At 44.5% G+C, this 144,179-nt stretch overlaps 1 protein-coding gene and 1 non-coding gene across 4 annotated transcripts; both read right to left on the bottom strand.

Annotated features, from left to right (window-relative positions):
• Nucleotides 1-51,429: 51,429 nt before the first annotated feature.
• Nucleotides 51,430-129,699, bottom strand: HS1BP3 (HCLS1 binding protein 3). Of its 3 annotated transcripts, XM_073335914.1 has the most exons (8): nt 129,374-129,564; nt 118,625-118,790; nt 103,857-104,064; nt 101,403-101,607; nt 73,234-73,391; nt 72,626-72,761; nt 72,061-72,138; nt 53,152-53,239 (listed from the first exon to the last, which is right to left on the bottom strand). In XM_073335914.1, exons 1-7 carry the CDS (start codon nt 129,412-129,414, stop codon nt 72,099-72,101), a joined length of 954 nt encoding a protein of 317 aa, XP_073192015.1. In that variant the 5' UTR covers nt 129,415-129,564; the 3' UTR covers nt 53,152-53,239; nt 72,061-72,098. The 3 variants fall into 3 exon arrangements, with proteins under 3 accessions (XP_073192014.1, XP_073192013.1, XP_073192015.1); XM_073335913.2 differs by lacking the exons at nt 72,061-72,138; nt 129,374-129,564 and adding an exon at nt 129,610-129,699 and having other exon boundaries at nt 51,430-53,239; XM_073335912.2 differs by lacking the exon at nt 72,061-72,138 and having other exon boundaries at nt 51,430-53,239; nt 129,374-129,563.
• Nucleotides 129,589-129,670, bottom strand: TRNAS-AGA (transfer RNA serine (anticodon AGA)). Its single transcript has one exon. It is a non-coding gene; the product is annotated as a tRNA-Ser (tRNA).
• Nucleotides 129,700-144,179: the final 14,480 nt, after the last annotated feature.

Genomic DNA, 144,179 nt, shown 5'->3' with positions numbered 1-144,179 from the left:
TAACAGCTCTATGTCTCACTATGTTCATCTTAGAAATTAGCAGAATAATTACAAATCTCTCCTGGGTATTCAGAGATTTACTGTGTGTATAGCATGCAGACTCTCTTGGATGAAAGCCACTGTATAAGTGTTCAGCTATTAGGATGATGAGCATGGCATTAAAAACTAGACAGGGGTTAAGTAACAGTAAACCCATTTTACAGATGGGTAAACTGAAGGACAAATAAGTTAAATGATAACATAGTCCCTATTTATCTATACTATGAAGAGCCCAACATACCATGATAGTTACATATATAGTTACAGAAGACTGAAATTTTCTTTCATGTCCCAACCTTTAGTAAAAGATTAAACAAGAGGACGTGAGCAGGGCAAAAGTTAAATTAAAACCTTTCCAGACTGTCGGGTATTTGTTTTGTTCTATAATGTCCAGGTTTTTCTTCCTTTAACCTTTACTCTAGATTTCCATACTTTAAAAATGAAAACTTTTTCAACAATATATCTATTCTCAATTCTGTGCAAACAAAGTTTTCCTCCTGGAAATATGGGGCCTGATCTAAAATACATTGAAGTTAATGGAAAGACTCCCATTTACTTTAGTGAGGTCCAGATCAGTCCCATGTAGATAACTCACCCATTGCAGAAGTGAAGCCACTTCATTAAACAGCCCATTAAGCAGAAACACCTCAGCCATTTAAGAAAGGACATGATGAAGAACATTATATCCAATGAAAACTGGTTTTATCATCAAGTGAAAAAGCAAAGGTGAGATTTCACTAGACAGCAAACGCGTCAATGTCTCCTTTGCAAAGTGCTTTCACTGGCCAACTGGGTCATGTCCTGGAAAACTATACTAGCAGATTAATTATTAATAGATTTCTAACAATAGTGTAGCAGATATGAACAGCAGAGAAAGACCAGGCTCTTGAATTGAATTATTATACTTGCATAGGTTCTTAGATTGAGCACTTTATGCTTTTGATCAAATTATTAGAATTAATATATGCTTTTCAAGCAGCAATCTTCCTCAAGAGGTTATTTTCTCACAACCATTTTCTGTGGAGTAATTTTCATGACAACAATTTGAGTGATGTCAGAAGAAAAAAAAATTATGGATCTCCATTACACAAAAGGTTAAGAAACTAGCTTAATTCTAAAGAAAGAAGCTTTTGGTTTTATTAGAAATAAATACTTGCTGTTGAAATATTCACAATTACATTAAAAGGCAATTTAGTCACAAACTAGATCTTTTGCAGTATTTCTTTGTGGCAAAAGTTACTTTCAAAGGAGGGTTACAAATGGGCTTTTAACATCTGGCTTGAACCTTTATTTAAAAGTGATTTTGTAGTAGGGTGGCCATACGTCTCATTTTGGCTGGGACAGTCCCCTTTTTAAGTTCTGTCCCAGATGCCATGTTTTTTTGGCAAAACCGGGCATTTGTCCCGTTTGCTCTTGCCAAATGATGACTTGTATGCTATTCAGAATAGACTAGTCTACTCGTAAGAAAATCTTTTTTTATGTTATTATTCAGACCGTCCAGGATACAGTAAAAAATTAAAAAGCATTTAGATCAATTAAGTGGTGGCTTACCTCAACATCATAAACTAGAAGTTTTCAAATTGTGGGGCAGGCACAGAGGAATGTTTTGGGAGGGGGGTGGGGCAAGTGGTGATGTCAGGCAGCTCGGACCAGCCCCCCTAGGCAGAGCTCGTGCCAGCAGCCATGCCAGGCAGCTCATGCCTGCCCCATGCAGTGGCGCTCGGGCCAGCAGCAACACCTAACCGGGCTTGGGCAGTCCTGTGTAGCTTCACACCCTGAAGAACAGCAGCAGACAAGGAGCAATACCAGTAACTAGTGAATTGTGAGTAAAATATGTGAAACTAAAAAAAAATATGAGCATATAGATAAAATATATGAAACTGCCTTATCTTTTTTGCATACAGTAAGTAAACTCCCCTGAGCACTTACCCAGTGGCCTGTTTTCAGTTTAAGGAAATATGTTCACCCTACTTTGTAGCTAATGGCATAAGAGGGTCATTGTACTTTTCCTGACTGAGAAGAGTGACAGATATTTATCCTAGTAATGATTCTTATAGCAGAAAGATTTAGCTACTCAGAATTTCTCTTTTATTTCCTCAGCATTGAGTTCAATAGGAGGTGCAGCAGCTCTCAGGATCTGGTCCTAATTTTTATTGTAAGAATATAAGAACGGCCACACTGGGTCAGACCAATGGTCCATCTAGCCCAGTATCCTGTCCCTGACAGTGGTCAGTGTCAGATGCTTTAGAGGGAATGAACAGTATAGGGCAATTTTGAGTGATCCATACCCTATTTTGTCTAATGCCAGCTTCTGGCAGCTGGAACTTTAGGGAAACTTTCTGGCCAATGCCGTGGAGATAGGGAAGTCCAGAGGGCCAGGAGTGGGCCCCTCAACCCCTGAGATCACTTTCTAGGTTGTGTTTGGATGGGAAGAAGCAATATAGGAAACAGGGCAATCCATAGGCGCTCTCAGCACCCACCAGCAGCCCCACCGATCAGCTTCTCCCCCTCCCTCCCAGCGCCTCCTGCCCACCATGATCAGCTGTTCAGAGGCGTCCAGGAGGCACTGGTGGGGCGGGGGAGGGGCAGGGGCAGGAAGAGGCGGGGAAGGGGTGGAACGGGGTAGGAAACGGGAAGAGGCAGGGAAGGGTGGAGCAGGGGTGGGAAGAGGCAGGGTGGGGATCGAACACCCTCTGGCAACTCACAAGTCGGTGCCTCTGGAGCAACCAGAGCAAAGGTGGGTGATGAGCAAGTCATAGGCTAAAGTTGGTGGAAAACTGTTTTATAGAGAAATTTTGAAATTTTTCCATGTGCTGGTAAAAACTGGTTTGTACTTTCCTCTGAGAGGATTGCAAAGGCTAAAGAAAATGAGAAGCTCACAGCAAGCAAGGTTGCATAGGCTGTGGAGGGGCATGAGTGAAGGGCAGTGCACAGTTGCACTGTCCCAGGAGCAGACTGAAAAATAAGCTGTAATGTGGCCCGAGCTAGCTGCATGCCAGCACTATAGTGGGCACAGCTTAGCCCTCTGTGCTGGCCGGTGCATTGCAAGGAAGATTGTACAGGCAAGGCTCTGTCTATTCCCCTTTTCTGCCCACTCTGCTGTGGAGAGAGCCCATAACAGCCTTGTGCAGGCTGCTGTTCCCCCACACGCAACCCAACGGGACACAAAAGTGGCACCTTATGTCTTTGTACAAGAGCTGCTCAGAATTGGAATTTCCATCCTGGGTTGAAATTCCAATTGTTCAACATTCGTTTTCCTCCCAAAAACGGGGAGCAAAGGGGGAGGAGTCAAAAATACCACCATTTTTCACAGAAAGTTTTTAAAAAAATCTATTTGGAAATGCAAAAACATTTCATTTCAGTTCATGTCGACATTGAACTGCATCCGCCTGACCTTCCATTGTGCCTCATGGGAATTTTAGCTCAGGTACTTCATGCCTCTATGTTTCAATTCACTTAGACAAAGCAAAAACGTTGACCTCATCCTACAGTTCAAATCTGTATCCAACCTGTCCAGTAGTTTCATCAGATATCACTGTAATTAATCAATAATAAAAATAGTCCTCTTGAGCTGGTCAAATTTTTTCAAACTAACTTTTTTAAATTATTTTTAAAATTAAAGTGATTTCTTTTTATTTCTTTTAAATTTTCATTTTTTGCAGAGCCCCGAATAAAATTTTTCTCATTTTTTTTCCCAGTGGCAAAATAGAAACGGGAAAAGGGAGGGATGGGAAAAAATAATAATGGAGGGGAAAACCCAAACCCTTCACATTTTCAAAATCAAAAATTTTCCAAAAAAACCTGTTCCTTTTCAAAATCCACATGACAAGCATCACAATTGTCTGATTTTTTTCCCGGAAAAATCTTTATAGTTTTTTTTACCAGCTTTACACTTTTCATCCATAGATTTCAAGGCATTTTATAGAAGGAAAACAATTTATCACTGAGTCACAAAGTTTACCTGACTGGTCCCCAGTCAAATGCACAGAGTCAAGAAAAGAGCCAGGAACAGCCCCCTGCCCCACTCCAGGGCCTAGTCACAGAGTTACACAGCCAACACTTTACAGCTTTCTGCATCCTGTAAGAGTCTGAAAATCCTCTACAAAATACAAGCGACTCTGGAAATCTTCAAAATGAGAGTGTTTGCCGAGAAGTTATTGTTAAGGCATGAAAAGTGGTATCTTGGCTCGTGCTTACTGTGCATTATTTATCTTATCTCTCTTCCTTTAGAGTCAAGTAATTCAACTAACTGTCATTTCTCACTCAGTGGCTTCGTCCAGTATTGAACTTTCATATTGGTGATCCTCAACAAAAGGAACAGCTTTGTAATGGTTTAAATTAAGGCTGCGAATGAGCTAATGTTGCCAACTTTCTACACACACAAAACCGAACACCCTTGCCCTGCCTCCTACCCCGCCCCTCCTCCAAGGCCCCGCCCAGGCCTCACCCCTTCTCCGGGGCCCCACCTCACACTCACTTCATCCCCCCTCCCTCTGTCGCGCGCTCTCCCCACCCTCACTCACTTGCTCATTTTCACCGGGCTGGCTCAGGAGGCTGGGGTACCGGAGGGGGGGAGGGCTGCAGCTGTGGGTGCAGGCGCCAGGGTGGGGCCAGAAATTAGGAGTTCAGAGTGCGGGAGGGAGCTCTAGGCTGAGGCACTGGGTTCAGAGGTGAGATGGGGTGACGGCTCCAACTGGGGGTGCGGGCTCTGGGGTGGGGCCAGGGATGAGGGGTTTGGGGTGCAGGAGGGGGTTCCAGGCTGGGGGGTGGAGCTGAGGGGTTTGGAGTATGGGAGGGGACTCTGGGCTGAGGCAGAGGGTTGGGGAGTGGGAGGAGGTACGGGCTCTGGGCTGGGGGTGCAGGTTCCAGGGTGGGGCCTGAAATGAGGGATTCAGGGTGCAGGAGAAGGCTCTGGGCTGGGGCAGGCAGTTGGAGTGCAAAGGGTGAGGGCTCCAGCTGGGGGTGCAGGCTCTGATGTGGGGCTGAGGCTGAGGGATTTGGGGTGCAGGAGGGTGTTCTGGGCTGGGACTGAAGGGTTTAGAGTGTGGGAGGGGGCTCTGGGCTGGGGCAGGGGTGCAGGGGAGTGTGAGGGCTCTGGCTGGGGCTGCAGACTCTGGGATGAGGCTGGGGATGAGGGGTTTGGGGTGTAGGAGGGTTCTCCAGGCTGGGACCAAGGGGTTCAGAGGGCAGGAGGGGGATCAGGGCTGGGGCAGGGGGAATTTGAGGGCTCCGACTGGGGTTGCGGGCTCTGGGGTGGGACTGGGGATAAGAGTTTGGGGTGCAGGAGGATGTTCTGGGCTGGGACTGAAGGGTTTAGGGTGCGGGAGGGGGCTCTGGGCTGGGGCAGGGGGTTGGGGTGCGGGGGAGTGTGAGGGCTCTGGCTGGGGGTGCAGACTCTGGGGTGAGGCTGGGGATGAGGGGTTTGGGGTGTAAGAGGGTGCTCCAGGTTGGGACTGACGGGTTTGGAGGGTGGTGGAGGGGAATCAGGGCTGGGGCAGGGGGTTGGGGCGCGAGAAGGGGTGAGGAGTGTAGGGTCCATGAGGCACTTACCTCAGGCGGCTCCCAGAAGAGCAGCATGTTGCCTCTCCGGTTCCTACATAGAGGCGTGGCCAGGTGGCTCTGCACACTGCTCTGTCCACAGGTGCCACCCCCAGAGCTCCCACTGACCGTGGTTCCTGGCCAATGGGAGCTGCTGGGGTGGTGCTTGGAGGTGAGGGTAACGTGTGGAGCCCCCTGACTGCTCCTACGCATAGGAGCCAAAGGGGGGATATGCCGGCTGCTTCCTGGGAGCTGCGTGGCATGAAGGCTGGCAGAGAGCCTGCCAACCTGTACTGTGCGGTGCCGCCAACTGGACAGTCAACGACCCAGTCAGTGGTGCTGAGCGGAGCCACTGGGATCCCTTTTTGACCAGGTGATCCAGTCAAAAATCAGACACGTGGTCACCCTAGAGAATGTAAGGCCTGATCCTGAAGTCCTTTTGCACACAAAACTTCCATTGCAACCAACGCACGTGATCAGACCTTTAATGTAAATGCAACAAAACAGTACTGATAATTAAACACAGTTAATGATGTTTATAACATGGGAGACCCACATGTGTAAGAGACCAAGTGATGCACAGACCACAGAAAAATGCATCTGACTGGAGCTCATCAGTCTGCACATTGGAAACCCTCTTAAAACCCAACAGAACTACAGTTCGACCTCCCAGATGTTATCAGCAGAGACCAGGAAGCAGGAATGGCGCTGGCAGCGTGTGCTGGGCCATGCAGGCGCCAACAAACCCTGCTGAAGTTCTTCTTTTGGACTTATTCCAGGCTTTCTTATTCCACTGCAGCAGAATTGACTGTGCTCCGTATAGCTGATCGGAACCCAGTTCCCCCGACTCATTGAAACCGCCAGTGCAGACTCTCCAGCGTCACAGCATGCCATCTAACCAAGCTGGGAGCAAGTCTAATGAACATCGGTATGTTTCTGAATCAGGGCCTAAGTGTGTGGCTAACTTTAAATAATGAGAGTACTCATTTGCTTAACATTGCATATTTGCCTAAATACCTTGCTGAATCAGCACCGTAGCGTGCGAAGTGGCGCTAGCCACCAGAGTCCATCTCCTCTAGAGCTTTCAAGTATGCTGACATGGCTCAGCTGACTTGGTATTAGCAACAGCAGAACATTTCCCGAGTGCAGGCAAGATCTAAGCAGCTAATCTGACCATCCCTCAATAAACTAGAAACTGAGCCTGTGTGCAGCCACATTGCTTTAATGATGTATTTATTGTGCAATTTTATAAATGCCTCATTTTACTTGGGCAGGGTCATTTCTGGGGTCACTGGGATTTGCTTTTATGAAGTAATCAAAACTTGTGCAAGGAGCGGTCGTGAGAATCCACAGAGACCACACCAATTCCTTGTACTATGTATGAAACCCCTGCGGCATGTGGAATTACACTTTCATGAATACAAATGGAGCCTCCTTTTGAGCCCATTTAATCCACCGAGATGAAACTCATTTTGAATGGCTGTCTTCCCTTTAGTCATAACCATAGCCAAAGGAAAAGACAAATTACAGGCTTGGGGAGAAAAATCAGCCTCTCTTACAATCACAGAAGCAGCAGTTGGCCTTTTCAGATCCGATCCATCTTTTTTTCTCTTTCAAGATGTTTCTCCTTTTTAGTTCGTTTTCCGATCGAGCTAAAGATTTTTTTTTTAACTATTCTAATCCATTCATGTTAGTGTGATCAGCTTCCTCCTAAAAGCTAGTGGCAGAAGTGCTCTTAAATATTGCTTGGAGTGCTCACAATCTTTCAAAGAAAATCAAAATAATGTTTATGTGTTCTTTCCAATCATTTAAATTAGTCTGGCCAATTGTCAGGAAAACAAAGGATCACTGGTTGTAAACAAACCAAGGAAGCTTATTCAATGCAAAATTTAAACGTTTCTGTTTCGATGTATATTAAAATATTTCTGGAAAAAATGCAGATCCATGAGAAAAGGTAGGCACGTCTGCTTCTAATAACAATCCCTTGTATTTATACAGTGTTTTTCATTTTAAAAATCCAAAAATAGCATTTTATAGCCTGGCTGAGATTTCAAAAAGCACTCAGCATTTGAAGTCAATGGGCATTCTACCATTGGCTTCAATGGGAGCAGAGTTAGGCCAGCCTTTGTTCTTCTGGGCATATTACCCTGTGTGTATGGGGAACCTCCATCCCCAAACACACTATAGTATGGCTGTATTAGCAATGCTAGACAGGGATGGGGACAATGCAGATAGCAATATTAGAATCCTATCTAAAGCAACAAGGATATAAATAACTGGGTCAGGAGGCTTTCTGGGTCATCTCCGGGAGATTAAAAACCTACTCTTTTTGTAACAAGTTATGTTCTTCAGGTGAGGAGAGAAAACATGACTATTAAAAAAGAGGGTTTAAGAAGCATTGAATGTGTAGGATGGGGGGGGGCTGCGGATAGTGCGGATTTTTTTAGTGGGGGAGGATTATTAGGTACTCAGCTATCTCAGGGTTGGGTATAGTACAGAAATTAAGCAGAATAGAAGATAAGGTCTTTCTCTCACTCCTGGCTCCAGGAAGTTGTGCGTTTGCCTGGCTGCTGCAGGATAGGATATGGGACACAAATTCATTGCCCTGATTTAAAGATGTGGGTTGCTAATCTCAAGCAAAGCTTTCCACCATAAATTCCTCTTTTGTAAATTTACCTTCAAGAGTTAATACTCACAACAATTCCTGTGTAGCTCATTCTTCTGGCTTCTGCAGGCCTATGGAAAAGTTGCTACACCCAATAAACTGTAGTGTTTCAACAACTTTTGCCTCGGTTTCCCCAACCTTCTTTTGGCCTATTCTGGCCATAGAAGTGTCCTGGCCCTCCAGCCAGGCCACTTTACAGTGCACAGCTCCTTCTGGGACCACAGACTCCTTGATCAAAGCCCAACAAAAGTCTACACAAATCAGACCTCGCTGGGTTCAACAGACTGTCACCTCAGTGCATGCATGCTTCTGTTACTACTGCTGCTGTCTGGTTCAACTAGTCCCTCAAACCCAGGGGCTGACACACTCCTCCCTTTACTCAGCGTGTCTAACATGCTCCAGCTCATCAGGGCCCTGTCTCAGTCAGGCTTCCAGCTCTCGCTTGGAGAAACCTATCCTGCCTTTTTCCCCTTACTCCCTCTCAGGGTATGGCTACACTGTAATTAGACTCTGGTCTATGCCAGCTGGTCTATGCCAGCTCTCTTGGGCTAAGGGGCTGTTTAATTGCAGTATAGGTGTTTGGGCTCAGGCTGGAGTGGGAGGCTCCCCGAGCTCAGGCTGAAGCCTGAGCCCAAACATCTCCATCACAATTAAATAGCCCCTTAGTCTGAGCCCTGCGAGCTGGAGACAGCTAGCACAGGCCAGCCCCGGGTGTCTAACTGCACTGTAGACATAGACATATGTCTATGTAGACATACTCTCAGCCTTCTTTTCAGTTTTTTTCCCAGCAAAAGGGCACTTCCCACCCCCTGCCCTCTGGGTCTTCTTTCCCCAGTTGGGCTCACCCAACTCTTTTTGGAGTCAAATCCTCCTCTCCCCCAAGCTGGGCTTTATTTCTAATTAGTGCTGGCCCACCCTCCAGGCATATGCAGGCTAGTTAATCAGCTTCTCAGGCCCATATTAAGCCTGTCACAACCTGTGTGAAGTAAACACCCCATCACAAGGCCCTATGACATCAGGCAAAGCTTTGTTAATGTTTTCAGGATGATCCATCTTCCACTAAAGCTGTTTGTCTCGAGGCTTTGGCCTTGGCTCAAACGAAAAATGCCACTGAAAAACTTTGAAGAGCAGACTCTCCATTTCCTCTCATAATCCACTAACCGAATTTGGGCCTGATTTATCCCTGGCTAATCTCTTGCGAAGCCAGTGGATAAACCTGGCCCAATAAATCTATCTTTATGATAACAAGAAGTGGCCTTGACCTAGTTTTAATGTGCTTGTCTTCTGTTGATGCAAAGAAAAACAAAATTCAGATTTTCAAATCGGAGCCTCTGTGGGTGGTGGTTGGATGTTCAGCATTAAAATACGTTTCATAGAGAACCTCCATCTTCCCTGAAACATATATTGTGCTCATTTATTAGGAGTCAGATGAATACTGACTCTTCTACTACAACTGTAACAAAGTAGATCAGTGGTTTCCAACCTTTTTACGCCCAAGATCACTTTTTTAATCTAAGGGCAACCCAGGATCTACCCCGCCCCTTCCCTGAGGCCTCAACCCATCCCCAAAGCCCCACCTTGCTAACTCCATCCCCCCACTCTCTGTCGCTCGCTCTCCCCCACCCTTCCTCATGTTCACCAGGCTGGGGCAGAGGGTTCGGGAGGGGGTGAGAGGGTGCAAGCTCTAGGAGGGAATTTGGGTGCAGGAGGGGGCTCTGGGTTTGGGCAAAGTGTTGGGGTGCAGGAAGGGGTACAGGTTGCTGGCTTTGGGAAAGGGGTCAGGGCTGGGACTTGGGGTGCAGGAGAAGGTATGGGGTACTGGCTCCAGGAGTCTCCCGGTCGGTGGCGGGCGCAGTGAGGCTAAGACAGGCTCCCTCCCTACCCCAGCCCGACACTGCTCTCGAAAGGAGCCAACATGCCCTCGTGGCCCCTGGGGTAGGGGGGCGGGTGGCAAATGGCTCTGCGTGCTGCTCCTCTCTGCAAGCACCACCCTCGCAGCTCTCCCGGCCAATGGGAGCTGCAGGGATGGTGCTTGCTGGCAGGAGCAGAGCGCAGAGGGAGACCCCTGCCCTCCCGCCCCCCGGGGCTGCAGTGGCCACTTCCGGGAGTGGTGTGGGGATAGGCAGGGAGTCTGCCTTAGCAGTAGCCAGGCTCCACTGCTGCCGGAGATTGCGATCAACTGGTTGGTGACCACTGATGTAAGTGACTGAACCACACACAGCTGTTAATGAGTGACACATTACGGCATATTGCTTAATATTCCGTGGCTCCCAGAAGCAGCAGCATGGCCCCACTCCGGCACTCCAGCTGGGGAGCAGGGTCGGGGGAAGCTCCACGTGGCGCCCGGAAGCAGCTGCATGGCCCCCCTCTGGCTCCTATGCACTCCAATAGCCCCCTCTGGCATTCCAGTGGGAGTTGCAGGAGTGGTGCCTGGGGACGGGGCAGCATGCAGAGCTGCCTGGCCGCACCTCCACGTAGGAGCCAGACAAGGGACATGCCACTGCTTCTGGGAGCTGCTTGAGGTAAGCTCCACTTGGAACCTGCACCCCTGAACCTCTCCCCACCCCCACCCCCTGCCCCAGGCCAGATGCCCCTCCAAACTCCTCAGTCCCAGCCTGGAGCACTCTCCTGCACCCCAAACTCCTCATCCCTAGCCCCACCCCAGAGCCTACACCCCGAGCCAGAGCCTGCACCCCTTCCCACGCCGCAACCCCCTGCCCCAGGCCTGATCCCCCTCCCGCCCTCCAAACCATTCAGTCCCAGCCCAGAGCAGCCTCCTACACCCCAAACTCCTCATTCCCCGCCTCACCCCAGAGCCTGCACCCCAAGCCAGAGCCCTCACCTCCCCGCCTCAGCCCAGAGCCCCCTCCTGCACCCTGAACTCCTCATTTCCGGTCCCACCTCAGAGCCAGCACCCGAACCAAAGCCCTCACCCTCACCCACTCCCGCTCCCCAACCCCAATTTTGTGAAAATTCATGGCCCGCTATACAATTTCAATTGCCAGATGTGGCCCTCAGGCCAAAAAGTTTGCCCACCCTTGGTGTAAGCCCATGAAATTCGCCCCCTCCCTCAAAGTGGAGAGAGATATGCAACAGCTTTTTGCTTCCCCAGTTATGTATTCCACACACTGGGTTTTAGATAAAACAAAAACAGGTTTATTAACTACAAAAAATAGATTTTAAGAGATTATAAGGGATAGCAAACAGATCAAAGCAGATTACCCAACAAATAAAACAAAAATGCAATCTAAGCTTGAGATACTAAAGAAACTGGTTACAAGTAGTAATTTCTCACCCTAAATGTTGTTTTAGGCAGATTGAAGAGATTCTTGAAGGCCAGTTGCACTTGCCTGCAGCTTAAATCTTCAGATATTTCATTCACAGGCTAGACGACCTTCCAGCCTGGGCTCAGTTCTTTTCCTCTCATTCAGTCTTTGTTTCTTAGATGTTTCTCATCTTGGGCGGGGATGCAGTGAAGAACAACCCCTGATTATATCACTCCCCTGACTTAAATAGGTTTTACATATGGCCGGAATCCTTTGTCTTCCATTGTGATTCCCCTCACCCCTATCTGTGGAAAAATACTAGCATTATCATGGTGTCCAGTATCAGGTGACTTGATCACATGACCCTGCAGCCATCACTCAAAGGCTGTTTGTAGCGTCCCCAGGAAGACTTCTCTGTGGGAGATAAACATCTTCTGAGACCTATTGTTCTCTTTAGTGGCTCTTCCTCACAGTGAGCCATCTAGACTGATTGCATTCTGTCTGGTGGGCGTTCCTCAGTGTAAACACACTTGTAATTGATACATAGTCAATATCCCTAACTTCAGATTCAGAAATGATACCTGCATACAAGTAGGATAATCATATTCAGTAAATCACAAGCTTTCCAATGATACCTCACATGCCTTATCCTGCACAAAATAGATCCTAATTATGCCATACTCACATCATAAGAATATCTCAATGAAGAATATGGGGGCATAGTGGCACAATGAAATTTCATATAGAATATGGGGTTTTGTGCTGCACCAATTGGTTGTGTTCTCTGGTGTAAGGTTTCAATATGATCATAAGCAATTTACTGATTAGCAAGAGACTTTTCCAATCTTCTCATTGTTTACATTACTTACAAGGGAATCTTATGAGTTTTAATAACTGAATTAAAAACTGACTATTTCCACGCATGCTAGGGCCTCTGTAGAAACAGAACTGAGCGTTACAGTAAAATAATCTCAGTGAGATGAAAGCATTAGTTCTGAAACCAACTTATAAGAAAAGGGCAATGTACAGCCATCCACATCAAGCTTAAGCCAGAAATTGGCATTTGTAGCAATATTAGTTTAATTGCTAATTGAAAGGGTGACTGCTTTCCATACCTCAAGGCAGAAACTCTCTGGACAGTTTCTCGCCACTCTTCTGCTACCTCAAATAAATCCCATGAATGAAAACCTACTTGTACCAAAAATGTCCACACTGATCATTCTTCCAAACACAGTTGGCAGACATAGTTGCATCTTGCCAGTAGCCCAGTCTGCTAATTAGCTGGAAAACAATTCAAGTGGGCTCCCAGACTCATGAAATGATAGTAGAAAGATGGGACATTCTTAGTCCCCCTTTGGGAGGGTTTCCTGTGGAAGTTTAGCATCGCGGGTTATCTTCCAGTAATGCTTACAGGTGGGTCAGCTCTGTCAAACCAGTTCTCAATAGCCCAGATAAACAGGAGCCTGAGTTTCATATGGTCTCAGAAGGTAACCAGCTCATCATATGGAAAAATATCAGACACCTCAGTCTCTTTGGACTTGATTCAGGTCTCATTTCCACTGGCTTCAGAGGTGTTAATCTGGATTTAGATAAGGACTTTTCAAAACAGGAGTCTCTAAACAAATTATTTAAGGCCGCTTTGTCCAAGAATAGTAAATGGCAAGACCTGTGGGTTAGTTACAGTAGCTGGACTCAAGTTATATGTTTTCCTTTTACAGTTAGGACTTGTGTGATCTCTCATTTCCGAAGCCTTCATGATTCTACATTTATGACCAACATTATGTGTCCACTTTAACTATGTGAGGCAATACAATAAAGAATATATGAGTGAATATGATAGATACCCCTTTGTATATTACACTGAGACCTGGATTATCCAAACTTATGTTATATGAAACTACCTGTTATCTGAAATGGAGTCATGTTCCCTGAGAACAATGAATTACATTGATGACTGTGTATGCTCTCAGAATGTGTTGTGTGTGTCCTCTCCTCACCCCCTGCCTCCCTGCACAAATATTTAACTTAAAAATTAGTTGTTTCAGTCATTATATCTATGCACTATAAGATAAACTCAGCCCCTGGAAATCAATGGGAGTTCACAGAATTTAAGGATGGACGGAACCGTTTTGATCATCTAGTCTCAGCTTCTGTTTTATGAAGATCATTAAATTTCACCCAGTATTTCCTGCATAAAACCTAATAATTTGTGCTTGAACTAGAGCATCTCTTTTAGAAAGTCATCCAAACTTGATTTAAAGATTTCAAGTGATGGGGAATCCACCACATCTAGACCTAAGTTATTCCAATGGCTAATTACTCTTGACTTTCACAAGAAGCTTAAACATTAAAGATGGAAAACACTTATTAAGTAATCTAGGATAACATTTTCAAAGGCATCTAAGTGACTTAGACTCCTAAATATCATTTTCTAAACTGAAATAGATCCTTAGGCCCAGATTTCAAAGATATTTAGGTGTCAACTGCTATTCACCAAAACCTCACGAATGTCAACAGGACTTAGACTGCTAAGAGCCCAAGCTTCTTTTGAAAATGGGATTTAGGCACTTCTAAAAATTTTACTACAAGTCCATCTCCCTGATAATGAAGGCTTATTCCCTACAGCATAGTTCAAATATCTTCAACAGCAGCCATGGCCAAGGCCCCATCTTTATGCCTTTCTTTAAAGTTCCACCTTCATGTTTTTTCTTGCTGAGAGCTCATGAATAAAATGATTTCTGACTGACTGATTGTAGGAATTTTGCTAGTGCGTCCATCCACATGGCATTTTAGGGAACGTTATTGTATTTTTTTAAGGAATGGAAATGCTCTTTCAATTTCAAATGAATCACAGAAGTTTACAGATGGTAAAGACCATGTGGGTCATCTTGCCCATCCCATGGGTTTGCTTCGTTGGTCCCTAAAGTATATTCCTCAGTTGCCCTAGAATAGCTAGAAAATGAGCGAGGCTTAATAAACAGAGTTGGTATTGCAGTTCTGTTTCTAGAGGAAATACCCAAAAATGTTTATCTGCCATTAAAAGAAATGGGAAAGGGGAAAACTTGACCTAGAATATTTGCAACTTCCATATGATCATCTTTTTGCCTAGGGGGATGGAAGGTGTAAAGGAAGGCATAGAGTATATGAAGAATATTTGTCCCTGTTTGTACCCCCATTCCCTCCTTAGCAGTGACAGCCCATGACACTATTGCTGTTACGATTGACTGTGCCCTCATCTTTCCTCATTTAACCCCACCCATGTGGGTGACAGAGGACTTAGCAAAACTTGTTATTGATGCTCTGAGCAACATTAACTTCTGCGAGTGTGCATTTCAGCCTGCTGTGATCTGCCTATGAGCCCTGCATCCAACCGAAACCTCTAGGGACTTCTTAACAGCTAGAATAAGTGAAATGAGACTTTCTGCTTTTACTTATATACACATGTAATATAAAAACTAATGTATTCCAGTGGCTCCCTCCCTTTGGTCTTTTGTGGCTCATCCATTCTGCATGAAAGCCTTCGTGGTGGAGTGCAGAAGGAAGCACTTCAAGAACCAAACAGCAGGATGACCCTGGAAGGATCCTGCACTTACAAAAGTGGAAGGAACTTGAATCATAGAATCTCAGGGTTGGAAGGGACCTCAGGAGGTCATCTAGTCTAAACCCCTGCTCAAAGCAGAACCAATCCCCAATTTTTTGCCCCAGATCCCTAAATGGCCCCCCTCAAGGATTGAACTCATAACCCTGGGTTTAAGCACACCAATGCTCAAACCACTAAGCTATCCCTCCCCCCTGAGAGCAGAGGGACTGCAGAGTTGGGCCTATGGAAGTTTGGGTGCTGTGGGAGCTCACTACTAAGGGGGTATAGGCTCAAACAGAGGGAAGAAAATAACTTTGCAGTTCTAACTTCAGTCCTTGGTCTGAGAAGAATCTTTCCCTACAGGAGTCCCAGAGAAATGACCATACTCTCAGGCCCCTGAGGAAATTCCTGCAAATCCAACCTACACAAGAACTGCCCCCAGCAATCCCACTGTGGTGTTGAGTGGTGGGACCTGGGGACCAGGAGAGAAAATGACTTGAGCAGGTGTCAGGATAATGAGATTGGGGTATAGCGGGTTAGAAGAGTCAGGGGAATATGATTGGGATGACCCTTCCTCATTTAAATTTTTGCAGATTGATCACAATTCTTCCCCCCATCATCCCTTCCTCCCCTCCAACTGTGGCCCCTATGAGAAGTAGAGAAGCCAATATCAGGATGTACAGCCTGTCTAATTATTTCAGAAAACTTACATTTGTGTGTGTGTGTGTCCAACCTACACCCCACAATTTAGGTGGGTGCTGGCTGTGACAGTAGAAATGCGTTAATCTGTTCTCCCTTAAGACACAACGAGCTCTATCCTGCCTGGAGCTGAGCACTCTCAGCTCACAGCACTGAGCCCTACACATTATAATGAATGCAAGATACATAAGTTAACACCTGGGCACAGAAAACAAAGACCAGCTCAGTCCAGCATATGCCAGAATTGCCTGAGAACAGTCGCTGCCTGTTCAAACATGCAGGCCACAGACGTGCAAAGAAAGTAAAGCCGGCCAAAACGAGAACCGTGAAAAGGAAAAGGCTCTATATTAATCCTCATCTCGAACTGAGAGTCTGTTTTGCACAAGCTGAAATTCAATTTGTAAGTGTTAATCAAATTGTTCACCTTGCTTCATAGGAAAGAAGCACCCTGAGCATTCGCTGATAAAGAGTGTGGGATTTGAATGCAGAGGACAGACAGCTTTATAGGAGGAGAGCTGCGCTAACAGGCAGCCTTTACATTAGAATGCACGCGAAAACACTGAGACGCTGCGGATCCACTCATGAACGGGTGTCTTCGAAACCTCAAGGCCTATCTAGGCACTCAACCTCTTTCCAGCTGTACGTGCTTGTTGCTTTAAGGAGATGCACACAGAGGGCTGCAGTAACTGATGTCCTCGCCCTAGTCACCCCACAGGTGGCAGTAAAGCATGCTCCCCAACAAATATGCCTCATCTGGAAAGCTCATCTTCAGATATGGAGGGTAGATGCCCCTTCCTTGGCCACTCACTCCTGCAATTGCTCTTTCAGGTCTGGTACAGGTAGCTGCATAAGAGGGGAAATGGATGGACTCACGTTCAGGTCAGCCAGTCAGTTTATAGTGAGTAAACAGAATAATAAAATGGTTCCCAGCAGCAAGTCATTGATGTTGATTCCGCCAGGGAGAATTCCACCAGGGTTCTTTGATTTCAGTAGCACACTCTAGTTCTTTCCTTTGAGAATACAGGTTTGGTTGCTAAAGGTAACAGTGGTGACACCATAGCCTTCTGTAAATGGACTTTCAGCTGGGGGGACTGAACAACCTTAGAATTTATCTTTGCCTTTCCTGGTCTTATAGAAGCCATATGACTTTCCATACTTGTTACTCATTTCCCTTGACAAGGCTCCATCCTGAGTTGCTGAAATCTAAATATGCCAAAAGCTGAGCTAATTCACCCTTGTCAGGATGTCCTAAATGGCAACTGTTCGCATGACTCCTCCCAATTCCTGACTTTCTTCCCAGGTGTCCTCCCCACAAACACAATCTCATGCTGTTTTTAGCCTCTCAGCTGCAGAGCCTGCATCTCTTCTCCCTGGCTTGTAGCACTCAGCTGTACTTTGCGGCAGCTGGATGATAAGCTGCTGTAACACTTTACCCTTTGTCTCTGTTTCTATGACAAACATTTTGGACCCTGTCCTTCCCCTCAGTAAAACCCAACACCAGTAAATGAGCGAACGATTGGCTGGTCCTTAATGAAACTGAAAGCAGTTCTCATTTACAGTACAGCCATGAGGCCAGTCACTATGATTGTGGTTTCTTGTCACACACTGACGCAGCTGCTTCTGGGTAACTTATGCTGGACACATTTCCCACGGTCTTGTTTGGACACTATCACGCTTATTACAAGAAGGATGAATTTGTGGTCAAGGCACAGGATTGGGTGTCAGGAGATCTGGGTTTTTCCCTAGCTCTCTGGCCACCTTCCTGTGGGATCCTGGTCAAGTCACTTAAATTTTCTGTACTACCTCACAGGTGTATTGTGAAGGGACAGATTGTGTCTTGGCCATCCTCTAGAGCTGAAGCAATACCCCTCCCCTCCTCCCCCACCCCCGCAAATATCAATCACAGTGCCCAGTGTCCTGCCCCCCCCCAACACAGACTGCTCTCTCCTAACACCACCTCCATAATGCAAGCCACTCCAAAGGCGACAGATAATAGGTGTGGCCTTTGCACTCCCCCATGTGCTAACCAGCCATGGAGAGAGAATCACACTGCACCAATATGGGGGTATCTACCCAGACCCTCAACAAGCTCTTTACCCCAACCCTCTCTTCAAGCCCTATACACTGGCTGCTGTGCAGTGTATTCAGACACTTGGTATGTTTTACAGGAACATTTCCCACACAAACCTAATCTATGTTTGGCTGCCAATTTCTGGTGCCCTCCCCTCTTCAGTTATGGACAACAAAGCAACTCTGAAAACAATGAATAGGCTCTCAAGCCTCCCCTCTTCTTTTCAAGCCAATGCACCCTTTCCCCAGAAGACCTTGGTAATATATTGTCAGCACATCACTATGGAAACTCCAGGAAGACTTGGACTCCTTTCCAGAGTACTACCAACCCCCCTCATCCCTTCCCAGGCATGTGCCTTCCTGGCACGAATAAGCCCTTAATGTTTGTAAAATACTTCACAAATAAAGGCTGCCTCAGAAGAGTATTATTATGACTCCAGACTCCAGCCTTTGCTATTTTGACTCCATCCAATCATTCACAAGTAACAGCTGGCAATTCTTGGTCGCAGTCATGCTTGCAGTTTACAAAATGCTGTGAGAACTATGGCAGAAAAAAACATTCAAGACATTCAAAGCCACAGCTTTGTGCCCCCAACGCTCCACTTCCTGCTTGGCACTAGCCTTCCAGGAATCTTGATAACCGGCCTGCTCAAATGTGGCCCAGTTCGGTAATCAAGTGGTGTTAATCATTCTGCCTCTCTTTTGGCAGAGGAAATGCCTTAGTACTCATCCCAACAATAAATAAAGCAAGAAAAAAAGATAATTAGGGTCAGAGATCCAAGGGAGATGCAAATTAGCCTCCCTGTGAAAAGACCTGTATAGATCCTGGGATTATGTGTACTTATTACTACCATTAAATGTGGCATATTAAGAGGTTGCTGTTGCCAAAAATGCTCTTCTTACTCTCTCTCTCTTTCCCTGGCTTTGCTGGGCTAGTTCTTGAACTAAAGGTCAGAGAAAAGAAGAGGGAGAAAGCATTATATTTATTAACCACTCTTGGCTATTGGAAAGGCTGCCACATATATCCATGGAACATGCAATACACTGAAATACATCTTGGGAAAGTTTCCTACACAAAAAATCACAAGTAAAACTCCACAGTTCAGCATTTCTCGGTCTCTCCTGGCTGGTCTCTCTCACCTTTGCACAGATGTTTCCCTGCACTGTCTAGCTATTGTTCTTCCATTGTCTTCACAGCCATCTCTGCTGCTTCCTCATGCGGCCTTCTCTCTTTGTATTATCATGTTTGACCCTTTGCATGATCCATAATTAAATAAAGGCCAAACTGCACCCTTGATGCAGGATGCAGGACATTAGTCATCAAATAGAGGATGCCCCTTAAAATAGGGATTGGTGGTTACCCTGACGTGAAAAAGTCATTGAAAAGCCAGAATACAGCCAGTGTAATTTTGTACTCTAAAGCACAGTTTTATAGTGAGGTCTCAGATGCAGGAAGTTAGAAACTTGGGGTCAATTAGCAGGCACACAGGTTTTACTAGGGAGTTCCAGTTGCAAGTTAAGGTCCTACTTCAGTAAGCACTCAATCACATGCTTAGTTCCTATTGACTTCAATAGGATTAAACCAAATGCTTAACGTTAAGCACGTGCTTAAGTGTTTTGCTAAGTCTATCCCTAACTGCAGATCTGGTCCCATCCTCTTGAAAGTGCCCATAGCTGATTTGCAATTCTGGGGTCTATTCTCTGAGATGGGGGTGACCCTGCTGATCATTTCAGTGGAGGTTTGGTCCTGGTTTCAATATGGCTGGCTAGTCAACTGGTGATTTCCCCCTGCAACATTCTCACATGAACCTAATGGAACTCTGAGCCGACCTGCTGCTGGGCGGGGTGCTGGCACAGTGCCACTTCTGAATTGGGTCCATTCTGGCACCCATTGTAGTCTGAGATATCCACATCCCCAAGTGCCAATCCTGCACCTCAAACAAAGATTTCCTTTCCCATCAGGGTGTTGAGATAGCAGCAGTTTTGAGTGTGGTAGGGAAAGATCTTCTGGAGATAGGCCAGTTGCACGTACTCAGGAATCATGGTAGAACAAAGCATTGCAGTGTATGTTTGCTAGCGTTCAAACAACATCCGTTCTTTATCTCTCTGTGTTATCCTCAGGAGAGTGATATCATTCATGGTCACCTGGTTGAAATAGGGTGCTTTTCTTAAGGGGACATTCAGAGGTGCCTGTTCCTGCTGGGCTGTTTGCCTGTGGCTAAACAGAAATGTTCCCCGCTGCTAGTCACGGGGAGACGGGAGGGATGAGGGGCTAGTCACGCGGTGTGGGGAGGCAAAATGCAACCTTGGAACGAAAGCACATGTGCTATGTATGTAATGTTAACAGCAAGGTTTACCCTGAAAGAGTATGCCCATTGTTCTATAAAATGTGTCTTTTTAAATACCACTGTCCCTTTTTTTTTTCCCTCCACCAGCTGCATGTGTTTCAAGGATCACAGGATCTTCTCCTTCCCAGAGGCTAGCGAAGATTAGAAGGCGAAAAAAACGCACTCGCGATGAAATGTTCTCTGAGCTCATGCTGTCCTCCCACACTGACAGAGCACAGACGAATGCGTAGAGGCAGACAATGTCAGAGTGCAGGAAAGCACAAAATGACCGGGACGAGAGGTGGCGGGCTGAAGAGAGTAAGTAAGTGGCGGGCAGAAGAGAGGGCTGAAGCTGAAAAGTGGCGGCAGCGTGATGAGAGGAGGCAGGATTCAATCCTGAGGCTGCTGGAGGATCAAACTAATATGCTCCAGCACATGGTTGAGCTGCAGGAAAGGCAGCAGGAGCACAGACTGCCACTACAGCCCCTGTGTAACCAACCGCCCTCCTCCCCAAGTTCCATAGCCTCCTCACCCAGATGCCCAAGAACGCGGTGGGGGGGTGCCTCCGGCCACCCAGCCACTCCACCCCAGAGGATTGCCCAAGCAACAGAAGGCTGGCATTCAATAAGTTTTAAACTTTTAAACTTTTAAAGTGCTGTGTGGTCTTGTCCTTCCATCCTCCACCACCCCTCCTGGTGCTTCTCTCCTCCACCACCCCTCCTGGGTTACCTTGGTAGTTATCCCCCTATTTGTGTGATGAATTAATAAAGAATGCATGAATGTGAAGCAACAATGACTTTATTGCCTCTGCAAGCAGTGATCGAAGGGAGGGGGGAGGGTGGTTAGCTTACAGGGAAGTAGAGTGAACCAAGGGGTGAGGGGTTTCATCAAGGACAAACAAACAGAACGTTCACACTGTAGCCTGGCCAGTCATGAAACTGGTTTTCAAAGCTTCTCTGATGCGTACCGCGCCCTCCTGTGCTCTTCTAACTGCCCTGGTGTCTGGCTGTGCGTAACCAGCAGCCAGACGATTTGCCTCAACCTCCCACCCCGCCATAAACATCTCCCCCTTACTCTCACAGATATTGTGGAGCACACAGCAAGCAGTAATAACCGTGGGAATATTGGTTTTGCTGAGGTCTAACCACATCAGTAAACTGCGCCAGCGCGCCTTTAAACATCCAAATGCACATTCTACCACCATTCTGGACTTGCTCAGCCTGTAGTTGAACAGCTCCTGACTACTGTCCAGGCTGCCTGTGTACGGCTTCATGAACCATGGCATTAAGGGGTAGGCTGGGTCCCCAAGGATAACTATAGGCATTTCAACATCTCCAGTGGTTATTTTCTGGTCTGGAAATAAAGTCCCTTCCTGCCCCTTTTGAAACAGACCAGAGTTCCTGAAGATGCGAGCGTCAGCTACTTTTCCCGGCCACCCCAAGTTGATGTTGGTGAAACGTCCCTTGTGATCCACCAGTGCTTGCAGCACTATTGAAAAGTACCCCTTGCGGTTTATGTACTCGCCTGCTTGGTGCTCCGGTGCCAAGATAGGGATATGGCTTCTGTCTATGGCCCCACCACAGTTAGGGAATCCCATCGCAGCAAAGCCATCCACTGTGACCTGCACATTTCCTAGGGTCACTACCCTTGATATCAGCAGATCTTTGATTGCGTTGGCTACTTGCATCACAGCAGCCCCACAGTAGGTTTGCCCACTCCAAATTGATTCCCGACTGACCGGTAGCTGTCTGGCGTTGCAAGCTTCTACAGGGCTATTGCCACTCCCTTCTCAACTGTGAGGGCTGCTCTCATCTTGGTATTCTTGAGCCTCAGGGCAGGGGAAAGCAAGTCACAAAGTTCCATGAAAGTGCCCTTACTCATGCGAAAGTTTCGCAGCCACTGGGAATCGTCCCAGACCTGCAACACTATGTGGTCCTACCAGTCTGTGCTTGTTTCCTGAGCCCAGAATGGGCATTCCATCGCATGAACCTGCCCCATTAGCACCATGATGCCCACATTGCCAGGACCCGTGCTTTGAGAGAAGTCTGTGTCCACGTCCTCATCACTCTCGTCACCGCGCTGATGTCACGTACTCGCCCGGTTTCGCTTTGCCAGGTTCTGGTGCTGCATATACTGCTGAATAATGTGCATGGTGTTTAATGTGCTCCTAATTGCCAAAGTGATCTGAGCAGGCTCCATGCTTGCCATGGTATGGCGTCTGCACAGAAAAAAGGCGCGGAACGATTGTCTGCCGTTGCCCTGACGGAGGGAGGGGCGACTGACGACATGGCTTACAGGTTGGCTTACAGGGAATTAAAATCAACAAAGAGGGTGGCTTTGCGAGAAACTGAATGGCCCCCTCAAGGATAGAACTCAAAACCTCAAGGATAGAACTCAAAAATGGGTTTAGCAGGCCGTTGATTTCACGGAGGGAGGGAGGAGAAAATGAATACAAAACAAATCTGGTCTATTTCTTGTTTTGATCCACTTCATCTATCTTTATACATCTTGCTGGCAGCAGACTGTGCAGTATAACTGCTAGCCATCCTCATCTTCTGGGTGCTCGGCAGAAGATGGTGCAGTATGACTGCTGGCCATCATCTTCTGCTTGCTGCTGATTAAAAGACAGTGCACTGCCGGTAGGACTCAATCGCCATGAGACACAACTTAAAAGGGAAATGACCTGGCTGAGTCACTCCCATGTTTGCCCAGGCACCCCGACCTCATTGGGGTCAGTTAAAAGAGCACCCAGGACTACGTCGACAATGGCTACCAGTCATATTGCACTGTCTGCTGCCAAAAGGCAATAAACTGCTGCTGTGTAGCAATGCAGTACCACGTCTGCCAGCACCCAGGAGACATACAGTGACGGTTATCTGAGCGGGCTCCATGCTTGCCGTGGTATGGCGTCTGCACAGGTAACTCAAGAAAAAAGATGCAAAACAATTGTCTGCCCTTGCTTTCAGGGAAGGAGGGAGGGAAGAGGGGGCCTGATGATATGTACCCAGAACCACCCGCCACAATGTTTTAGCCCCATCAGGCATTGGGATTTCTACCCAGAATTCAAATGGGCGGCAGAGACTGTGGGAACTGTAGGATAGCCACCCACAGTGCAACACTCCAGAAGTCGACGATTGCCTCGGTACTGTGGACACACTCCGCTGACTACATGCACTTAGAGCATTTGTGTGAGGACACACACAATCGACTGTATAAAAACGCTTTCTACAAAACCGACTTCTATAAATTCGACCTAATTTCATAGTATAGACATACCCTCAGGCGCTCATTCTGCTCTCATACTGGTGTAAATCAGGATTAACTCCATTTAAGTCAATGTAGCTATCCAGTGTAAAACTAGTGTGAATCAGAATCAGGCCACCTGAGGACACACTGGGTGGCCTAGCCTGTTAGTCATCATTACTCACAACTGTACATACAGAACAAAAAGCCTGATTGAAACACAAGAAAATAAATGCTTCAAGCTAGAATTTATGAGAAATGGGTCGTGTAATGGGAAACAATTCTTTTACCCATAGTCCACAAGTTACTAAATAACATAAAGTTTGCCCCTTTCCAAGCGGCTTTGCCAGTCACTTTTCAACATGGCAACTACAAATATATTACTGTAATGTCGTTATTTGGCCCATGGGAGCTAACGGGCAGTTCCTGGAATTTTCTTGTTTGGGAAATATTTTTTATGAGATCTGGATTTGGGTCTGAGTCAATGTAGGGAAGTGTAGGAAAAACAAGGCAGTCACAGGCAGTGTCTGCACTCACACAATAACCATGTTCTAAAACTGTGTCCCACGGGGATCTGTAGAAAAAAGTGTGACTAGGTCTTGTGTAGTGTCAATCACACTGCACTGGAAGGAAAGATAGCTGAGCAGAACTTTCAGCCATTCTCGGTCTCAATAATCTAGAATGGTAACTGGTTCTCAAACCATGATCCATGAACCACCAGCATTTGTCTGCTAGATTAAGGAGCCCTTTACTATCAGAAATCTTATCCCCATGTAGATACCTATCATTTTGTAAAGGGATCTTGTAGATACCTACATTTTGTATACTGCTCAGTACAACAAAAATAAGGCTACTCACAGGTGAGAAAGCTGAGAACTTGCTGCTCTATATAAATACATCGCAACAAAGTGGGGAGAAACAGCCACTAGCTAAACATGAAGAAAGGAAGGGGTGGAGCATAATTCCAACACATAATACGCTGAGTATTGATGATCACTTTACTACATATAGACTGTGATCAAGTCACTTCTGTCTTAGAATCATAGAATATCAGGTTTGGAAGGGACCTCAGGAGGTCATCTAGTCCAAACCTCTGCTCACAGCAGGACCAATCTGCAATTTTTGCCCCAGATCCCTAAATGGCCCCCTCAAGGATTGAACTCACAACCCTGGGTTTAGCAGGCCAATGCTCAAACCACTGAGCTATCCACTTCTGTTCTCTTCTCTTTTGTATGAGAATTTTGTGACCCGACAAATGTTGCCATGAATGTCCTGGGTTTTGATTTTGAAAGAAAGAAAGAAGAATCTACCTGAATAGCAGAAGCTGTCTTGTTGACAGGAGCAGTAGTGGTGGGGCAGGGAGTGGGGGGAGAGAATAATACACTAGAAATAAAACTTTGCTTATCTTACTGTAATGACAGAAATTATTCCTCCTTATCTTAATTTATGCAAAGTATATAGTAAAGAAGGTTACACAGGCTGTTTCTGTGGAACCAGCCCTCAAGATTGAAAGAAAAGAATCTGCTTTCTAGTTGAAAACTCGAGAAAATGGAATTTGTCACAGTTAAGTTCCATAATTTTAGAGAAGTTAAATAGTGGTGAAACCATCAGTTTACTGTTAAGAGCTGATGTAAAGAGCTGCAGAGAGGAAGCCCTTCCCAATGCACAGCAACTAGTTTTTTGCGTCCTACAAAACTTAGGGACTGTGCTACAATTCTTGAGTGCCACCTACTGGCACTTTATCGGGTAATTATTTACATAGAAACAGACATTGCTCAGGACACTAATTAACCCAAGCACATTTAAAGGAAAGTTGTAGAACTTACAAATGATTTGGGTGTGTAGGCGGCTATGAAGCTGGTGCAGCTTTTTCTTTGCACCACACCTTTACGTTTATATGTTGTCTACCTCGATGCAAAGATCAGGTGTCATTTTCAGAGTTGTCGTAGCAAGGAATGGAGAAGACTGACTTTTGTTCTTCCTTGTTGCTTTTCCTTAACCTAAAATGGAAATCATTGTAGACACAGTATGTGTTTGTTTCTTCACACAATGACAAAATGTCCAAAACTTTCATATAGCAGGGGTGGCCAACCTGAGCCTGAGAAGGAGCCAGAACTTACCAATGTGCATTGCCAAAGAGCCACAGTAATACATCAACAGCCCCCAGTCAGCTTCCTCCCCACCCCCAGTGTCTCCCACCTGCCAGCAGCACTGCCGATCAGCACCTAACCCTCCATCCCTGCACTTCCCGCCCACCGCGATCAGCTGTTTTGTGGTGTGCAGGAGGCTTGGGTGGGGGGCGGGAGGAGGAGGAGCAAGGGCACAGCAGAGTCAGGGGAAGGGGCGGGGGCCTTGGGGGGAAAAGTGGAGTGGGGGTGGGACCTGGGGCAGAGCCAGGGGTTGAGCAGGTTGCACCCTGTAGCACATTGGAAAGTTGGCACCTGTAGCTCCAGCCCCGGAGTGGAAACCTAGACAAGGAGCCGCATATTAACCTCTGAAGAGCCGCATGTGGCTCCGGAGCCACAGGTTGGCCACCCCTGTCATATAGAGTCTGATTTTTTCACCATCTAAGGGGTGAATAAAGCCTTACTGGTAAGTATTATTTAGATGGGAACCTGTCAAGAGAGAAAAGAGACCTGTTGAAATACTGAAACAGAGAAAGATATTTCTATAAAGTGCTCTGAAATTTCTCTCTGTAATATACACATAATTCTTTAGCTAAGCGTCCTGTCCCTCACAGTGTTGAGTGACTGCATCGAATCAGGCCCTATAGTTTTGTGACTAGTCACTCCAGTTTCATTTTATTGGATGTCATTTAGAATCCAGAGACCTTTTCCCATCAGATTATAACAATTATGAAATCAGTCAAATTTAGAGCCTGAAATCTGTCACATATATGATAACTGATGTTCCCAGAGAGGATATAAATTTCTTGTTGAAGTTTCTACTATGTCACAAACCACAGAAACACAACAGGAGCAATTTCTAACCATCAGCAAGAATCCAAGAGGGAATCAGATCTATGTGCACTAGCATGTTAATGTCTGTTATTTGCAATGATACATCTATTCTCCCTATTATTCTTGAGGATACTTTTTGTCACAAGATTTTGTTTCAGCATACTTTTTTTTTAAACAAAAATAATTTGTAGATAGAGAGAATTCGCTCTGATATTTGAGTTCTGTGTAAGCTCAAAAGCTTGTCTCGCTCACCAACAGAAGTCCAATAAACGTTATTACCTCACCTACCTTGTGTCTCTGATATTTCAGTCACCCTGGTTTGGTGCATTTCCAGTTTGACAAAAGAAAAGTCAGAACAGGGAGTCTAGAAACAATAGCTAATAAAGAAACCATTAATGCAACATTAAGGCTAAGAAATCAAGTTCTTGGGAGTCCAGAAATGAGGTCCTTAACTATCACTTTACATCCTCAGCTGGTGTAAATTGGCATAGCTCCATTGACATCAATGGAGTTATGGTGATTTACTCCAGCAAAGGATCAGCTACTGAAAGCTCAAACTGAAATTTGTCCTCTGCCTTAAAACACAGCATCATTTAAGCTTCAAATCAGCATCTATAGGGCCCAATCAAGTAGAATTACAGGCCATCCTGCTTTGCTGTGTTGTTTTGAGGATTAATTAATTAATGTTGGTAAAATGCTCTGAGATCCTCAGAGAAATTAACTGAGAAGCATGCTTTAGATACCCCAGTATTTAGTAGTCTGGAGAGGAATTCAAAACTACTGATCAAAATCTCAGGTACTAGACTTGGCTACATTGAAACCTGCAATGAAACAGTCCCCAGCCTATGGCCTGGGTATAAGTCCTTTTCACAAAGCAGTCAGTGGCCTCTCCCAGGACCTGGATTTGTTATTCTGCTGTTAGCATTCCTTGTGGCGACATACAACTAATTTCAGGGATCAAGCCTGGAGTGGGCTTTGGAAATGGCTCTTCTGGAGTGAAATCCTGGCTCCACTGAGAACAGTGCATGTTTTGACCTTGACTTCAACAAAGCCAGGATTTCACATCAAGCACCTTCCTGTGTTTGGAAGAGGAAAAGGGGGTATAAAAAGGCAAAGGTGGCTTCTTCGCTGCAACCAGCAGGATTAACACATAGTTGTATGAAAGATGCTAATTTAGCCGCAAACTAGCCTTATCATCTTCTCAGCCCTTCTTCTCTTTGAAAGTGCTACCAGTGGTCATGCAGCCCCGCAGTCTTTAGTTTGATAGTTTAGGATTAACGGTGGAGTTGGCCAAAAGCAGCAAGCCATTCTGAAAGTTCTCAGTATCAGCAGGAATTCCAGTTTATTGAATTTATTGAGCCAATTTACTGGATCTTTTAATCTGGCCTCTAAAGCTTGCAATTTTACCCTAAAGGACAGGGGAACATTTGAAAAGCCATTTCACTTCCCTCTCCATAACCATATCTAAGGGAAATGAAAGTTGGCGACAGGAAAAAATGAACAATGGTCAATATCCTCTAAGCCATTCCTTGGAGCTCCAATTTCATAATACTGCAAATCATAGGAGCCTTGAGCTTTATCCACACAAAATTGCTTTGGGTTTGATTCTGACTTCCCTCATGTTGGTAATATGAACTAGGAGTAACTCAATAGTTACACTTGTGCAAACCCTGTGTGAGGGAGATAAGGATCGGACTCTTTGTTCTTAAACTCATTACCAGATTCTTTAGCTAAGTAAAATGATTATTTCCCCCACTATGATGTAGTGAAGGAGACACCAAATAATTGTTTGAGATGCAAAAACCACATCTTAATCCCTGTAAAATCAAAATATCTGTGGAGGTATTTTTAAAAAAGTAATAGCAGGTTTCAGGTTCTTTTAAGGGTCCTATTTCCATTATATTTTCTTTAAATGTCAGGTTGTTGGCAGTAAGTTTAAACATATCCAAGTCTTAATGCAATAGTTTGTGTTTTATATATATTTTGACTTGGGAAGGACAAAAGGCAGGTTCACAAATGAAGGCACTACCATCACCATTAATACATTGCCTTTTACACTAGGTAGATGGCATTTCCACCCATTCAAAGTGCTAGCAGCTGCTTATCATGTGTCACCAGCTGCCAGAACACATTATTTCTTAGAGTCAAGGTTCATTGTTGGAAATTCCACTGTGTCAAAACCGCAGCACTGAGAATATTTTTCTTTTGGCTTCTTTAATCATTTGCTCCTTGTCATCATTATATGCACACTCTTATCTCTCCTATGGGGAACCGGGTGACTGTCTATTAAGGAATTTATCAAAGGCACTGATATTAAAAGAAGAGGGAGTGCTTTGTATTCAGTTCACAGGTATTTGCAAAGCAGCAAGCGACATTCTCAACCTCTTCAGTCTCTACACAAAACATTCATTTAATAAAGGATATAATCATTTACACAGTAAAGAAACGGCATTTGTTAGAAGCAGATAAACATATGGATATAATGCATCTACTGTCCCTTTACATAGAAATGTAATATACTGTGTGTAGGTAAGTTCTGTCTGTAGTGAACATATTTATAATCGAAGAGACATACACCCATAACAGAATTTGCCTTCTCTGGGGAAGGAGAAGTTCAGCTACTTGAAGATGTAAGCACGGTACCTTTCAGCATGCAGGTTTCTCACCTCTGATATTTATTAGGGTAAAGTCTTTCACATGCTTTGTCTTTTTCTTCATCATTTCAGAATAAAACAGCCATGTTCTTAAAGATGAACAGAACTGATTTTAGAATATACATTAGTTTTGGGGGTTCCCATACCATTAATATGTTGACACCCCACAAATCTCTTTCTCTCGCTTTCCCCAGTCTGTATCCTCTATCTATTATCCACCCACATTGGAGCTATCAGATTTTCTCCAATAGGAGGTAGGAGGCAGTGTAGGTTAATGGTTAAGGCACTGGGGCTGGGACTCAGGAGACTGGGGTCAAACATTATTAACCCCAAGCATTCAGTCAGGCCCCAACTGGGCATGAGATAGATTTAAAAATCATATGATTTTTAAAATAAGTTTTGGACTCTTTTGATTTGCCTTCTAGCTTCTGAATTTTAGGGTGCACTTGGGTCATGTTCTCAAGCTTTTCTCTGCACCCATGAGGGCCTTCCTTTCTTAAACGAAAGCTGAGATTCACATCTTATCACTTGTCCCCAAGTGCTGGGGCTTTAACTAAAACATCCAATAGCATATTATAATCAAAACCATGAGAATTGGCACCATTGGGTTCCTCCCTAGATGAGATGTTCTACATGAGCTAGGTATTATTAATCTTATTCTTCCCTTCTTCCACATGGTGGCACAGAGGAGTGTTTCCCCTGCCCCCCAGAGAGAATAAATTCCATGTTGCTTTTTGCTTGGCAATGTATTAGTCATTGTACATTTGGGACAGAACCCCTAGTCATTGTACATTTGGGACTATGGCAGCCCCCATCAGCTAAAGGTTTTATAAGTATCACAAGTTTACTCTAGGCATTGTGCAGTATCACCTCTAGCTGACACCATCCCCTGTGGCCTGGTTCTGACCAGCATAACAATGCTGAGGCATCTCCCAGTGTCTGTGTGGCTAAGAGCGCAACATTTACTCAGTAGGCACAGGCAATACAGAAATCTTTATTGTTGCTCCTAATCTATTATTGGTTAAAAATAAGGTGGCTAAAACCCACAGAGCAGGATTCCACTAACTTCTGGACTGAAATGTTTATAACAGATAGTTTTACATGTTACATGTAAATAGCATGTTTTCATTAGGGATATTTACCTTGGAGTCAGGAACAAAATGTTCATGTCCTTTTATGTATGCAGTGTAGTTGTAGTCGTGTCGGTCCCAGGATAAGAGAGACACAAGGTGGGCGAGCTAATATCTTTTATTGGACTAACTTCTGTTGGTGACAGAGACAAGACACCTCTTTGTCTCTCTCTCCCTGCCGATTGCATTCTCCACACCCGAGAAGACAAAAGGAAACTGCTGTTGAGCTTTGGGGGAGGGATCCTGACCTGAAGAGTTTGGTCAGTATTACTGGAAGCATGTGGTGAGAAAGTTTGCTTGAATCAAATACAGTTTGTTAAGTTAGACACTAGAAAGTGATTTATCTTTATTTTTCTTGTAACCATTTCTGACTTTTATGCCTGATTACCTGTACTCACTTATAACTTCTCTCTTTGTAATTAATCAACTTCTTTTATTGTTATCTAATCCAGTGTGTTTAAATTAAAGTGTCTGGGTAACTCTATTTGGGAATAGCAGGCTAGTGTATATTATTCCCTTAAAGGAATAATGGATTTAATATATTTGGACTGTCCCGGAAAGGACTGGGCAGTATTGGACATATATTTCTGGGGGAAAGTCCAGGACCAGGAGTGTGTTGGGGTGGCCCTGCAGTATAACCCAGACTGGTGAAAGCCAGGATGTGACTGGCAGGCTACAGTTACACAAACACATCTGGGCATAGCCTGCATGCTGGTGGCTGGTTGTGTGGCTAGAAAGCTTGTCTCTCTTGCCATCAGAAGTTGGTTCAAGAAAAGTTATTACCTCACCCTGCTTGTCTCTCTAATGCACTTTTATGGCATTTTTGAAACTCCTGAGGCACATTCCTCTGTCCTGTTCACAGCAGGTTCCCTGACTCCTGCTATGGATGGAATGAGAACACCGGCCCAAATGGGAGCAGGGTAGAATCAGTGTTAGCAGAACTTTAAAGACCCAGGCATGTGTGACTTCAGCCAGAGAGCACACACAACTGAGTGCCACTTAACCAAGCAAGCAAAGATCCCAACACCTTCCACCTGTCACTAATCCACAGCACTCTGCAACAGACCAGATGTACCTTTGGGGCATAAATAGATAAGCTAATTCATCCTGATTATGCCAGGGCCAGAACAATTACAGTGGTATGGTTGTTTTCCTGAGGGCTAAATCTAGATGTGGTGTAAGTAGATATGACTCCACTGACCACTTGCCTCAGGTCTAAGTGTGAGTTTGTATGTATCAACCCACCACCCAATCACCCAAATGTATCCATTATATATTTTTTCATGTCACTATTATTTAGTTAATGATTCTGAGAAATGGAGAATTGAAGGATAGAAGCATCTGGCTATTAAGCCACAAAATGGTTCAACAGTCTGTATTAATTCTTACAGGTTCTCCTGTTCCTGAAGATTCTTATTTGGTTCCACACATCTTTCAGGATAAAAATAATGGCTTAATAATGGTTTCTGACTTCATTTCGACCAGGGTGTAAGTGAGATCAGAAATCTTCTTCTTTCCCTTATTCCCAGTTAGCTGGGGTCAGGTCACTGGATCCAACTGTGACGCTGTATGGAACCTGGGTGACACATTAGGATATTATGAATACCAATATTGTAAAATTGCAATGAGTCATGCCAGATAGGCCATATAAGATATCTGCAAAAGTGTTATAATTTGTCAGATATGATAATCCTGTTTATGTGCTTGTATCTCCTTTGTATTATGAGTTATAGACATGTATGTATGTCTGCATTTCAAACTTGTGCTATGCTTCTGGGTGACACCCCCAGACGGTTTGGCATCAGCACTGCCTAGCCTGCTTGATGGCCCATTAAGGACCATCAGTTATACAACTGACCCACTGAGAGAAGGCAAGGGATACACTTTATGACCCAGACAGAAAACACTTCTTCTGGGCAGCTTGTGTTTGAAACAAAGGAAACACAGGCCACATGGCAAAAGACTATAAAAGGCAGCTGCATCTTCTCCATTTTGTCTTAAATCCTGATTCTTACCTCTGGAGGAACTTTGCTACAAACTGAAGTGCTGAACAAAGGACTGAATGACCCAGCCAAGCTGCGGATGTATTCCAGAGGGACTTTCAAGCCAGAAAACTCAACAGTACTGCTAGGAACCTGATATATGGACTTTGAAGTCTTTGTATGTATGTGACTGTTTTACCATTTAACTTTTCTCTTCTTGTTCTTTCTTTTTTCTTTATAATAAACCTTTAGTTTTAGACACTAAAGGATTGGCTGGCAGCGTGGTATTTTGGGTAAGATCCAAACCTCTACTGATCTGGTAATGTGGCTGACCCTTTTGGGTCAGAAGAACATTTTTATATGTGAGCAGAGTTTCTTTAAATAACTTCTCATTGTACTGGACCTAGGTGCTGACTGGGAGCCAGAGAACTGGAATGCAATAAAGGTGGCTGTATGATTTCTTTTTTGCTTCTTGATAACCATGGTGGGGAATCAGAAGCACAGTTTGTGACTGGTCAGAGAGTTTAACTTCAGTGTTAACCACTAGTCTTGGGAGCATCTGCTCTCCCTTTTGCAGCCTGCCCTGACATTGGCATTTCCAGTGAGGGCTGCCCTAGGCACCATGGGTGACACCATCTTTTCCAGGCTTGTGGTCCAACACCAGTTCCATATCCTCTCCATCCTCCCACACACAGTCTATCCACTGTTTTCTTGGCTGTCCTCTTGTTCTCCACCCACACAAACTGTATCCTCAAACAGGAATCCCTTCATCTATCCTTCACACATCTCAGCCTCCTTTCTTGCAGCTTCTCTCTGATTCTGATGACCTTAGTCTCACTCCTGATTTCATCATTCCACAAGCGGTCCAGCAATTTTATCTCCCCTGACTGCCCTGAGACATCTTATTTCAATGGATTCCCGTCTTCTCAAGTGCCTCTCTTTGATTGACCATTTCTCTGATCCGTACAGAAGAGCTGGTCTTATCGTGATTTAGTATAGTTGTCCCTTAAGTAGTCTGGGCATCTGTTTATCATAAATCACTCCACTTAACTTGCACTTGATTTTCCCCACACTCAGCAGCCTTGCTTGCTCTTTTCTGTTGATTTCTCCACTTGCTGTTAACCAGTCCCTACTTAAATGCAGAAACCTGATTTAGGCACAAGTTCTCAATGTTGATATTCATCTGTCTTGGTTCCGTGCATGTCACCTATGTGACTTCAGTCTTTTCTTTATTCATTTTGAGTCCACAGTTTGTTAGTTTCCTGTTCCAGGCATCAGTCGCGTGGACCAAAGCTTCCTCGCTATTGGTCATTAATGCAATATTGTCTGAATAGATCAGCTATTTACCATCTTCCATTTGGGTTTGCTTACTCATGAAGTCCATCACAATTATGATTAGTAATGGACTAAGTGCTGATCCCTGGTGGGGCCCAACCTTCACCTTGAAACTTTCATCTTGAAAGGGCATCTGCACTTTTGTCATAGAACCACCAGACAATCCATCACCATCTGGACAAGGGCCTCTGGTACCCCCATAGAATCATAGCAGAGGCAGTCACCTAGGTACTTTGTCAAAAGCTTTCTCCAAATCAGTGAAAGCCCATCCATGCTCAGTGTTTCCCTCCAGCTTCTTTTCCCAAAGCCAAACTGCTCCCCTATTTGACAAATGTGACTATCTATGATTCTCTCTAACTGTTTAATGAAGTGGAACAGCAACTTAATTCCCTGATGCTTTGAACAGTTGTGTAGGTCACCATTTTGTTTATATATTGGTACCTGTGTGGACTTTCTCTAGGCTCTTGGGATTTCCTTCTCTTTCAAACTGCATGCAGGACTCATGTGACCCACCGTAAATTAACCTCTCTCCTTGATCATTTCCTCCAGGACTTCATTCAGACCTGCTGCTTTGCCAGGTGCCCTCTTCAGCAGTGATGTCTGCTTCTCACAGGTCAACATCTGTGATTATTGGTTCCCACAATGGTAGTGTGGCATATAAAGGGTTCTCCTCATTAAGAAGACCCTAATAGTATTCACTCTATTGCCCATTTACCGTGTCTCCTGACACAAGCCATCTGCCCCCTGCATCCTTTAGGAATGGCATATTCAATCTGTCTTCCTTCTTTTTGTTTCTTGTCCTCACAATCACATCTATTTCCCTTTTGGCAAGCTTAGGGCAGTTATTCAACTCATTATGCAGCTTATCTAAAGCTAAATGTCTCACTTTTCTAACTGCTTGCTTGGAAGCTCTGTAAGTGGCTGTCACAGTATTGGGCAACTGCATCTTTAGTCCCCTTCCATAGTCCCTCAAGGGCACCCATTCCAAGCTCCTGGCTCCTCAGCCCTCATCTCTCTTGGGCAGAGACCCATGTCTCATTCTCTCCTGACCAGGGTTTTTTCCAGGCTGCATAGTGAGTTCCCCAGACTGCCTAAAAGGCCCAGGTCTGTGCTTTGCTTTCTCTCTGAAGGCTATGAACAATGTAACTGCCAGCAGTTATGAGTTACCACACAGCTCCTTTTAAGCAAGCACATTTATTTTTAAGGTGAAAGCATTATAGAGGCAGATTAACAACAATGAAAGAACCTACCCCCATGCTAGAAAGCTTACCAGAGGTTACCCCAACTCCAACCTCAGGATCTGGTAGGTATCGTTCCTTCAAAATACACAATGGGGTTACTGTCTCAGATTCAGAAAAAACATGAGTTCAGTCTCTCCTTTATACAGGTTGGGCCTTTGGTCTTGGCCTCATATAACAGGTGGTCAACAGCCAGTGGCTCACTCCTGAGGGTGTAGCTTCAAAAGGATGTTTTTTTTTCATAACTGGAGGTGGGAAATTTGCACTTATCTCCCCCTAGATATTCCGCAGGTATCACATCTGTCACATCTCCCCCCTTGGGAGAATACATATAATCCCTGCCCACTATTATACATAAACCATTCATTAATACAATGGACCCCAAAGATACTTAAACTTAGTTCAACAAGGTCTCCCAAGGATATTGCAGGAAATTGCCATATCTGCCACAGTGGCAACCGCTTCTTCTGAAGGATCATTTTCCCTCACCTTTCTGACTTTTCTCCTATTTCTTACTGCTTTCTGCACCTCCTTGTTCCACCACCATTCTTTACAAGATCATGGTCCATCCAGCGTAGGGCATCCACATAGCATGTCATATCAATACTTTCTTGAAGATACACCCCTCCTCTTCGGTTGTTCAAATTTGGGCATCTCTTGGCTCAAACCTTGTGACTGTCTCTCTAACGTTGTCTGCAGTCACGTTGTGCAGTCTCCACATCCTGATGCATGTTGATCAGAAATCAAGCCCTAACAGCTAGGGCCCTACCAAATTCATGGTCCATTTTGGTCAATTTCACGGTCATAGGATTTTAAATATAATAAATTTCATGATTTCAGCAATTTAAATCTGAAATTTCGCAGTGTTGTAATTGTAGGGATGCTGACCCAAAAAGGAGTGTGTGTGGGGAAGGGGAGGGTCGCAAGGTTATTGTAGGGGAGGTTGCGGTACTGCTACCCTTACTTCTGTGCTGCTGCTGGCAGTGGCGCTGGCTTCAGAGCTGGGCAGCTGGAGAGCAGCGGCTGCTGGCCGGGAGCCCAACTCTGAAGGCAGAGCGGCCGCCAGCAGCAGCGCAGAAGTACGGATGGCAGGGTACGGTATTGCCACCTTCACTTCTACGCTGCTGCCTGCAGAGCTGGGCCCCCAGTCAGCAGCCGCCATGCTCCAGCCTCCCAGCTCTGAAAGCAGCAATGCAGAAGTAAGGGTGGCATAGTATAGTCAAGTTCCGGCTCCTGACACAAGGAAGAAAGGAGAGCAGCAAAATATGGACCCTGGACTTCAAAGTCTGCTTTTCTGACTCCCTCAGGGAACGGATGGGCAGGATCCCCTGGGAGAATAACATGAGAGGGAAAGGAGTCCAGGAGAGCTGGCTGTATTTTCAAGAATCCTTATTGAGGTTGCAGGGACAAACCATCCCGATGTGTAGAAAGAATAGTAAATATGGCAGGCGACCAGCTTGGCTAAACAGTGAAATCCTTGCTGATCTTAAACATAAAAAAGAAGCTTCCAAGAAGTGGAAGATTGGACAAATGACCAGGGAAGAGTATAAAAATATTGCTCTGGCATGCAGGAGTGAAATCAGGAAGGCCAAATCACACCTGGAGGTGCAGCTAGCAAGAGATGTTAAGGGTAACAAGAAGGATTTCTTCAGGTATGTTAGAACAAGAAGAATGTCAAGGAAAGTGTGGGCCCCTTACTTGAGGGAGGCAACCTAGTGACAGAGGATGTGGAAAAAGCTAATGTACTCAATGCTTTTTTTGCCTCTGTCTTCACGAACAAGGTCAGCTCCCAAACTGCTGCACTGGGCAGCACAGCATGGGGAGGAGGTGGCCAGCCCTCTGTGAAGAAAGAAGTGGTTCAGGACTATTTAGAAAATCTGGACGAGCACAAGTCCATGGGGCTGGATGCGTTGCATCCGAGAGTGCTAAAGGAGTTGGCGGATGTGATTGCAGAGCCATTGGCCATTATCTTTGAAAACTTATGGCAATCTGGGGAGATCCCAGACGACTGGAAAAAGGCTAATGTAGTGCCCATATTTAAAAAAGGGAAGAAGGAGGATCCTGGGAATTACAGGCCAGTCAGCCTCACCTCAGTCCCTGGAAAAATCATGGAGCAGGTCCTCAAGGAATCAATTCTGAAGCACTTAGAGGAGAGGAAAGTGATCAGGAACAGTCAGCATGGATTCACCAAGGGCAAGTCATGCCTGACTAATCTAATTGCCTTCTATGACAAGATAACTGGTGCTGTGGATGAGGGGAAAGCAGTGGACATGCTGTTCCTTGAGTTTAGCAAAGCTTTTGACACGGTGTCCCACAATATTCTTGCCAGTAAGTTAAAGAAGTATGGGCTGGATGAATGGACGATAAGGTGGATAGAAAGCTGGCTAGATCGTCAGGCTCAACAGGTAGTGATCAATGGTTCCATGTCTAGTTGGCAGCTGGTATCAAGCAGAGTGCCCCAAGGGTTGGTCCTTGGGCTGGTTTTGTTCAATATCTTCATTAATGATCTGGAGGATGGTGTGGACTGCATCCTCAGCAAGTTTGCAGATGACACTAAACTGGGAGGAGAGGTAGATACGCTGGAGGGTAGGGATAGGATACAGAGGGCCCTAGACAAATTGGAGGATTGGGCCAAAAGAAATCTGATGAGGTTCAACAAGGACAAGTGCAGAGTCCTGCACTTAGGACGGAAGAATCCCATGCACCGTTACAGACTAGGGACTGAATGGCTAGGCAGCAGTTCTGCAGAAAAGGACCTAGGGGTTACAGTGGACAAGAAGCTGGATATGAGTCAACCGTGTGCCCTTGTTGCCAAGAAGGCTAAAGGCATTTGGGGCTGTATAAGCACTGCCAGCAGATTGAGGGATGTGATCATTCCCCTCTATTCAATATTGGTGAGGCCTCATCTGGAGTACTGTGTCCAGTTTTGGGCCCCACACTACAAGAAGGATGTGGAAAAATTGGAACGTGTCCCGCGGAGGGCAACAAAAATGATTAGGGGACTGGAACACATGACTTATGAGGAGAGGCTGAGGGAACTGGGATTGTTTAGTCTGCAGAAGAAAAGAATGAGGGGGGATTTGATAACTGCTTTCAACTACCTGAAAAGGGGATTCCAAAGAGGATGGATATAGACTGTTCTCAGTGGTAGCAGATGACAGAACAAAGAGTAATGGTCTCAAGTTGCAGTGGGGGAGGTTTAGGTTGGATGTTAGGAAAACTTTTTCACTAGGAGGGTGGTGAAACACTGGAATGGGTTATCTCGGGAGGTGGTGGAATCTCCTTCCTTAGAGGTTTTCAAGGTCAGGCTTGACAAAGCCCTGGCTGTGATGATTTAGTTGGGGTTTGGTCCTGCGTTGAATACGGGGTTGGACTAGATGACTGCATGAGGTCTCTTCCAACCCTGATATTCTATGATTCTATGACTGGCCCAAGACAGAATTTAGTCCCGTCTCACAATCCCACGTTCTGATCACTAGACCATTCTGTCTTGGCCAGACCAGAATGATATTTAGTGATAAAGAGACTTTCACATAGATTAGTCTCCACTTTAAAAAAGCAGCCAGCAAGTCACCACGCTGCAAAGCTCTTTAAGAGAAAACCTCCTCCATCACTGTATGCACTGGTATTTGAGAGTCTCCACCCAGGCAGGGGAAGTCAGGCAGCAGTAGTTCTAGTCACAAAAAAAGACAAACACAAGTGAGCTGATGGTTGCCATGGCACATTAGCTGCACCTCAAGCAAATTAGTTTCTCCTTCTCAGTCCCAATAACACTGGAATTTCCTGGGTTTGGTGTCTTCAGAGGAGTGGGGTGGCAGGGTATTATTTCTAAATGTGGATGAAAGGGCCCACAGAGCCTGTGAGCCAAAGCCTTCTCTGTCCATTCATTCATTACTGCCGTTTTCTCTCTGTAACTCTAAGCTGGTAGCACTGTGTTGCTGTGAACAGCAAGGGATACTTCAAATCCTTAAACACAGATTTAGGTTCCTAAAACATTGTCTCTCATATCAAGTTTATTCTACAATCCTGCAAATCCTCACTCACATGAGCAATCCCATTGAAATAAATAGGATTACTCAGGTGATGAGACACTTGCTGAATTGGGGCAAGAAATCCCACTTAGACGTGTGGCTGTCTGGAAGCAATCGACCTTACACAATACACATGTCCAGTCCAACCCTCATGTCGCAGCAATTCTGCGTGACAAATTTAACTTTTATGCTGGAACAGACCCCTCCCCATTTCCGCATCTTCCTCTCCACTCCTACCACCAACCATTTCCACTTCCAAGCTATAAAATTCAAAGTATAAAGCTGGCAGACGATGTATGGCACCTGGAGGCTGAACTTCCCATATTATCTCCCTTTCCTTCTCTATCTTACTGTACTGAATCCAGCTGACACCGGTACAGGCATGTGTGTGTTAGCATACACAGACACCCAGGACTATACATCTATAGGGATGTGTTCAGTGAAACAGGTCTCCCTACTAGCTTCTGTCTGAACAAACCCATCTAATTGATTTCCAGACTCTGAGTACTCTGAGTGTGAATTTTGTATTGTGGAGCTGGTTGCCAAGAGCACATTGTATTTATTGAATCTGGTTGCGTAAGGCAGCTTTTCTGGGATTTTTTGCTTACAACATGAAAATCAAACAATAAGCCAAGAGCTCCCCCTATCATAGAATCATAGAATCATAGAATATCAGGGTTGGAAGGGACCCCAGAAGGTCATCTAGTCCAACCCCCTGCTCGAAGCAGGACCAATTCCCAGTTAAATAATCCCAGTCAGGGCTTTGTCAAGCCTGACCTTAAAAACCTCTAAGGAAGGAGATTCTACCACCTCCCTAGATAACGTATTCCAGTGTTTCACCACCCTCTTAGTGAAAAGTTTTTCCTAATATCCAATCTAAACCTCCCCCACTGCAACTTGAGACCATTACTCCTCGTTCTGTCATCTGCTACCATTGAGAACAGTCTAGAGCCATCCTCTTTGGAACCCCCTTTCAGGTAGTTGAAAGCAGCTATCAAATCCCCCCTCATTCTTCTCTTCTGCAGACTAAACAATCCCAGCTCCCTCAGCCTCTCCTCATAACTCATGTGTTCCAGTCCCCTAATCATTTTTGTTGCCCTTCGCTGGACTCTCTCCAATTTATCCACATCCTTCTTGAAGTGTGGGGCCCAAAACTGGACACAGTACTCCAGATGAGACCTCACCAATGTCGAATAGAGGGGAATGATCACGTCCCTCGATCTGCTCGCTATGCCCCTACTTATACATCCCAAAATGCCATTGGCCTTCTTGGCAACAAGGGCACACTGCTGACTCATATCCAGCTTCTCGTCCACTGTCACCCCTAGGTCCTTTTCCGCAGAACTGCTGCCTAGCCATTCGGTCCCTAGTCTGTAGCTGTGCATTGGGTTCTTCCGTCCTAAGTGCAGGACCCTGCACTTATCCTTATTGAACCTCATCAGATTCCTTTTGGCCCAATCTTCCAATTGGTCTAGGTCCTTCTGTATCCTATCCCTCCCCTCCAGCGTATCTACCACTCCTCCCAGTTTAGTATCATCCGCAAATTTGCTGAGAGTGCAATCCACACCATCCTCCAGATCATTTATGAAGATATTGAATAAAACCGGCCCCAGGACCGACCCTTGGGGCACTCCACTTGATACCGGCTGCCAACTAGACATGGAGCCATTGATCACTACCCGTTGAGCCCGACAATCTAGCCAGCTTTCTACCCACCTTATAGTGCATTCATCCAGCCCATACTTCCTTAACTTGCTGACAAGAATACTATGGGAGACCGTGTCAAAAGCTTTGCTAAAGTCAAGAAACAATACATCCACTGCTTTCCCTTCATCCACAGAACCAATAATCTCATCATAAAAGGTGATTAGATTAGTCAGGCATGACCTTCCCTTGGTGAATCCATGCTGGCTGTTCCTGATCACTTTCCTCTCATGCAAGTGCTTCAGGATTGATTCTTTGAGGACCTGCTCCATGATTTTTCCAGGGACTGAGGTGAGGCTGACTGGCCTGTAGTTCCCAGGATCTTCCTTCTTCCCTTTTTTAAAGATTGGCACTACATTAGCCTTTTTCCAGTCATTTTTCCCTATGTTTGGAGTAGCTGCTTTTTACCTTCTTGGGCAACATGGCTAGAAGAGCCCAAGTTTTTTAAAAATACGTGGGATTCAGTTAAGTACATAGGCCAAGACTTTTTCAAAAATAGGTGTCTCTAGTTAGGCTCCTAAACAGTATTTTAGATGCCTAAATAAGTCCCCAGCTATTCAGAAGTACTGAGCACCCAGCAACTCTCACTGACTTCACTAGGATGCTCTACCAGACTAAGAGTTGCTGTTTTAAATCCCGAAGACTTTTTATTTTACAAAACAAACTGAGAAGGCAATGGTGTTCACCCAACAAATTAGACTTATTTCAATGAGTGGGGGTGGAGAATGGGTGGCCCAAGGAGCTCTCTGTGCCTCAGTTTCCCATTGGGTAAAATAACACTTAGCATACCAAAAGGGTTTTGCAAGCTCAATTAATGTTTGTGGACTACCTTGAGATCCTCTGATAGAAGACACCATATAAAGGCAAAATATTTTTATATACAAGATTTTATGTAGGTGTGATGCCCTTGGGATGGTTTCCTAGTTAAATGTCTAGACTGTAAAATATTTTAACAGTCCATTTCAATGTTATTTTATCACTGGAGTGATGTAGGCCCAGAGGCTCAAAGGTACATAGGGCCAAACTCCTATTCATTTCAATGGGTGTTAGGAGCCTTAATACCTTTGAAGAGCTGGAACAAATTTATTCCCCATCTGTAAATGGGGATAATGATATTTAACTCCTTTGTAAAGTGCTTTGTGATCTACTGATGAAAAGTGCTAGGTATTATTATTCTGCCAGCAGGTGGTGACATTGAGTACTATTTATTGTAAATGCAGCAAAAAGGAATTGTCATTTTAAGAAATGAAGTCGTAGAGGGTGGTCTCTATTTTGGAGTTTACACAAAGGATCAATCTTTTTTTTTTTTTTTGGACATGTTCATCTATGATAGTGTAGACAAAAGAGGGAGCTTCCCATGAAAATCATATACACCAGCTGTACTCCTTAGATGGTGTAGTCCCTTTTATCATTATTAAAGAATTCACCATTCAGGGCTTCCAAAATACACTGCTAATCCAATCTAATATAATGCAATGGAGGTAAATATATTGTTCTTCTCAAATTCCCCCACTTATAATATTCAAATGATTCTTCTTTAAAAGACAAAGACAAATTCAACCTAGTACAAATAGCTCTCGCTAAAAATGAGAGCCCCTTTCTAAGAAGTTGCCCATCAGCAGACCCAATGACACTAATCTTAATGTGCATTTTAAAAACTGTGATAGCCTACTGGCTATTACATTGTACTGTCTCCTTTCCCTTTCATGTAATCACTGCACACCCTCCATTGAGTGGCTGCCTACCACCCTTTCTCCTGGTATTTCTTGTATTTCTGATATTTCTGCCTCAGGCTGCTCTCCCAGCTGGCAGCACCACGTGGTTGCACCTACCCCAGCCTACCCCTTGCTCCCATGGCTCATGAAGCCTGGACAGTAGTAAGGAGCAGTTCAACTATAGGCTGAGCAAGTGCAGAATGGTGGTAGAATGCGATTCTGGGACTGCATGGTCCCCTGCCCTGATGAGCTCACCATGCTGGCCAAACAGGAAATGAAATTCAAAAGCTCCTGGGGCTTTTACTGTGTACCTGACTAGTGCATCTGAGTTGAAAGTGCTGTCCAGTGTGGTCACAATGGAGCACTCCGGGATAGCTCCCGGAGGTCAATACCGTCGAATTGCATCCACACTACCCCAAATTCGACCCAGTGATGTTGATTTTAGCGCTAATCCCTTCATCGGGGAGGAGTACAAAAATTGATTTTAAGAGCCCTTTAAGTCAAACAAAATGGCTTCGTTGTGTGGATGGGTGCAGGGTTAAATTGACCTAATGCTGCTAAATTCAACCTAAACTCGTAGTGTAGACCAGGGCTTGTATACCCTGTGTCATCCTAACACAGAAATGTTACAATTGATGTATGGTTAATTAACAAAATGCCCATAACAAACAGGATCAAATGTATCCCTAGTGTTTGTGATAAGTTCCCCACCCACATAACCCTGCAGCTAATGTATGCTTGGCTGTAAATATTCAACAGCTTTGTAGACAGAGAATGTATGTTCACTTCTTAGCAGTTTTTAGAGTTTTGGGGCAAAACCCTCTTTCTCCATGGAATGGGATACCCCACCCCAAAGGGAGAGATTAGTTCTGAGAACCACATTCTCAGTCAGTCCTCTGTTCTTGAGCTTGGTGCAGAGATGGAGGGATAGGAGTAGAGGTTGTTTTATGTGATCTTTGCATTCCCTGTTCTGGGCCTGGCACAGGGAACTTTCCTATGGATGCCCTCCAGCTATACACCTGGTCTGAGAGTAGAGCTGGCATAGAGCCCTAATGCTAGATGTGTGCTGACCGGGAGGCTGCTGTGCGGGGGGACAGCCTTATGAAGCTGCTTTTAAAGGTTCCTTTATGCTGCCAGAGTGGCATACAGGGATGTTGGTGGTAATTGACCATCAGGCTCTGAGAGTCTAATACGCAGCGTACAGTCCCCTACTGGGGAAAGCCCCCATAGGAGACAATCTAGCCCATCTCCCCAGTGGATGCTTCAGGCAATACTCACGGCTGGGTACAATGACATTTTTTCTAGAGGTGGTCGGGAATTTTTCAACAACATTTTTTTTTTTTATTCATCAGGAACAGAGTTCCCATTTCGGAAACACTTCAAACAACGTTTTGAAATAGTTGAAAAGTCCCATTTCAACATTTTTGAAAAAAAAAGTTCTGTTTTTTCAGTTCAAAATGACTTTTCATTTCCAAATGTAAGTTAATGTATTGTATCTTTTTTTAAATAAAAAGATAAAAATCAAACTTGAAACATTGAGACTGACCCAAACTGAAATATTTTTTGAGTTTTGGTTCACTAAATTTTCAACTTTTTGTCCCTTTTTGGGACTCAAACATTTTTATAATATCAAAAATTTTCCCAGGATGGAAAAACCGTTTCCCACCCTGCTCTACTTTTTTTCCCTTTTTGTTGCTGGATGACATTATATGAATTAAGTTACAAAGGCCCATTTTGCAAGAAGCTTTTGGAGGACCTCAGACCTTTTTACAAGTTTTTGCTAGGAAGAGGAGCAAATGGCAGATAGAGAGGGAGCTATGTTTGGAGGGGATTTCATACAGGAGATGACACAATCTCTTCCCTTGGTCTGAGAGACAGCATTGTGCTTCATCCATGACAAGCTAATGGCACACCATTCTTTCGTCTGAATGGATAGACAAGAAAGAAATCCCTCCTGTACCTGCTGCCAATATATTTTTGGCTGGACAGTCAGTGTCTGGCAATGACTCCAGGCACATGCACAGAACAGACTCAACACTATTATATTGGCAGAGTTCCAGCAAATGCCTCCACAACCTATAAGAGTTTGTGTATAAACCATTGAAGCTACTAGCAATGTTTATCCTTCTCACATTACAGCCACATGGGAGCCTTAAGGAAACACAACATTACAGCCAGCTGTAGGCAAAATTATTCAGCTGGGATAATGCTTAAGATTCTCCATATGCATGTGATAGGAATGTCTGTAGCCAACTCCTCCAACCAAACGTCAACCTCATATGTCGCATCAAAAATGGCTGAGAGAGAGTGTTATCATTATTCAGATTAGGGAACAGATAGCATCACAATTCCTAAGCCTCCGTCCAGCTCAGCCACTGATTTTCTGTATGACTTTGAATGAGGGAATGAGCCCTGTCACACTGTCTGGAGTGGTTCACAACCATGAGTGCCACCTTCAGTGCAGACTGTCAAGACGCAGGACAGAGACCCCAAATGGCCTGGATTGTGTTTTCTATCATTAGATTTCTCCAACGCAGTAACTAGAGTGAACTCCCGAAGCACTATAACCATCTTACCATGGAGTCACAGACAGTCCCTGTGACGTTGAACTCCGTATGATTTTATGAAAATATGCTACTGAGTGTGAATATAATGTAACTGGAATATGCTTCATGCAAAAGGTTTCTTGTAAGGTATAATTACAAAGCTTATAATCTACTGAGTGTAGTCATCCTATTTGTATAAATGTATCATTCTTGTATCTGAAACTAGAAATATGAAATATAACTCTGAGGTCCTACTGTAATTATGCAAAGTGTGGGCCATTAATGGTGGTTTGGAACCTTGATGGCTCCCATCAACTAGGACAGTTGGTTGTAAATGGCTCTGTTTACTTGCAAGTCTTCCTGTGAGTCAGGCCAAGAAGAATGAAGGCTTGGGGTCTCACAGGACATGTGACCATGTCACCTGGTACCGGAATCCATCTTAAACCTGGTGCTTTTCCATTTAGAAGGAGGGGTGGAGACCCAGAGAGACAAAAGACCCCCGCCTTGTGCCAAAGCTATATAAGGGGGTGGAACAGAACAAAGGAGGTCCCAGTCATGAGAAATCCCCTAATTACCACCTAAGATGGAGCTAACAAGAACTGTACCAGGGGAAAGGAGTGGGGAAAGGATTGGGCCCAGACTAGGAAGGAGTCCAGTCTGTGAAAGAAGCTTATTGGAACATCTCTGAGAGTGAGATTTTATCTGTAATCAGTTTCCTACTGTATTAGGCTTAGATTTACATGTTTTGTTTTATTTTGCTTGGTAACTTAGTTTGTTCTGTCTGTTATTACTTGGAACCACTTAAATCCTACTTTCTATACTTAATAAAATCACTTTTGCTTATTATTTAACCCAGAGTAAGTAATTAATACCTGGGGGAGCAAACAGCTGTGCATATCTTTCTATCAGTATTATAGAGGGTGGACAATTTATGAGTTTACCCTGTATAAGCTTTGTACAGAGTAAAACGGATTCATTTGGGGTGTGGGCTACCAGAAAGACTGAATATTGAGTGCTTGGAAAGTCTCTTTTAACTAAGAAGCCCCTGAGCTGAGTGGATCTCAGTTTCAGTGAACTGCAGGGGGGGGGGCGTGGCCCACCACTTGGTCTGTGCTGTAGTTGACTGCAGTGTCTTACTCAGCAAGACAGGAGTGTAGGGAACTGTTCTCTGGCAGGGGGGTTTGTTCTCATGGTATCCCAGAACATCTAGTGACAGTATTGAGGGAGTTTCTGTGATCGAACCTGTCACAGTCCCCTTGGACATTCCAGTCTATCTTGCCACCCAGGCAAGCTGGACTTAGTGATGGTTGCTATACACCAAGATCACAAAATATTCATGTTGCTTCCAGTCCCAAGAGACCAGTCACTTAAAAGTTTATTCGTTTCCTTCCAGTGTTTTACTTTAAAAAGTTCCAGGCATCTCAAATGTGGTCTTCCTTAGCTTCGCAGAAGATTGCTTGGAGATGCCAGTGTTGTGTATTGTGAGTTCCTACACCCTTATTAAAGGATTAGGAGTACTGAATTTTTAATAAAGACATTTTTCTCCCAACTGTTAGTTACACATTTTGGAATTAAATAGGTTTTACCAGAAACAAAATACAACAGTCTGTATAAAAGTCCCACTCTCTCTCAAATTGTTCATCTTTCACTTTTGTCAGTTGTGATGTCATCATTTTACTGGTTGTCTAGTGACTATAGAGTTTTCCTGACTTTCTAATACAAGAAAAAAGCAATAAAGCTTTTTTTGGAAAAATATTTCAGGCCATCTTTATACATCATAAAGAAGCAACAAACAAACAAACACCCTAAAAAAATACCACAAGCCCATTTGTTTTTCATTTTCAGGTCACCTCAAAGGTTCATGACCAGGGTAGGATGCAGATCTGTGTTTTTTCCTAGCTACAGCTTCTCGTTTAACTGTGTGACGGTAAATCAGCCTATCTTTCCATTTCCTCATCTGTCAAACGGGTATAATACTAGAGAAGAAAGCTGGTCTTGTGGTTAAGTTGCTAGTTTGGGATTCAGGCCATCTAGGTTCAATTTCCAGCTATGCCACAGATTTCCCATGTGACCTTAGACATAACAGTTGGTTTCTTTATGCCTCAGTACCCCATCTGTAAAATGGAGATGATATTTGCTTTTCTCCCATCCTGTCTTGTCAGTTTAGATTATGAGTTCTTCAGCTCTTTTTCTTTCTCAGCTCTATGTTTGCAGAGTGCCTAATACAATGAAACCCCACTATTAATTGGTGCTACTGTAACACAAATTATAGTAATAAAAATAGTTACCTGCTTCATAGGGGTTTTGTAATGCTAAGTTTGTTAGTGTTTGTATGTCTGAGACCCTTTGGGGTTCTCTACTAGCAGTTGCTGCAGAATTCCAAAGTAGCAGTACTAAAATACAGCTCTTCCCGGGAAAGGAAAACATTGACTTTTTCTAGTACACTCACATTTTTTAAGGTCTCTCACCTCAGAAGGTGGGTGAGTCATGAAACACACACTTCTTTCAGAAAGCTACTAATTAGCTAGAAATAGAATAGAGCAAAAGTCACAGTGTTAAATACAAATCCACACACTTCATTTGGTAGCATTATAAAAACCCTGACACGCTATTGCCAGGTCAAACCAAAAGTGGAAAAGCACAGAAAATAGAAATGGATAAAGGAGCAGTGTGAAATACAAATGGTACAGATTTCATTCAATATAATTACTGTGTAAAGCCCTGACAGGCATGAGCTATTGCATGGCCAACATCTGGAAGGCTAAGTCAATCCTGCAATTACCACTCTGTAAAGAAATAGGTCAGTATCATTGTATTTATCTCATCATATAGTTTGATGAAATAATATACAGGATGAGAACCTGGGGAACTGTTGCAAGACTGACAAGTGTATCTCAGTAAATGTGTCTGCCAGTTTTCTCATGTGTCTGCCAGTTTCCTGTGAGCATGGTTGTGTTTTGTTTTAATATAGGATCTAAAATGTCTGCCTCTATGGGAATTTCCTGTTCCTTCTCTGGATTTGTCCCTGATAAAGAGCTATCTGGGCTCAATGTGAAGGCACTTAACTCTATAGAGTGGATTAGTAGGATTGAACCAGTATAATCCACACTAGCCCAGTGTTATTGGCCTCATTAGCACCACAAAAGCAATTTCCCCTCCCTTGGTATTTACCCCTTCTTGTCAACTGTTGAGAATAGGCCACTTCCACCTTAATTGAATTGGCTCGTTAGCACTGACCCCACACTTGTTAAGGCAACTCCCATATTTTCATGTGCTCTAGTATATATTCTGCTTACTGTATTTTTCATGCCATGCATCTGATGAAGTGGGTTTTAGCCCATGAAAGCTTATGCCCAAATAAATTTGTTAGTCTCTGAGGTGCCACAAGGACTCATCATTGTTTTTGCTGATACAGACTAACACGGCTACCCCTCTGAAACCAGTGTTATTTTTGTCTTCCTCTAATGGCTGATCCTCAAAAGGATAAAAGCCTGTCACTGCTGCCAGGTAAGGAGGTTGCTCCCTTATTTCACCTGATACAGGCTCATACTTTTAAAGTTAAAGGTTCCAGGTTCAAATCCTACTGACAGCCCAAACAGATGCTCATTTTACCAGAATGCAAGCCTAGTTTTCCAGGGCCTACCTGTTGACTCTTCAGACAAGAAGCAACAACCTAATTTTCCCCATTATTCCCCATCTCGGGAGGTTGTGCTTCTAGGCAGAAAACTACAACTATAGCCAGACACAGCAAATAGAGGGTAAAAAAAAAAAAAAGATAAGCTAAGAAAGGCCCAGGTGCACAAAACAATAAATAGAGAAATAACCCATAGAAGCCTTGAGACTTTCTTGTTTAGGGTCAGCAATGTATAGCTGGGATCCTTGGCACGCCTGGCCAAGGAGTGATTGCTAACATAATGAAAAGTTATTGTTAGCTCTTTTGAGGTGAGATTATTGGCATTAATAATTACCACCAATGAAATAATATATGGGAATTTTGGGATCATTAGTGACAATGCCCAAGAAACTCAAAGAGCGAACAGAAATGGTAGGAGCAATAAGAAATGTGCTATTTGGGTAAATATAGAGCACAGATAGCTTTGTGAAAGATGTTAATAAACATTTAAAAGAGGATGAAGCACATCTTGCAATAGAAACACTTAACAACCTATTCATTTCAGGGTCCCAACCTTGCTTCTTAAAGGGAAATCAGGTTTTTGTAACAACCTACATATATCAGGCAGGCATACATTTTCAATTACACCTTGTCATCAAATTTCACCCATTATCATAGACCCAAGATTATCAGACTAGTCACATCCCATCTGTTTAGATCAGGTCAGATTGATTGGCAACCACAAAGCTGCTAATCATCTACATGAGATTCTAAATATTAGATTTTTCTAGACACATTTTCACAGAAAGAAAGTTAGGAGGCAAATCCTCAGGTGTCATGAAGTAGCATAGCATCAATGATTTCTATGCGGCTTTGCTGATTTATGCTAGCTGATCATCTAGCCCTAGATTTTTACCAACACATGTTGAAATAGTTGTATGTTTCAGGTATTGTCCAGATTTGGTTTCACTACTCATTAGACTGAGCATGCTACCATCTAAATCAGTGGTCACCAACGGGTCAATCGCGATCGACTAGTCGATCCTAGAGGATCTCCCAGTCGATTGCAATCTGTGGTGGCACAGTGGGGCTGCTGCTAAGACAAGCTCCCTGCCTGCCCTGGCCCCATGCTGCTCCAAGAAGCAGCCAGTGCAGCCCCAGGGGCGGGGGGGGAGGGGGAGGCAGGGGTCTCCCTCTGTGTGCTGCTCCTGCCTGCAAGCACCGTCCCCGCAGCTCCCTTTGGCCAGGAACAGGGAGCTGTGGCCAATGGGAGCTGCAGAGGCAGCACTTGCAGAGAGGGGCAGCGCACAGAGTCATTTGCCACCCACACCTGCCCCAGGGGCCACGGGGACACGTTGGCCCCTTCCGGAAGCTGCGTGGGGTCGGGTTAGGCAGGGAGCCTGCCTTAGTGGAAGCCATGCTGCGCAACCAACCGAGGTAAGTGTTCCCAGCAGGAGGCCGCACCCCAACCCCCAGCCCCCTCCCAGAGTCAGAACCCCAAACCAGCCCTGAGCCCCCTCCCAGAGCCAGCACCCCATATGCATTCCTGCACCCTGAATCCCCTCCTGCATCCTAAGCCCCAGCCCTGACCCCCCTCCCTGAGCCAGCACTCCCACCCCCTCCTGCATCCCAACACTCTGCCCAAGCTCTGACCTTCCAGAGCCAGCACCCCATATCCCTTTCTGCACCCCAAACCCCTGCCCCAGCCCTGATCCCCTCCCAGAGTCAGCACCCTATACCCCCCTCCACACCCCAACACTCTGCCCCAGCCTGGAGCCCCCTCCTGCACCCAAACTCCCTCCCAGATCTTGCACCTCTCATCCCCTTCTGCACCCCAACCCCCTGCCCCAGGCTCAGCCCAGAGCCCCCTCCCACACTGCGAACCCCTCGGCCCCAGCCCAGAGCCCACACCCCCTCCCGAACCGCAACCCCTTACTCCAGCCCGGTGGAAGTGAGTGAGGGTGGAGGAGAGTGAGTGACGGAGAGGGGTGGGATGGAGCGAGTGGGGAGGAGTATTAGGCAAGGGGTGGGGCCTCAGGAAAGGGGCGGGGTAAATCCTGGGTTGCCCTTAAATTCCAAAAGTGATCTTGGGTGTAAAAAGGTTGGAGACCACTGATCTAAACAATTGCCTGTCCATCATCACTTTAGTGAATGGACACATCAGAGAGCCCTGTGTTTCTCTGTGGTATGCCACTCTTGTGTATTGTTTTTATTACCAAACAGCTGGAGATTACCATGTCTTCCTGAAAAACCTGACTCCAGAATCCTTGAGCATCCTGTTGAAAAAGAAAATTCTTTGATTGCAGAAGTTCTATTTAGGGGTTACTCTGCTGGAATTTATTCCTATATAGCTCTAAGAAAATGACATTTCTTGCAACAGTGAAGTGATACTTGGAAAATCTGTGATTTGTTATTCACCCCTCCGAACCAAGTAACTTTCATGATAGCTTCTAATTATATAAATTACAGGATACCATATGGTAGCATTTTCAAAAATGCTCTGCTGAACTCTTCTTCCACTGAAGTCAAAGGGACTGTAATTGTTAATTTTGAGGGAGCAGAGTTAGGCCAACACTGAGTGCTTTTTTTTTTTTTTAGTTTGTTGCCAACTCTACATAGCAGGAAGTCACCAGACAAACCTTGAAAAGTCACTAGATGTGGCTGTTTAAGCACTCAAAAGGAGTCAAAAATGCCACTAAACAAAATTTCCAGAGAATTCAACAGAGAATTATACACACACACATGCTTAGACAAGTATAGTCCCAAAATTATTCACAAGCAGCTCAATAGTGTTAATAAAAATCCATTTCATGCTCGTCTTATTACATTCTGTTGGACACCAAGTCAATATTCTGTCTCAACTGAGCATGTCCTCGGAAGGAATTGCATTCCAGGGCTTCTTGGGCTGAGATCACTATAATCTGCAGACGAGGAAAAAAAGTTTGTGGAGGCTAATTAAATATTTTGCTCAGATACTAATGGAAGCCACATAAAAACCATAGACAGAGTTCTATGTTCATCAGTAAGCTTTATCTGAACAGTGCTTCAATATTTTCTTATTTAAACACATATTTTACTGCACTCATATGGCAATAAAAATGGAACATTCATCACAGCTTAGGTAATTAGAACCCAACTTTCTACTCTCATCATCCCTTACTTTAGGATATAATAAAGAACAACAGTATTTACAGGTTAACATGTCATTTTATTATAGTGAATCTTATTTACATGGTTCAGATCTAATATTGATTTTTTTGTTCATTTAAACAAAAATGTACTTAATACATTATCTTTTGGAATAAAGTGAAAATTATTAATAGAGAACATGATAATTATTAAAAATATATTTTTAAAACGCTTTAGAAGCTATGATGTTATGCATTAAAAAGGCAGATCTGGGGTGTGTGACATGGCTTAAATATACTAGCATTTCACGGCTGGAGACCTTGCCTCCAGTCTGATTTAGTTCGCAGGTAAGATGCGTTCAGTGGTCTCAATTGAGGTTACAGACACTTGCCCAAATTATAATTCAGCACATTCAAGAAGAGAGCCCTAGCTCTGGAATAGGAGGGGCAGTGCAGGCTGCTGGTGAGGTGCTGGGTTAATTTCTTACTTTTCACGGGCACTAAAATTTCACCAAAATATACAGATTTTTTTTTAAAAAAATGTCTTATCACCCCAGAGTTGCTCTTGCCTGGCTATAAAAATTAAACAGATACCAAAGGGACCACCATTGAGCATCATTCCACTCCCATGTCTTTATAGGGATGGTCCCAAGCCCTGAAGTTTAGATCAGGAGAAAGATCCAAACTTCCTAAACATTTCAGTGTCTGTGTATCTACAGATGGCTTGAAATACAGCTCCAGTCATTTGCTAACTCTGCGCCATGTCCCTGTGCTGACTATCCGTAGTCAGAAAATCTGTACATAGATTTGCAGTGTCTAGCCTTGTTTCACTATTGCACTAGATCTCCCCTGAGCTGGAATTTGTGTACCTAAACAACCAATGGCCAGACATTGACACTATATGGCTGTATCTATCTGGGGGTAGGGACAACTTTCTCTGGGACAAAATGAGTGCCTGAATAAGGGAAGAACAGTCAGGCAACTTGGGATTTTAATCTCTCTCTGAGATACAATGGAGGCGGATTTTAGTGTATCCACAGAAGCACTGACTGGCTGCATCTCACTAAAATGACAGCAAGGGAGGGCAGGTTACTACAAGGATGGACAAAAGAAAAAGGATCACATTTCCAGTTAATTGAAACATACCGTCTCTTATTCAGCTAATGGAGGGAAGGGGGCCCCACCAGACTGTATTCATGCTTGTAGCCTCGGCTGTTTGCGTGAGCCCTTTCAGTCTAGTAATCAGTTATCCAATAATTTGATATGATTATAGTACACAGAATCTGTAGTGTTGTATATTTTTACACCTCTTAAAAAAAAAGCCTGAAAATATAAGACATTAGACCATAATTACACTGAGTAGAAACACATACTCTTTACCACTTAGAGCTTGTGAAATAATCAGACTTTCTGCTCTCCTAATCATGACAAGTTGGCAAATGTAGCGACAATGAAGAATTTGAGCTAACTCCTGCCTCCCTCACATAAGAGGTCAATGGCACTTGGATAAGGCAGCCTCAGAAGACAGAAAAGAAACAGACTCTTCAAAAGAGACTCATGTCTTGGTTGCTGATAGATTCATTGTCCTGAATGTACTGGAGAATGTCTACCTCGTCCATGGTTTGAATCTTGTCTTCTTTCAGCTTTGCTGGAGGGGCTGGACTAACATTGTTCTTAGTGGTGATTAATGGCTTCTTAAGCAATGCTGGTTTATGTGGCAGCCTGGGTTTTGGCTTGGAACTCTCTCTCCAGAGCCTCTCTAAATCCTCTTCAACCCTAAGGAAAGAAAATAAAAACACAAAAACATACATGACTCCTCATTGGAGCTGACTGGGAATTTTTTGACTAAAAATATTTTTCTTCAGAAAATGCCAATTCACTGAAACTGAAACTTAATGGGAAAGGGTTGATTTCAACATTTCCCATTCTGAAAATTCTGGAAACTTTGAAATTGTCACAGAAACCAGTAAAATGAGACACTAAATGAAAAGTTCCATTTTTTTAAATGTGAAATGACTTTTTATTTAGAAATGCAAGTTAATGTAGAATAAAGAAAAAGTTAAAAAAATTGAAATGGAAATAAAACCCTTTCCGTTGAACCAAACTGAAAATTTTTTTTCCTGTTCACAAAAGTTTGAGATTGATTTTTTGCCTCAATTTGGAATGGGAAAATATTTTTGAAATCTCACCATTTTTCACAGGACAGGTAAACTCTTTCCTGCCCAAGTCTGCTTCTCAGATGAACAAGATGAACTACATATCTAGCCTCTAACGCTGATCTGGATAAAGTTAACCACAGAATGGCTTGTTCACACATGCTCCTGTGAAACAGAAGGCTCTTTTGATCTGTGTGCACTATGCTTTTTTAGGGTAACTTTTCCCAACATTCTAATCAAATAATATTCAAACAACATCAAAACATAGAAGGAAAAATTAAAATAAATTACTGGAATTTATAGTGTCAATGGTATTTGTTCGGCTGGATTGAATGCTGTAGGTATTAGTGTGAGATTTCAGGGTGGGATCAAGCGCTCTACATTGGTCTAACTCTACTGCCGTTGAAGTCAGTGGCAAAACATGGGAGCAGGGTCAGTGCTGAACACTTTGAAAAATCTCATCTTTGATCATTCTGAAAGCTGCAGCTGGAAAGGCCCCTCCCCCCTTGGCAACAGGATGGGGGAAGTTCTGCCACGCACTGGGAGTGCTAGATTGATAGGGTGCACCCCTCTCTGCAGCAAACATGGCTCCCCAGAAGCAATATGCGCAGAGCAAGTGGAGATGGGGATAAGGGAAGGGGCAAAGCCAGAATCTTCTCTTCTGTGGGGATTCTCTGGTCCTCCTGCTAATGCTGTGACACCAGTGGCTAAAATGGGTTTGGCAGAGCAGCTCTGCAGCCACTTTACTGCCTGGGGTGGGCAAAGTTCCTTTTAATTGTGTCCCTTTTCACACTCTATGCTCGTTGGGTGGTGACCCGAGCCTTGGATTTGGTCCTTATCTCAGATTAGTTAGCCGGTATTTTGGCTCCCTGTAATGTCATTTATTCTTTGTTGTTCATATTTTCTCCACCCATGTATCTGTTCCTGTTGCGCTAGCTGATGGCTTTGGGATATACTGGGTGAAATCCTGGCTCCATCGACGTCAATGGTAAAACTCCCACTGACTTCAATAGGGCCAGAATTTCACCCCTAAAATATTTATTTACTGGTGTCCCCTAGCAGAGATTTAATAAGTCTCTCTACTAAGTACAGCAGAGCAATAAAGGAGCCATTTGCAGGTTATTAAACGCAAAGCAACGCTGAGGAGTCCCATAACCATAGAAGCAGTTTATTCTGCTTATGGCTCCAGCACCATGGCCATTATTCCACACAGGCAATAACAAAAGAAGAATCAACAAATCTGGGACGCTTCTCTCATCACATCATCCATCACAGTTACAATTCTATAAATATTTGAATTTTAAAATACCAGGTACTCAAAGAACTCCCTCGTCATTATTACTACTAGCAGAAATAGTATTAGTTTGCCTTTCCTGAAAGATACAACATAGAATTTCTGACTGCACTGCCTAAAGGAGTGGTTTTCAACCTGTTTTCATTTGCAGACCCCTAAAAAATTTCAAATGGAGATGTAGACCCTTTGGAAATATTAGACATAGTCTGCCGACCCCAGTGGTCTGGGGACCACAGGTTGAAAACCACTCGTGTAGAGTGAATCTAGTTGAACTTAACATCATTTGGACCATGCAATGGCTAAGTAGCACCTTGACCTTTCTATTTCACAAGGGTTTTTCAGCCTTTTAAGGTTGTTGGAACTTGGCTCCTTATTTGAAGTCAAACATTTTGACAACCCCTTACGTTTACTATAAAAGTAAAAGTGTATAAATGATAAGCCTATATAATACAACTACATTTGACCTCACAAACTTGGAAGGTGTTGTGAACCATGAAATAATTCTGAAAATTGTATTTTCTCTGCTTTAGATCGTAATAACATTTTCAATGCCTTGCAACCTCCCTGATTGCCTTCCATGTCCCGGTAGGAGTTACAGCTAGAGCAGGGCAAATAAATGATTTTTCTGTACAGTGGCAGTTCCAAAAAAATTGAAAATAAATTTGATTTCGGTTCAATCAAATCTGAAATGTATACAAATTTTGATTAGTCAAAAAAGTGCATTCTGGGTCTCCAGCATCCACTGTGAGCACCCTAACCAACGAGGTAAAGGTTATATGGTGGGGGGAAGAGGGAAGCAGCACCACTTTCACCTCTGGCTGTTTTGTGAATGGCTGAAAATGTTCATGTTCAATTTGTGAATAGTTTCAGGTCGACCAAAACTGCATTTTTGGTCAAATAAACTATTAGTTTGAAAAAATTTTCTCAGCTCTAGCAGTGACCCACCAGTTCAAAAACACCGTATGAAGGTATTGCTCCCCTTTCCACCACGCTCTGTCTGCCTGCCCATCCTTGAGTCAAACACATACATTGTTGTCTGCAGACTGGGGCCTCAGATTGTGAGCTCCAGGTCAGGAACTATATAGATTCATAGCTACTAAGGTCAGAAGGGACCATTATGATCATCTAGTCCGACCTCCTGCACAACGGCAGGCCACAGAATTTCATCCACCCACTCCTGCGAAAAACCTCTCACCTATGTCTGAGCTATTGAAGTCCTCAAATCGTGGTTTAAAGACTTCAAGGAGCAGAGAATCCTCCAGCAAGTGACCCGTGCTCCATGCTACAGAGGAAGGCTGTCTGAAAACCACCTAGCACATTGTGGGCAATACCACAGAACCAACCAACCAACAACTAATATTTATCATGCCCTGGGTTTTACTATCTTCATCTTAGATTATAAAAACGGAAAAAGCTTTATCATGTATGACTTTTTAAAAAATTATCAGCAAATTTCCTGTAAAATTTACACAGGATGTGTCTCCTCTTACCCCATTTCTCAATGTCCACATGTATTTTCTGTAATAATCTGTCTGCTAGCCTCACGGTGAGTCCCATTCCTAGAGGTATCCCTTTGCACAATGACAATTCTCTTTCATTTTTGACTGAATTAAATTCTAAAGCAGGCCACAATTAAATAATACATTTTCTGCATGAATATTCTTAGGCCATAAGGAAAAAGAGGCCCTGTGTTCACACAGTACAATGCAACAAATGAACCAGAAATATACAACCCACAAAGACGTAAAGGACAGAGAAAGACTATGGTACATCAAGGCTTTCCCCAATTATTTTCCCTTAGGCACTGAATTATATTTTCCTGTGTTAAATCAAAACAACACACCTTAATATACTGCGTGTGCAAACAAGAAGGGTTTGAGCTGTCATCCAAATTGACAAAAACAGAGTTGTTCATCTGTAATAATGAGGGTAAAAGTGGGATAAGATATTTAACTAGCTGTGCTGAGTGTTGCTCACATACACAGGATAGAGCTGATTGCTAACTTTAAGGTAGACAAGGACTTGACTTCCAGGAATATCTCAAAGTGATCTTGGGGTTTTCACTATCCTCTGCAGCATGGATCATGTACTAAGACTGGGAAGTGTATCCTCCACTCGACTGTAGGGTGAGCAGATGTCCTTGTTTTCATCAAAAGTTCTAAAGTAAAATTTTCAAAACCATCTAAGTGATTTAGGTGCCTAAATCACATTTTCAAGAGTGACATGCTCAGTTTTTTAAAAGTATTTAGGCATTACCGTGCTTAGCGTCACAATGCCTAACCGATTTAGGAGCCTATGTCTTATTTTCAGAAGTGACAGGCACTTGGGAGCCAAAATCCCATTGATGGTCAATAGGATTTAGGCTTCTAAATCAGCAAAAAGAACAGGAGTACTTGTGGCACCTTAGAGACTAACTTGCAACATTGAGTACAGCAACACCTAAATGCCTTTAAAAATCTGGGCCAGCACTTGGCAGCCTAAGCCTCACTGAAAGGCAATGGGACTTCAGAGTCTAAGTCACTTCAGTGTTTCTGAAAATTTTCCCCTAGTATCCCAGGCAGTTTAGTGAAGCCAGTTTCACCTCAGTTTCACTAGCTCTCGCCAGGTGTCCAGCCAGCTGCCTTTCCCACTCCCTTCTTCTCTCTGGCCTAGCTGTGCCTGTGCTCAAGATGCAAAGTATCGTTTGAATTATTAACATAGCAAATATGCGTAGACATTTGTAGCTGTCCAGCAGCTCAGAAGGGAAATTATTAAGGCGTTCAAAAAACTTTTTTTAAAAAAAATTAGAAATAGTTTCAAATAACAAACATAGGAAGCTTTTGAAAAGAAAATTTGAAAAAGAAGAAATTTGCAACTTTTTCATCTGCACTGAATCAGAGGAACCAAAGATTCACCTTGGTCTCTCTCACTCCTAGCTGATGCCATAAACTGGGATTCCCCGATGTCACATAGATGGCATGGTACTGAAAAGTTAATTAAGCTGGCATCAGCGTTCACCATTGCCATGGTCTAGTCAATACTTAGCTTAATGGAGTTCAGACAGTATGAACGAATGTCCAGATCAGGCAATTGGCTATCAACCTGCAAGTCTCTGCCAATTATGTTTCAAAACCACAGATATTATAATCTGAAGTAAATAACCCTGAATACCAGAGGGGATAGGAGAAGGGTCTGTGACGCTAGGCAAGGTTACTGAGACATGTGCAGTGTGGGTTGGTTTTTTTAAATAAAATCCCTTTCACTTCAACTCAGGGTAGAACAATCACAAAAGTCAGAGATGGAACAGACCTTTTCAGGCATGATCCAGCCAAGCACTTTAGCACCTGCTGAACTTTAAGAACGTGAGTAATCCCAGATGTTAGAGCTAAGAATGAGTTTAAGAGCATCAGGGCCCGAATGCTCAGGGCAGGACTGTTCAATACAGCGCGCCCTCTGGTGCTTTGTCAAATCTAATCTTAAAAATCTCTCACGGGACTGAGCCTCTAGCCTGTCACCCGGAAGACTATTCCCTATGCTAAAAAGCTATGACTGTGAGGAAACATTTCCTGATCCTTGGCCTAATTTCTTTTAATTTTTGTTAATTTCACCTCATCACACCTTAATCCTTTGGATACCCGAAACAATTCCTTCAGATACTTCTAGTCAGTAATCATATCCCCTAGGTTACACAACTGCCCTCCGTCATCCTTCAGTAAAGCTCTACACATAGAGCCAAACTCATCCTTGATGTAATTTCACTGACATCAGAATTGTTCCAGAGATAAATTTTACCCATTAGGGGAATATTCAGAGCTTTCCTCTGCCTTAGTGGCTTAGGTGGGTTTCTGCTGTGCAAGGGGAAGGATGAATAGAGAGGGAGGGGAAGGAGATTCCCTCTATATGACACCTTGCTCCATATAATCTTGCTGCATGGCAGAGCACAGGTGATGGGTAGGGGATGAGGAATGGTTCTGGGTGAGGCTAGACAGCCCACTGAGGTTACTTTTGATAGGAGCCTCTTTGGAGTGGTTGCCCAGGAACTTTGTGCCTGATGTTGATGGTGGGTTTCTCCTCCCTCTCTCATGCACCTGCCAAACACCCAGCCCAGCTACCCAAGCCAGGTACTTGGCTCTGGGTTTTCACCTTAACATCCTCTCCAGAATTTGTCACATCAGCCCTAAATCATGTTTGTATTACAGTCAGTTGAAAATATTGAACTGGAGATCAAACTGCTGCCACATATCCCCAGAACAGATTCCCTGTTCTCTGGTACACTATACAATAAGTAATAATTCTATCCCCTCCGCCCCCACTGCACAAATATTGAGTGAATAAGCAGCCTAGAGTGACAAAGGTCTGGCCATATACAATGCACACAGAGAGATCAGGTATAGATTTCAGGACCTCAAACTAAAATATAAAGGCTCGACTTGGTGCTTTCAGTGTTGTAGCTGGGTTGGTCCCAGGATATGAGAGAGACAAGGTGGGTGAGGTAATACCTTTCATTGGACCAACTTCTGTTGGTGAAACAGACAAGTTGTCGAGCTTCACAGAGTTCCTCTTCAAGTCCTGTAGGTCAAGGGTAACCATATTTTCCCCAAGGGAAAACGGGACACTCCCTGTCTGGCCCAAGCCCTCCCTGAGATCCCCCAGTCCCCACCACACTTGGGCCTGCCTGAGCCCTCCCTGCCTCCCGCCCACATGGGACCAGCCTGAGGTCCCCCTCCCCACCGGTGCCTGGGGCTGGCCCAAGCCACCCCGCTGCCCGCCTGCAACACGCCCCCGTCCGAGTCACCGCACCGCCATCCTGTGACATCCTCCCCACACCTGGTCCAAGCTCACCAGCAATGCCTCCCCCATCCCCCCGCTACCCTTCCTGCATGCACGGCCACATGGCTGGTGGTCCGAGCCCTCCCGCTGCATGTCCGCGCATGGGGCAGCCTGAGGTCTCCCTGCACACAGGATGGGGCAGCCTGCCCGCGCTGCTCTCTGTAGCCCTCCCTCCAGTGCAGGGCTGGTGTTATCACTGCCCCCCACACACACGCTCTTCCGTGCCCCACTAGGGGTTCCATGTGCGTGGGGGGGGGGGTCGGCTGTGAGGTGAAACACTGCTCACAGCCTGCTCCCACTGCCACAGGGCCAGCGGAGCCCCGCCATATGGAGGAGCAGGGATCCTCCCACCATGGGTAAGCAGGGACCCCCTTCTCCGCGGGCTGCCCCAGGCGGGGGCACACCGTGCTCTGGCTTCTCAGCCGTGCAAGGCGGGAGCTGATGACGGTGTGGCGGGAGTGCTGCCCAGGAGGTAAGGGGGGCGGTGGGACAGGAGCAGCAGCAGAAACGGGGAGGGGAGCAGCGGAGTTCAGGATGCTCCCAGGCGCGCTCTCACTGCCCATCCCCGGCACTGCTGCCACTGAGGAGGCAGCAAGGAAGATTCCGGCACCCGCTGGGGAGTGCAAAGAGGGGGGCATGGCTGCTTGCTGCCCCCCACTGCTGGCTGTGCTGCGATCCCCGAAAATAAGGGACAATTTGCCCGTATTTAACTAAAAGTCCAGACACTTGGAAGAAGGCTTAAAAACGGGACGTCTGGTCGCCCTATGTAGGTTGTCCTTTGTAGCTCGAAAGGTTGTCCGTTTCACCAACAGAAGTGGGTCCAATGAAAACTATTACTCACGTTGCTCTCCATTAAGTGTAGCATTTGTCAAGGTCAGACATTTTGTCCCCTCGAGGGCAGGAATACGCATGCCATTGACCAGTAACCTGGTTGGTTATTGTGACTTTCAGAAATTCTGACTCTCATCTGGAGTTGCACTTTAATCTTAGTTAGCTTTTGTCATAGCAGCTAAAATGTTTATCGCACAGTCTTAAAACACCAAACAATATATGGCCTCAGAATGCTGCTTAATAGAAATAATAATTTAAAAAAAAACCAGAACCTGATACCAGAGGACAGTTCAGTTTCAAACGGGTCTGGGAACTGGTAGTCCTAGATTTTGAAAGACATGGGTTAGCTAGAGATCTTTTACAGAGAAATATAGTATATAACGTGCAATCTTTGTCTCACAAGCCACTTTCAGTGCTGTTGTGCAAGTCAGAATGTCTGATGCTTTGTTGCTTGATTGTGAAAGACATGGTTAACAACAACGTAAAATGCCTTAGGCCAAGGTGGAACCAAGGACTTACATTTCTTGGCAAGTAAATGAATTGTTACCATGCATAACTATCACATTTAACTCAGAGCTGGGGGATGGGGGGGGGGGGAATGAAACCTAGCAACAGCATGGAGCTCTTCTCACAGGAAAAAAAAAGAAAACATTTGTTTAAAAGATTATAGGGCACAGATATCCAGCTAATGAATTCTTCTCCCAAAGTCTGACTTCTCTTGGAAAAGGAGCACTGTAGTGTTTGAAATTCTTGTCATAATAACGTGCTTATTCAACTACAGTGCAGATTCTAAGTAGTAATGGAAAATATCATTTTTTTCCTGGAATAAAAAAGTATCTCCTATTAAAAATAAAAGGCTTATAACAAATTCAGCTGTGTGAGGTTAAAGCTGAGATGTGAATTTTGAAAGGGAGAAGGATTTTATGTAGAGAAACAGATAATGCTGTCATCACACTGACCAGTCTGTTTGTTCCTCCACCTGGTGTCTGTCTTGCCTATTTAGACTGCAAGCAGGGCTGGTGCAAGGATGTTTTGCGGCCTAAGCGAAACTTCCACCTTGTACCCCCCCTCTGCCCTGAGGCGCCCCCCCCGCCCTGAAGCACCCCCCCCCCGCTGCAGCTCCCCTCTGCCCTGAGGTGCCCCCCCTGCGGCAGCTCCCTGCCGCCCCCTCTCCCTTCAGGGAGCTGTGCAGCAACTCCCCTCGGCCTGGGGAGCCATGTGGCAACTCCCCGCTCCAGCTCACCTCTGCTCTGCCTCCTCCCCGAGCACGCCGCCGCTTCTCCTGCCTCCCAGGCTTGCAGCGCCAATCAGCTGTTTGGCACGCAAGCCTGGGAGGGAGAGAAGCAGAGCGGGACGGTGCACTCACAGGAGGAGGCGGAGCAGAGGTGAGCTGGGGCCCTGTGTGCCGCCCCCCAACCCCCACCATTACTTGCTGCAGACGGCCCTCCCCGCGCCCCTCTGCCCCAGTTCACCTCCGGTCCACTTCCTCCCCAGAGCGCGCTTTTGGCCACCCCCAACCACTTGGTGCCCTGGGAGACTGCCTAGTTCACCTAATGGTTGCACCGGCCCTGACTGCAAGCTCTTCAGGGCAGGCAGGGCAGTTCCATTCATTCTCATAAGAACATAAGTACTGGGTCATACTGGGTCAGCCCATCTAGCCCAGTATCCTGTCTTCTGACAGTGGCCAATGCCAGGTGCTTCAGACGGAATGAACAGAACAGGTAAGCATCAGGTGATCCATCCCCTGTCACCAACTCCCCCATCCTGGCTAATAGCCATTGATGGACCTATCCTCCATGAATTTATCTCGTTCTTTTTTAAACCCTGTTATAGTCTTGACCTTCACAACATCCTCTGGCAAAGAGTTCCACAGGCTGACTGCGTGTTGTGTTAAAAAATACTTCTTTTTGTTTGTTTTAAACATGCTGCCTATTAATTTCATTTGCTGACCTCTAGTTCTTGTGTTATGAGAAGAAGTAAATAACACTTCCTTCTTTACTTTCTCCATACCAGTCATGATTTTATAGACCTCTATAATATCCCCCCTTAGTCATCCCTTTTCCAAGCTGAAAGGTCCCCATCTTATTAATCTCTCCTCATATGGCAGCCGTTCCATACCCCTCATCATTTTTGTTGCCCTTTTCTGAACCTTTTCCAATTCCAATAAAACTTTTTTGACATGGGGCGACCACATCTGCACGCAGTATTCAAGATATGGGCGTACCATGGATTTATACAGAGGCAATATATTTTCTGTCTTATTATCTATCCTTTTCTTAATGATTCCCAACATTTTGTTTGCTTTTTTGACTGCTGCTGTACATTGAGTGGATGTTTTCAGAGAACTATCCATAGTGATCTTTTTTGAGGTGGGGCAACCACATCTGCATGCGATATTCAAGATAAGGGTGTACCATGGATTTATATAGAGCAGGGCTGCCAAGCGATTAAAAAAATTAATCACAATTAATTGCACGATTAAAAAATTGTGATTAATTGTGTGATTAATCACATTAAACAATAATGTTATTTTTGGATGTTTTCTACATTTTCAAATATACTGATTTCAATTACAACACAGAATACAAAGTGTACAGTGCTCACTTTACATTTAATTTTTATTACAAATATTTGCACTGTAAAAAACAAAAGAAATAGTATTTTTCAATTCACCTCATACAAGTACTGTAGTTCAATCTCTTTATCATGAAAGTTGAACTTACAAATGTAGAATTATGTACCAAAAATAACTGCACTGAAAAATAAAACAATGTAAAACTTTAGAGACTACAAGTCCACTCAGTCCTACTTCAGCCAATCGCTCAAACAAACTTGGCTACAATTTGCAGGAAATAATGCTGCCTGCTTCTTGTTTACAGTGTCACCTGAAAGTGAGAACAGGCATTTGCATGGCACTGTTCTAGCCGGCATCGCAAGATATTTATGTGCCAGATGCGCTAAAGATTCATATGTCCCTTCATCTTCAACCACCATTCCATCTGACATGCATCCATGCTGATCATGGGTTTTGCTTGATAACAATCCAAAGCAGAGCAGACAGATGTATGTTCATTTTCATCATCTGAGTCAGATGCCACCAGCAGAAGGTTGATTTTCTTTTTTGGTGGTTCGGGTTCTGTAGCTTCCGCATCTGAGTGTTGCTCTTTTAAGACTTCTGAAAGCATGCTCGACACCTTGTCCCTCTCAGATTTTAGAAGGTACTTCAGATTCTTAAACCTTGGGTTGAGCGCTGTAGCTATTTTTAGAAATCTCATACTGGAATCTTCTTTGCATTTTGTCAAATTGGCTGTGAAAGTGTTCTTAAAACGAACATGTGCTGGGTCATCATGAAATATATGGCAGAATGCAGATAAAACAGAGCCGAAGACATACAGTTTTCCCCCAAGTAGTTCAGTCAAAAATTTAATTAACACATTATTTTTTAATGACCATCATCAGCATGGAAACATATCCTCTGGAATGGTGGCTGAAGCATGAAGAAGCATACGAATATTTTGCATATCTGGCACATAAATACCTTGCAACGCGTTTACAACAGTGTCATGCAAATGCCTGTTCTCACTTTTAGGTGACATTGTAAACAAGAAGCAGGAAGCATTATCTCCTGCAAATTGTAACCAAGTTTGTTTGTCTGAGCAATTTGCTGAAGCAGGACTGAGTGGACTTGTAGGCTCTAAAGTTTTACATTGTTTTGTTTTTGAGAGCAGTTATGTGACAAAAACAAAATCTACATTTGTAAATTGCACTTTCATGATAAAGAGATTGCACTATAGTATTTGTATGATGTGAATTGAAAAATACTATTTCTTTTATCATTTTTACAGTGCAAATACTTGTAATAAAAATAATAATATAAAGTGAGCACTGTACACTTGGTATTGTGTTGAAATAGAAATTAATATATTTGAAAATGCAGAAAAACATCCAAAAATATTTAATAGATTTAAATTGGTATTCTATTGTTTAACAGTACGATTAATTGCGATTAATTTTTTGAGTTAATCATGTGAGTTAACTGCGATTAATTGACAGCCCTAATATAGAGGCAGTATGATATTTTCTGTCATATTATCTATCCCTTTCTTAACGATTCCCAATATTCTGTTAGCCTTTTTGACTGCCGCTGCACATTGAGTGGACGTTTTCAGACAACTATCCACAATGACTCCAAGATCTCTCTGAGTAGTAACAGCTAATTTAGACCCCACCATTTTATATGTATAGTTGGGATTATGTTTCCCAATGTGCATTACTTTGCATTTATCAACAGTGAATTTCATTTGCCATTGCCTCCTATACATTCTGGGGCTACCCAGAGTGTGTTGCCCTGCAGGACCTTGGGGTTATGAGGTTTCAGGCCTCCAGTCCACTTGGAAGCCCCGGAGGGCAGGAAAGAGTGAATGAAGCCACAGTGCCAGAACCCAGGGGGAGGTACCTCATCCAGGTTCCCCCATCACCACCACACACACTTGCTAAGAGTCCAGGAAAGCTGACCTCAGAGGAGGTCTTTTAATAAGAACAACAAATATGCATGGTAGGGAGGAGCCGTGTTGGAGTGGACAGGGGGATTTTGTGGCAAAGCAAAAGCCTTGTGGTATGTGGAAAATTATCTAAATCAGGGGTGGGCAAACTACGGCCCGCAGGCCGTTTTAATCTGGCCCTTTTGCTCCCGCTGTGGAGCGGGGCTTGCCCTGGTCCAGCGCTCCAGCAGGGAAGCAGGGTGGGGGCCTCTCCATGTGGCTCCCGGAAGCTGCGGCATGGCCCCCCTCCGGCGCTCCAGATGAGAAGCAAGGTTGGGGGCCGCTCCACGCAGCTCCTGAAAGCAGCAGCACAGCCTCACTCCGTCTCCTACACGTAGGAGCAGCCAGGAGGCTCCGCTCTGCACGCTGCCCCCACCCCAAGCACCACTCCCGCAACTCCCATTTGCCAGGAACTTCGGCCAATGGGAGCTGCAGGGGTGGCGCCTGCGGACGGGACAGCGCGCAGAGCCGCCTGGCTGCGGCTCCACATAGGAGCCGGAGGAGGGACATGGCCGCTGCTTCTAGGAGCTGCTTGAAGTAAGCGCCGCCTGGAGCTTGCACCTCTTAGCCTCTCCCCGTGCCCCAACCCCCTGCCCCAGCTATGATCCCCCTCCCACCCTCCAAACCCTCAATCCCAGCCCAGAGCACCATCCTACACCCCAAACTCCTCATCCCCAGCCCCACCCCAGAGCCTGCACCCCAGCCGGAGCCTTAACCCCCTCCCGACACCCCACTCCCCCACCCCAGCCCGGAGCCCCCTCTTGCACCCTGAACTCCTCATTTCTGGCCCCGCCCCAAAGCCTGCACCCCCAACCAGAGCCCTCACCCCCTCTCGCACCCCAACCCCAATTTTGTGAGCATTCATGGCACGCCATACAATTTCTATTCCCAGATGGGGCCCTCGGGTCAAAAAGTTTGCCCACCCCTGATCTAAATGGAGATAATCTGATTAGAGCCTTTTAAAGTTCCCCCGCTGCTAATATAAAGTGTTTTCTTTGTTCATAATAAGTCTTTCTTTGTTCATAATAATTTTTCGTATTTCATTTTTAACGCTTTCAGAGAGAATGTGGAGTCTTCACAGTTTGTGCTGTTGGAAGGAGAGATTATAAATGCTCCTTTATGTTGTGACATAAACAGCCCACACTTATTTTACCATTCGTCATCTGTAATGGAGTTCTTTCACTCTGAGAGTGTTTTCTAAACCTTTCCTCATTTTTTTTGCTCTCCTCTGGACTCTCTCCAATTAGTCCATATTTTTCCTAAAGTCTGGTGCCTAAAATTGGAAACAGGACTCCAGCTGAGATCTCACCAGTACTGAGTTGAGTGGAACAATTAGCTCCCATGTTTTACATACGATACTCCTGTTAATACTTCACAGAATGATATTAGCCTTTTTTTCATAACTGCATCACGTCGCTGAATCATATTCAACTGGTGATCCACTATAACCCCCAGTTCCATTTTAGCAGTACTACCACCTAGCCAGTTATTCCCCCACATTGGGGAATTTGATTTTTTGGGCATTTGATTTTTTCCTTCCTTAGTGAAGTACTTGGCACTTGTCTTTATTGAATTTCATCTTGTTGAATTCAGACCAATTTGCCAATATATCAAGAACCCCCTTTTGAGTTCTAATCCTGTCCTCTAAAGAGCTAGCACCTCTCCCAGCTTGGTGTCATCTGCAAATTTCACAAGCATGCTCTCCACTTCATTATCCAAGTCATTAATGAAAATGTTGAGTACCAAACCAAGGACTGACTCCAATATGCCCCCTCCCCCCAGTCTGACAGCTAACCATTGATAACTACTCAGAGTATGGTTTTCCAGTTGTGTACCTACTTTACAGTAATTTAATCTAGACCACATTTCCCTAGTTTGCTTATTAGAATGTCACGTGGGACTGTATCAAAAGCCTTACTAAAATCAAGATACATCACGTCTACTGCTTACCCCATCCAGTAGACCAGTAAGCCTGTCAAAGAAGGAAATTAGTTTGATTTGGCTTGACTTGTTCTTGACAAATAGCTATTAGCAAACTGGCTATTCCTTATCATCCTATTATCCTCTAGATGCTTACAAACTGATTGGTTCATAATTTGTTCCAGTATCTTTCCAGGTATCAAAGTTAAGATGACTGGTCTATAAGTCCCCAGGCCCTCTATGTTCCCCTTTTTAAAGATAAGTACTATGTTTGCCCTTCTCCAGTTCTCTGGGACCTCAGGTGTCCTCCATAAGGGTCACCTCACATATCCTCCACAGGGGTGACTTCTAGTGCTTTTTCAGAATCCACCGAGTACCTTCTTACTACAAGGTCCCCTACAGAAGGCTGAAGGGCTGCCTCCTTCTCCGCTGCCCCACATCTCTGGCCCACTGACGGATCGGTTGTTGCTCCTACCTCAACCCCAGGTGGCTAGAAAGAGGTCTCTGCTCCACTTTCAGAGGGGAGCAGGACTGTAAGTATGTCAGGGCTGAGGCTGACTTTATTTTTGTGTCCTGAAACCACAGAGGCATTGCCCCTGTTAAACAAATAACAAGAATAAGTGAGGGATGGAGAGCATGGGAGACAGGAACATCACAGGTCACTATGGGGGAGGGACCCATGGAACAATCAAGTCCATGATTTTATCAACATTTGCCGAAAATCAGTCATGATTTTTTTGCAAACATTTCTATGGCAAACCACTAGCCCTGCTCAGGAGCGAGGACAAGATATTGACACATATCACCAGCCCCTGCATGAGGCATGGAGACACACTGTACAGCTAGTTGAAGACTTTTCAACAAAAAAAGGCATTTTTTGACCAGTGCCAGCGAATTGCTGAGCTGCCTGGGACACAGCATTAGGTGGGTGGGAAGTTAACTTACAGCAGTAATTTAAATATCTTGGGGGAGCCCTTCAAACACTGGCCTCACTCTGCTCCCACTAAAGTCAACAGGGATGTTACTAATGACTTCATTTAGAACAAAGATAGGCCAACGGTGAGCGCTTTGAAAATCCTACCCTGTGTCTTTCCCTCGTCCAGTGCCTGGGATGACTTCACTATTAATGGACTATGTACAAGGGACAAAAAGCACACGTAGTGCAGTCATTCAAGCTAGGGAGGTGGTAGAATCTCCTTCCTTAGAGGTTTTTAAGGTCAGGCTTGATAAAGCCCTGGCTGGGATGATTTAACTGGGAATTGGTCCGGCTTCGAGCAGGGGGTTGGACTAGATGACCTTCTGGGGTCCCTTCCAACCCTGATATTCTATGATTCTATGATTCTAAGCGCTCATGTTCAAAAGAGATGACAGACCTTAAGGTATGTCAACACTGCAATAAAAGACCCACAGCACAGCCTGAGCCCAAATGTCTACACTACAATTTTATAGCCCTGCAGCCCGAGGCCTGCAAGTCCGAGTCAGCTGACCCAAGCTCTGAGACTCGGTACTGTGGGTTTTTTATAACCGTGCAGACATACCCTAAGAGACCCTGGCCATGTTCTGCTGCAGTGAAAACTGGCAGTTGAGAGGCTCTCTCCTGTTGGTACACTGAGAGGACCATTTACAGTCAGTCAACCAAACACCATCAAAGAGATACAGGAAAAACAACAAATAGAGTTTAGGTGGATTCAGAATGGTCAAATGGACGCCCCTCTCCCACATTAAATATCCTGACAAAATTTTCAAGAGAAACAAAAAGAAAAAACCACTAGCAGCAGATCCCACAAATCTCTACACTTGCAGAGAATGTCTAATCAACATCTGAACCATCTACAGCCACTTGCTTATATGCAAACCAAACTTGCAGGTGACACTCTCCAACTGCCAGTGGTGGCTAGATTCAGCTTTCAACTTACATGACCCAAAGGGAGAGAGAAAAACATACACAAGTGCAGCCCCCAAACTGTGACCCATGGTAGTATAGGAGGCCACATGGTGCAGTCTCCTCCCCCTCCTTTCCAGCTCCTTCTACAGACCTCTGGGTTCTTCAATGTATGGGAGATGTAGGGGCCTGCGAAAGTGGGTGGAAAGGAGGAGGAGGTGCCAATCTATCTACTTTTACTAGGAGCTACTGCTACACAGGAGGAGAAAGCAGCAGCTGCTCTCTGTGACCAAAGCCCCCAGTGGGACGGGAGTTATTAATCTTTTTAAATCATAATCATTTTCCATATTAACAATAATCTGACTATGACACACAATCCTTGTGGGAAAGTATCTGCAGGGAGTAGGAACCTCAAAGGGGGTTTCCCAATGGAGTCCATTTAGTTACATACATATACTGAGGGCATTGGGTTTACTTGCTTAATGTAATAAAGTACAAAACAAGGGATCTGCTGTTCTCTTGATTTATGGAAAAGTTATGTGGATAAATCCCTTGGTGTTCACAAGAGAACAGACCCCAAGCTTCACAACAAGTCAATGTAGGGCTAAAATCTAATCTCAGATAAGTGGGCATGTACTGGCATGGTCTTGAGTACACCACCACTGGGCATACATGTGTGAGCTGTCCTCCACATAGTCTGTTAGTGGTTACTACAAGAGGGGGGAAATCAGGACATTTTGTTTGTATTCACAGTTTTAGAATACAGTCATTCTTCACTGATGCTTGTGCTTAGTACAGTATATCCTTTAATCATACTATCCTACACTAAATGTATCTGTCTGGTCTAAGGCAAGCTATTTGCAAGGATCTTGACTTCAGGACCTCACTTAGGTTATGGTACTGACTTGATTTCAGGCTTCCTTTGCTCCATTTTTCATTTCAAGGGGCACTCGTAGATGGTTTTAGGCCTTGCGTTTGCGCTCTCTAAAATGGGTTTTCAAAATAGCTTCAAGTATATATAATATGATGAGACAACTATGCCTTTTTCAAAGGTGACCTGCAGATCAATATTAAGTGTATGTTGTGTGCTGCATGCACTAAACAACAAGGGCAAAAGAGCTGTTCACCTCATGTGGTTTTTAACCTCTCCTCCCCTTTCCTTCTCCACTGTACTTCCCACTATTTCATATCCCACCCCGTGGAGTTTCTTTTTCCAAAGTGATGCTCCGGGTTGTGATGTCACAGAGACTCCCTTATTCCCACTGGGGAACAAAGATTTGGTAGAAGACTCAGGAAAGTCCTTTTAAAAAATATTTTATATCCCACAAGGATTTGGAGAGATATATATTAAGATCCCTGTCTGACCTCCTCTGTCCCTACCCCAATATGCCAGCTCCAGCAAGGTTTGCAGTAGCTGGGATGCAATGCTTGTTGATGTATCTGGAGGGGCTGATTGGAATTCTGGAACTAATGGGGTGGGATGGGGAGTAAGTTCAAGGCCACTTGTGCACTGAGTGGTCTCTGGACTCTGTTTAAATAATTCAGTATTTCACCCTTCATTAGATCCTTACACAGATATCAGTTTCTTGAACTCTAACACAAACTTTGTCAAAAAATAAATCCTGCTGCAGTTTTGGGCACCGAACTTGAGACAACTTGGGGCTGGATTTTCAGAAGTGCCATGAGGTGCAGTGGAATGCAATGGGAGCTGAAGATAATCTGTGCTTCCAGAATCAGGCCACAAGTGTCACTAGTTCGGCATCAAAAATTGAGGTACCCAGAATCAGCGACTACTTGTGAAAGTTAAGCTACAAAGGCTTCTGGCTTCACAGATAAATTCTCTTTGGGGCGAAAAGAAGAACTCCACTAGGTTAAGACAGCAGGATCTCATTTGTCACCTCACATCGTCCCTGTTCTATTTTGCTTCCCATCAGGTCCATAATCAGACTCCAACATTTCTATGTTTTTCAGGTTCTCTGCTAATTTCCATCCTTCATTATTTCTCTTCTTCCAATAGCTCTTCCTTATTCCTGCTATTTCTCTCCGTTCAGTTTACCTGCTCTGCGCTATATCCATAGGGCACTATCTTTCTACATCCCTACCAGGAATAAGATTTGTCTCTAGATCAAGAGCGATTCCCATGCCATTTTCCAGTTGGGTCACACACTTGATTTTCTGCTGGGCTACACCTACTCATTTACAACTGAATGTTGGCACTGCCAGCTGCTGAAGGCATTGATGCTGGCACCGTGACAACTCAGGGGGAAAAAACAGTCATAACTTAAAGAATTAGTATCTTCTCCCTCTTCTGTCATTATCACCAGCTCTGGCAATTGATCAACTGTCACTATCTTCTTCAACACCAAATCTATATAAGGGCATAATCTGCCAGTCGAAGAGCGGGCTTCAGGGTCCTCTTTCACTGTGACTGAGCAGGGAAGACTGCGTAATTTGAAATGCAATAATATGACAAATGGTCAGGCTCTTTCCACTGCTTTCATGGCTAATGGAGGAATTGCACTAAATAAGGCACTTTTGTTCTAGTCATATCACCAATTTAGGTCAAGCGTTTTATGCCTAGATTAACAGCACAGAATAAAGCAGACATGAAAAGCTGAGAATGTGTGTGTTCACTCCCAACGTGCCACCTCAGTAAATCAAGTTATGTCTTGCCACATCATGTCTTGTAAATATCAGATGTGCCCCCAAAGTGTAAGAGGAGATGGCATATAACCTAACTTAACTGCTGCATAAATTAAGCCAGGTATTTCTGCTGTGATATGTTAGTACTAAGGCATTTTGTATAAACAATGGAGGCTGCAAAACTACCAGCTCCAAGGGATTAAGAACACACATCAGAATTTTTTCATCTCTACTCAGGACTGGTTACTAAAGTAGGATACTAAAAAGCTGGTTAGTAACTAATAACATGAGCGAAAAGGTGGTTCCGCAGCTAGGGGGCCAGAGTGGGACTCAGGAGACCCACATTCGACTCCTTGTACTCCCACACACTTCCCATGGGACCTTATTTTTTCTGAGCCTTAATTCCCGATTTATAATGAGGGAATGATCGGAGCAGCAAAACTACCTCAACAGGAGTACTGTGAGGATAAATACATTGAGAGGCACTCAGATATTCTGGTAACTGGGGCCATATTAAGTACCTTAGATAAAAGGAGGGCATGTTCATGAATGCTTCCTTCTACCTCAGAGCCTCCTGATAATCCAGATCTTGCATAGTTCTGATTAAAATATAAATGAACGTTATAAGAGACACTGTTTAAATAACGAGGAAGCCCAGTCTAGTGGCTTGAGCACAGTGTCTGAGCCATGAGCACCTAAATTCTAATCTCAGTTCTGAAACAAAGTTCATCTTTACCCTTGGACAAGCCACTCCTCTGCCTTCATTTCCACATTTGGAAAATGGAGAGCTAACCTACCCATCTACCCTCCTGGGGATTATTTGTAAAGCACCTTGAGAAAGTAAAGGTGCTACTGTTTGTCAGTGCCCATTATTCTTAAGCTTTAATAAAGATGATGTGTGTTTGATTTTCAAGCTTTTAAACAAATGTCTGCGCTTGTCTTGGTTAGTATGAATGTCAATCCACTTTCAGCACAGAATGTTTTTTAAGCTTTGCCCTGGAGTTTGTGGCATTGGGATCTAAATTGCTTCCTGCTCAAGAATGCCAAGTGGATATCATTACTACAGGAACCGTTTTAGATGAATACCTCAATAGCTCCTCTGTGTCCTCTTTGAGGCTGGTGCTCAGCACATAGTCCTTGTTCTCACAGGCCGTTGGCAGCAGCAGTGAATCACCTAGTTTAACAGTCCCACCGAGGTCTGGGTCTTCAAATAATTTCAGGTCTAAAGATTGAATCATCAGAAAGCTTTAGTCAAGCTTCAACTACATCACCACCATGACTGTTAGCAGGGGAATCAAGTTGTGTGGCTGAAAGGAAACATCCTATAGAAAATTTATTTTTATAAAAAGTCTTCCATAGCCAAAGTAAAAATTCACAAAGCGCTAGGAAATACATTCTTGATACACTGCACTAGCAGGAGCTACTGGCTCTACTCACCCATCAACATAAGCTAGACAACAACTACAGATCCATAACAACTGACAATCCAAAGTCCAACAGTGTATGCCTGTTGCAACTGCAAGCCACGTTTATTTCCACTTCTAGCTAATTTACAGCTGAAGGTCTGGCCCAACATTCTTACATCGAAACCCAAGTTTCATGCACTGCACCATTCCATTTTAAATACAAGAGCCTTATAGAAGCTTTGGGGACCACAACCTAACTGTACATAATGGAAAATGGAACATATTTACTCTCTTTGGCTGACAAGTTCTTCTTGGAACTGGAAGATGAAAAATCTTTTACTGGGCCAAATAGTCCTTCCTCAGGATCTACTTCCTCATCAAAAATGGTTAACTTGGGTTTGTCTTCCTTGGCTGCAGGAGGTGCAGGCTTCTTAGGTTTTTTAGATCTAAAAGTACAAGAAACAAGAAAGAAATTCAGCTGATATTTCTTACATTACAAGAACTATCAAGGAATTCAGCCAGAAATGGAAGCAAGATGTATATTAAAAATTACAACATGATCACATTTGATTGTAATTTTCTCCTCCTTTTCAGGACTTTTCATTTGTCTGGGAATAGCAATGGTAGACTCCTGAATACATTTCAGCACCACTGAAATACAAGTGAGGGGAAGGGAATGGCTTGATATCCAAAGAATGGCCTGGACCCATTTGGCCACGTTGCAGACACTGGTTAAATCTGTGTGATGTTTTAGAAGAAAAACCCTGTGAGCCTCCCCAGTCAGTGGCTACTACTTTTAGTCCTGTGTACCTCACTGGTGAAGAGAAGGTAGCAGATACTTTAACACTGCAAACTCACCCCCACCAGTGGGCATACGACACTGGGGGCCTTGTCCAGGATCTGCACCACCTTTGGCTGAGGGAGAGGCAGGGCCATGAGCCCACATCCCTTTAGTCTCTGTAGCAATCCCACTCAAACATAAGGAGGACTTGTGGCACCTTAGAGACTAACAAATTTATTTGAGCATAGTCTTTTTGCAGATATAGACTAACACGGCTGCTACTCGGAAATCACGCAAACATGTAGCAGCATCCACGGCAGAGCGAGAAGCACAACAGTGACCTGCTCAGAACCTACTGACCCACTCAGAAGATCAGCAGCCATGTTCTGTATTAGCTGAAGCTTTAAGGCGGCCTTCACAGTTAGGTACCACACATTACAGCAATGCAGCCTGAGGTAAGAAAGGGGAAAATTCAAGAGAGAAGTCGGCATGTGGGGAGCCAGAGAAAAACGGAAGGCTAAGAGGAAATCTTTGGATGAGAGAATTTAATTCAAAACAAGGGGAAATGCCTATTCATTAGGGCATCAAATCATTTGCACAGAATGTCCTGATATTTGGACCCACAAGCATAACAGTCATGTCCTCGCAAGGTACCAGTGCACCCCCAAAAGGCACCTTTTGCACTAAAAGATCTGCTCTTCTTCTTTACCCAGTATAAGGTCAGGTTTCAGTCTACAGTAAAACTAATTAGCAGCATTTAAAATGCTATTGCCATCAAAAAAACAAGGCAATAATGTTGAAGAGATTACAAGTGCATTCCAGTCACATTAAACAGGCCAGTAAAATACTCACCAGATTGCGGCCACACACAGAGGGTAAGCGGAGTCTGGCTACTTTTCATAAGAGTTTATCATCAACAAAACATAAGCCCTGGTGAATAGCATGTTCCTGTTGTTGCTTCATCTCTTAGCAACAGCAAAAGATGCACTTTAAATGACTACACAAGATCGATAAGTAATGCTTAACCACTGAATGTTTTGGAAATGTACCATACTGACGGGAAATGACAAGGAAGCAATTGCTAAACAGCTTGCTAAACAATTTCAAATGGCAACAAATTCAGTTTGTGTTTTGGTGCTCAGATGCTACAGAGGTACAGTGGTTCAGGAGTGGGGGTGGGGGGGTTCCTGTGGTTAGGGTGTTAGCTAAAGACCTAGACTCAATACCCTGCTCAGCCTCAAACTTCCTGTGTGACCAAGGGCAAGACACTTAATCTCTCTGTGCGTCAGTTCCCCATCTGCAAAATGGAGATAATAGCACTTTCCTACCTCACAGTGGTGTTGAGGATAAATACATTAAAGACTGAGGTGCTCAGATACTACAGAGCTGGGGGCTATATAGGTACCTAAGATAGATGGACAGATCTGTTAACTTCTCTTTCCCAACTTACAAAGAGCCCATTTTTCTCCAAATACACAAGCCTTTTAATGGCATGGCCACCTAGGACATAGGTGAGTAGATAGTGGAGTTCATGTGTAAATTTCTTTCCAGTCACCTCTCTGCCTGATCCAAGGTGATCGTATGTATAGTAAAAGGTGCATAGTTCTGCAGCATAGTTTCCGTAATCCTTTCTTTCATGCCCTTCAGCCTCAGTTTTTCCCTTTATTTGACTAGATGCAACCATTCATCCATCCACTGGAGAGAGGTACGTTTTAAATTCGAACATTAAAACACGCCGAGGCAGATTTCTGGAGGTAGCTCTTCTCCATCCTGCAATTGCTTACAACACGACACAAAAGAAAAATATACCTTAAATCTCCATGTAAGTGATCTTCAAATATTGCAGCAGGAGTGAAGATGAAAAATCAGGCGCATTGCTACAGAGAGAAATGTACTTAGCCAATTGAATGTTATGTTTTCTTTTTGCTATTATTGCGCATTTCTGCTGGGATTTTCCTTTTTTAAAAGTAGATTTTAGTGCTCAGTTATTAAGTACTGGCTTAACAGCTGTGGAGAGTGAAGATCTTTGTAGCCTCAAAACAGGGTACTGCACAGTGCTTCCAAGCACTGCCCCATCAATCAATGTGTCTTACTTCTGATATGGAGAGAGCACCTCCAGGGGATAAGAGAATCATTAGGAAGCTTCCAGAAAATGATTATTTCCTCCTGGACAAATTAGATGGTACACACCTTTTCTGGGCCAGATCCTCAGCTGGTATAAATCAGCACAGCTCCATTCACTCTGTATTTGTGCCAAAGCTGTCACTGGCATGGGAGGAATAGTTTATTGTCAAGGTTTTTTTTAAAAAAACCTTGACTCGGAAGCTGGTGAAAGCAACTCCTGCAAGGCGTCAAGTCCACTAACATCAGTGGAAGTGGAGAGCTGTTTGAGCTCCCTCAGATAACGTCAATGGAAGTTGATAGGTTTTAGCACCTTACAACCTCTGAACATGCAGTCTGGAATTCTCAAAAGAACCTAAGGGAGTTAGATGCCAAAATATCATTGGGAATTGGGCACGTAACTCCCTTAAGCTCCTTAGGAAATCCCAGCTGTAACATTCCAAGGTTGAGATTCCGAACCCCTTACCTCCAATGGAAAGCAGGTACTCGCGCAAGCTGTCCCTTTGAAAGTCAGAAGATGAGGAAGGGCTTCATGATCTGGCTCTGAGATTATTGGCATTTAAGAGCATTGTAGTGGTGGGAAATGGCAGGGGAAGGAAGTAGAGCCAGAATAACACTGTCACAGTGAATAGTGTATTAAAGAAAATGAACTGAACTGCAAAGGCTTGCTGACAATCCTCTGTTTAGTCTAGCAATCAAAACTATCCCAGTTACCCTTGGTCATTTTTAGTCTTGCCAGGATACATCACTGGACAGTTGCATGGCCCATGACTGAGAGCACAGAAAGTGACTTGCCATGTTTTCTAAACATTACCAGGCTGAACAAGAAAAGGTCATTTCTTTGTGATGGATCTGCTTCACCTTACTGCCCTTCTAAGGACACCAGCACTGTGCTGCCAAGTGATTCATGTTTACCAGCAACATGGCTTTCTTGAGACCAGAATCTAAGCCAAAAAAAATCCCCACAGTTCTGTATTTAGCTGACCGGTTCCATGCCACACACTGTAGTAACAATAAGATTATTTTGAGGGGGGAAACATGAGTGTATAAATGTTGCACTGCTACAAATCCAGGGCTCAGTCTTATAAGAGTGCCAAACAAGGAGTTGCCAATAAGGTGGCTCTGTCACTCATGACCCAACAAGGGAGGTCAGCTGAGGTGAACAGAGAGTGGTTAAAAGCGACATTGTACGCCGCATGTGTCATGAGGAATGAAGCAGCTGGCTGGGAGAGTAATGTTCCATGGGAGCCTTCACGGGCGCCGCAATAGGGGGGCCCAGGAGGCCATAGCCCTCCCACTTTTTGAAAGTGGACGGGCCTAGTTTGGCAGGTGCTCCACCCCTCCTCTTCCCCCTGAGCGCCTCCTCCCCCCACCCAGAGCAGGAGAGTCCGCAGCTCTCCACAGCTGCCCCTGGGTCTTACCTGGTCCCGGCTCTGGCTGGGGTGGCCGCAGCCCATCCATGGTAAGAGCCGTGCAGGCAGCAATGGGGAGCTGTGCTGTGGAACTCTCACCTGCCCAGGGCAGGGGGGGCACAGGCCAGGGGCTGCTTTCGACCTCCTCATCCCAGGCAGGTGGAGGGTCCATGGCACAGCTGCCCATGCGGCTCTTACCCTGGCCAGGTTGCGGCCCACCAGCCAGAGCTGGATCCAGATAAAAGCCGTATGTGGGCAGATGTGGGGAGCTGCGGACCCTCCTGCCTTGGGTGGGGGGCCTGCAGGGCGGAGACACAGGCCCGGGGCTGCTCTCGACCCCCATCCCCGGGCAGGTGGAGGGTCCATGGCTCTCGGCCGCTCCAGCTTGCAGCTTGGCCATGGGTGGGGCCTTGGGCGGAAGAGATGGGGCGCTTGGGCCCTGCCCCCACCCCACACTTTTGGGCAGGCTCTGCCATCCTTGGGAACCTTCAGAAGCATTTCTATGTCTGGACCGCAGGGCTGCCTCAGTTATTAATTTCTCCTTCACACAGCTCATCTATCTGCATTACACTCATCACCTTGGTATCCGGTAACTGAAGGTTAGTTGAATAAGATACTGCATCTGACTGGCAGCAGGATTAATGGACACTCCTAAAAATGGCTCTTAACCAATCATTTACATTTCTTCAGAAGCACTTAAGCCCCTATGCTCAGCCCTGTCCTATCACATATACACTTCTCCCTACACAGCAGGGCTCACAGTTCAGGCAGTAATGCTGAGCACTGTGCATATTTCTTCGCACAATGTGATGACCTCTGTGCACAAAGGCTGAGCACACCCTTGCACTTTGGCTCGCTGCACTTCCTTCAGCAGCTGACAGGATCAAATGCTAATAGAGCTGGTATCAGCCATGCCACTCATTGGTCCCTGGTCCTTAGAAAACTGACACTCATTTGGAAAGAGTCCTGGAGCCCTGAAGCATGCTACAGCTTCATGGGAACGTTCTATGGGATTGAACACAAAATGTTACCTCTGCTATATGGTGATCCCAAAAAATCCCTAAAGCTAAGATAACCTATTGAACTGAAGCTAAAGTTTCAGAATAATTTCTACGTACCCTTATTAAAGTTCTGACTGATTTCACCCCTATTGAGTTCCATAAGTGTAATGCTAATTAGGCCACTGAACTTTCTCAGATCAAGCTAAGACATTTTGAAGATTATGAGCTTCAAAAAGACTCGACAATGCTAAAAATTTTTGTTGTATAAAGCCTGTACATAAAACCCATCTGTGTAAGCATTAAGGGCCAAATTTTCAATCCATTTTTGTGGGCACTATTATTTGCATCTGCGGTTTATAGAGACAAGGTGGGGTGAGGTGGTATCTTTTATTGGAGCAATTTCTGTTGGGAGAGAGACATAGACTTTGTCTACAGGTTACTACAGTATAATTTATGTTGCTCAGGGGTGTGAATAATCCACACCCCATGAGTGACATCCTAAGCGCCAGTGTAGACAGCACTATCAGTGCTGTAGTGTAGATGTAGCCACAACCTTTCGAGCTTACACAGAGCTCTTTTTCAGGTCTGGGAAATGTACTCAGAGGGTCTGCAGTTTCCACGGCATGCATCCGATGAAGTGAGCTGTAGCTCACGAAAGCTCATGCTCAAATAAATTGGTTAGTCTCTAAGGTGCCACAAGTACTCCTTTTCTTTTTGCGAATACAGACTAACACGGCTGTTACTCTGAAACCAGCTAAATAAAAGGTGGAACAGAAGTGGCCCATTAACACCTCTTCAGTCAAAGGTGAAGGGAAGGGCAGGGGGAAGGGCAGTTAGTGGGTTACAGATTGTTGTTTTAAGCCACAAATCTAGCATGTCTATTCAACCAATGATTTTTAATGTCTCGCAACACTATGAATTTAAGCTCTAAGGCTCGTCTTTTGAAGGTGTTGTGCAGGTTTCCTCTGAGGATAAGGACTGATAGGTCAGACAAAGAGTGAGTGCTTTGTGAAAAGTGTTCACCCAAAAGTGATACAGTGTTTTTTTTGTCTTTTATCAATTTTTTGTGTGAGCTCATGCAAAAGTGTAGTGATCGTCTTGTTTACCCACACAGTTGTTATTGGGCCATTTAGTGAACTGGATGAGGTAAATCACATGTTGTGATAGGCACGTGTAGGACCCTTGGATCCTGAAAGACATGTTGTTGGGGAAGATGTGATTGCAGGTTTTGCATCTGTTGTTCTGGCAGGGTCTGGTGACACTGACATCCTGGGACAAATACAGTTTTAGGAAGCTGGCTGACTGCTCACTGGTTAATCCTGTCATTGCCTCTGAGAAAACAAGACAGCAGGTGCTGAACTGAAAATGTCATCTGCTGCTCTCTCTCTATTCCAACAGTGTTCATTTTCCGAAGCTGTATGATAACCGACAAGACAAAAGGGTCATTCTCATCTGTCTGGGAGGAGGGGTGCCGAATGGGAAATCTAAGCCAGCCAGCTCAACCCAGCGTGACTGCTCAGCATTAAGTAACGGTGACAAGAGCTTGCTGTAGGGCAAGTTCACCTCAAAGAGTCAGCCTTTTCTTGCAGACACCAGGGCAGAAAAATCAGTTAATAGTGATGGAAATGCTTTCAGGGTCTCAAAAAGTAAGAGAAGAAGTTATAAAAGGTAGAAAAGTACCCTTGTTTTGAAACAATTTTTAGTGAGAAAATTATCAAGTAGGGAAATTTTTGTTCTCTGAGATCTTTGGACCAGGCCACTCTTGGATTATATAGTTCCAACCAACCAACAGATGGAGACAAATCATTAAGGGCAAGTTTTACAAGAGTTCAGCTCCCATTTAGGAACCTAAACACGTGGCCAGGTTTCTTGAAGTGCTCAGCACCGAGGAGTTTCTGTTGTTCTGAATGGAAACCACTGGATGCTTAGCTCTTCTGAAAATCTGGCCGTTAGCTTTTAATGCCGCTACACTCCTATGTCATTTGAAAGGAAGACCTCCAACACACTATAGTGAAACTATTTTTGTTGATATACAATAACCAATATCTTTAACCATAAATATGAATAGTTCCATGAAAACTCTGATTTTAATCTACACAGGCACTAATTTACATAGGGAAGGAACCTGGACTGGTTTACGAGATCTCAAAGGAAGAAAATTGCCAGGAAATATTTTCCCTTCTTTCTGGATCCCCTAGACCAGTCCAGACATTTGGAACGGGCTAAAACAAGGTTTTAAATAACAAGATAAAATTTTCAAAATCTATCAGGATGACACATTCACAGCGTACAGTGATAATGAAATACTTTCTATTGCAACTGTAACTAGGGTTGATATTAAAACAGCAGCTGTTACAGTTAAAAATTTTCAGATCCGTAGGGCTAGATAAACTGTATCCAGGAGTTTTAAAAGAATTGGCCAAGAAGCCCTCTGAACCACTGATGTTGATATTTTAACAATGTTTTGAATTCTGGGTAAGTTCTAGAGGAATAATTTTTTAAAATGCTAATATTGTGCCAATATGTAACAAGGTTAAATGGGACAACATGGGTATCTTTATACTGGTTAGCTGGATATCAATCCTGGATAAAATCATGGAAAGGCTGATAAGGGATACAATCAGTAAAGAATTAAAAGGATGGCCCCATAATTAATACCAATCAGCATGGTTTTATGGAAAATAAGTCATCTCAGACAAACATGATATTTTTTTTTAATGAGATTACAAATTAGGTTGATAAAGGTAATGGACATAAAGTCTGACATACTATACTGCATATGTCCAAACCTTCTTCTTGCCTTATGAGGCAGGGAGAACAAAATCTTTCGGTCTACCTTTTCTGGGCGGCAGGGGTACTGTTGTGGTCAGAGCCACCTCAGATGTAGCCTTCTTGGTGCTCCTCTGCAACTGGTTCAAGTCCCTCCTCTGAATCAGGCAGAGCAGAGACCTGACCTTGTATTCCCCATATCCTAAATGAGTGCCTTAAACACTGAGCTCTTGGTTTTCTGGGGTCTGTCTGTCTGTCTCTATGACCAAAAATTCCACCTGGATCTGAGAAATCTTCCTGATGAAAGCTTCAACAAAACAGACCCTTTCCTGCAAAAAGTCTAATTTTCAATGAGCTGCCATTTTCTGATGAAAAGCTGTCTCATCCAAAAAATTCCCAACCAGTTCTAGGCCCAGCCCTACACAGGAGTTATTCACAAATGTTTTAATCCCAAACACAGATCCATTAATTTACATCCAACACTAACTGTTCCGAGTGTGGGCCTTTAGTCAGTAAACTCTTGAGCAAGGACCGCATCTCACATCTGTAAAGCACTGTGCACATGCTGTATACATATCGAACCATGAAAAAAAAATATATATATACACACAAGAAAATAGGAGTGACTAACGTAATGAAATCCAACCAACCTTACACTTTATATATCCTCCTCTTTGAAATGTCCTGAGCAGCTTTATGATCTATGGCAATTAAGTTGATAAGGAGAGAATGTAAAACACCTCACCTAATAAATGTGTATTCACTGTGTACTGGAGAGGTTCAGAGCAGCAGACACAAAAAGAGAGAGGAAGGTTCCACAAATAAACAGCTTATAGTAATATATTAATCTAAACATAGGGCAATCGCTCTCTGACTTGGCTCTGCTCTGGCACCTCTTTAGATTTCACTTTGTACGTCACATATCACTGCTGGAAAATGTGATTGTGGTTGGGAAAATCTGAAATTCAGAGGTCTCCACAGTGTGCATTTACGGTATCAAATTTAATGAAACCTTTAATATCAGTGAGTAGGATTACTACAGCTTCTAAAAATTAACAATGATGAATGCAAACAGCAATCATTTCTGGCATTGGTGACCCGTTCCTTAAACAATGAAATGGTGAAAAACTGATCAATAACAGTTGTTTCTAGTTCAGAGTCATATTTGAATATTTTTTCAGAACCATTCAATCAAGGAATTTATTTGAATGTGAAATTAACCTGATTTTCAAAAGTGCTGATTATCTACAATTCTAAGTGAAAGCAATAGGAGCTGCAGGAATCCAACACCTCTGAACATCAAGCCCTAAATACAGGATGTTATTCTTCTGGAAGACCAGTGCTTAATCATTTAGAAACTGCTTTGCAGGGGTTTAATTTCATGCTGCCTAATCATCCAGTGTACTTCATTTCCTGGCAGTCCACAGTGGATCCTGCTGCACATGCCAGTCAGCCTCTCCGTTACCCGCTGTGCTCATTGGCATAAGAGACAAAATTCACACTCTGCTGCTGCCTGCTCCATCACTACTATATCCAAATGCTGAGCAGACATGAGCACAAGGGACATGGGCAGATCTCTGATGTTGTGTGTACAAAGTGAACAGAGAAACCTAGAAGAAAAGGGCCTGTTTCCTTCTATTCCCCTTCCCCTCATCCCAACCCTCACTCTAGCCTTCGAGGTTCCTGGGAAAATTATGTCTCAAGCACAGTTTCCAACTTTCACGGAGTAAATAAGCACCTCAACTTTCACAATAAGCCAAAAATCAAGCTAATCCCATTTCAAAACAAGGCCAAAACAAGCCAATCCCTAAGAACCCCAACACTCTATGAGACTAGATCCCCCCGGCGTGCAGTCTGGGACTGTGGTGGGCCCGCTGTGCACCCCTGACTCTCTCCCCGCTTTGCCCCTGCTTGCCGGGAGCCGATCAAAAAAAAGGAGGCAACAAGCTACAAGCCAAACAAGCAACAAGCCAAAAACTAGCCAACAAGCAACTCACAAGCCAATTAAGCCAAAAACAAATGCAATTTCTGTGTTTTTTTTCGTGGGTTTGGCATGTCTGGTCTCAAGATACCCACTTCTCTGAGCTTGGTATATACACAGTCCCACCATCGTCCTAAGAGAGACCTCTAGCAAAGTACAAGGGATGCTCCAGTCTAAAACTTCCCCTGACATACCTGTTACACCACATCTCAGTAGCTTGTTATAAGCAAGACAAATGCTGGTTACTAAGGCAGTGGACAAATTCCAGCAACAGCTAGGTAGTATATGTAGACAAAATTACTCCATTTAAAAGGTATAATACCTTGACTAGTTGATGATATGGTCCCAGGAAGCACCTGGCTTAGGCTGGTCTTCCACTGTTTTTAGAATTAGCTTCATTTATACGTGACTCCGACACTAAGTGTTCTGGATTCTCAACCCACAAACCTTTGCATTTTGCATGTAAATAATTTCAGGACTTGGGCACATGAGGTTTGTATATGGAATCACAATAGTTGGATAAGTGGCTGCTATATGGAGTCATAGGACCCTATTTGGTGAAATTCTGATTGCTCTCTGCATCTGGCAAGATTAGGCCTTTAAATGAAGAATAATTCAACCTAAACTGCACAAAGGCACTAAGTGCGGAATGAGTGTCCACATGGAGACTTAGTCGGAATATCCACTGTGCTTTAAATTCACATCCGAGCTATTTCACACTAATTTCCCCATGAATACCTTGTGTAGACAAGTCCTAAGAATGAGAGCCAAATGCCAGTGCTCCACAATGTAACGAGTTATGTTAGTACTCCATTCTTCAGGATTGATGCTACTCGACTAGCCTCCTTGCTTCCTCTCTCCAGTTGGCCATTGCGCCCACATTTTCTCCGGGTAATGAGTGAGGCACCATCATAGCCTCCACAGAAAGGTTAGTACTGATGACAGAGTGCTGCAAACAGCACCTGTTATTACAAAGTGAATGACCTGTAAAACAGGGCCCAGTCTTCCCCAACATTAAGGATTTTAAACATGTATTTAGGTTCAGCCCTGTTCAACAAAGCACTTAAGCACAACTTTCACGGAGTAAATAAGCACCTCAACTTTCACAATAAGCCAAAAATCAAGCTAATCCCATTTCAAAACAAGGCCAAAACAAGCCAATCCCTAAGAACCCCAACACTCTATGAGACTAGATCCCCCCGGCGTGCAGTCTGGGACTGTGGTGGGCCCGCTGTGCACCCCTGACTCTCTCCCCCCTTTGCCCCTGCTTGCCGGGAGCCGATCAAAAAAAAGGAGGCAACAAGCTACAAGCCAAACAAGCAACAAGCCAAAAACTAGCCAACAAGCAACTCACAAGCCAATTAAGCCAAAAACAAATGCAATTTCTGTGTTTTTTTTCGTGGGTTTGGCATGTCTGGTCTCAAGACACCCACTTCTCTGAGCTTGGTATATACACAGTCCCACCATCTAATTAACTTAATTAGAGTTAAGCGTTTTGTTGAACTCAGACCTCAGCGCACAAGGCCTAAGTGCGTCTGAAGTCAGAACCCAACCTTCAACCCCCTTGACAGCACATAACACAACAGTCTCAAAAACTAGTCATTGGACTTCCAGCTCCACCGTGGACTCCTGTGAGACCCTGGACAGGTCACTATCTTGGTGACTGTTACTCACCTCTACAATAACAATAGCATGACCTACCTCCCAGGTGTGCTGTGTGCTCCAGCTGCAATAGGTTACTGGTGCTTTCCAAAGCAGACTAGTATTTTTAAAGTTAATTTAGCATGGTTGTAAAACATCCAAAGGACAGACCCAGAGACTGTGTCTTATTTATTCATTGAACAGATACCTCATTGGCACAGACAGTACAAACTTCCCATACTGCTCCACCAGCCTTCTCAGTGCTAACCAGAATGGACCACTTTAGGAGTAAGTGTGCTTCAGCCCCTTGTCCTCTCTTCTGCTAAGTGTGTAACCTGTTATGGTGCTTTGTAATGAATATCAGTTACTGGGCCTGGGCTAGCTTCAGACACAGTGTTAACATAATAGGCTCCACATCCCTTTCCTGATGGCTGAGAGCCATCAAGTCCCAGACAGGAGTCTCAGTTTAACGTGAAAAGATCAAAACCATGGCTTAAAAGGGCATGTATAGTAATCATCACTGCTTTTAAAAAGAAAAATGAATATCCACACTATGGTTTGTAATGAACCTCTGAAAGTCTGAATAGATTTATTGTGCTCTCTATAGATCAATTCCTACTGTACAATCAAATAATAAATCTGGATAGGAAGAAGTCACACTTTGGGAGGGGAAAAGCAAAAAAGTTCCATCTTAGCTCCAACAGAGCCCACACAGAGTTTTGTTTAACACATCAGAAAGGAACAGCTGTAGGTTGTATTTTATGCTATGCCTGTTTTTCATGGCACAGTTCCTAAAACACAATTTCTAAACATATTTTCTATCGACAATAACCTCCGCAGGATCACATAATGTGCAGTAACACTTGCTATTCCAGCAGCACTTTGCAGAGACTGTAGACAGATCTGCTCAGCAAGGCCTCTATGGTTCCATATGCCCAGAGAATTATTATTTTATACAACATGCGACTGAGACAGCTGTATGATTTATTACAGAATTTTCCCCTTGCTCCCACGTAGCTAACTGATGGTGTGCTATGGTCTCTCACTGCAGGTTCCCCCCTCCTTTCCTTCATTTGGGGATAAGGATTGGGGGGTGGGGGTGGGTGGGAAGAGATGCACCAGGGAGCATGTGTGTGTGAGAGGGAGCACAAATAGGTTTTCATGGACCCACAAGTACAAACCTCAAGCATTTGAATCCCAAATGATCTCTGCACTGGGGAGTGAGGTGGAAAGAGGCCTGCGGCTGTGTATGGGCCTGCTCAGGAAGAGCTCCTTGCTGCTGACTCAGTGTGTGAACTTGGGCAAGTAGTTTGACCTTTCAGTGCCTCAGTTTACTCACCTGAAAAACTGAGATAATGGGCCAGGTCCTCAGCTGGTGTAACTTGGTGCTCAGCCACCACAACCAATGCAAATTCACATCAGTGGAGAATCTGGCCCATTATCGCTCATCTACTGTTACTCACTGGGGACTTTTTCATTTATGTATTTATTTTTCCTTTTAGTTCCCACAAAACATCTTGAGCTATTGGGAGGTGTGATGGGGCACCTGCCGCACACTGGGTTCTAAGGAGTTAATAGAGCTCTTGGGAGGCTGCACAGGAGGCAGCCAATCAGAGAGGGGATGCGAGGAGAAGCCAATCAGGGCCGGGCTGGTCCATATAAGAACAGAGCAGTTTCAGTCACTCCCTGGAGTTTGAGGAGGGAAATGGACTGGCTGCCTTACAAGCTGAAGGCAGCAAGCACCCTGGACAGAACAGTGCTGCAGGCAGAGACCCAGGGAGCTAAAGGCAGCTCCTGGAGGGCTGTAGGCATTTGCAGGCTGAGGCCCTGAGGCAAGGGCAAAGAGGGTGCTGGGGCTGTGGGGAAGTGGCCTAAGGAAATCTACTGAGCATCGGAAGGGGTGCTGCAAGCAGCAGCCATCTGCAGGGTCCCTGAGCCAGGACCTGGATTAGTGGGTGGGCCTGGGTCCCCACTCCCACTTGCTACTGAGGAGGTGGCTGGACTGAGGGACTGTGATACTGTCCCCTGGAACGGGGGGAACACAGAGTGTGGTGCAGCCGGAGGGCTGTGTCCTGAACAGGATGCTGTGGCCCTGGGAGTGATGTGGGCCCCTGGAGCAGAAGTGATGGTAGTGAGACATCACTGGAAGAGGGTGCACTGGTGTACATAGCTAATCCCCAGGACAGCCAGCAGGAGGCACTGCAGTGGTTAGTCCCACCCTGTCACAGGAGGACATCTTGCACAGCCTACTGCTAGGCAAGCTTCCTCAACCCTAACCTCGCTTCACACATGATCAGTCCTTGTCCTCTCTCCTGAGACTGCCATGGGGGGGCTCGTCGTGGCTGTGGTAGTTTTCAATGACAGTCATGTCCATGTGCTAGGATCTGGCCAGAGGCTGGCTGTTCATTTTAGATATTCCGCTCAACGTGAAAAAGCATTTGGAGGTTGATCCAAAACCCACTGAAGTTAATGGAAAGATTCCCATGAACTTCTATGCCCTTCATCATCATTAACAGTCTAGATTTGATTTTGCATTTCTAGAGTGCCTTCAATTACAGGATCTCAAAGCTTTTGATGGAGCTGAATTCAGCCTCACAAACCCACCTATGAAGTAAGTATTAATCTCTGTTTTCCTATTGGGAAACCAAGGCATACAGCTGTTAAATGACTTACCCAAGAACACCCTGTGCCAGATCCAGGAGCAGAACCTAGATTTGCCAATTCCCAGTTCTGTATTTTAAGCTCTGTACTTTTACAATGCCATTCTTCTTCCCCCGGCTGGCAGTCTGGATGGGAAAAGTTCCACAGTGTGTTACCAGACTACAGATCAATCCAATTACCACAGGAGAATCTGATCCTAGGCTACTTTAATCTGCATCAGCTAATAACTGTATAGTTATACCAGACAATTAATGGCACATCTGGAAATGTTTTATGGTTTGCTCCCAAAAATCATTTTGCAATGGCCAATTCTTTGGTCCTTTAAAATAGGGTACATATCTTTGTACCAGGTATGTTGGGACAGGAAACCATAGAACCAACATTCAGTCTGTTGGGTTGCGTTAATTGTTAATTGTTCAGATGGATGGGGATGCAAGATTTTCCAAGGATTTAAACTGAAGGAACATTCACTCCCACAAACAGGCTTCTTTCAAAGCAAATGGGGAGGGATAGCTCAGTGGTTTGAGCATTGGTCTGCTAAATCCAGGGTTGTGAGTTCAATTCTTGAGGGGGCCATTTAGGGATCTGGGGCAAAAATTGGGGATTGGCCCTGCTTTGAGCAGGGGGTTGGACTAGATGACCTCCTGAGGTCCCTTCCAACCTTGAGATTCTATGAAATGATTCATTTAAACTCATTAAATAGAAGACAACAGGTAACTGAAATTCATCCCCTATTAGCAATTTGTTTAATCTACAAAGCAGTTCTGTAGATCTATTGATTAAACATTTCCTGTGGCTCAGTACAGACATCAGGCTAATCAATGAGGTAATGCTTTTTTTAAAATTCTAATTGAGGGCTTGAGTCAACCCATTATGCTAAAGCCCATGAGACTTAGCATGTTTAAAAGCTTCCCAATTACATCATGCTTGGCTCTCATAACAAAGCTGGAGTATAAAGGGACTTTGGATTTTGTTTAGCTGTGAAATTACCCTGCACAGCTTTTAAGAAATCTGCTGCTTTCTACATATTTACATCAGTTAGCCTAAGACTGTCCTCTATGCTTGCAAGGCTGTTTTCTGCAGCTTCTGCTTGATTTCATGTTATGCTCCACATGGCTACAGGTGACTCTCCATATTATTGTTAAATAAGAAGAACGAACCACAGAATGGGGTAAAACAACAACAGAGAGGTTTGCCAAAAGGATTATAGAAATTATTTAACAGTCTGTTCAACCTAGTGGCAATATTATTGCAGTTTTATTAACTTATGTTATTTGGTTCTCTGTAATTCTTCTATACACAAAGTATGTGGCAAATTTTATTGTTTTATATATTAAATTATTACAAACAAGGAATAGGATCCACTGAAGATCTCATGGCAATCTTTTCTAAAGCAGAGGTACCTACTGCAGCAAATTCCAACTTAGATATTTCTATTACATCTACCTACAATTCTCCCAGCATTTCTCTTGGATAAGGTATTCTCCACTTACTTTCCTAGGCTGCAATGTGGGGATGCTATAAAGTAGTAAACAATCACTGTGTTTTACCCCAGAGGTAGCTGCATTTTCATTCTGGATGAAGAGATCATGCTACACAGAGTGCCGTTTAAATTTGCATAGCTCTTTGTAATCCTCTGGGATGAGAAAGGTTATATAAATACAAAAATTACTATTTATAAGCACTACCAAATATATTCAGGGGTCTAATCAGAAGGAAAATGAAGCATACTAAAAATAATTTACTTAAACTCTTTCCCAAAGGATCTTGAAGTGCTTTACAAACTTTAATTATATACATAAATTTGGAATAACTCCATCCATCTATGAAATGCACATACCACTGTGCTAAAATATGGTAACTGCTTAAGAGTACACAGCAACGCTCCCCAGAGCCTGGGAAACAATGACCAGAGGATCTTTTATAACCAGAAATTTAAGAATAGATCAAGAGATGCATAGAATCATAGAATACCAGGGTTGGAAGGGACCCCAGAAGGTCATCTAGTCCAACCCCCTGCTCGAAGCAGGACCAATTCCCAGTTAAATCATCTCAGCCAGGGCTTTGTCAAGCCTGACCTTAAAAACCTCTAAGGAAGGAGATTCTACCACCTCCCTAGGTAACGCATTCCAGTGTTTCACCACCCTCATAGTGAAAAAGTTTTTCCTAATATCCAATCTAAATCTCTCCCACTGCAACTTGAGACCATTACTCCTCGTTCTGTCATCTGCTACCACTGAGAACAGTCTAGAGCCATCCTCTTTGGAACCCCCTTTCAGGTAGTTGAAAGCAGCTATCAAATCCCCCCTCATTCTTCTCTTCTGCAGACTAAACAATCCCAGCTCCCTCAGCCTCTCCTCATAAGTCATGTGTTCTAGACCCCTAATCATTTTTGTTGCCCTTCGCTGGACTCTCTCCAATTTATCCACATCCTTCTTGTAGTGTGGGACCCAAAACTGGACACAGTACTCCAGATGAGGCCTCACCAATGTCAAATAGAGGGGAACGATCACGTCCCTCGATCTGCTCGCTATGCCCCTACTTATACATCCCAAAATACCATTGGCCTTCTTGGCAACAAGGGCACACTACTGACTCATATCCAGCTTCTCGTCCACTGTCACCCCTAGATCCTTTTCCGCAGAACTGCTGCCTAGCCATTCGGCCCCTAGTCTGTAGCAGTGCATTGGATTCTTCCGTCCCAAGTGCAGGACCCTGCACTTATCCTTATTGAACCTCATCAGATTTCTTTTGGCCCAATCCTCCAATTTGTCTAGGTCCTTCTGTATCCTATCCCTCCCTCCAACGTATCTACCACTCCTCCCAGTTTAGTATTATCCGCAAATTTGCTGAGAGTGCAATCCACACCATCCTCCAGATCATTTATGAAGATATTGAACAAAACCGGCCCCAGGACCGACCCTTGGGGCACTCCACTTGACACCGGCTGCCAACTAGACATGGAGCCATGATCACTACCCGTTGAGCCCGACAATCTAGCCAGCTTTCTACCCACCTTATAGTGCATTCATCCAGCCCATACTTCCTTAACTTGCTGATAAGAATACTGTGGGAGACCGTGTCAAAAGCTTTGCTAAAGTCAAGAAACAATACATCCACTGCTTTCCCTTCATCCACAGAACCAGTAATCTCATCATAAAAGGCGATTAGATTAGTCAGGCATGACCTTCCCTTGGTGAATCCATGCTGGCTGTTCCTGATCACTTTCCTCTCATGCAAGTGCTTCAGGATTGATTCTTTGAGGACCTGCTCCATGATTTTTCCAGGGACTGAGGTGAGGCTGACTGGCCTGTAGTTCCCAGGATCCTCCTTCTTCCCTTTTTTAAAGATTGGCACTACATTAGCCTTTTTCCAGTCATCCGGGACTTCCCCCGTTCGCCACGAGTTTTCAAAGATAATGGCCAATGGCTCTGCAATCACAGCCGCCAATTCCTTCAGCACTCTCGGATGCAACTCGTCCGGCCCCATGGACTTGTGCACGTCCAGCTTTTCTAAATAGTCCCTAACCACCTCTATCTCCACAGAGGGCTGGCCATCTCTTCCCCATTTTGTGATGCCCAGCGCAGCAGTCTGGGAGCTGACCTTGTTAGTGAAGACAGAGGCAAAAAAAGCATTGAGTACATTAGCTTTTTCCACATCCTCTGTCACTAGGTTGCCTCCCTCATTCAGTAAGGGGCCCACACTTTCCTTGGCTTTCTTCTTGTTGCCAACATACCTGAAGAAACCCTTCTTGTTACTCTTGACATCTCTTGCTAGCTGCAGCTCCAGGTGCGATTTGGCCCTCCTGATATCATTCCTACATGCCCGAGCAATATTTTTATACTCTTCCCTGGTCATATGTCCAACCTTCCACTTCTTGTAAGCTTCTTTTTTATGTTTAAGATCCGCTAGGATTTCACCATTAAGCCAAGCTGGTCGCCTGCCATATTTACTATTCTTTCGACTCATCGGGATGGTTTGTCCCTGTAACCTCAACAGGGATTCCTTGAAATACAGCCAGCTCTCCTGGACTCCTTTCCCCTTCATGTTAGTCCCCCAGGGGATCCTGGCCATCCGTTCCCTGAGGGAGTCGAAGTCTGCTTTCCTGAAGTCCAGGGTACGTATCCTGCTGCTTACCTTTCTTCCCTGCGTCAGGATCCTGAACTCAACCAACTCATGGTCACTTCCTCCCAGATTCCCATCCACTTTTGCTTCCCCCACTAATTCTACCCGGTTTGTGAGCAGCAGGTCAAGAAAAGCGCCCCCCCCCAGTTGGCTCCTCTAGCACTTGCGCCAGGAAATTGTCCCCTACGCTTTCCAAAAACTTCCTGGATTGTCTATGCACTGCTGTATTGCTCTCCCAGCAGATATCATGAAAATTTAAAGTCACCCATGAGAATCAGGGCATGCGATCTAGTAGCTTCCGTGAGCTGCCGGAAGAAAGCCTCATCTACCTCATCCCCCTGGTCTGGTGGTCTATAGCAGACTCCCACCACTACATCACTCTTGTTGCACACACTTCTAAACTTAATCCAGAGACACTCAGGTTTTTCTACAGTTTCGTACCGGAGCTCTGAGCAGTCATACTGCTCCCTTACATACAGTGCTACTCCCCCACCTTTTCTGCCCTGCCTGTCCTTCCTGAACAGTTTATAACCATCCATGACAGTACTCCAGTCATGTGAGTTATCCCACCAAGTCTCTGTTATTCCAATCACGTCATAGTTCCTTGACATCACCAGGACCTCCAGTTCTCCCTGCTTGTTTCCAAGGCTTTGTGCATTCGTATATAAGCACTTGAGATAACCTGTTGATCGCCCCTCATTCCCAGTATGAGGCAGGAGCCCTCCCCTCACAGACATTCCTGCCTGTGCTTCCTCCTGGTATCCCGCTTTCCCACTTACCTCAGGGCTTTGGTCTCCTTCCCCCGGTGAACCTAGTTTAAAGCCCTCCTCACTAGGTTAGCCAGCCTGCTGGCAAAGATGCTCTTCCCTCTCTTCGTAAGATGGAGCCCGTCTCTGCCCAGCACTCCTCCTTCATGGAACACCATCCCATGGTCAAAGAATCCAAAGCCTTCTCTCCTACACCACCTGCGTAGCCATTCGTTGACTTCGACGATTCAACGGTCCCTACCCAGGCCTTTTCCTTCCACGGGAAGGATGGACGAGAACACCACTTGCGCCTCCAACTCCTTTATTCTTCTTCCCAGAGCCACGTAGTCCGCAGTGATCCGCTCAAGGTCATTCTTGGCAGTATCATTGGTGCCCACGTGGAGAAGCAGGAAGGGGTAGCGATCCGAGGGCTTGATGAGTCTCGGCGGTCTCTCCGTCACATCGCGAATCGTAGCCCCTGGCAAGCAGCAGACTTCTCGGTTTTCCCGGTCAGGGCGGCAGATAGATGACTCAGTCCCCCGGAGGAGAGAGTCCCCGACCACCACCACCCGCCTTCTCCTCTTGGGAGTGGTGGTCGTGATGCACATGCAGCAGCACAATGCCCCCTCACTAAAAACTTGCTCCAATATTGGTCCCTCACTGACAGAGGAAGAACTGAAATTTGTCCCAGGAATAACCAGCAATTAATTATACCTGGAAAAAAAGGAATACACAGAGACCAATTTTAGGATCCTAAATTATCATAGAGCAGACACTTCTCTACCTGGTTAGCACCTCAATGCCAATTTGAGTGCTCTGGCATCCAAATCAGAATGCTTATTCACTATTTTTCTTTTTGCATTTGGCTGCCAAATTTGATATCCTGAATGAGCAGCAGTGGATGGAACATGGGAGTGGGAGTCAGGAACTTCCAAATTCAAATCCAAGTGCCTAACCAGACTTCAGCTGTGACCTTCAGGAAGCATATTTATACTGAGGAAGAAACCATTACAGAGGGCATGAGTTACAGAAGATGGTTCGTTCTTCAGCACATCCACACTCAACACTGTTTGAGAGGCCCCGCAGAGGAAAGGTTCTATAACTAGGGCCCTACCAAATTCAGGGTCCCCTTTGGTCAATTTCACAGTCATAGGATTTTAAAAATTGTTAATTTCATGATTTCAGCTATTTAAATCTGAAATTTCGCAGTGTTGCAATTGTAGGGGTTCTGACCCGAAAAGGAGTGTGTGGGGGGAAGGGGAGGGTCGCAAGGTTATTGTAGTGGGTGGGTTGCGATACTGCTACCCGTACTTCTGCGCGGCTGGTGGCGGCACTGCCTTCAGAGTGGCGGCAGCGGGAGAGAAGTGCCCAGCTCTGAAGGCAGAGCAGCCGCCAGCAGCAGCGCAGAAGTATGGGTGGCAGGGTACGGTATTGCCACCTTCACTTCTGCGCTGCTGCCTGCAGAGCTGGGCCCTCAGTCAGGAGGTGCCACGCTCCAGCCGCCCAGCTCTGAAGGCAGCGCAGAAGTAAGGATGGCAATACCGCAACCCCCCTAAAATAACCTTATGACCCCCACACACAACTCCCTTTTGGGTCAGGACCCCTTATTTGAGAAATGCTGGTCTCCGCCGTGAAATCTGTAAAGTACAGAGTAAAAGCTCACAAAAGACCCGATTTCACGGGGGGAGACCAGATTTCACAGTCCATGATGGGTTTTTCAGAGCTGTGAATTTGGTAGAGCCCTATCTATAACCCATGACCCACTCCCTGAGCCATCCTGACCCCCTGTATAGCACTCCACACCAGTTACATCATGCTCTGCTTGGACAGGAAAAATCCCTTTCTGACTCTTGAAGCAATTATTGAGTGATGAAGCATTGCCAGAAGTGGAGTGGGGTTTAGCATGTGGCTTATTAGCTCAACTCTGTTTTGCTCTGAAGCAGGATTTGCTTGTTTGCTTTTAAATAATCTCCACACCTCCACCTTTATATACACAGAAAGTGTATGGCAAATTTTATTGTTTATTATGTTAAAATATTAAAATCAAGGAATAGGAGCCACTGAAGATCTCATGGCAATCTTTTCAAAAGCAGAGGTACCTATTGCAACAAATTCAACTTTGATACTTCTATTATATCTTATATCTACATTGTTCTCCCCCAGAGGGTTTATAGATCTCTTGGACAAAGTGTATTAAAGCAGGCATGATGTACAAGAAATACAGACTGCGTCAGGGAGTGGGATCCAGGCCTAGGAGGCCACAGGGAAACAAACAGTGGGAGGAGTCCATAATGGGGGCAAAAAGTTATGTAGCAAAGACAGACAAACAAGGAACAGAAGGTGATGAAACAGGTGAGAGTTGGGCTGTGCAAACGGATCTCAGTTTTGATGCAGATGGACGGGATCTGAATCAAGGAAGTATCCAAGAAATGAACACAGCTAAAACACAGATCAATCTGTACCAACAGACATACAGATAAACTATAGCAATAAAATTCCTAGAGAAATGAGAGCACCTCTTCCATCCTCTCCCATGCGCCTATCTACTGGGTTTGAAAGGGAACAGAAATGATAAGCCAGACTTTTAAAAACAGCAGGGGAGCCTATCCAAGAAACCAGTTCATCAAAGAGATTTTAGAACTGATCCCACGAGGCTGAGAACTGAGGCTCCAAATAAAGCCAAGGAAAGCTGGCTTAAAGGGGAGTGGCTCAGCCCCTCTCCGGATCAGCAATACACACTCCACAGTTTTAAAAAAAGAGCTATGGCACCACACCACTTTCTCAGATTTGAAAATCTCTTCAGGTTGTTGCCCTAAAATGTTTCTCAAGAGGAGTGAATGGACAGGAGGAAAGGAAGGGTTGTTTACTGGGGTTTGTAAGCTGCAGTTCCGACAGCAATGCGATTGGAATCAGCACAAATATTTGTGGCACTTGGCAGCAGTGATGTCCAAGCATGGTTTGCGACCTTCACTGGTGACTCAACAATTGACAGCACATAAAGATCTGCCTGTTTTAGAACTCTAAAGGCTTCACAGCTGTGTTCCTGGACACACATACTGCCCTACAACTGCATGCGAGGAAAATACAGCATTTGAAATGAGTTCTCCTTTGCTTGTTTTTCTTGTCCAAAGTACATTTGAACAACCACCTTGTAACATGGGCCTTCCCCTTTCCTTGCTGCCTTGGCCCCTGTTCCTAATTATAGTGCCCTGGTAGAAGAGAATGGGACAGAGCAGTGGGGTCGCTGCTGATGTGGGAAAGTTCAACTGGATTCAGAGGTGAGCTCATACACCCAAAGACTAGGGTGACCAGGTGTCCTGTTTTTAACAGGACAGTCCCGTATTTAAGCATTCTTCCAGATAACCTGACTTTTTGTTAAATATGGGCAAACTGTCCCGTATTTTCTGGGATCACGGCACAGAGCCAGCAGCAAGCAGCTGTGCCCTCCACCCCCCACTTTGCTCTCGCCACCGCACACCCGCAACGGAATCCCCCTTGCCGCCTCCTCCAGCGGCAGCAGCAGCACCAGAGCCGGGGATGGGCAGTGACAGCGCGCCCAGGAGCAGCCCGGGCTCGCCACTCCCCCACCCCCCGTTCCTGCTGCTGCACCTTCCCCACCGCCCTCCTGGGCAGCACTCCTGCTGCGCCACCCTCAGCTCCCACCTTGCGTGGGGGAGAAGCCAGGGCCGGGAATGCCCTGCCCAGGGAAGGGGGTCCCTGCTCCCGCAGGCAGAGGGGCTCTGCTGGCTCCCTGGCAGTGGGAGCAGGCTGTGAGCAGCATCTCACCTCGCAGCCTACCCCGCCCCCGCACGTGGGACCCTTAGGGGGGCGTGGAGGAACTTTTGGGGGGGGAGCATGGCAACCCCAGCACTGTGCTGGAGGGAGGGGCTAGGAAGAGCGGATTGGGCTGGCCAGCCTGCCTGCATACAGGGGGACAAGGGGGCCTCAGGCAGCCCCACGCGCAGGCGTGCAGCGGGGGGGGGGCGGGGTGGTTTGGACCACCAGCCCTGCAGGCAGGCGACAGGGGGCCTCGGACCACCAGCCCCGTGTGCGGCAGGGAGGCTTGGACCACCAGCCTGCATTCAGGGGCTCGGAGGACCAGCCTCGCGTGCAAGGGAGAAGGGGGGTCAGACCAGCCCCCGGGGGATTGCAGACAGGCAGCGGGGGGGCTCGGACCAGGTTGGAGGGGATTGCAGGTGGCGGGGGGAGGTCAGATCAGGGAAGGGTTCGCATGCAGGTGGCTCAGGGAAAATACAGTCACGTTTTGGAAAATACAGTCACGCTACCAAAGACCCATAACAAACTACTAACATAGGACCAAATAAAACTGTGAATTCAAGGACTGGTCCATGTGTGTGGGAGGGGTGCGGGGTGGGGAGGGGAGGAATGAGTGGCCTGAGGACCAACAACTTTAGCAAAATGGTAGAATCCTGATGGCAGCAGGGATGACAAGGCCCAGCAGATAGGGTTGCCAACTTTCTAATCACACAAAACTGAACACCCTAGCCCCGCCCCTTTCCTGAGGACCCACCCCTTTCTGAGGCCGCACCCCTATCCCGCCCCTTTCTGAGGCCCCACTCCCTGCATTCCCCCTCCTCGGTGGCTTGCTCTCCCCCACCCTCACTGGGCTGGGACGGGGGTGTGGGTGGGGGTGAGGGCTCTAATTGGGGGTACAGGCTCCAGGGTGGGGCCAGAAATAAGGGGTTCAGGGTGAGGGAGGGGTCTCCATCCTGGAGCAGGGAGTTGGGGTGAGGGAGGGGATGAGGGCTCCAGCTGGGGGTGCGGGGTCTGGGGTACAAGAGGGGGCTCCAGGTTGGGGGGCGGCCAAGGGATTTGGAGTGCAGGAGGGGGCTGCGGGTTGAGGCAGAGGGTTGGGTTGCAGGAGGGGGTATGGGCTCTGGGCTGGGGGTGGAGGCTCTTGGGAGGAATGAGGGGGTTGGGCTGCAGGAGGGGGTTCTGGGTTTGAGGGGGCTCAGGGCTGGGGCGGGGGTTGGGGCTCGGGCTTACCTCAGACGACTCCTGGTCAGCGGTGCTGCAAGGCTAAGGCAGGCTAGTCCCTACCCGTCCTGGCACTGTGCTGCGCCCTAGAAGCGGTCCAGCTCCTAGATGAGGGGGCCAGGAGGCTCCTCACGCTGCTCTCACCTGCAGGCACCACCCCCCCAGCTCCCATTGGCAGTGATTCCTGGCCAGTGGGAGTGCACAGCCTGCCTTAGACCTGCAGCACTGCCGACCGGACTTTTAATGGCCCGGTTGTCAGTGCTGACCAGAGCCACCAGGGTTGGGCCGCCCTTTTCGACTGGGCATTCCGGTCGAAAACTGGACACCTGGCAACCCTACGAGCAGATGCAAGTCCACTTTGACATCCTATATTCCATTTGACCATTTTTCTAATCTATCAAGATTATCCTTCATTGTAGCTACATCTCTTAACTCCTCCTTCTAATTTAATATTGTCTGCAAATTTAAGGCTCTTACCCTTGGTAGCTTTGGCTAAACTAAACCATTAATACAAATATTCAAGATTACTGAATTCAGAGCCCTGTGGGACTCCGTTTCCCATCAAATTCAGCACAGAGTGCATACCTTCAACAATCTGACATCTACCCTCTAACCAGTACTTTACAGATCTTATTAGTGACCTAATACCTGTTTAATCTTTCTATGTAGTATCTTAAATAGTGAAATGCCTCTCACAACCAACCAATATAGAATCATAGTGTTAGAAGGGACGCAAGGGTTACCTGGTTTTATCCCCTGCCAAGATGCAGGATCCAAGACAGATAGCTATCCAGCCTCTTTTTGAAAACCTCCAGTGAAGGAGGTTCCACAACTTACTTAATTGCTTAAGTTTCAAAGTGAGACATGGCCAATTTTGGTCCCTCAGAAACACTCCCCCTTCCATCAGAAAAGAAAGGTAAAACATTCTAAAATAATTTCTTGCCTGCATATCTGCAGAGACCCTATCAGACTCCACTGGAGACAGAGAACAGACCCATATGGCAGACATTTGAATGCTCCATGAGTCTCACTTTCCTTGTGTCACTTCACCCCAAATAAACCTCTTCCCAAGCAGCTGACAAATTATACCCTTTTCCTCTGCAGAATGAAGATTTTTCTGGTGCTTATCAATCTTATCTAGGATGTTCTGGCTGCCAATAAACAGCTTCTCAATCCTGTCCCTGCCCCTCAGATATAAACATGCCATGGCTTTCCTTTCAGTGGTTTAGTGGAATGTTTAATTTTTAAATACTTCAGCATGATACTGATGTAGCCCATTTCAATTATGCAGATGTGTTTGCCAGAAGTATCATAGAATCATAGAAGATTAGGGTTGGAAGAGACCTCAGGAGGTCATTTAGTCCAAACCCCTGCTCAAAGCTGTATCAACCCCAACTAAATCATCCCGGCTTTGGCTTTGTCAAGCCAGGCCTTAAATACCTCTAAGGATGGAGATTCCACCACCTCCCTAGGTAACTCATTCCAGTGCTTCACCATCTTCCCAGTGAAACAGTGTTTCCTAATATCCAACCTAGACCTCCCGCACTGCAACTTGAGATCATTGCTCCTTCTTCTGTCATCTGCCATCACTGAAAACAGCCAAGCTCCATCCTCTTTTGAACCCCCCTTCAGGTAGTTGAAGGCTGCTATCAAATCCCCCCTCACTCTTCTCTTCTGCAAACTAAACAAGACCAGTTCCCTCAGCCTCTCCTCGTAAGTCATGTGCCCCAGCCCCCGATCATTTCCATTGCCCTCCGCTGGACTCTCTCCAATTTGTCCACATCCCTTCTGTAGTATCCTAATCACCATGAAATGACCACTCCTGCCTTGCAGCTATCACTACCGTCCTATTCTAACAATAGTAGATTTTCAATGTCTTTGACTTCACGTTCATTTTTGTTTTCTTCCTTGAGCCTTACCCAGCTGGTGAACCACCATTTCCTCATTATAAACCGCACTGCAACATTTTAGAATCGGCTGCACGAGTATTTTCGGAAACCACAAGCATACTATGCCGTTTCAAGTACAGCATGTTTGCAAGTTAAAGCTTTACGCCCATATGGTTAAGCAACAACAAAAAACAAAAAAGGAAAAAAAAATCAGGACCACCAAAGTTAAAGCCTCCCACAGGAAAAGCAGCCACAGATGTCACTGTTACATACTTTTCAAAGTGTGCAATAAATGGAAAAGATGGACAATACTGTTGATTAAAGAGAAACTCAATACACTGTCAATATAAAACTAGCCATTTCTCCGCCTTGTTGTGGGGTCAGGTTGAACCCAGTCTTTCACTTAAGACTTAACACAGGCTATCAACATGTACAGATGTTATTTGCAGTGGGGGAGGGGAGTAATTGGCTGGTATTTTTACATTTTATAGTGGTAAAAACCAGGCCATGTTATTTGAGATGTTACTGTGACATTGAATTATGGCAGAGTGCCTGAAGCCAGGGTTCAGCACATATTTATGTTTTTGTACAGTGCTTCCACACAATGGCGTCCTGGGCGTCTAAGTACCACAAAAATACACATAAATAATAATAAATAAAGATATGTAGCATAAGATCAGTAATATAGGCACAAAAGGAGCTGCTCAAGACATGAGGCCTGGTTCTGATCTCCATTACCTTGGTGTAAAATGGGAGTTACTTCCACTGAAGCTGGCGGAGTTACACCAGTGTAGCAGCAACATAAGGTCAGATTCCGGCTTATCATTTCAACTTTAAATTTCTGGCTTTTGTAACACCCTTAATACGGGTGCTTTGTGCAGAACTTTTTAAAAGAAGAAGAACCAGATTAGCTGGATGCCAGAACAGCCACCTGTTAAGAGTTTATTTTTCAAAGCATTTGATTTTTAAAAAAATTCACCAACAATGCAGAGATTCCCACTGTAGCTGAGTACATATTTTTAAGTGCCTTGTTTGCTCTTACTTAGGAAAAACTCCATTGATTTCAGCAAGAATGCTGCTTTCGTAGGAAGTGGCGAACAGGAAGTTAAATGGGGATTAAGTGCCAGATCTGTTCATCCCTCGATACACTCAAGAGATCCAAAGATTCAGACTTTTAGACACAAGTCAAACCACCACAGAACGGGAAAGCAAACTTCTTGTTTATTTTGGCACTGTGAATTCTTTACAGCTTATCTTTGGTGTAAGTGGCAAATCCAACAATACATTTTCTAACTCAAAAGATCATTTTCCTATCCAAAAAAGGACAGCTTCTTTTGTAAATTGCCCAGCTGAGGCTGATTTTGTGGGAAGTATTGCTATACCTAGAGTCTCACTGTAAACAGTAATTTAACCATTTTTTAAAAATCCATCTTTAAAAAAAAAAGAAATAATTTGGATACTTGGCAAAGAACCTGTTCAATTGCTAAATGAATAACAGTTAAACTATTCCAATGACAATCAAGGAATGAAGTACACTAAGTAAAAAGAACGTCTGAAAGTTAGTAATTGCAACTTGTTCTAATAGTGGCAATGAGCTCTAAAACATGCTTCCAGAATTAAACATTTCTGCTTGGCCCAACTGCAGCGTGGGAGACCCAGGCTTGGGAATGACCGTAGGTTAAGTCACATTCAGATTTAAATGGGAAAAGTAAAAGGAAAGATCCATCCCATGTTGCCATCCTAGGGAGGAACCAGTTCAGAGCAGTGTTAAAGTCCTAAGACAAGATTTTCAGAAGTAACTGGTGATTCTGGGTGTCTGACTTGACATACCTTAAAGGAGCTCGATTTTCGGAGGAGGGTTGTTTAGCATTTCCTGAATATCAAGATCCTTTAAACTTTAAAGTATCTCAAGTTAGGCACTGCTGACAATCCACAATATTGCTGTTGTCACTGCTGACAATCCTGGCTACATAGGTAAGCCAATTTAGCTGCAGGGCTTCTGTTGCAATTTAGAAGTGGTTTTGGGAATTAGTGAGGGATTTCAGATTTAAATAAAGAAAATAATTGCCTTAGAATTACAAGTTAAGTAGATATCTATGTTTGTTTACCTAAGTAGGTCTTTATTTAATTATTCAGAGTCTTCAGATACTGTTGCTTTTGCTCGCGATCATATGAGGTCTTCGGAGTCAGGAAGAACAAGAAAGCCCACACGTGGACACCATAATAAAAATGCTTTATATTGTTGCAACTCCAACTTCAATGGTGTAAGTGAAACCTGCCTCATATGCTATACGTAAAAATGGCATAAAACAGAGAAAGAAGACAGTCATACCTGATTATGCCAAGAGGATCTACATCTTCTTCCTCCTCTTCCTCCTCTTTTTCAGCATCTTGATCTTTTATTAACCCAAACCGAGGGAGTATGTCGGATGTCCTCTCCTCTTTGAAAAAATCTAACTCTTCATTTTCTTCATCTTCCTCCTCCTCCTCAGGAACATTTTTACCTTTCAAGTCAATGACACTAGTAGATTTTGTCCCTGCGAAAAAACAATAATTCATGAAGAACTGAGCATGCCAATTTAAACTCACAGCCATACTTTTTTTGTCAATTTCTTCCACTTGTTCCCAATAGTTAGGCTTGGGGAATGTGTTCCTAGCTTTACAATCAGCTATTGTCAACTATATCCAGCAATCTGGACTGGAGAGTTAGTTCCCCCTATCCACTAACATGCCATTATATGCACCTCTAGATCTGAAATATTTGATACTGACTTAACATATCTGGGCTGCTCTCAGGTCAAACCCCATCAGAGAGTGAAAACTAAAAGTACAACCCTGGACTGCATGAAAAATGAAGCTGAGATAAGTATGTGGTGCAATTCTTCAATTTGCACACATAAATTAAAATCTAAAATGGATAGAAGAGACTGTGCCCACCTGTGGTACACATACCCCTGGGGGTACGCAAGACATCTCTGGGGAGCACATGGGAGAAATTGTATAATGTGGATTTTAATTATTTTATTTATTGCATTTTCATAATAGGCTACTCAGATGAAGCTTTAAAACTCTGTGGAAATTTGTTATATTAAATAAGGTAGTTAATTTACTTCAAGATGTACCAATGAGAACACACAGATACACAGAGACGCTGACATATACAGCCCTCATCTCCAGTCACCATACAACGTGGGTTCAGTTGCCCAGCAACTGTCCAGTCTAACTGAGCTCAGAACTTAGTCAAGGGGTTTTATTTCGGTTATGTACCTTACACTATAAATATATCTGTACGTAACAGTGAAATATGGACAGATGGCTAAAGACAGGTAGTGTTGCGAAGAACACACAAAGTATCAGTGATGAGAAGGATAGGAATACGCAGGCATCTGGTAGATATGGAAGGAGATAAGCAATAAGAAAAGTTTGGGAACCTCTGTATTAGAGCATGCACCACTCCAGAACCTGGAACGGAACCCAAAATTCCCAAGTCTCATCATTCCTCTGCTTCCAGAAAATATCTGTGAAAGCCTCTGGCAAAGTGTTGCATCCCCCTCTACTGCTGGTCCACACAGAGGATAAGGGCCTACTACTGCTATCAGTTACTCTGTTAGCTCAAGTGGCAGATGTCTGTGCAGTGGATGTAAAGGTTCCAACTCTTCAGATAATCTTCCAATTTGCTTTTTAAAAAACCTAGAAAATTACTCACAAAAATACTGTGTTTATAAGAACATTATTAAGGTTGCAATGTCAAACACCCCAAAGTTAGGAAATGCCAGAATTAAGATTACCTGTGCAACCCCTTATGAGTATGCATTATGATACAGTCTTTAATTATATGGTCACATCCTGTTTTTCCCACAGGACCCTCTGCTTCATTCATTTAGGGAGCAGCTATTCAATACTGTCTTTTCTCATTGTTCAGTGTGTGGCCCCAGACCTTATTTACTGCACACTGTTCAAATCCTATCATGAAGACAGAATTATTAATTTCCTCATAGGCTTTCCTATGGCATTTATCACTCTAGTATCCATGTGCTTCACAAACATTAATTAATTGATTTTTACAACACCTCTGCGAGGAAAGTGGGTGTATTATCCTCCGCTTACAGGTGGAGAACTGAGGCACAGACAGATCAGAGTCAAAAGCATTCATTAATATTGGATGCCCAATTTGAGATGCCTAAGGCCTGGTTTTTCAGAGCATTATATAGCATTTTATATGTTCATGGCATAGCTCCCATTGACTTCAGTTGCAGCTGTGAGTGCTCTGAATTTCTGCAAATCAGACCCCAGTATCTCAAGTCAGGCATCCAGAAAATGAGGAACACACAATTAGTGACCACTCGTGAAAAGATTGCTTTAAGTGATCACACAGGTACCCTGTGGCAGGGGTAGGCGCAAAATCCAGTTCTCCAGGGCGGCATTCAACTGCCTGAACCATAAGACCATCCTTTCTCTTCCTGCAGTCCCGTCTCTTTCACTACACATCTTCCAACTTCAGCAACAAATAAAGCAAGGTCTATAGACAACAGCCTCCTTCAATATGCAGCCCTCATTCATCTCCAGAGCAGGTCCATCCTGTGCAATGAATGAGGGAAGGAAAAAATAGCATGTGATCATGCAATTAAAGGCTGTACCATAATGCATATGCACACGGGGGGCTGAATTAAGGTTGCACAGGAGACCATAATTCTAGTATTTCCTAACTTTTGAGTGCTTAACTTCATATCGTTTTAACGGGGGGGGGGGGGTCTGAGTGCATGTGCAATATAATTATTTTAGTTACCTAAGAATTCCAATAATTCAGGACTTGTTGCGAGTTCCAAATCTTTGGCAATGAGCCTCATGATGTCATTGAACACCACTCTTCGTTCTCGGATATCAGATTCCCCAACAAACAGAGCTTTCCTCGGTAATGGTGGAAGAGATGCCTGTGGGTAGCGGGCAGTCAGCTTTTGGTAAAACTCATCAATCTCACTGTACTTCTTAGAGATCTGTAATGAAATATGCATGTTGGATTAGTTTATGAACAGAGAAGAGTGAAAGACAGACCGCAAACAGGCAGGGAGTTATGCTCCACGAAACATTTCCCCTGGATGCCTCAGTGTAAAATATGCAGTACCAAAAAGCTTTCCATCTGGCTTGGTGTCAGCTTGTCATCTTTGTAGCTCACCACACAGCATTACTGTGATCCCCTACTGTAATGAAATAAAAATCCAGCACAGTATTCAGTCAGACAGCATGGCCATCAGCTAGTTGCACACGGCGTGGATCACAACTCAAGACATTCTTCTTTGAAAGCACAGACCCTTAACATTCAGCTACAAACAGACTCTTTGCTGCCTGCCCTGAGAGAGGTCAGGAAGTAGGAACGTCTCCAGGCTAGCATCCTAATGGAAAAAGCTGCATGGATCTTTTTCCCAGTTTGCTGCTTCTCTTTAAGGCAGATTTGCCAACCTTGGTAGGTAGCTGCTCTACGCTGTTGGTGCCTGAATGTCTGCCACATTTGCTAATGTACCTGATAACCAGCACAGAACCTCAGAACTTGTCACTACCTTCAGTGGGAAGAAGTGACTCTGAAAAAAGATTTGGGGGTCATCAGCTGAATGTGAGCTCCTAGTACATGGACGAAATGGCTAATGCAATCCTGGAACACATAAGTAGGAATCACAAGTAGGAGCAGAGAGGTTAATTTACCTCTATATTTGGCACTGGTGTGACCACTGCTGGAATACTGTGCCCAGTTCTGGTGCTCACAATTCAAGAATGATGTTGATAAATTAGAGAGAGTTCAAAGAAGAGCCACAAGAACAATAAAGGATTGGAAAACATGTCTTATAGTGACAGGCTCAAAGAGCTCAATCTATTTAGCGTAACAAAACAGAAGATTAAGGGGTGCCTTGATTACAGTCTATAAGTATCTACATGGGGAACAAATATTTAATAATGGGGCCCTCAATCTAGCAAAGAAAGGTATAAACATGATCCAATGACTGGAAATTGAAGCTAGACAAATTCTGATTAGAAATAAAATGTAACTTTTTAACAGTGGGAGTAATTAACCAATGGAACAATTTACCAAGGATTGTGGTGGATTCTCCATCACTGACAATTTTTAAAGCAAGACAGGATGTTTTTCTAAAAAAATATGCTATAGGAATTATTTGAGGGAAGTTTTATGGCCTATGCTACACAGGAGGTCAGATTAGATGATCACCATGGTCCATTTTGGCCTTGGAATCTACAAATCTGTAAGTACCTACATAGGGAGAAGATCTCAGATGGTAGGGGGGCTCTTTAATTTAGCAGAAAAGGCATCACAAAAACCAATGTTTGGAAGCAGGACTAGAAATAAGGCAAATATTTTTATAGTGATGGTAATTAATGACTGGAACAACTTATCTAGTGATCTGATGGATTCTTCATCACTTGAAGTCTTTAATTCAAGACAAGATGTCTTTCTAAAAGATATGGTCTGATTCAAAGAGAAATTATGGGCTTGACACAGGAATGAATGGGTGAATGGTTACGCAGGAGGTCAGAGAAGATGATTATAATGATTTAGTTGGGGATTGGTCCTGCTTTGAGCAGGGGGCTGGACTAGATGACCTCCTGAGGTCCCTTCCAACCCCGATATTCTATGAAAATGGCCCCTTTTGGCCTTAAAAAAAAACAACCTTTGAATCTATATGGATAGATGCAATTAGAGAGTTTGAAGTAATTAAAACAAGTAATGCTGTACTTGTCTAGCAATTATTCATCAGCTCCTCTTCTGCAGTCCAACCCCTTTGCACCTCATTCTCCTGCAATTTATTATTAGTTCTACACTCATGTAATTCCAATGACTTCAAAGGACTGACTCTCAATTTACATTGGAATAAATGAGAGGAGAATCAAGCCCCATGCCTCAGGGTATAGGAAAGAGAACAAAACATTTGTAACTGGCCCCAGGATAAAAGAAAGTCCACAGAACCGAAGCACAGAAGCAGAAAGGAACCAAAACTGAGATTTACCAAGGACACTTATGTAATAACAACCTCAGGTTAATATTATGCTGCCACTTGGAACTATCATCCAGAAGTGGTGAGTTTAAAAAGTTTTATATTATTATTTATTATTTGAATAATGTGCTTGGTGCTGAATAATGAAACCCTAGTAGACCTATCCCAAAGAGCATGTAATCTAAACAAGACAAGAAGAGATGACAGAATACACCGGGAAGCCCAGAGGAGTGATTGACTAGGATTTTAGACTCACTTCCTGTGAGCACTGTAGGGGCAGGTCTGTAGGTGGGATCTAAATGCACATGAGCATCCAGGTAGTAGAGGTACCTAGGATAGATGGAACTCCTTTTGATAAACAGCATCAACAGAAAAGTGAAAGAAAGAAGGAATGGCCACATTGGTATTCTGGAGTCACTACCCATTAATCCTTAGCTAAGTGCCACAAGCTTACAGGAGAGGGTTTCAGACCAGAATCCCTTCCAAAATCATGTGAGTGTGAGAGAGACGCCTGGTCTACATTTAAAATTTATATGGACATAGTTACGTCGGTCAGAGGGTCTGTAGAAAACCCCACCCTCTAACTGACATAACTATGCTAACAAAAAACCCAGAGTACATGCAGCTATGCCAACAGAGCAGGGCACTTATCAGCTGCTTGGGGAGGTGGTGTTCCTATTGTAAACTCTGTGGCCTGAAGCCTATGAGAGAAGGGACATAATTGAGTGAGCTCTCTGATGCCACCTGCTGGAGACCAAGGGGAGCTCACTGCGTGACAAAGACCAAGGGTCAACCTGGTCCAGAAACTGGCAAGCACAACCTGGGGAGCATCAGTGTCACGGACATCAACGATGGCCCTTTGTACTCCGTAGCCGAGTACTGCGCACTGGTATGGATCAGAAGTAGCCATACTCGACTTGTTGATGTCCAACTGAACACTGCAATGTGGTGCATCACTGGAAACCTCAAGTCGACCCACCGCCATGGCTGCCAGTACTGTTGCACATTGCTCCCCCATCCATTCACCGCAATGCCGCAATACTTTGGGAATTCCAGTGGATCATGGAAAACGAATGTCTTCCCACCCACCAGGACCTTAACAACATCCCTCACCATCGCTTGAAGTCGTGTAAGCCCTTTTGGACCCATGCATTTAACCTTCAACAATGCAACTTCAACCCTGATGAAGCTTGGAAAGCCAAATGGAATTCCCAAGAAGTCACAAATGGACACCTTGTGAAAGACCCAGTGTGGAAGATCCCTGGCTTCGGTCTCCCGTGAAGCTCATGGGCAACCCTAAACTGTATCTGCACAAACCATGGCAGATATGGATACTTGCTGCACAAATGGAAAATTAAAGACTCTCCAGCGTGCGACTGTGGCCACACAGAACAGACCATGGAACATGCAACAACCCAATGCCCACAAATACAAAGGAGCCATGACAGCAATACACTCTGCTACTCTAGACACAATTATCTGGCTTAACCATCTTAATGTAATACTATAGTTGTTGATCTACATTTACTTCAGCCAGACAAAGAAGACTGAGTGAGGCAGTACCTCATTTAAATATTAATGTGTTCTCTGCTATCATCTGCTGGACAACAAGGGCCATCAACTGAGTGACAGTATCTCATTTACATATAAACAACAGGTAGTTTGGGGACACGGGGGTATAATTTGACAAAGTTTTGTACTTGGGGCCCATATTTTTGAGATTACCCTGTTGGGAACCCACCTGCACAAAGCCTAGACAATGACTGGGTAGGAGTCACCCTGATTAAACCAATGTTTGCTGGGGTGGGGTAAGAGCCCAGGGACAGACAGACCCAGGGGATAGAAGTACAAAGGCTGGACATGCTGTGCTGGGAACACCTTATTAGGTGGTAGGGACTCTGATGGATTTTTAAAACCACTGTACCCCTTGTATCTGAAATTGCTCTGTAAGACCTGTCATTGCCTTATGTGAACAGAGCTCACCAAAGGTTCCCATCAGTGGCAAGCAGAACCCAGAGCCCAGCAGCAGTTCTGGTCACCTGAGCAGCAGGCAAAGCAAGGTTGGAGTTGGGCCCAGCCATAGCACTCAGTAAGCAAAGAAAAGCAGCAGGTGGTTTCACGCACAGGTCACAGCTTCCAACAGCAGAGTGAGAGCAACAGAGAGCACTCCAGCGAGAGCAGAGAGATTTGTAGCAACTGTCTGTGCCAGCTTAGCGACTCCGATGAGGCTGCCTGTCCTAGGTGCTGAAAGCAATAAAGCAGGACAGGTAGAGCCCCAGGGCTGCCTACGAAACAGGGACTCTGATTTTCCTGAACTCTTGGAATCACAAACTGTAAGTGTGGAAGCTGGGGAACCATGAACTGAGAGTGGGAGGCTGGAAGGCAGAACAAACTGCATCAGCCATTCAGGGTCCAATTGTTTGGGACTGTGACTTATGCACCCTGGGGTAAACGGTGGTGGAAGGTGTGAAATTGTAAATATTTGTCCCATTCAACCTGGCCTTTCCCTTTTCTCCTCCACAACCCCCCCTTCGCCTCCCCCACCCCCCATCAAAATGAAGGTTTGTTTGTTTAAATGTCTGTGCTTGCAAGTGGGCACAGATTTGCCTAGCAAAGGTACTCAGAACAGTTATTGGTAGTGATCACTTGGTGGACGTTCGAGCCAAAAATTAAGAAACTGTAGAGAATCCCCTGCCTAAAATAAGGACCCAGCCCTTGTTGCTGCCTAAGGTCATTGGTAGAAGGGTTACACTTTACTGGCAGAACTCCTTCTGTTGGCACACATTGCATCTACACTAGGGGGCTGGGCATAGGCTCTGCAGTGTAGTGGGGAGAGGAGATTCCTTGTTTCTTCTCCAAAAGAACAGATATTGTTCTTCAGTGATGTGCACAATATGTCAAATGTAGAATTAATTGTAATAAGTAGCAAGTTAATTTATTTAACTAATATGAAAGAGCAACTAATCCATAGAACTACCCCAAAAATATTACACTCAAATTCAAAACTGAGCATTGGGATGAGACAAAAAAACCTTAAATATTACTTTTTTTCTCTTCACCCCAGAAAATTTTAATCTTCCTATGCAAACCAAATGTGCAAATTTTTCATAAATCTCAATTTGTGTTTAATTATACTATTGAATTTAGAGCAAATGTGCACCCTGGTACATTATTACTAATTAAACCATTGAAAATCCTTGTGGGCTTCCCACAACAACCAACCATAATGTGCAATACAGCACACAGAATGTGCTAAATACTCTAACCCAAGCATACTAATCTGCTACCTGAAAGTCTGCATGTTATTACATCATGCAAAATAATTTGAGACAGTGCTTAAGTGCCCTCTGCTGGAATAGTCTATCATGTACCAGTCTCAGGATTAAATATCTAAAATATCTTTTTTTATTCTAGCAAATAAATAAAAATCAATACTATTAAGCTGTAATATGTGGTTCAGACAATATTCTCCAATTACCTGTGATTCTTCTAGCCCCCAATTCTGCAAACATTTATACACGTGCTTAACTTTACTCATGTGAGTAGTATCCTTTGGCCAGATTCTCAGATGGTATAAACTGGCATAATTGGTTTAAATAGAATTATACTAATTCACACCATTTAAGTCTCTGGCTAATCAACTTCAAAGAGACTACTCATGTCACGTGAATAAAACTAAGCACAAATGTATTTGCATGACTGGGGTCCTATTTACAATATTCATTTTGAAAAGACAACATGTACTTTAAGGAGACTTTAGGATGACTTCACTGGGATTCCCCATGTGTATCACTTGTAGGGCTGGAGCCAAAGTTTCAGTCTCCACCTTGAACTTCCGGGTCTCAAGTTGCAGTGGGGGCGGTTTAGGTTGGATATTAGTAAAAACTTTTTCACTAGGAGAGTGGTGAAGCACTGGAATGCGTTACCTAGGGAGGTGGTGGAATCTCCTTCCTTAGAGGATTTTTAAGGTCCAGCTTGACAAAGCCCTGGCTGGGATGATTTAGTTGGGGATTGGTCCTGCTTTGAGCAGGGGGTTGCACTAGATGACCTCCTGAGGTCCCTTCTAACCCTGATATTCTATGATTCTAAGAAGGATTTTGTTGCTAGAAACACATTCATAGATGTATCATGAATAAAAAAATGCTGAAATAGCTGGAAGAGTAAGAAAACTGCCCAGAAGTTCAAGGTGGAGACTGAAACTTTGGCTCCAACCCTACAAGTGATACACATGAGGAATCCCAGTGAAGTCATCAAGATGTATGTGAAGTTAAGTACCCCCCGTGCTCCCCGCTACTGTGAGAAGCTAATTTAAAGAGCCCATGTAGGCAGTTAATTGAATAAGGTACATTTGGGCCTGTTAAAAGGCCTTTAGGGCTCAGTTTCAGGGAAGTGTTCTCAGAGAGACCACCTCTCCCAAGAGAGAGGAACTCCCAGAGTCCACAGGCCACAAGGAGGGGGGCTGTGCAACCCCTGAGCCCAAAGGGAGAGACTTCTGGCCAGAGAGCCCAGGACTGAAACTACAAGCCCCAAGAAGGAGGAGGGCTGTACAACCCCTGATCCCCTGGGGAGAGACCTTATTTCAAGGTTATTTGGCTTTAATAAAGTAGTACCTCAGTCAGGGTAATTTTGTCTTACATCCCCCTTTCGGCTGTGTTGTTGTTAAGGGAGTGCCTGGAGCAGGGAGTGCCTGCAGGGCCTCCTTAGGTCAGCAGGGGGCATTATAGGACAGGCACACCCCACAACAAAGCCCTCGTCCCAAACTTATGCCCCTGTGCTTTTTGTTCACAAGGATTTCAGTGTGCAGAAGACATGGTGTATCCTTAACTCACTGCCCGATAGCTTTCTGAGTACAACTCTTCATTTTGCAGTATTTTACAGTATGCACATTTAAACTGTGTTTTCCATTTTAAAAAAGCACTTCTTCATACTACGAGAAAATGGAGGCCTGGCATTGTGGCCTTTGAAATGAAACAACTGCAGGCTTTGAAAGGACACGAGAGAAAACAAACAAACAAACTCTTTTTACAGAGATTCCAATCCCAGGTTGCAAAGTCAAGCACTCAAAAAATAAGAAGTTAAGATGTAATTAAGGTTGCAATCTTGTGCCACAGTATTATGACATAGTTACACGATCACATGCTATTTTTTTCACCCTGCCTCATTAAGTGCAAATAGGAGGATGCTCAATATTTCTTTTCAGCAAGATGTGGCCCCACGTCTTATTTACTGCACACCAACCAACCAACTGAGGCACTGAGTGTGTTGTTTCATTACCCCATGAGCTTTTCAGCTGCATGTATCACCTAGTATTAGAGCGCTCCACAAACGATGAACTTATCTGCACAACATCCCTCTAAAGTGGGGAAATGTTATCCCCCATTCACAGATGGCATACGAGGAGATTTTAGGCCAAAATTTGCGTGCATGCATCGATAAAATATACATGCACACGTATATAAGAGAGACAAAGAACCATCAGTGGGTGTGGTACATACATAATAAAGCTGCATTTTGTATGCAAGACAGCGAGACAGTAAGGGCAGGGTTATTTTAGCCTTTAATAAACTTTATCAGCAAATTGAATTGTGAACTAGTAAGTCATTACACTGAGTATTAGGTTGATACATAAAACAAAATATCAAGGGCTGGGTGCATTCTAAAAGGGGAGGGGGCAATGGAGGACTGTTACTTCTGGAAAGACAAGGCGTGAACAGCAGAAACGCATTTGAGATAAGAGAAGCCGGTGTATCTCTGCCCCAGAAAATGGCAGTTTGTGTGCACTAATTAAGCTTTACCTTCTCAGTAGCAGGTATGATTCAGTTTTAAAAATAAAGCAACTCCATTGTTTCTATATACCGAGAACATTCTGAACTTTAAAAGGAAACACAGCTGAGTTTTCCTTTAGTTTAGCAAGTGTGACCCCAAGGTTAATGCTTATCTACAGCCCACACTACAATCTGCAGTGCTTTACAAACAGATGTGTTTAAATAGCTTCACATGCACAAAGACTCTGATTTGAAGACTCATCTTGGAAGTGAACTGCTGTGCTGATACTCAATATGAACGTTGCATTTTAAATGTACTGATACCAAATGCTATGCAAACCAACACGCATGCAAACTGCAGGTTAACAGGTAAAGCTATATTGTTCAAATCAAAGAAATGGTAGGGATAGAGTTTTTCACATTTGTAAGTGAAATATGTCTTCCTTGTTAAACTAGTTTTGATTAAACGCACACATTATACCTTGTAGAACAAGTCAATAAAAGGTTGTTACCCCCCTGTCACAGTTCAGGGCATCTGCACCAATCCCTCTGTGGTCCTTTGAAGGCCCCACTCTAGGCTGACTGCTCCTGTCTTGGGCAGAGACCCGCATCTCTCTCCCTCCCGACCAGGGGTTTTATAAAGTTGTGCAGTTCCCTGCCTACAATGTGATATTTCCAGCAAGCCAGACTGCCTAAAAAGGCCAGAATCTGTACTTTGCTTTCTCTTCAAAGCAGCGTACTGCCTGCAGTTAAGAGTTCTTTCTAAGCAAGTACATTTATTGTTAAGGTGAAAGCATTACAGAGAAAACATTAAAAACAATAAAAGAACCTATGCACATGCTAAAAAGCTTATCAGAGGTCACCCCAACTCCTGCCTCGGGCTTTAGTAGATATAATTCCTTCAAAACCCACAACTGGGTGACAAGTTCATAACTGTCTCAGATTCAGAACCTGAACTACCATTAATAGTTCAGCCTTTCATTTATATAGCTTGGGCCTTTGATCTTGCCCTCATGGAGCAGTGAGCAGAAGATAATGGCCCCCTCCCCAGGACGTAGCTTCAAAAGGCTGGGGTTTTGCATAATCGGAGTTGGGGAATTTGCATTCACCTCCCCCTAGATCAGGGGTGGCAAACTTTTGGGCTACGTCAGGGGAATAGAAATTGTATGGCGGGCCATGAATGCTCACAAAATTGGGGTTGGGGTGTGGGAGGGGGTACGGACTCCGGGATGGGGCTGGGTATGAGGAGTTTGGGGTGTAGGAGGGTGCTCTGGACTGGGACCGAGGGGTTTGGAGGGCAGAAGAGGGATCATGGCTGGGGCAGGGGTACGGGAAGGGGTGCAGGTTTCAGCTGGGGGCGGGGGCTCTGGGGTGGGGCTGAGATTGAGGGGTTTGGAGAGTGGGAGGGGGATCAGGGCTGGGGCAGGAGTTGGGGCAGGGGGAGAGGCTCAGGGGGTGCAGGCTCTAAGCGGTGCTTACCTCAAGCGGCTCCCAGAAGCAGTGGCATGTCCCTTCTCTGGCACCTACATGGAGGCACGGACAGAGGGCTCTGCACACTGCCCCATCCGCAGGCACCACCCCTGCAGCTCCCATTGGAGAGCATAGGAGCCGGAGTAGGGCCATGCCGTGGCTTCCCAGAGCCGTGTGGTGCTGCCTCCAACCCTGTGCCCCGGCTGGAATGCCGGAGTGGGGCTGAACTGCCTGGTGTGGCCCCTGACCCAGCACCAGAGAGAGGCCGAGCCACTGGTGCAGCCCCCAATCCTGCGCCCTCGCTGGAACGGGTCCGAGCTATGTGGTGTGGCCCCCGACCCAGCGCTTCGGCCAGAGCGGGGCCGAGCCACATGGTGCAGCTCTCGGGCCGGCTTAAAACGGCTTGCAGGCCACAGTTTTCCCACCTCTGCCCTCGATATTCCCCAGGAAAACCACTTAACACTTTTTGTTCCAAAAATCCATTCTTGTCTGGCACATTGTTCCATATAGAACCCCGGGTCTCACATCTGTCACATCTCTCCCTTTGAGAGGTTACATACAATCCTGGCCCACAATAATACATAAGCCATTCATTTACTACAATGGACCCCAAAGATATTTAAACTTAATTCAATATGATCTCCCAAGGATATGACAGAAAATTGACATCTCTGTTCCACATGCCGCCACCACCTCCACCCCTTTGCCCATTCCATCGCTAAAAAAATCATAACCATCCAGCATCTCTTCATATCTCCCTCCCTCCAGCTCCTGGTTCTCACAGAGACCTGGATCCCTCCATCTGACACTGCAGCTGCCCTCTCTTATAGAGGCCTCTTCTTCTCTCACAGTCCCCATCTTAAATCAGACTGTGGTGGGGCTGTAGGGCTTTCTCCTCTCCTGTTCCTGCTGCTTCCAAACCTTCCTTCTTCCTCTTTCTCACTGTTCCTCTGCTCCTCCATGTCATCTACCATTGCCCAACTCCTCCTCATCATCCTTCTTCTCTGATTTTGATTCCTTGCTCTCTCTCTCCCTCTCCTCAGAATCTCCCACACTCATCCTTGGTGACTTCAACCGCATGCTGATGACCCATCCAACCCCGTAGCTGTATGTTTCCTCGACCCCATCTCTTAATTTGACCTGTAGTTCTTGTTCAGCTCTCTCACTCACAAAAAGGGCTCTTCACTCAACTTGGTCTTCACCAGTCTCTGCCCTCTTTTGCTAAGGTGCCCCTCTCTGACCATCACCTAATCTCTTTCAACATCTCCCATCAGCCCCTTCCCTCACACTCTGTCACTCAGCCTTTCTGTGCCTTCCAGTCCATCAGTGTTGATGACTTCTCATTTGCTCTCAGCCCTCCCTCCCTAGTCTCTTCCACTGATATCATTATTGATCCTCTCCATGCTTCATTCTCCTCCACCCTTGATTCTTTTGCCTCTCTCTGCCATTGCAAGTGTAACCCGCACATCTCCTGGGTGTGGTGTTCTGTCCCCTCTAGTGGCACCAAGGCCATTTAGAGAGAGATATTAATGAGACTGCTCTACAGCCTGAGCTAACAGCCATATAACTTTTAGCTCATGCAGTAGAGGCTCATGCATTTAGCTCCAGAGATCCCAGATTCGATCCCGCCCACCGATGACCAGGGTCGGACGGCGTTACACCAGGTCTTCCCTGCCAACCCCTTACATCTGTTTCCTCTGCTTCTGCTCTCGCACTGCAGAGCATCTCTGGCAGAAATCCTGAAACCAGCTGACTTCCTCTATGACTAATTCATTCGTCTCTTTCAGTTCTGCCACCTTCTGAGCAAAGCAACTCTACTTCTCCAACTCAAATGAATATCACGCCTGCAATCCCGGCTGCTGTTCACTGCCTTTGACTCATTTCTCAAACCCTTCCCTCCTCCAGCCTCTTCTTCTCCCTCTCACAGGATCTCAACATTTTCTGCCAAGAGAAAACTGACAACATACAATGGGACCTTCCTCTGCCCTTTGGCTCGCCTCCATTTCTCCCATCCCCTCCTACAACTCTCTTCACCTTCCCTCTGATCAGATGCAGAATTTTCTCATATGCTCTCCTCCTGTAACCCCCTCCACTTGTCAGAGTGATCCTATCCCATTCCCAGATCTCCCTTGCACCCACTCTCAGCCCCCTCCCTTACTCTTCTGCTTAACTGCTCCCTCTTCTCTAGCCCTTTCCCCTCAGAACACAAGCATGCTTTAGTTGCTCCCATTTTAAACAAAAAACAAAAAACTTATCCTTGACTCCACTTGCCTCTCCTGCTGCTGCCCCATCTGCCTTCTCTCTTTCATCTCTAAGCTCATTGAATACACTGCTTGTAATTGTTGTCTGCAATTCCTCTTCTCCAATTCCACCCTAGACCCTCTCCGATCTGGCTTCCAGGCTTTTCACTCTGCTGAAACCGCGGCCTCCAAAGTCTCTAATGACCTCCTGATAGCCAAAGCTCAGAACAAATATTCCATCCTCATCCTCCTTGATCTGTCAGCCACCTTTGACACCACAGACCACCTTCCTCTTCTTGAAATTCTGTCCTCCCTTGGTTCCTATGATTTTGTCCTCTCCATCCTAATTGCTCCTTCTGCATGTTGTTCAGATGATCCTCCTCATCCACCTGCCAACTTTCTGTGTGGGCTCCACAGGACTCTGTCCTTGGTCCCCTTCTCTTCTCCACCTACACCTTATCTCTGGGCACTCTCATCCGCAAACACACATTCAACTACCATCTCTATGCTGACAATTCACAGATCTGCCTTTCTACTCCAGGCCTCTCTCTTTCTTGGCCGGTCTCTCTGACATCTCTTTGTGAATGCCTAGTAGCCAGTTCAATTTCAACAAGGCTAAAACAGAGTTCTTAATCTCCCCGGCCCCTCAAAAGCCCCGTCTGCTACTTCTTTTCTCAATCAGTAATAATATCAACACCATCCTACCTGCCAGTCAGGCCCATAACTTGGGTGTCATCTTCAACTCGGACCTTTCTCTAGATTAGGATGGAGAAAAAGATACAGTAGAACTGGAAAAGATACAGAGAAGGGCAACAAAAATGATTACGGGTATGGAACAACTTCTATATGAGGGGAGATTTAAAAGACTGGGAATTTTCAGCTTGGAAAAGAGATTACTAAAATAGGATATGATAGAGGTCTATAAAATCATGAATGGTGTAGAGAAAGCACATAAGGAAGTGTTATTTATAACTTAGAATAACACGAGAACCAGGGGTCACCCAATGAAATTAATAGGCAGCAGGTTTAAAACTAACAAAAGGGAGTACTTCTTCACACAATGCATAGTCAACCTGTGGAATGCTTTGCTAGGGCATGTTGTGAAGGCCAAAACTATAATGGGGTTCAACAAAGAATTACATAATTTCATGGAGGATAGGTCTATCAATAGGCATTAGCCAAGATGGTCAGAGATGCAACCCCATGCTCTGGGTGTCCCTAGCCTCTGATTGCCAGAAGCTGGGACTGGACGACAGGGGATGGATATCTTGATAATTGTCTGTTCTGTTCATTCCCTCTGAAGCGTCTGGTATTGGCCACTGTCAGAAGACAGGATACTAAGCTAGATGGACCATTTGTCTGATCCACTATGGCTGTTCTTACATTCTTATGAAGTGTGAAACCAGCTTTTGTCTGCAGTAGCCTCTTTTGCAGGTTTAGACAAACTATTTTCTTCATTTCAGTTTATTCAACTAGTTCAGTTCAATGACTTGTTCATTCATAGTTAGGAAACTAGTTGGGAGCTGAAAAATCAGGAAAGCTTGTTTTCCTCTTCCAACCTCTGAATAAAAACTCAGTGTGTGAGGATGAGCTCTACTATTTCGAAAACCTTGAAGGACATGATGACCAGAAATAATCAGTTCAATTGACTAACTACAGATAATACTCTCTTTGTTGAATACATCAGCTAACTCAAAAACATGCAGTCTTTCCTATCCATCCACACAGCTAAAACTTTCATCCAGGCTTTTATCATCTCATGTCTTGATTACGCCTCTCTGGACTAGACAAATGCAATCTTGCCCTGCTCATGTCTATTCAGAATGCTGCTGCAAAGATCATTTTCCTATCCCATCATTTTGTTCATGTCACCATCTCCCTGAATCACAGATTCATAGATTCCATGACCAGAAAGGACCACTGTGATAATCTAGTCTGACGTCCTATATAATGAAGGCCAAACTTCCCCAAAATAATTCCCTCCACTGGCTTCCCCCTTCTCTGTTACATCAAACATAAACTTTCACTTTCAAGGCCCTTCACAGCTTATCCCCACCCTACCTATCATCTCTCATTCACTGTCAAAAGGTTGACTCCTGACTCTGATAGGCCCATGATCCAGCCTCCACTGCCCACTTGTTACATTTTCAAATTAGCACCTTCATGCTTTGTCCTATGCTGCCCCTCATTTTTGGGAGGTGCTCCCCACAAACTTGCACAAATCCACCTCATTATCCTTCTTCAAAACCTTCTCAAAACTCTTCTTTGCCATGATGTCTACAAAAAAATTTGACAATGGTTAGGCTGCTGGTGTGCTGAGATCACTGCCTGTCATACTGACCAATAATGTCTCATTTTACTCCTCTGCCTGTTCTATACTTAGATTGTCAGCTCCGTGGGGCAGGGACCATCTTTTTGTTCTGTGTTTGTACAGTACCTAGCACAATGGAGTCCTAGTCTACGACTAAGTCCAAGGTGCTATGGTAATACAAATAATAACAGTAAACCAAACGTGAAGCATATACCTTACCACCCTATAAACTCAGGGTTTAAAATTACTTCCACATGCTCAAACTATTTTCCAACAAAGTCGGAGGAAAACTGAGCAAAAAATATTTGATGGGATAAAATTCCATTCCTATAAATCAGCTTTACTTTATGACTTCCCCAGGAAAGGTGAAATGCCAGGATGACTAACAATAAACAGGGAATTAGACCAATCTCACTGAAGAGTACATATTAAATTCAATAAATCACATTATTACTTAGCGAGAACAGCTTGGGGAGCATAGGTAGCCTCAGAAGATGTTGAAGATAGGGTAGGAAATCTCTGTGCTCCATGTCTTATGTGGAGACAATATTCATCTACTTTTGTAAAGTGCTTTGAAATGTTTGGCTGAAAAGCACAATTATAGATGCAAAGTATTGTTATTTTGGTAACAGCCCAGACTGTCATATTGAAGATTATGAATATGATCAAACATGTAATGTTACAACAGAATAAAAACAATAAACGCTGATAGAGGAAAAAAACCCAAAAGATTTCTTTATCAAACACAGCAATGATTAACTACTTACCATAAACTGAACCACATCTTCAGGTTTGTGCTTTCCTGATTTGAATGCAGCCAGTCGGGTAACAGCTACAATGTGATATTCCACATGGCCAGACATCATCTTCCCACGGATTTCCTGGTACTCTGGCACTGACAAGTCTATCCCTGTGTGAGCATTCTGAACTTCCCTAAGAACAAAAACAAAATGTTGATTCAAATATAGACAGCACTGACAGGAACACCTTTATAGATTGCCTCAAAGAACACTTGATCCAAGGTCCACTGAATTCAATGAAAAGACTCCCATTTTAATAGGCTTTGGAGCTGGAATTAAATTTGGTCCTTAAACCATTGCTATCTAGTGAAAATATGACACCACCAACTATGCTGTGAAAGAAATAACAAATGTTGCTTGTGTAACATTTAAGTATTTAAAGCAGCACTGACTATACTCAGCTTAACAAGATACACTGCAAAACCCATACACTTTAGCATCAAGACTGAAAAGTATTTTGCATTCATTTTTAATCGCAAACTTGAAATTTGCTGCAGCCAAAAGAAACTTCTCCAATATGTTGCTAACTAACCTCCACAGGATTTTAGCCGAAGGGTCATATTTTCAAAGGTATTTAGGTGCGTAAAGATGCAGATCAGCACCTAACTCCCATTTCAGAAGCACCTAAGCCCCCTTTAAATATATATTACATTTAAATTTCTACTTTATACTATTTGAGATTATCTGTGAAAAGGTTAATCATCCTCTATTCTACTGAGAAATACCTTCTATTGTACTTTGTATTACTCTGTTTAAAATGCCTGCCCCTTTGCAAGGAACAGCAACTCCAATTAACCAAAGCAAAACCACTTTTCATAGCATGCAAATCACCACAAGCAGGTCTACAGATTTTCACGGCCACATCACCTAAACGTGCACAAATGAACTTCCTGCTATTTGCTCACCTTCAGCATGCTCCACCCACAGATGAGATGGAGAAAGGACCATCAGCCTCAGCCTCTGTGGCATTGCCTGCTTTGAACCCTCAGATATCTTAGAATACTTTTTTTTTTTTTAAACATACACCACGGGGGCCAAAGCAACCAACATTATTGATGCAAAGGTTGTTTGTTGTCACAGTGAATTACGGGACTGGACCTCTAGGCCCTGTCCTCCTCTCTGGTATACACATAACTTCCATTGATTACTGTTGGAAATATTTATTATTATTATGCAGGATATTATCATGACACTAATTTAACCATAAATTCCTTTATTAAATCCAAAGCCTGAATGGTATTTATACAATTGCTCTAAACATGCTTAAAAAGCCCAAAAAATAAGCAATAAACAACAAGCAATTTACTGCATCCAAACAGTAGCAAAACATTTATAAGACTTTGATCAAGATACTTGCAAAAGGGCTAAGCCCAGTGGTGCTTAGACCCATAGTGGCTGGCTCCAACATGTTCAAGCAGGTATTAGTAATGAACCTTTTAAGACTTTACTTTTTATACCCCTTAAACAGGCAATGTCATTGCCAATTACTGACTTCAGCTAAAAAACAATTTGAGACAGTTCACTTTTATTTCCAGTCTTAAACCAGATACAATTTACAACAGCGTTTCTCCCTAAGCCCTTTCCTCCCTATCTCTTCCCCTCGTTCTTCTTGACCAATAGTTTTTCCTTTGCACCCGCATTCACATAGGCCCCAGTGTTGGAGATAATGCTGGTATGTGGGGTGGGAAAGCCCACGGTGGCTCTTTTTACAACAAATTCTCTTTGTCTTATTTAAAGCCTCTGCAGTCACCCCTATCAGTCAGAGCCCTTCTTTTTAGAAATTTCCCCTTATTTCATCAGTGATTCTTTGGACCAGACAACCTCCCTACTTCATTCCTTCTCGCTTTATAACTCATTACTTTCAAGGTCTTTCTTTATAACACATATTTCTTTAACCAAATTTGAGCTAACTTAAATTATTTATTCTACAACTACAGTGACAGTTACTCATATTCTGGGCCAGGAGAATAGGAGCCCTGGATTTTGCACCTCGAGTTATAAGCAGAGCTGCATCTGGCTAAAATTCACGAGACCTATGCAACACTGCATACTCAGGCAAAGTCCACAGTAACAGCTGAAGGTTAAATCCTGGCCTCACTGAAGTCAATGGGAGCTTTGCCACTAACTTCAAGGGGCCAGCATTTCACCTGGAGAGTTCTGCCTGAGTAAGGAGGGAATAAGGAACACTGATAGGAAAAACAGGAATCTGCTTGAAAGCAGGGACAGCCTGAGACACAATGTGAACATGTGCTTGAGAGCCAAAGAGAGATTCAGATTCTAAGGTTTTGTCTTTACAGATAAAAAAAAGTGTGTTATTACCATAGGATAACTAACGTGCATCAGCTATCCTACTGTAAAGTCCTAATGGAGGCAATGCACTGTAGTTCTACCATGGCAACTAGGCAAGGTCAACCACGGGTGGGGAGTGCTAGCTACCTGGCAGTAAAAACTACAGTGCCTTGTCTCTATTAAGATTTTTCAGTGACATAGCTATTGTGCAATAGTTATCTCACTGTAAAACACACACACAGGCTGTGTCTACACTTTAAACTGTGCAGCTGCACCACGGTAGTGCTTCAGTGTAGACACTCACTCCAGTGATGGGAGGGATTTTCCCCTCACTGTATTTAATCCACCTCTCCAAAAGGCAGTAACTAGGTCAACAGAAAAATTCTTCCGTCAGCCTAGCACTCTCTACACCAAGGGTTAGGTTGGCTTGGATGTGGGTATATGGATTTTTCAAGCTGAGCTGATTTAATTTTCTATTGTAGACCAGACATACACACCCTCCCTTTCGGCAATGAAGACAAAGCCTCAACTCTGCAGTTCATCAGCCAGCCCATTCCCTTTCTGACAGCTTGGGGCCCTGCCTTTACACAGGGTCCACAAATCATAAAGCCAGACCTACTGACAAGTTAGTGTTTTGATAGAACTTGGGCCTGCAGAAGAACTGGATTACACATTACTTGGTAGATTCTAAAACAACAGCTGTGTCTGGGACTTGCAAACTTGGCCTCTGTTTTAAGTATTTGCTATCCAGTATGGCCACGTGTTTGGAAACAGGTCACATTTCATAGTTCTTTTTGCTTCTTTCCAAGTGTCTCCCTCCCTCTTATTACACTGATCGCTTTACGTGCTTCAGAGGTTTCTTCAGATCACTGGAATTGTGCTGAAGCTCATAAAGTGAACGAGGCAGCTAAGATGAAGAAGAGCATTGAGAACTACCAGCTAATCAGAAATTGATTCAAACTTTAGCTGGGCTGATGCTAGATATTATTAATATAAATTGTTTATTGCCAGGTAAAAGAAACTCGTCTTCCAAACAGAACCACAGTGACCATCTTCAGTTACTACGGCACCATTTCAAAAGCAAATAGGAGCAGTGAGGATACCAGGCATCCATCTGACATGAAAGATGTTCCAATTCACTTTCCAAAAAGAGTATCATTCATCTTCCTGTTCTAATCATTGTACACTGTTGCTGTGCTTAGTTAAACAGTTGTTACCTCAGATGTGTCTACCTTTGAGTGATAGGTCAACAGTAATTTGTACTTTGATCTCCTATCCATTAAGACAAAAGGCAAGTGCAAGATATTTTAGACAGATTGAGTAGCAGACAGCTATTTACTTTAGGTACTTATATGGCCCCATTAATGTAGTATCTGAGTGCCTCTCAGTCTTTACCCTCCCAACACCCCTACGAGGTATTCTCCTGATTTTATCCTTAGGGAAGCACAGGGAGACTAAGTGACTTGCCCATGTCACACATGAAGTCTGTGGCAGAGAAGGGAATTGAATTTGGATGTCCTGAGTCCTAGATAAGTGCCCTAGCCAATGAGCTTCCTTTCTCTAATGTGAATATGATAGTGCTCTCAAGATCCTTCTTTATTGTTTTGTGGTGGAGTATGGTTAAGGATTAATGGAGGGAGGTTTTGGGAAAAGCAGTACACTAAGTCGTGTAGTACAGTACAGTATTTTCATTAACATTACAAATTCCAGAGTATACACCAAGGCACTATGTTCCGGCTGTTCGGATAGTCCCAGAAAGGCTGTACCTACGTGTAGGTCAACACGCAAAAATTCTAAAGCCAGGTTACACTCAAAAGTTAAGTCAACCCAGCTACCTTGCTCTGGAGTGTGAAAAATCAACACAGTTAAGCCAACCTAACCCCTAGTGTAGACAGTGCTAGGTCGATGGAAGAATTCTTCAGTTGACCTAGCTGCTGCCTCTCGGGGAGGTGGATTAACTATGCCAATGGGAGAATCTCTCCCATCACTGTAGTGCACTGGTCCCCAAACTGTGGGGCATGTGCCTCCCTAGCGGGGCGCAGGGAAATATTTTTGGGGGGAGGAGGCGGCGGGGCCTGGACCAGCCTCCACAAAGGCCAGGGAGGGAGCACCACTCAGTCCCCAGCTCCAGCCCCGGCTCCACTCTCAGCTGCAGCTCGGGGGAGTGGGGGCGGACAGGTTGCATTATGGGTAAGGGGCGGGGCGCAATGGAAAAAGTGTGAGGACCACTGCTGTAGTGAGTGTCTACAGTGAAGCGCTTAAGTTGTGCTACTGCAGTTTTTCAAATCTAAACAAGCCCTAAGTAAGTCACTGTATTTCAGAAGGGAGAAAAAGAATGGCTAGATGTATATGTGCTGTATCACTATGTGTACGCACAATGCATAAAAAAAAACCTGGAGTAAATCCTCAGCTGGTGTAAATTGCGGTAGCTCCCCTGACTGCCATAGAGATATACCAAATTACATCAGCGGAGGATCTAGCCCTACATTTGAAATTCATTTCGATAACACTTTTCAATTATGCCAAAGTGCTGTACAGAAACCAGCAATACCGTGAGGGTAAGCATCCAAAGTTGATGCTAGAAATAGCATGATTAGTTTTTCAACGTAACTTTAAAAAAAGAAAGAAAAGCACAAGTATTATACAAAGAAGAATTTTACCAAGTAAATGCTAAGTAGGCAAAGACCCAGATGGTAGCAGTAATGACATTTCAGATAAGAGTGTATAGAGTGAAAGATTACCCACTGTCCTAAGAGTTAATGAAAAAGGGATCATGTCATAAGCAAAAGAAAGCTATATTAATGAGACCATGAGCAGCTTTATCTCAGTTTGCCAAAACAAATTAAGAAAGTTTAATATAAAACAATTAACAATATTTTAGTGTCAAAATGTTCATAATTTAAGATTGTGTACAGTACTCAGATAATGCACCTATAACTATGTTTGTTGAAAGAGAAAAAGAAACAAAGATGAAACTGTTTGGAAATGGTAAAGTCCAACAGATCAAGGAAATGTTACTGAGCAGCGACACCTGGCTTGGTAAGAACAAAGGTAATGTTTTGCACAAGACAAAATTAAAATTATTTGGCAGATGCTTTAACATACACATTTTCCAAAATGCTTAAAAAGTTAGACAAGAACACAATCAATATGCTCATTTAATCCCACTCCAACTTGTTTTCTTCTTCTGCCATTTTAAGATCCACAGTATTATCTCCCACCTGGTTCCATATCTGAGAAGCTACCCCAAATTATCTACAATAGTTTTGAAGAGGGAATGCCAGCATCCCATTACACCCTTTGTTCACTGGTAGAAAGCAAGACATTTTATAAGGGCCAAACTTTGTGTTCAACAAAACAGACAGTGTAGTATCACTGGCTGGAAAATAAAACACTATGCACAGAGATGGGGATGTTTTCCTATTTCACCAGTGTACATCTACAGTAATTCCACTGACACTGTTAGTGTAACTCTAGCTTTACACTACCACCAAAAAGGAATTTGGTCCACCAAGTGGTGCTTTTGTAATCAATAGCACTAAATATTATTTGAACACGCATCTCCCTGTTTTTCCTTCCCTGCCTGTTTTTTAAAAGTGAAATAAAAAAGGGGGTGTATGTGTAAAAAATTGAGTTTCTTTTGAATTAATTTTGTTTTCCTCCTTGTTTTTACCCTTAAAAATAACAGGAATGACAAATCCGGTCTTCCCTGGATTTGTCTGAGAATTTCTTGAGGCTCAGAGATGTTCATTATAAATTCTCACGCCTCAATTGTTACAGGCAGGCTTCCAAGTGTTCATTAGGTATTAGAGTTTTAAATGTGCTTTAAAAAAAAACAGAAAAGAAATAGTTTTAAATAATCTAACTACAAATCCCTCCCCCTCTCAACATGTCAGGTTTCCCTGTGTGCTTTAATGTGATGTCATAATTGAACTAGTTCTTTAGATACTGATGAGTTTTCCAGAGTAGACAAGACATAATTTCTAATGTAAAAACCAAGTTGAATTTTTTTTTAAACAAAAAGACTGAGGTTTCTTTATAAATCATTTTAAAAAAAACAAAAAAAAACCCAAGCACACTAGCCCAATTTCTCACCCACCCCTCTTTACAGATCGTGTTGAAAAGGAACATGATCCTAGGCCCACTGACTTCATTGAGGCCAGGATTTCACCCTAGGTACCTAATGTTATATGCTTTATGTGGTATTCTGTCTTGTCCAAATTCCCTTTTTTTCCCTCTAAACACTGGCAAAGACTCATTTTAAAATCAAGCCAAATTCTGTTCTCAGTTACACTAGTGAATTGACTTTACCAGGGTTGTCCTGATGTAAGAAAACAGAATTTTGCCCATACTGCTTAGATGTTTGCACAAAAGATTGCTTCGCTCACATATAAATTATGGCTGTTATTTGGAGTGTCTTCTCCATCAGTGGCAGCCAACAATGCTGAGTAAGGGACATCTGACAGTAAAATCTGTTTTGTTTTAAATCTGGATTTACATTAGAGACAACACTCCCCAAATGCTTACTCACTCAGATTGCAGCAGTAAGAGTTAGTCAACAGTTCAGCAGGCTGGTAGTTTTGACTAAGTTCTGTTTCTGGTAACAAATCCTTAGACACATCTCTATATTGCAGATTCATAAAGCAATCTGTTCTCCCTCTCCCCACCCACAACAATAAGAACAGGAAAATGTTTCGACAAACCATCTACCATTATTCCAGCTTCCTCAGTCCATGGAACAACTCTTTTGTCTAGATGAAATCTAGCAGCTAGTCAACATTCTTGTATATTAAGATAGCAACTGACTTCTATGTATTGGGATCAAAACACTAGTTTAACTACAAGGGTTACTGAATCAGAGTTCTTAAAGGGCTATCCACCCGCCCAGAAAAAAAAATCACACTGATTTTTGGGCTTTTTTCATATTGTCAGAAATAACAGCTAAGATTACTATAACGGAAAGAGATTAGAGAGGGGAATGATATTTTTGTTTGCAGTTTGTTAACTTTGTGCCTTTGACAGCACTTTGCGTATGGTCAGATTCATCGTCATTGTTTCCCAGGTGCAGTTTCCCTGTTATTTGGGCAAATCTCTCCCACAGTAACAGGGGAGAGAATTTCATTTATTTATTTATTTATTTTTAATTAGGAAATTGCGATCCTAAAACCACAAGGATTGGCAGGGAAATTCAGGCAGATGCATTATCTGAAGCGACTTTCGAGTTTTTGAATTAAAAGTTTCAAAATGAATGTCCCTAGGACATTTTGGCTCTCTCAATATTGTTATTAATTGAATTTTGGTAGCACCCAGGGGCCCCACCATGCTCAGCCTTCTATAATTACACTGAGTAAAAGACAATCCCTGCCCAGAAGAGTTTACAATCCAAGGCTCCGACCCTGCAACATTAGAGAAATGCTTAAACTTTACCATGAGTCATTCCATTGATATCAGTGGGACTATCATAGTAGTAAACAGGGCATCATTTGTTATGGGACAAGGGAGGCAATTGCCTGCCACCAGACCTTGGTCCCCCCCACAGACTTGTCCGGGGTCTATATGCGCCAATATATCGTCCACTCTATCCTGCCCAGACTTTGCAGGATATGATATAATCATATATAATGTTCTATATACTGACACAACTTTGGCCTCCTTCTCCCCCTTCCATAACAGTTCTGAAATGATGCCCCTAGCAGTAAAGCTAAGTGCAAGCATGATGGCAGAATTGGGGGCCTAAATAGACAAGACATACAAGGGGTGGTGGAAGGCAACAGAACATACAAGCGGAGCTAACAGAGTGATGGTTCACAAACAACATGTTAGTGCCATGATTTTTTGTTAGTTTATTTTGATTTTCATATGATTTTTATGGGGTGTTGTTGATTGTACATTGTATTATATCCATTACAGCTGTTGCAGGGGGGGAGAGAAGAGATGGGAAAGGAAGGGAGAGAGGGCTAAAGGGAAAAACAAAGGAAGGGAGATGAGAAAAGAAAGGGGAGTGGAGTGGAGGGCAGCTGGAGTTATGCTGAAATAAGGAGGGTGATGGAGCAACAGCCAAAGAGCAAAGGGGGGAGGAATGTACAATGTTAATCTGTTGTGTTTGTTAATCTCCTACCACTAGTTAACACTCCCCTTTTAATGTATTTTACATATAGAACATAATAATAATTCTTATATAGCACTTTTCATTAGTAGATCTCAAAGTACTGTGCAGAGGAGGGCAGTATCACTAACCCCATTTTACAGATGGGGAAACTGAGGCATGGAGATGACCCAGTAGGTCAGTGGGAGAACCACAAGCAGAACTCAGGTCTCCTAAGCCCCAGACCAGTGCTCAAGCCACTAGGCACGCTGCCTAGTTAAATATCACCAAGCTTACAGTAGACTATAAACAGAAATAAAGATGAAGGCTGGTCTACGCACATCTGATAATGGGTACTATTAAAAGCACATGCAGATTTTTCCCTATACTTAATTTACAAGATTATTTATTATTTGTACGGTTGCAACAAGGATACCTGCTCATGGATCAGGATCACATTGTGCGAGGTGCTGTACAAACACAGAACAAAAAGATGGTATTTCTACTGTACCTTGCACATACTCATTCTCCAACAAGCGTGGAAACAAACATGCCAATCCCACAATTTTAGGAACTCCGCAATTTCTGCTGCGTTCTACAAATTCTAAACTTTTCTTATAAAAAATTAGGTTTATATTAATTATTATTATTATTATTATCTTTTTGACTGAGGAGCAGCCAAATGCCCTCAGCCCCTGGTAGGATTAGGCCTTTACTGAAGAGTGAGCAATGTTTACTTTCAGGATATTATTTGTCGAATCACCCATTTGTAAAATTGTTTTAGATGAATTACCTACAATCACAAAGAAGGCCATAAAGCAGCCTGTGCTCTTCCCAGCTCTATGGTTATAAATAAATAATTTTGATGACTGTATACACTACTCTATAGCAGTAGATAGCTGTATTCTACAGCTGCAGAGAACCTCGAACATTTTAAGAGAAGTCACACATTTTTCACTTGTAATCTCACATCCAGAATTCCTAGCAGGGCAGAAATTAAAATGGATTACTTTACACCAATTAAGAAGGCATTGCTGGCATTGCCATGCAGCATCATAACAGGCTTTGCAGAACCATTGCCTGGCGGTACCTGCCTGTAAAGCTATTCAGAGGCAGGCTAATGTGAAGGGAGTCCTGCTGCACAGAAAGAGACGGATTGTTGCCACACGTTTGTGTTTCTCACCTGCAGAGCCCAGAACCCAAGGGTCAGCGCTGAAACCTTTGAAGTTCAAGAGTTTGTTGCCAGTCCCATAACTTTGGATACCAGTAAAGGAACTGGTTTCAGAGTAACAGCCGTGTTAGTCTGTATTCGCAAAAAGAAAAGGAGGACTTGTGGCACCTTAGAGACTGACCAATTAATTTGAGCATAAGCTTTTGTGAGCTACAGCTCACTTCATCCGATGCATACTGTGGAAAGTGTAGAAGATCTTTTTATACACACAAAGCATGAAAAAATACCTCCCCCCACCCGATAAGCTATTACCAGCAAGAGAGTGGGGTGGGGGGAGGTATTTTTTCATGCTTTGTGTGTATAAAAAGATCTTCATCGGATGCATACTGTGGAAAGTGTAGAAGTGAGCTGTAGCTCACGAAAGCTCATGCTCAAATAAATTGGTTAGTCTCTAAGGTGCCACAAGTCCTCCTGTTCTTTTTAGTAAAGGAACTAACAACCTCCCAGGCGGGCCAGGCTTTAGAATGGTGACACTATCTGGGAAAGAGAAAGTCTCAAGAGCAGGAAGCTGGCCTGGTAGCTGTTCAGAGGGAGGGAGGCAATTCAGAACTGCCAGGCGGTCAGATCGCCTTCAGATCACCCACCTCCGCAGTGCCCCCTTGGCACTGTGGAAAGGGATCACAGCTGATTGCTGCGAGCGCTGCCTAGCCCACCCCCTCCTCCGCCCAGGGCAGAGCGCCAGCGGCTCCCCGGAGAGCCCAGAAGCTCGGGGGGGCGCCTGGCAGCCAGGCCCGGCCGAGGCCCCAGCGCGGCGGCACAGAGGGGGCACCAGGCTCTGCCGCGGCCGCCCAGTTCCTGGCCCGGGGGTGGCCGCAGGCAGCGCTCAGGCGGGGCGCCCGGCCGAGGCTGCCCTGGCTTGGGGCGGGAGGCTCCAGCAGGAGGGCGCTGCAGCCCCCCGCAAATCCCTGGCCGGCCAAGACCGAGTCCCGGGCAGGGTCGGGGCAGAGCCCGCGGAAGGGAGGCGCAGGCCGCAGCCCCGCGGGCGCGGGGGAGTCCCGGGGCCGTGTCCCAGCGCGGGCTGCGGCCGCAGGAGCGGGGCGCCCCGGCGAAGGAAGCGGCAGCTGCCCGCTGCGGGCCCGGGGAAAGTTCCCCGCCCGGCGGCCCGCCTCACCTGCTGGTGACCAGCACGGCCGGCGCCGCGCCCTGCTGCATCCTGCCGCCCCCGGCCCGGCTCGGAGTCCCGCGATCGCTCCCCGGCTAGCGGCCAGCTGCCGCGCAGGGACTCCGTGCTGGGCAGGCGTCGCTCCCCCGGCCTGTTTTCCGGCTGCTCTGCCCCATGAGGGCGTTTGTTTAAATTGCAAAGGGGAAAAGAAGCCAAAAGAAACCCGTAGTCGGCAGGATTCGAACCTGCGCGGGGAGACCCCAATGGATTTCTAGTCCATCGCCTTAACCACTCGGCCACGACTACACCTTCTTTGGCGTACTTTCAAAGGGTGACTCTACAAATTCCTGGCTCTTGCTCTTGTTCTTGGTATGTTGAAAATGTTTGTCTGGCACTGGGTGTCTGTAGTCCTGTGTCACCAGCTGAAATAGGCTGCTCATCTGTTGTGTTTGTACTTTAACTAGTTCCCGCTCCATAGTCTTTCCAAATCTTAGCAATAGTGCCACGCAGTGTCATCACCTTTAATAAAAGAATCCACTAACTAAAATGTGTCAGAATTGTTCTCAATATATTTGTCACTGAAGGATTCATGCCCCCACTTAATAACCTTTGCCCTCTGATGAGATACAGAATATGATTCAGCCTTGTATGCAACTCTTTGCAGTTCAGCGCAAAAGGAGCACTTTGATGCTGACCTAGAGGCACTTTTGTTTGGCACCCCTAGTAGCTGAACTCATGAAAACACAGACTGTACCATGAGTCTGTGTTCTTCTGTAGAACGAAATAAACACCAAAATATGTTATTAAAACTCGAGGCCTGATTTTACAAACTCCTACTGGCCAGGCAATAAAGTTAGTAATGGATGTCAATGTTTTCAGGATCAAGCCTTTACTTTCACACTTTGAAAGAAACACACTAACCACACATACATCCTTTCCCATCCCTCAAAAAAAACAAAACAAAACAAAAAAACCACAGTTACACATAATATACATATATGCAATTATTCCTAGGCAATGTTCCCTCTAATTTTTTCCATCCATGTGCAGAGTGAATTTTGTTATGTGCATCAATATGGAGGTGATGTGTGGAGGGGTGGGGCTAAGGGGATTGGAGTGTGGGAAGGGGCTCAGAGCTGGGGCAGAGGGTTGGAGTTGGGGGGTGAGGACTCCAGGTGGGGTTGCGGGCTTGGGGTGGGGCCACAGATGAGGGGTTGAGGGTGCAGGAGGAGGCTCAGAGCTGAGGCAGAGGGTTGGGCTGTGTGGCAGGGGTGAGGGCTCCGGCTGGGGGTGCGGGCTCTGGGGTGGGGCCGGAGATGAGGGGTTTGGGGTGTAAGCTGCCTCGTGGCTGAGGCGGGGAGAGAGGACTCCCCCCCATCCCTCTCTCCCCGCAGCAGCCCTGGGGCTCAGGGAGAGCGTCTTTCCCTGCCACAGCAGCTCCGGGGCTCGGGCTGAGGCCAGGAAAAGACGTCTCTCCGTGCCACGTCTCTCCCTGCACACCCCAAGCTCCCCACCCACCCGCTATTCCTCTCCTCACCCTAAACCTCTCTCCTGTCCAGGCCCCTGTGACTGCGCGCCTGTGCGGATCTCCTCATCCAATGCGCAGCCCTTCATGGGCTCCTGGCCGTGCAGGCACGCACCTTAGAGGGAACACAGTTCCCGGTTGCTGGTTTCTTATTTGAACTTCTCCCACCTGCCAGTTTCTCTGCACCTAAAAAAGTGCTACTTCTGGGTTCACTTCTGCTGTTTCCCTCCTCCCGCTGGTCCTGCCTTATGCTGCTCTTTGCTGTTGATGTCTCTCCCTATGCCCTGGATACCAACACTTCCCTAGCGACATAGGGATGCGACATGGATGAAGCTGTGCTGCTGTAGAGCTTAAGTGAAGACATTCCCATGCTGACAGAAGAGCTTCTCCCATCGGCCTAGTTAATCCACCTCCCGGAGAGCTGGTAGCTATGTCGACGGGAGAAGTTCTCCCGGCAACATAGCATTGTCTACACAAGACGTTAGGTTGGTATAACTACATTGCTCACGCGTATGGATTTTTCACACCCCTGAGCAATGCAGTTACACTGATATACATCTGTAGTGTAGACCTGTCCTCAGGCTCCAAATCCCCTTTCAGGTCCAGATTCCTCTGCTGAGTCCTCCAATTAATGCAACAGAGGTACAGGGCATTGGGTTTGGGATTGTTTTGGTTGGTGCTCCAGGATGGTCTGTTCCAAGTTAAGGAAGATGGGTGGTGGGTAACTTAGTAACCAAGTCATCTGACTGCTACAAAGCAAAGTAAAACTACTAGATGTTGTAAAATACCTGGTGTCCTCACAAGTGAAATTTCAGTGTTTTGCAAATAATCAATATAATTTACCATTGTACAGTGGTGCCGGGCCTGGCTCCCTGCTCCAGGTGTTGTGACCTGGCGCATGGGGTTGCAGCACTGCTCACTCAAATTTGGCCTGGTCACCACCACCCCCATCATGATGGAGGTGCAGCTGGGCCAAACCTGAGTGGCATTGTGTCCCCAGGCACCAGGTTTCAATGGCCAAACCTGGGCCCAGCCCTGCAGGACAGGAGCAGTTCCTGTGGAGTGAGTGCAGGGTGGGCTTGCTCTGCACTCTTCTCTGAGGGGCAAGACCTGACCTCCCCAGGTCTTCTACCCCCTGGGGCTGGATCCAGTATGGTCTCCCAGACACCTCCCATGTTAAAGAGTAATAAAGTGAAATTCCAGAAAAATAAATTAAAAAATTAAAAAGAATTTCATAGGGCTCTACTTAGCTCCACAACCACAAGAGCTAGAAACTTTCTTTCTTCCTTTTTTTTAATGAAAGCTGAGATCTGGGTATATTTGCATAATTTCAGGATCTGGGGCTTAAAAAACCACCAACTGTGGCAAGAAATGGCAAACTGCAGTTGCCATATACAGTGGTGGTGGCCATGAGGAGTTCAAAAATTGGAATATACCCAAAAAAGAGGATTCACTCTTTCAAAAAAAAAAAAATCATGATTGCAGAGCAATCTGATGATTTGGTGGGGCCTGTCTCATGACCTTTAAATGGTGAGGGTTAGTAATACTGAGAAAGGTACTTCATTTTTTAAATGACAGCTGAGAAATATTGTACAACTCAAAATCCAATAATGAGAGTGGGCAACACTAGGCCTTCTTGGCTGACAGATAGACACAGACAGACAGAGGCACCTACCAAGTCAAAGATGAAGCAGTAAGATGAAGCTTACACGACAGCTGCCTGTGGCTAATCAAAGGACTTCAGTCTTGGGTGTGCCAGACCTTCACCACCACTATTTTTTGTTGATACAATTTGGCTGACTTTTAAGTGCTGTAGGGAGATGCCTGAGCAGATGTCTGCTGTTCTAAGATTCCAATCTGTTCTGTTTTTGCTGTCTCAGATGGCCAGGTGCCAGCTCCTTATTGATCTAAATAAATTGGATTATGTCGGAAATCAGCCAGAGATAAAAATGCCGCTAAAAGAGAGACTCAGTCAGACACGTAAATATTTGGGGTGTACTTGTGCTTTCCATAGCTCCAGCGCAGAGCTTTAGAACCCTTATTACACACAGTAATTTCCAAGTGTTATACCTGGAAAATCGGTGTTCTCAGGGCTGGGAGTTGTTCACCAGTCTGTAGCATGTGGGACCATTTCAGCCAGCTGCCATTGGGCTCATGTCAAGAAGGTTCCAGGGGCAGTGTGGTGGCACTTCTCCTGTAGATAGGGAGAGCTTCTCCCATTGACATAGCTATCAGCTCTCCAGGAGGTGGATTAAGTAGGCCGATGGGAGAAGCTCTTCTGTCAGCATAGGAGCGTCTTCACTTAAGTTCTACAGCAGCACAGCTGCATCCATGCAGCTGCGCCGATGCCGTGTTTTTAGTGTTGACCTGCTTTGAAATATCCCTGCTGCTCCAAGAGGTTGAGTCCCTACGGGTCAGGTTGGAGAGAGGCTGGTAGAGCACTATGTGTGGAAAGGTTAGCAGGCTGCTGTCCTGCAAGTGACATTGTTCCCACTGCCTGTCAATCTGACACTTTTCACCAGCACTAAATTCGCCCACAACTTCTTTTTTTTAAATTGAGGTTTATGATTCTATACAAATATGCAGATTAGCATCATGGGTACAGGGCTAGTTGCACCTTTGACCCCTTTGTGGGTGCACCCCCTCTCGGCTTCATGCTTTTACCTCTCCGAGGTGGAATTCTGCACTTCACCCACTCCTGAATTGGACCCTGGGTTACAGTACCCTGTGTATGAACTGTTCTTACCCAGCAGGTCCGACTGTGATTCTTCACTTCAGGAGTCTGCGACCAGTGGCGCATATAATTACCAAACAGTCTTCTTAAACCAAGTATTGTTTATTTATCAGTGCAAAGCATTTAGAGAAACAAGAACTGTAAAACAAGTCCACACACATGGCTTTAGAATCATAGAAATGTAGGACTGGAAGGGACCTTGATAGGTCATCTAGTCCAGTCTTCTTCACTGAGGTAACATTACATGTTATCGAGACCACCCCTGAAAGGTGTTTGTCTAACCAGTTCTTAAAAACATCCAGTGACAGAGATTCCAGGTAATTTGTTCCAGTGCTTTACTACCTTTATAGCTAAGAAGTTTTTCCTCACGTCTAACCTATATCTCCCCTGCCGCAATTTAAGCTAATTTCTTCTCGTCCTATCCTCAGTGGTTAAGGAAAACAAAGTATCATCCCATAGGTGCGGGAAGTATGAGTGCTGCCACACCCCCGGGCTTGAAGTGGTTTCCATTATATACAAGGTTTATAGTTTGGTTCAATGGATCTCAGTGCCCCCACTATAAAAATTGTTCCAGCACCCCATAGCATCCTCCTGTTTATAGCACCCTTTTACATATCTGAAGAGTGTTATCCTGTCCCCCCTCGATCTTCTCTTCTCCAGATTAAACAAAACCAAGTTTTTCAATCTTTCCTCATAGGTCATGTTTTCTAGACCCATGATCATTTTTGTTGCACTCCTTCAAACATTCTCCAGTTTTTCCACATCTTTCCCAAAGTGCGGTGCTCAGAACTGGTCACAGTACTCCAGCTGAGGCCTTATCAGTGCTGAGAAGAATGGAAGAATTACTTCTCGTGTCTTGCTTACAAACATTCCAGAATGATACTTGCTTTTTTTTTTTTTTTTTTTTTTGCACAACAGTATTACATATTACCTACAGTCTTCCTGATGGTAACCTAAACAGGCCTGACTTCTTCATATACCCTCGCAGGTGCTTGCATCTTAGTCTGGTTCCCCTGAACAACTACCACCATTGAGAGAGAGTCCCTTTTGAAACAACTGTAGTCCTTTTGTTGTTCTGCATTCCCAGGACTTTTCCTGTCCTGGCATAGTCTCTTAATGACCCTGTCATAAACATACAGATAAGGGTAGCATAAAATCCCTCCTGGGTAGCTGTACTGAATCTTTACCTGTAAAGGGTTAAGAAGCTCAAATAGTCTGGTTGGCACCTGACCAAAAGGACCAATAAGGAAAGATACTTTCAAATTTGGGGTGGGGGAGCGTTTGTTTGGGCTCTCTTTGTTTGTTCCCCCTCTGGATGGAGAGACAGACCAGGCAGGGACAACATCTCCTGAAAACATACCTGAAATGATTCATCTAAGATACAAAAATTGTAAGTAAGGCAAGGAAATGCGTTCGATTATCTTTTGTTTTAGCTTGTGAATTTTCCCTATGCTAAGAAGTAGTTTTATTCCTGTTTTTGTAACTGTGAAGCTGAGTCCAGAGGACAGTCCTTTGTGTTTTAAATCTTTTTATTACCCTGTAAAGTTACTTTCCATCCTGATTTTGCAGGTGTGATTCGTTTACTTTTTCTTTATAATAAAATTCTTCTTTTAAGAACCTGATTGATTTTCAGTGTCCTAAAAACCAAAGGGTTTGGTCTGCGCTCACATTGTTAACCAATTGGTGGGTATATTATTCTCAAGCCTCCCCAGGAAAAGGGGTGAAGGGGCTTGGGGGGATATTTTGTGGGAATAGAGACTCCAAGTGACCCTTTCCTGAATTTTTGTGTAAATCACTTGGTAGTGGTAGCAATACTGTCCAAGGACAAGGAAAGGAATTTGTGCCTTAGGGAAGTTGTTAACCTAAGGTGGTAGAATATAAACCTAGGGGGTCTTTCATGAGGGTCCCCACATCTGTACCCCAAAGTACAGACCATCAAATGTTTGCTGAGACATGGCTAATCTCAGGCCATTCTTTTGCCTTCCTGCTTGTTTTTCCTTACAGCCACCTATTAAACTAAACCAGTACATTCATACACTAGACTCTCAATAAGCAGTGTGACAAACGCACCTCTTTTGTCACATCAGGGCTCAATGTTTCTCCCTTTGGTATTGATTTATCCAAGAACCCCTCAATCCCACTCCAGAGATTTAATATTTCATATTGGTTTATTTACAGGGTAGGCCTTAGGTTTGGCCTGAGAGCTTCTTTTAAACAAAACCAAAATAATTACTTTTCTTAACTTGCCTCTTCTTATGCTAATCACCAGCCACCCTCTCTGGGCCCAGCTATGCTGGGAACTAAGGCCCCCCGCCCCAAGCAGAAGTAAAAACAAGATTTCCCCTTATAGAGTAAAACAACTTTTAAGCTAGAATAAGCTTTTTCCCCTAACTGCCTCCTTCTGTAGCTTGCTTTTCCCATCCCTCCTTCCTTTTCTCTCTCACTGGAAGAGGTTTTTAAAGATCATAGGCTTCCCTTAATTAGACTCAGGTGTCCATAATTAACCTAAGGTAACCCCTTTCACTTCATAGGAAAAAGGACATTAACCATTCTGACTGATATAGCTGCCTTCAACCACCCTTTCAGAACTGTCAGGTCTGACTTTGTCACACCAGGTAAGGGTACAGTATTCATTTGTAGATTCCAAGACCAGATGGGACCATTATGATAATTTAGTCCGCCCTTCTGCATAACACAGGCCATAGAACTTCCCCAGAATAATTCCTAGAGCAGATCTTTAGAAAAGCATCCAATCTTGATTTAAACATTGTCAGTGATGGAGAACCAACCATGACCCTTAGGAAGTTGTTCTAATGGTTACTCTGAAAAATTTACACCTTCTTTCCAGTCTGAATTTGTGTAGCTTCAACTTCCAGCCATTGAATCATGTTATACCTTTCTCTGCTAGATTGAAGAATCCATTATTAAATATTTGTTCCCCATGTAGGCACTTACAGACTGTAACCAAGTCACCCTTAATCTTCTCTTTGTAAGCTAAATAGATTGCCCTTCTTGAGTCTGTTGCTATAAAGCATATGATCGAATGTTTTAATCATTCTCATGGCTCTTCCCTGAACTCCCAACCCCAATTTATCAAAATGCTTCTTCGATTGTGGACATCAGAACTAGACACAGTCTTCCAGCAGCGGTCACACCAGTGACAATACAGAGGTAAATAACTCTCTACTCCTATGTGAGGATTAGATCCTATTAATACATTATTACAGAGCAGCTCCACATCCATCACACGCTCATTAAACAATTTGCATAAAATATCTGCTTATCTAAGTGTTTCTAATTTTTTCACCACAAAGTGATACCCTAAGACGCTGCAGCCTCAAGGTTTCTTAATAGATGAGGTATAGTGTCAAAAATCCAATGGAGCCCACATAAAACACGGCCACTCCCTGCTACAATGAGCCATAATTGGTTCCATGCCCCAGAAGAAGACTTTGGGTCACATTCCATTCCCCCACCCTCTTTTAAACCGCAGCCACCTGCAAGCCAGCTAGTGAGGAAGGGAAAGTGTATCGCTCTCCATATTTCAGCGTTGCCAATCTGTGCGAATCTCTAGCTATTCGGCATTTTTACGTAAAGCCCTGGTCGCTGGAGTCACACAGTTAGGTGAGAATCTCAGCTTTCATTTAAAATAAAACAGGCAAGTTTCTAGCCCTCACAGGTTCAGAGAAAAGCTTGACAATATGACTCCTAAATGCTCCAATACCTGAAGGCAAATGAAAAGAACCCAAAATGTATTTTTTTTTGAAAATCCCATGGATTTGGGGGGCCTGACTCATGGTTTTTGAATGCTTGAGGGTAGCAATATTGAGATTTTAAAATGCACACATCCACTGGGCAGTGGTCTCTGTGTGATAAATTACAGAGGCATGTGTGATTGACTGACGGATTTCCATCTGTGAGAATTAATTTAACGTTGAGCTGAATTTATTGTTAAAAACAGAGTGCAACATGACACACAATTTTGCAAACAACAGATCTAAATATCTTGGAAAAAAAACAGAACCTTTTTTGTGTAGCATTTTATATCTACTCTTACATGTAATGGGATTCACGTAATAAAAAAGAAATCACCTTATCACAATATCCAGTGTTCTCTTAAAAAGACTCCACCTCTGGAGTCAAATGATTAGGTGAGAATTTCCACTTTCATTTAAAAAATAAAATAGCAAGTTTCTAGGCTTCATGGAGGAAGAGAAAAGTTTGAAAATCTGACTACAGTCTAAAAGCTAAAATCTCAAAACCTAAAAGGCTAATAAGAACCCCACATTTCTTATTTTTAAAAAAATCTCATAATTTGGGCAGCGGGTGAGGGGTGTCGCTCCTGATTTTTGAATAGCTGGGGTTGGCATCCGATGAAGTGAGCTGTAGCTCACGAAAGCTCATGCTCAAATAAATTGGTTAGTCTCTAAGGTGTCACAAGTACTCCTTTTCTTTTTGCGAACACAGACTAACACGGCTGCTACTCTGAAACCTGAGTACCGGTAAGGTGATTCACGTGCACTGTGACACTGTCAGCAGTGACACAAGCGCATGAGTACCAATCTAAGGGCAGTCAGTTAAAAACCAGGGCAGAAACCCCAAATGCACTGTGAGTGCTAAACTTAGATTTCACCAACCAAGTGCAAACTCCTCAGGCTCTTTAACAGCCTTAACACAGAGAGTTCCCTTGGGGACTCAGGCCTGTCTTGCCACCTAAGGGAGTGTATCTCTGTGATAGATTGTCCCTTACACTAAAAATCACAACAGTTTTCTGGTTACTCCTGATACCAAAGACCAGTCACTTCCCCCTGGTCTCACCGCAAAGACAATGCTTGTAGCCAATCTTATAGCAAATGGTATGAAGATTTATTAAATAGGGAAAGGAAATTAGAGCGGTATTTGTATTTAAAACAAGCAAACATAGACACACGAATGAGTTACAGTCTTAGGCTTCAAAAGGTAATATAGGCTTCTATAATCAGCAAGCTCTTTGTCCTTTAGGGCTAACCCAGGCTAAGTAGCTGGGGAATCTCAGGCTTATGCCTAGAAACACATTGCCCCTCCCACCCCGAGACCAAGAAGCATAGTGATCCTTTGTTCCTTTGGTTTGTGGTTTTTATCCCCCTCCTGCCATGTGCTCTGAGCTGCAAACCCAGCTGATGGGAGGAGTCCACTTCCATGACTCATCTTCACAGAGAGGAGAGCGGAACAGCAATAAGAGTCTTTAGTCCTTTTGTTAACAGTTTCTCAGGCCAGATGCAGGGAGTTTCCAGTTATAAGATATACCCATTGTCTGTCCAGTATTGATGGGTCTCCTTTTTTGGGAGGGGCATAACAATTTCTGTAGAAGGGCAGCTCTTCATACTAATGAGTCTCCTGTCTGGCGACTCATATAGTCACAGAGGCTCACAATACAACTGCTCAAAAACTGCATTACACTGCAAAACACAGATATGACAAGTAAGATTAATGCAGGCAGCAACTCACAGGCACTCAATAGAGGCTAAACACTTTTTTATAATGCTAACACCTATTTATCAATATGAATCCACAAGTGAGCCAGAGAGATGCCAGCTATGTATCTGTCAGTGTCCAGTTGAGACATAGGTATGATGTTGACAAGCCAGCTCAGATCAAAGCCATAGACTAATTCACTTGTGGATGAATATCAAAGAAATGTTAAGTGTACTGGTATCCATGGACCAATTCATTTGTGTGTGGATATCAAAGAAATAATGGTATTGTTTTCACTTATCTATAACCTGTTGTTTACTATTGCATTACATTATGTATACCTGGTTTTTAGATATCCCAAGATTAAAGTGTGTGTTAGTGTTAAGATGTGAATGTGCTGGATGTGTAAACTTCATGAAAACTAATGAAAGATTGTTTCTGGCTATCACATTGTGTTTACCCTCACACAAGATTGGAGCCTTGGAAATGTACGAGAGATTGTTAACTTCAAAGCATGGGTCACTGTCTTCGACCACGGAAATTCACTGACTCTTTGCATATAATCAACAAAGGAAGAGCCCTTGCTGTGAATAAAAACACCTGCCAGATTGCCTTCCATGGAAAGATGGTATAAGAATCTATACAAACGGATCCAAGGATCGATCCTGTATCTCTGAACTGTTTTGGATTCTAACAGGGTGGAATACTGAACAGACAGAGATCCCAAGAATTACTGACTCACCTGTTGAAATATTTTACCTGCTTTAACCTCTCAGTAACTCTCATTTCCTTTTCTTAGCTAATAAATCTTTAGTTAGTTTACTAGAGAAATTGGTTGCCAGCGTTATCTCTGGTGTCTGCCCTGTTTGCTGACAGTCTGACCTGAAACTGGCACTCACAGTTGTGAGCCACTTCAGATAGCGTGACCAGGGCCGGCTCCAGGCACAAGCGTTCCATGCAGGTGCTCAGGACGGCACTGCGACAGGGGCGGCTGTCCGTGTGCTGTCATGGCGGCACTCGGCTTTCCACGGCAGCGGTAATTCAGCGGCAGTTTACTCTTCTGGCTGCCGCGGGAGGCAATTTGGCGGCAGCTTCTGTCTTCAGACGTCCTACTTGGGGCGGCAAAAACAGTAGAGCCGGCCCTGAGCGTGACATGAGCTAGACTTGTCCTGCCAGGGTCATATGCACAAAGGAGGCAACTGAAGTTTACTGGAAGGCAACTTTAGCTCTGAGTTGACTGCAGTTCAGATTTTCATGCAATAAAATCTCAGCCTTACTTTTCATATTAAAGGAGTTTAAGTAACCAGGTGGGTCTGATGTTTTGAAGCTTTTTGCCATATCAACAGCACAATCTAGCCCTGAAGTTGATGTGTCTGACCCTGGAAGGATCACCCCAGTGCAAAGGGATCCTCTGGTGCCTTGTAAGTAGTGTCAAATGGAGTTACATCCTACGCAGCGGTGGGCAAACTACGGCCTGCGGCCCTGAGCCCCTGTCTGCACCTTGCACCCCTCCTGCACCCCAACCCCCTTCCCTGAGCTCCCTCCCACAGTCCGCACCCGTTCTGCACCCCAACTCCCTGCCCTGAGCCCCCTGCTGCACTCTGCACCCCCGTGCACCCCAACCCCCTTCCCTGAGCCCCCTTATACATCCCTCACCCCTCCTCTTACCCAATCCCTTGCCCTGAGCCCGTTCCTGCACACCGCACCCCCTCCCACACCCCACACTCCCTCCCACACCCCAACCCCCAGCGTCAGTGCAGAGCTTCACCCACACCTCAGGAGCAGGAGCAGGGCCCCCAGCAGGGGGACAGCTGAGGCAGAGGGAATGAAGAGCTGGCCAAACTCTGATTTCAAGGGGCCATAGATAGGGGCCTGTCACTGGGGCCAGGGGACCTGGAACCTTCTGAAGAGGGACGAAAGGGGAAATATGGCGGGGGCTCTACAATTCCCCGCCCCCCCATCTTTCTCTCCTCCTCCCACCTGGGGGAGGGAGATTGTATAAAAAGGTAAAGCTCACATGAAAGGCAGCTTTATGCCACTCGGTCATCCCTGTGCTGTATGCAGGTCAGCTGGCCCCCAGAATTTAGCCATCCTGAATAGCACGTAGATAGTACAGACATTAGAAATGCAGCTAAGATAGTGGATCGGTTGGTTGGCTTAGGTAAAATGGACATTAACAGAGCTTTCCACTTGATTCCTTTTACTGTCCACTAGAGAGCACCCAAATACAGCCTACATGAGGGACACATACTTTAGAAGGAACTCAAGATATTTCCATGGCATCCTTGCAGCTAACCTTTTCGGAGTAGGTTGAGCAACCCTCCCTCATGTCAGTGAGCATTTTCTCGCAGAAGTAATTCCACTGACTTCAGTCTCATCCTTAGTTAACATTCAAAGACTGATTCTGGTTTGGCCTGAGGAGTGAACTATGTGCTTGCTTGACGTTTACAATCTATCCCTCGGCAGCTAACCTAAATTCATTTAAATATGACGCAACTCAGCAACGTTCTCTCACCCTCCCTCCTTGCAAGCAAGAAGGTGGACTAGGGGCGTTTGGTAGGGCGGGATCTCTCTCTCTCACTAGCTCCCAGAGGGGGAATGTTGCAGAAATAGCAGCACCCAGCTCTCAAAGGAGCGTTTAACATAATTCCCGCCCTCACCATCGCCACTTTCCAACCAGCACTTGAAGCCAGGTTCACAAGCTGCAGAGCGAGTAACACCCACCCTGGGGCCCAGCAAAGGTCACAATGAAGAGAAGAAAGTCAATAGAGGAATCCTGGATAACACACCTTCTGCCTCCCAGAGTGGCACAAACAGGCTAGGATCCCACTTAGTCTTTCCCTTTCTACTTGAATGCAAGATTCAGGTTATCTAAGGACACTGGAAAAGGTTTTTCAAATTGTGACAGAGCTTGGGGTGGGAGGGATAATCAGATGGCTCTAAGGAGTGGCAGTAAATTATAGGCTTTACAGTCCTAATCCAGCAAGACCAGAAGCTGGCACCATCATTTGCCTGTCTGGTGTCCTGTAGTTTGGTGAACCAGTGTTTGCATTACAAAAGCCACCAACCATCATAATTAGCACATTGGTAGCACCCAGCACAGAGGAGCAAGGGCCAAAAAGACTGCGGTGACTATCCCCGCCTCAATAGATAGTTGAGGTACATATGGGGGAAGCTTGTATGAAAACTGCTTTTCCCATTCCTGCTAGTGGCCAGCAATCTCCAGGCCTGTCAACCTGCCGCCATACACAAGCACTGAATTCACACAAATGTGTAAAGAGAGAGAGAGAAAAAAACCCTCTCCAAGTCCCTTAAAACCATTCGGTGATTTGCAGCCAGTTCTGTTTGCTCAGTTCAGTATCAATGACTGCAGCCGCACTGCTTAATCCTCCTCTGTTCCTCAGACAGACAGTGTGGGGCAGCAGGGGGGAGAAACTCCATCAGAGCACGATTTTGACCTGGTGATCTCATTCCGAGCATTACATTTCTCTCTCTTCTGCAATGCAGGGAGTAGCTCTGCTTAGTTGCCGTGCTCACAGCAGTTGGAATTCCAGAGTTCGTCAGCAGCTGGGTGTGATTCTTGGCAGCTTTCAGGTTTGCTTTTAATCTCCCCCAAACCAACAGGCGAACAACAGTGAGTTCATAAGCCCAGGGGGAATAGTCCGCCAAATTTCAAATCCCTGGCAAACAGCTCTGCTCATAATCATGGTGGGACGTGGAGAAATCAGAGCCCTACTTAGGGTATAGTAAATAAAATGGAAAAAATCAAGAACAGAGGCGCATATTTAAAAATAAAATAAATTGGCTATGAAAATACAATTGAAAAGCTGAACATAAACATTTTTTAGGTCTAGATCATATTGAGAGAAATACAATATTATTTAATTATTGGAAAAGGCTAAGCCGGGGTAATAGGATTCCAGTGAGATGACCAGTCACTCTATCATTTATACCTCTGTTTGTTTTCAGAGGACAATTACAGAACCCAGATGTGAACCTGTCGGAGATTTTATATTAGGATTGGGGTTCTCTGTGAGTTTCAAAGGCAGCTGAATTGGCAGATTTAAAGCTCACTGTTGTTATATGATGTGGTAAGGCTGTTGATAGCCTGTCAAGGCAGTCTTTTAACCTACACGCCTTCTAAACGCAGGATAGATTTATTCGGGGGAGAAGAGAGGAGAATTATATCACGTTTTCCATTATCCCTGGTATTTTTTTCCCCTTCAGACAATTAGCTTGTAATATGATGAGTGACATGTCAAGAACAATCATGGGGAAACCCTAAGTAATCCCTGTTGAAAGATAAACCTGCCACTTGCCCTGCTATAGTTCGGGAATTAAAACTCCATGTCTCTGCTAAGCATTGGGGTCCTATGTAAATCATGGACAAATTTCATAGTATCCAGCAAAGTAGAGGATATCACATTTCATGGTTTGCCCTAGTTTAATAAAGCCAGCTCTTACAATGCAGCAAATTATTTATATTACTTTCAACAGCAGCTGTGTCTGATGGAACTTTTTTGTGAAAAAATAAAAGGTGAAGAAAAAGGCTAGTTGATGGGTCTGGGGTGATTAATTCTTTGAACGAATGCAGTGAAAGGTGAATCCCTCAATTCAGTGAAAGGTGAAAGAACAGTCAGCAGCTATGGAAGCTTCACAAGTGCACTCCCAGTCTGCTCCGGGGACAGCGCCTCTCGGAGTGAGAGGCACATGCAGTCCGAGCCCACCAAACTCTGGGCTTCTCTGCTGCACCCACCCATCAGAGCGTGATTTAATGCCCATTGGAGTTACAATCCGCCCCAGGTTTTCACTTGGTGAGGATTTTTTTTTTTAATTGGAACATTTTCAATGACATTTTGGAGGAATCCTCCCCTCCTCCCCCATCTTTTAACTGATTCTCGAGCTGATTGAAATTGAAATCTGAACAAAATCAAAATTTTGAAGTGGGGGGAGGGGAAATTTCAAAAATGTGAAATATTTTGCCTTATTTTTTTGAAGAGCTCTAATTATGGTGGTGTCAGGTGGACACTTGAATCATCATCTCATTTCCCGGAGACTGCCAGTCAGGGGTAGAATTACCCATCAATTATACATGACTGGGA

Source organism: Lepidochelys kempii, chromosome 3, assembly GCF_965140285.1.
Source record: "Lepidochelys kempii isolate rLepKem1 chromosome 3, rLepKem1.hap1, whole genome shotgun sequence".
Classification (NCBI taxonomy): domain Eukaryota; kingdom Metazoa; phylum Chordata; order Testudines; family Cheloniidae; genus Lepidochelys; species Lepidochelys kempii.
The sequence above is the reverse complement of the archived record's forward strand: the minus strand, read 5'-3'. Positions and strand labels throughout refer to the sequence as shown.

Bases quoted from the DNA above. Each gene is read 5' to 3' on its own strand.
- HS1BP3 (XM_073335912.2), bottom strand. From the start codon at position 129,414: ATGCAGCAGGGCGCGGCGCCGGCCGTGCTGGTCACCAGCAG. The intron at 118,791-129,373 runs GTGAGGCGGGCC...TTTTGTTCTTAG, and splicing joins GCCGTGCTGGTCACCAGCAG to GGAAGTTCAGAATGCTCACA. The intron at 53,240-72,625 runs GTATTCATCTAA...TTCTTTCCTTAG, and splicing joins GACACAGAGGAGCTATTGAG to GGTTGAAGAGGATTTAGAGA.